Source organism: Rana temporaria, chromosome 7 (genome assembly GCF_905171775.1).
Source record: "Rana temporaria chromosome 7, aRanTem1.1, whole genome shotgun sequence".
Lineage (NCBI taxonomy): Eukaryota > Metazoa > Chordata > Amphibia > Anura > Ranidae > Rana > Rana temporaria.
The window spans coordinates 10,165,904-10,309,374 of record NC_053495.1 but is presented as its reverse complement, the minus strand read 5'-3'; the positions used below and the strand labels follow the sequence as shown (position 1 = coordinate 10,309,374).

The 143,471-nt window shown below is 48.0% G+C and overlaps 4 protein-coding genes across 15 annotated transcripts in view; 2 read left to right on the top strand and 2 right to left on the bottom strand.

Annotated features, from left to right (window-relative positions):
- FGD5 (FYVE, RhoGEF and PH domain containing 5) overlaps positions 1-3,819 on the top strand; it is a 171,587-nt gene extending 167,768 nt beyond the window's left edge. For both annotated transcript variants that reach the window (XM_040358875.1, XM_040358874.1), the window contains one exon: positions 2,932-3,819. In XM_040358875.1, coding sequence (XP_040214809.1) covers positions 2,932-2,940 — 9 coding nt within the window. In that variant the 3' untranslated portion in view covers positions 2,941-3,819. The remainder of the gene's footprint in view (positions 1-2,931) is intronic.
- A 5,895-nt stretch (positions 3,820-9,714) lies between these two features.
- EFCAB12 (EF-hand calcium binding domain 12) lies at positions 9,715-32,320 on the bottom strand. Of its 10 annotated transcripts, none has more exons than XM_040358866.1 (10): positions 32,150-32,320; positions 28,908-29,783; positions 28,086-28,826; positions 25,913-26,116; positions 22,623-22,791; positions 18,209-18,471; positions 17,351-17,564; positions 15,015-15,189; positions 12,513-12,638; positions 9,715-9,952 (listed from the first exon to the last, which is right to left on the bottom strand). In XM_040358866.1, the coding sequence occupies exons 2-10, from the start codon at positions 29,679-29,681 to the stop codon at positions 9,793-9,795; spliced, it is 2,826 nt and encodes a 941-aa protein (XP_040214800.1). In that variant the 5' UTR covers positions 29,682-29,783; positions 32,150-32,320; the 3' UTR covers positions 9,715-9,792. The 10 variants fall into 10 exon arrangements, with proteins under 10 accessions (XP_040214800.1, XP_040214801.1, XP_040214804.1 ...); XM_040358867.1 differs by having other exon boundaries at positions 28,086-28,853; positions 29,205-29,783; XM_040358870.1 differs by having other exon boundaries at positions 28,086-28,880; positions 29,259-29,783.
- Positions 32,321-43,404: 11,084 nt separating this feature from the next.
- On the bottom strand, positions 43,405-56,236 carry MBD4 (methyl-CpG binding domain 4, DNA glycosylase). Its single transcript, XM_040358862.1, has 8 exons — positions 56,135-56,236; positions 53,423-53,605; positions 50,796-51,913; positions 50,215-50,286; positions 48,749-48,883; positions 47,898-48,047; positions 45,222-45,325; positions 43,405-43,656 (listed from the first exon to the last, which is right to left on the bottom strand). The coding sequence occupies exons 1-8, from the start codon at positions 56,158-56,160 to the stop codon at positions 43,579-43,581; spliced, it is 1,866 nt and encodes a 621-aa protein (XP_040214796.1). The 5' UTR covers positions 56,161-56,236; the 3' UTR covers positions 43,405-43,578.
- A 3-nt stretch (positions 56,237-56,239) lies between these two features.
- IFT122 (intraflagellar transport 122) lies at positions 56,240-138,532 on the top strand. Of its 2 annotated transcripts, none has more exons than XM_040358861.1 (29): positions 56,240-56,404; positions 59,108-59,174; positions 61,272-61,356; positions 63,587-63,665; positions 64,154-64,230; positions 64,315-64,381; positions 66,439-66,585; positions 69,567-69,642; positions 71,464-71,655; positions 71,814-71,952; positions 75,234-75,436; positions 76,437-76,574; positions 79,264-79,428; positions 80,210-80,407; positions 84,303-84,443; positions 87,660-87,713; positions 96,763-96,924; positions 98,619-98,785; positions 107,205-107,376; positions 109,889-109,991; positions 112,463-112,603; positions 114,717-114,814; positions 116,647-116,747; positions 117,383-117,548; positions 123,790-123,901; positions 131,293-131,421; positions 133,803-133,879; positions 135,317-135,481; positions 138,344-138,532. In XM_040358861.1, exons 1-29 carry the CDS (start codon positions 56,346-56,348, stop codon positions 138,431-138,433), a joined length of 3,570 nt encoding a protein of 1,189 aa, XP_040214795.1. In that variant the 5' UTR covers positions 56,240-56,345; the 3' UTR covers positions 138,434-138,532. The 2 variants fall into 2 exon arrangements, with proteins under 2 accessions (XP_040214795.1, XP_040214794.1); XM_040358860.1 differs by having other exon boundaries at positions 87,660-87,725.
- The last annotated feature ends 4,939 nt before the right edge of the window (positions 138,533-143,471 follow it).

Genomic DNA, 143,471 nt, shown 5'->3' with positions numbered 1-143,471 from the left:
GTCGGTGTTGTATACGTCACCGCGTTCTCTGTCCGCGGGGATTTTGGTCTGATGGTGTGTACACACATCAGACCAAAACCTCCCAGCAGACATGTCCGATGAAAACGGTCCGCGGACCGTTTTCATCGGACATGTCTGGTCGTGTGTACAAGGCCTTAGGGTGACAACATTGCTCCTCCACAGATACAGTACAATCAGTGTTGTCACCCTAAGAGACGGAGTATTATTAAGATCACCAGGTGAAAAAAAAGGGAAACAAGCCTGGAAAAAGAAAACGAACGCAGCGCTGGTAAGCTGCAGTATATTACATTTTTGTTCTTGGGTTTAAATATATTTTGAAAACAATTGCCCCTGTGTGCCCCCCCAGGCCTGTGACACCACAAAGGCTACCATCTTATCCTTTCCAGGCGTACAAGCACAGGTGTGTTGCGCGATCCCTGCGCCGCACATTCAAGTGTGCGCGCTCCCGTATTGCACGCTGTGTTTACTGCACTGTGACACCATTTCATTTTATGTTTATGTGTCTACAGTGCCCCATCTCATCACCATTCATGCATATCCAATTCCAATATTTCCTTTCTATCATGCCCCTCCTCTGACTTTTTCTATCTTCTGCTCCTCTCCAAATTATTTCTTTTGTCTTTCTTTCTTTTCAAAGATTGTTTGTTAAATGGGAACTGTTATCTTTTAATGGATTGTATTTTTGTCATATACAGAGATGTGATCCGCCTGTCATAAATAATTGTATCAGTTTGGTTTTAAAATTTCTATATATACACCATATATCTGTACGCTATATCACCAAAAGTATTGGGACGCCTGCCTTTACACACATGAACTTTAATGGCACCCCAGTCTTAGTCCGAAGGGTTCAATATTGAGTTGGCCCCACCCTTTGCCGCTATAACAGCTTGAACTCTTCTGGGAAGGCCGTCCACAAGGTTAAGAGTGTGTCTATGGGAATGTTTGAGCATTCTTCCAGAAGCACATTTGTGAGATCAGGTACTGATGTTGGATAAGCAGGTCTGGATCGCAGTCTCCGCTCTGATTTATCCCAAAGGTGTTCTATTGGGTTGAGATAAGGACTCTGTGCAGGCCAGTCAAGTTGCTCCACCCAAACTCACACAAATTCCCACAGACACTCCAAAATTATGTGGAAAGTCTTCTCAGAGGAGTAGAAGACATTACAGCCATAAAAGGGGGCTACATATTAATGGCCATGATTGGGGGGGGGGGGTGGAGATCCATATTACTGACCATGAGAGGGTGGGAGTCCATAATAATGGCCATGATGGGGTAGGGCTCTATGGGTGAGACTCCAAATTAATGGCCATAATGAGGTTTGACTCCATATTAATGGCCATGATGAGGTGGGACTCCATATTAATGGTCATGATGAGGTGGGACTCCATATTATTGGTCATGATGGGGTGGGACTCCATATTAATGGCCAAGATGGGGAGATTCCATATTAATGGCCATGATGGGGTGGGACTCCATATTAAAGGCCATGATGGGGGGGATTCCATTTTCATGGCCAGGATGAGGTGGGACTCCATATTAATGGCAATGATGGAGTAGGACTCCATATTAATGACCATGATGAGGTTGGACTCCATAACAATGGTCATGATGGGAAGATTCTATATTAATGGCCATGATAAGGTGGGACTCCATATTAAAGGCCATGATGGGGTGGGACTCCATATCAATGGCCATGATGAGGTAGGACTCCATATCAATGGCCATGATTAGGTGGGACTCCATATTACTGTCCATGATGGGGCGAGACTCCATATTACTGTCTATGATGGGGCGAGACTCCATATTAATGGCCATAATGGGGCGAGACTCCATATTAATGGCCATGATGGGGCGAGACTCCATATTAATGGCCATGATGGGGCGAGACTCCATATTAATGGCCATGATGGGACGAGACTCCATATTAATGGCTATGATGAGATGGGACTCCATAATAATGGCCATGATAGGGTGGGACTCCATATTAATAGCCATGATGAGGTTGGACTCCATATTAATGGCCATGATGAGGTTGGACTCCATATCAATGGTCATGATGAGGTAGGACTCCAAATCAATGGCCATGATTAGGTGGGACTCCATATTAATGGCCATGATGGGACGAGACTTCATATTAATGGCCATTATGAATAGGGACTCCATATTAATGCCCATGATGGGATGGGACTCCGTATTAATGGCCATGATGAGGTGGGACTCCATATTAATGGCCATGATGAGGTTGGACTCCATATTAATGGCCACAATGAGGTGGGACTCCATATTAATGGCTATGATGAGGTTGAACTCCATATTAATGGCCATGATGAGGTGGGACTCCATATTAATGGCCATGACTGGGAATCCATATAACAGTTTGGGGAAGACCGATCAAATTTGCACCCCGTGCATAATGATAGCTTCGTAAAGACATTGTGTAACCAGTTTGGGGTGGAGGACCTCGAGTGTCCTGCGCAGAGCCCTGACCTCAACCCTACTGAGCACCTTTGGGATGAACTGGAATGCTAATGGCGAGCCAGATCGTCTCAGTACCTGACCTCACAAATGCTCCTTTTGGCACAATATTGGCGTGATGATTAGGTGCCCACAAACATTTATCCCTATAGCTTTGACTACAGAAGGTGCAGAATGTTGAAGGGTGCAGGGCGACTTGCACCTGATTCTAGAGACAGCTTACCTGCAGCCCAGAGAATTCTATGTCAGAACGTAGAATCCCTTTACAATCACATGCTCCATTATAGTTATTTTAAATAAATCCGTGCATCTCGCCAAAACCTGACACCCATTTATGACACGGCGGCTGCACACAGCTAGAATAACGCAGACAATTACTTTCCTCAATTGCCCCATAAAACTAATTTCTTTTATTGCCTTTTTTTTTTGCAGGTGGGTTGATGCCATAAAAGCAGCATCAGTGTTATAGCGTTTGCTAATCGGAAGGCCGCTAAACCAATGAACATTATCTGAATGTAAATCCTCAAGATTGAACTGGAAAAAAAATAAAAAATATTGAATTTATAGGAAGAAAGAGTCACACGTTGCCCCCTGCAGGTTGCAAAGGGCGATAGCGCTTTTATCTTCGCCACCAAGCTCTTCGATTGGAAATTTAGTTTTATTCCACTTTTTATACAACCGTTGATTGGAATGTGTCATTCGGAACGGTCGGCTCTCTTGCTTTTGACTTTGAACTTTTTTTGTTGTTTTTTTGGAGAAAGTTTTTTTTTTTTTTTCATAGACAGACAATCTAATGGCTCCCCCGAATCTATTCATCTACTCCTGTTTACAAATGTGCTAAAGTTTTTTTTTTTAATTAGCGGGTTATTTTATAATATTTTATATCAGCTTCAACATAGACGGGTGCTTATCTCAGCCATGTACTGTCAGCGGGATAAAAGCAAAGGAGGTAAAAATGTGCACAAGGAATGATAAACGTATTAACGAATAAGCGCACCTTCCTGATATATAGAATAAAACAATAATTACGTTGCTCTTGGTTGAACCGCGCCAAACGGCTTGCAGTCCCCGAATCAGAATTTCTCATTACTTCCATAGTCCAGGATATCCCAAGAAACCGTAGTGGCCGGCGGTTAAACATAAGGAAATATTAAAGACAAGTCATTGTTGGGTGAAGAACGTTCTCGGGCATCCCTATTCATGTGTTTTCTCCTGGCAGTTGGTGTACTGTAGAGGGATGCTACAACAGGGGGTTTGTGTGGGTAGAGATGCAGTGGCGGCTGGTGCTCAAAATTTTTGGGGGCGCAAACAAACTAAAAAGAAAAAAACATAATTTGCAGCTGCTATGCCAAACGCAGCTACTGTACCCATAAATTGCCGCCACTGTGCCATCAAACGCAGCCACTGTACCCATAAATTTGCCGCCACTGTGCCATCAAACGCAGCCACTGTGCCCATAAATTTGCCGCCACTGTGCCATCAAACGCAGCCACTGTACCCATAAATTTGCCGCCACTGTGCCATCAAACGCAGCCACTGTACCCATAAATTTGCCGCCACTGTGCCATCAAACGCAGCCACTGTACCCATAAATTTGCCGCCACTGTGCCATCAAACGCAGCCACTGTACCCATCAATTGCTGACATTGTGCCCATCAATTGCCACCAGTGTGCTCCATCAAATGCTGCCAGTGTGCCCATCAATTGCCGCTACTGTGCCCAATCAGATGCTGCCAGTGTGCCCGTCAGATTCTGCCAGTGTGCCCATCAGTTGCTGCCGCTACTGTGCCCCATCAGATGCTGCCAGTGCGCCCATCAATTGCCGCTACTGTGCCCCATCAGATGCTGCCAGTGTGCCCATCAATTTCCGCTACTGTGCCCCATCAGTTGCAGCCAGTGTGCCCATCAACTGCCGCTACTGTGCCCCATCAGATGCTGCCAGTGCGCCCATCAATTGCCGCTACTGTGCCCCATCAGATGCTGCCAGTGTGCCCATCAATTTCCGCTACTGTGCCCCATCAGTTGCAGCCAGTGTGCCCATCAACTGCCGCTACTGTGCCCCATCAGATGCTGCCAGTGCGCCTATCAATTGATGCTACTGTCTGTGCCCCATCAGATGCTGCCAGTGCACCCATCAATTGCCGCTACTGTGCCCCATCAGTTGCTGCCAGTGTGCCCATCAACTGCCACTACTGTGCCCCATCAGTTGCTGCCAGTGTGCCCATCAATTGCCGCTACTGTGCCCCATCAGATGCTGCCAGTGTTCCCATCAATTGCCGCTACTGTGCCCAATCAGATGCTGCCAGTGTGACGATCAATTGCCGCTACTGTGCCCCATCAGATGCTGCCCGGCACTTACCTGTCTCGCAGCGGGTCAGCAGTGGTCTCCTGCACGTCCTCCATGTCTTCTTCCATACTCTCTCAGGCGTCCAATCACAGCGCCTGACGTTTCAGCCAATCAGGTGATCGGAAACAGACCCGGCAACCTGATTGGCTGAGAGGCGGATTCAGTGTTAGCAAAGCGAATTCCTTCACTTTGTTAACACACAGCTGAGTGAACAGCGAACGCCCAGACAAGCTTTATAAATTCTGGACTTATCCTTAGTTATCCTTTTGATGGGTTTTTCATATACAGTGGAACCTTGGTTTTACGAGTAACGCAGTTAGCGAGCGTTTTGAATAACGAGCAACTTTTTTATTAATATTCTGACTCTGTGAGTGTTGTCTTGCAAAACGCGCTAATGGGGTGTGCAGTACTGCATTTGGCCAGAGGTGCGGGGGGGCACCGTTGACACTCGGAATGGTTCTGAGTCGTTTAGAAATACTCGGAATCACTTGAAAATACTCCGTTACTGAACCTTTCCGAGTATTTCTGATTCCGAGGCTCTCAGGCGCCTCGCCACCTCTGGCCACATGCTGTATTGCATGCCACAGAAGTCAATGCAGAACAAATTATCTTCGTTTCCATTGACTTCTATGGGTAAACTCGATTTGATATGCGAGTGCTTTGGATTACAAGCATTCTCCAGTGCCGTCTTAATAGGATCATGGGCCCCTGGGCAAAGTAATGCTCTGGGGCCCCTACAATGATGATAGTGCAGGTAAACAGACATCGAGTAGGTAGGAGGCAGACTGCCTGCCCTGTGTATCTATCACTCTCAGTGCCATCATGGGGCCCCCAATTTCGGGGCAGCATGGGCTCAAAGACTAGCTGCTTTGGGGAAAGTGCAGGGGGGCCCCCATGCAGCTGGGGCCCCTGGGCAGTGCCCAGGTGTGCCCTCTCATTAAGACAGCCCTGGCATTCTCCTGAAATGGATTATGCTCGTAATCCAAGGTTCCACTGTACTTGGTTGCCTTCTATGAGATCTCCTTTTCAGTCAAGCTTACCTGTCCTCCAGTTGCCCATGTTACTGTGTTATAGGGGGGGGGGGTTATTACACAAAGCTACTCTCTGGCTACAATGCAGGAGCTGAATAAGATCAATAAATCCCTCTAATGAAGGTTATAAAGACATGGCTGAAAAGCACAGAAAAAAAATGCTGAAAAATAAGAAAAAGTTTCAGGACTGTATGTACAAGCCAACAGATAGAAATCATCTAAAAAGTGACTTACGCCTCCATTTCCCCGAATCGTGCGCCAAGTGATATAAAAGGTTTTTTTTGGGGGGGGGGGGGCGTGGCCCGCCAGCCTTCGGACATTCTGGGGAGCCCTCCTCGCCCCACTGCAGTTCTTTGCTTAGAACATCACAAAACCTCAAAAAATCGCTAAATGTTATCTACAGGACAACTTTACCCTTCTACCTACGTTGACTCTTCATAAGTGCATTGCGACGCCCCGGATTTCCAATGTATAAACCTCAACAAATAGAAAGAGAAGAAAAAAAAACACTAAAAAACTTAGCAAGCTATGCGAGATATTAGCTATTTTGAAATGGCGTTGTTTACAGAGAACTTGCTATTGTATAGGAAACAAAAGCCTTAAATGATCTCGGTCGGCTCCGACCAACCTATTTAAAAAAAAAAAAAATTCAACTTAAAACAGCCAGGTTCACTTCTTATACGACTCTACGATGATCTGTAATAAGTGTGTGTATAAATAAATATGTTTAATGGTGTTGTCATTATTAAGAATTGATTGCGTTCTTTTACTGGATGTGGCTTTTCTCTGAAGGGAATTGGAGCGTTATTATTGATTGTATCTTTTGACAGTATATAGTGACATGTTTAAATATGAGGTACAGCGCTAGAAAATTAATATTGGTAATACCCAAAAATTTTGATGAAAAAATTGGGAAAATATACAACATATATGTGTAAAATACGTGAATGAAGAACAATGTTCCAAAAACAAACATATATGAAATAACAATGAAAGTAAAACTAAATTATAAACCATTTAAGTGCATATATGAGTGAATGTGATATACTATAGATCAGGGGTGTCAAACTCAATTTCATTGTGGGCCGCATCAGCATTATGATTGCCCTCAAAAGGGCCGTTTGTATCTGTAAAGATTAGATGTCCAGCACATCCCCTCCCCTTACATTAGATGTCAAAAGCCCCCCCCCACCATCAGAAGTTGAGTCCCCCCCTCTCCCTTACATCACAGTGCGCCCTCCTTTGCTTATGCTGCCACTGGGAAGAAGCTGGATGCATTGCTTGAAAGGGGGAGGAGGACCAGAAGAGGGCTGGAGCTCTCTCTCTCTCTCTCTATCTATCTTTCTATATCTCTCTATCTCTCTCTCTCTCTCTCTCCATCTATTGCTATATCTATCTATCTTTCCCTCTATCTCCATCTCTCTCTCTCTCTTGATCTCTATATCTCTTTTCTATCTCTATCTCTCTACCTCTCTCTCACTCTCTCCATCTTTCTATCTCTCTCTTGCTATCTACCTCTCTCGCTCTCTCTATCTCTTTCCCTCTCTCTCTCTCGCTTTCTCTATCTCTCCCTATCTCTAGCTCTCTTCTCTCTCTCTATCTACCTCTCTCTATCTCACTCTCTATTTCTCTATCTCTCTCCCTGTCTCGCTATCTCTTTCTCTGTCTCTCTCTCTCTTTCTCTATCTCTACCTCACTCTCTCTAGCTCTCTCTCTATTGCTCTCGCTCTCTCTATCTCTCTATCTTTCTCTATCTCTCTCTATCACTATCTCTATTTCGCTCTCTTTCTCTCTCTCTATTTCTCTATCTCTCCCTCTCTCTTTCACTCTCTCTGTCTTTCTATCTCTCCCTCTCTATCTACCTCTCTCTATCTCTATCTCACTCTCCCTAGCTCTCGTTCTGTCTCTCTCTCTCTCTATTGCTCTCTATCTCTCTCCCTCTCTCTTTCACTCTCTCTGTCTATCTCTCCCTCTCTATCTTTCTCTCTTTCTCTATCCCTCGCTATCTATCTCTCTCTAGTTCGCTCTCTTTCTCTCTCTCTATTTCTCTCTCTCTCTCTCTCTCTCTTTCTATCTCTATCTCACTCTCTGGATGCATTGCTTGAAAGGGAAGGAGGACCAGAAGAGGGCTGGAGCTCTCCTGCAGCTGCAGGAGAGGTGCAAGGGCCACATGAAATGGCCTGGAGGGCCGGATTCGGCCCACGGGCCTTGTGTTTGACACCTATGCTGTAGATAATAATATAAAAAGTCCCAATAAGCCACAACTGAATGTGTATAAACCAAAGGAATTCTTCATATATATATATATATATAAACTGTGTGGTAAACCAAGAAATACACTCCTTCCAGCAGGGGGGACACCAAAGAGCTGTTAGTGCAGTCTCCTTACCAGAAGTTGTGACCACAATCACAGCGGTCAGTATGTGCCTGGGGTGTTTAACGTCTTCCTGAAGACTGGTGGTTAAAACCGGACGTATGCAGAAGATCGCATCAGTAATATCTCAGAGAAATAAGAAAAAGAAGATCCATAGTCTATACTGCGATGGAATGGGTTTAATGAAAAAGATCGTATTGCACTTACAAACACGCGCAGTGTATATGGGTACAGATACAACGTTTTTTAGCGTCTCCTCCGATAAGTTCGTCGGCTGTTTTACAGGATCTCTGTATGGACAGGTGGTGACGTCGGGAACGCAGACCACCCTAGGCGTTTCGTCACTAGCGGACGTCGTCTGGGATTGGCTGCTGCGTGCACGACATCACGCATGCCCTTAAATAACGCCAACGGCGCCATCTTAGAGAGGGGCAAAAAACTGAAAGGCTGAACTAAAGTATAACAGGCGCCCAGTTTGAATAAGGGATGCCCTAAACAAGCGCATATATAGGAAATAAAGGAGACTGCCATCTTGTGGTAAAAATAAGAAATAACATATAGCCAAAATGGAATTTGAATATAGGAAAATACGGCCAGACTTACAGAGCTAAAAAAATTTGGAGGAAAAGCTGAGGTACAGATACAAACAGGATAATACTCCTAATGTAATCTATAAAAAATGTACATATTAAAATTTTAATTTAATAATTTGGGAGAATAAACTGGATCTATGTAAAAACATGATATTTAAAAATTGGTATTAAAAAAATGGCTTATGCATTATTTAAAAAACAGTTGATGTCCCAATGGAAGTTAAGGCCATGCGGTACATAAGATTTAATGTCAAAAATCCATTTTGTTTTGATCTTTGAAATGGAACGGACCCTATTAGTGCCTCTCCAGCGTGGAGAGTGAATTTTGTATCCACAATTTTTTGGTACTGGCAGCTGTTGTCTCAATCACTCTATTTAGTTCAGCGCAGTATCTTTTCCAACTCTTTGGTCTGTTTTTCTAGTATATAGTGACAGCAAATACCGACCAAGGAGCTTACAATCGAAGGCCCTGTGCATACGAGGGGTTTTCCTTTCGGAAAAAAAAAAAAAAACGTTTGTTTTCCCGACGGAATTCCTTTCAAGCTTGCCTTGCATACACACGGTCACACCAATTTTTTTGGTGAACTTTTGACTGCCAAGAACGCGGTGACGTACGACACTACGATGCAACCGTCGGAAGCCTGTCAATCAAGTAGGAACGCCCAGTCCCGCCGCCCATACCCGGAAGCGGCTGAGAAGATGCATCTCTAAAACGGTAAGTACGGCTCGGATTTTAAAAAAAACTACCCGATTCCCCTTCACAAAATGAGCCTCAATCTAATGTTAAAAATTTACTTTTCGGGTGAACCTCCACTTTAAACAGTTTATTATAATGTTTATGGTGGGAGAACGGAAAACCAACAGATAAAATGTAATAAATGTAAGCTTTATTGACATCTGATTGGCAGGAAAAGCTCAGTCATTAGATGGAGTTGGGAGGGGGGGGTCTCATCCTGGGTGGGTGGCCTGGCTTTTTCTCGGGGGACGGTGTGGATCGGATTCGGCAGCCTGTGGGAGGTAGAAGCGGAGTTTCTCCACAAGCTGACCGGGCCAAAACGCGTTGTCGTCAGAGGTGTAGAAGCGATGGGGGAATTTCCTTTTCAGATTCCTACAAATTAAACAGAAGGTGGATATAATAGATCACTTAGAACACCATTAACCCCTTCAGCCCCGGAAGGATATTCCCCCTTCCTGGCCAGAGCACTTTTTGCGATTCGGCACGGCGTCGCTTTAACAGACGCGGTCGTGCGACGTGCCACCCAAACAAAATTGACGTCCTTTTTTTCTTACAAATAGAGCTTTCTTTTGGTGGTATTTGATCACCTCTGCGTTTTTTTTTTCCGCTATAAATAACAAAAGCCAACATTTTGAAAAAAAAGCAATATTTTTTACTCTTTGCTATAAACAAAAATGTTCTTGCCCCCCCCCCCTCCCCCCATGCAATTTTGCTCTCCACATGCTCTGAGACATACAATAAATATCAGCTAGACTTAAAATCAGTTTACTGTATCAGATCAGGCAGTGATTGCGATTGGCTGCCACCAGAGGTTACAGCATATTATCACCACTTATTGACTGGTTGCTAGAGGTTACAGCACACATTATGGCTCACTGATTGGTTGCTAGAGGTTACAGCACACATTACGGCTCACTGATTGGTTGCTAGAGGTTACAGCACACATTACGGCTCACTGATTGGTTGCTAGAGGTTACAGCACATGATTTCTTCTTGTTCATTGGTTGCTAGAGGTAACTGTACAGTAATGCTGCTCCATGATTGGTTGCTAGAGGTTACAGCACATCATCTCTTCACTGCAGAGGGGCATGATATACATATGAATGCCGCCTTTATTTACATATGAATGTCGCCGGCCTCATCTATTTACATATGAATGTTCCCGATATTTACATATGAATGATGCTGCTATTTACATATGAATGGTAGTTATTTACATGTAATCACAGGGGCCCAGATTCAGATACATTGGTGTATCTATCCGTGTGGCGTAACGTATCTCAGATACGTTACGCCCGCCGTAAATTAAGGCGCAAGTTCCGTATTCAGAAAGAACTTGCGCCCTAAGTTACGGCGGCGTAACGTATGTGCTCCGGCGTAAGCCCGCCTAATTCAAATCTGGATGATGTGGGCGTGTTTTATTTAAATTTCAGGTGACCCCGCATATATTACGTTTTCCCAGTGCGCATGCTCGAAATTACACCGCAAGTCGTCATTGCTTTAGACGTGAACGTAACTTACGTACAGCCCTATTCGCGAACGACTTACGCAAACAACGTAAAATTTTCAAAACTCGACGCGGGAACGACGTCTATACTTAACATAGGATACCCCTCATATAGCAGGGGTAACTTTACGCCGGAAAAGGCCTAACGTAAACGACGTAAAAAAATGCGCCGGGCGGACGTACGTTTCTGAATCGGCGTATCTACCTAATTAGCATATTCCTTGCGTAAATATATGGAAGCGCTACCTAGCGGCCAGCGTAAATATGCAGCCTAAGATACGACAGTGTAAGACACTTACGCCGGTCCGATCTTAGGGAAATCTATGCGTAACTGATTCTATGAATCAGTCGCATAGATACGACGCCGCACACTCAGGCCCCGTACACACGATCAGACATGTCCGATGAAAACGGTCCGCGGACCGTTTTCATCGGACATGTCTGCTGGGAGCATTTGGTCTGATGCGTGTACACACCATCAGACCAAATTCCCTGCGGACAGAAAACGCGGTGACGTGGCGGCGACGATGATGCGGCGACGTGCGAGAACCAGAAAGTTCAATGCTTCCACGCATGCGTCTAATCACTTTGACGCATGCGGGGGATTTCGGTCTGATGGTTAGGTGTACTAACCGACGGACAGGTTTCCACCGGACAAGTTTCTTAGCATGCTAAGAAACTTTTGTCCGCTGGAAACCTGTCCGCTAGGCAGAAAAACTGTCCACTAGGCCCTACACACGGTCGGACATGTCCGCGAAAACTGGTCTGCGGACCAGTTTCAGCAGACATGTTCGGTCGTGTGTACAAGGCCTCAGAGGTACGATGGCGTATCTGGAGATACGCCGTCGTATCTCCTTTCTGAATCCGGGCCAGGGTCTGCGGGTGAGTCATCTGTGTACAACAATAGGGCAGAGCTGGGCAGAATTAGTAGCAGCACTTCACACTGAGATATCAGGACACAGCACATGACTAAAACTTCAAGGGACAAGGAAATTGAAACCAGGATAGTTGGCAACTTTGGGCCCCACAACAATGACATGGCCCAGGGCAGCTTCCCCTTTTGCCCTGCCTCAAAGGAGTGACACCATCGCAGCCCGGCCAATCAAAGAGCCTGAACCCAGAAGGAAGACCAGGAGAAGACGGAATCACCAGTGACAGCCAAAAAAGTTGACAGTGTTTGGGGGGGGGGGGGGGGGATCATGTGGCAGGTAAGTATAACCCCAAAGTACTAATTTAGACTGGAGCCAATTAACCAAACCGGCATGTCCTTGGAGTATGGAAAGAAAGTAAGCACAGGAAGTACATGCAAACTCCATGCAGATGGTGTCATGGTTGGGATTTGATCCAATGACCCTAGTGTGTTGCAGAGCAGAATTCCTAATCATATGGAGGGACGCGGACATTTTATCAGTCTATTCGACTCACCCACTCATCTCCTGAAATTGCTCGAAGGTCGTCCAGCATCTCAGGGTTTCTGTCCCGGCTTTCTTCTTTCCTCTCACTTTGGTTTTTACCCAGGCAACATAAGTGTTGGGGGGGTATGGACCATTACTGGAAAACACAGGAGAGGGTGAGAGATGGAAGGAGTGGAGGCAAATTAGAGGGTTTGGAGGATGAAACACAACAGAGAGGGGGTTAGATGAAGAACAGAGACTCCGATTATTCTGAGGCTTCATGTCTCTTGAAGACTCTAGTGGTGATATGTCCCTTCTGTCATTGGTGTCTCTGCCCAACCCACAAGGCTGGAGCAAGGTGCCACCCTCACCCAGATGGATTGCCTAGTTATTGGATCTTTCTGCTTTATGGAGAATTCATCACTGTGGACTGACAGTTCTGGTGGGGATGGCTCAGCACCAAGTCCCCGTGTTATTTATATATATATATATATATATATATATATATATACACACATACACTATAGTGTCAAAAGTATTGGGACACCTGCCTTTACACGCACATTAACTTTAATGGCAACCCAGTCTTAGTCCGTAGGGTTCAAAATTGATAGAACACCTTTGGGATGAATTAAAGCGGAGACTGTGGGCCAGGCCTTTTCGTCCACATCAGTCCCTGGCCTCACAAATGTGTTTCTGGAAGAATGGTCAAACATTCCCATAGACACACTCCTAAACCTTGTGGACGGCCTTCCCAGTAGAGTCGAAGCTGCAAAGGGTGGGCTGACTCAATATTGAACCCTAAGCCGACGTAACTCTGAATCTGCGCCGTCGTAAGTTTAAGTGTATTCTCAAACTGAGATACACTTAAACCTAGCTAAGATACGACGGCCTGCGCCGTCGTATCTTAGGGTGCAATATTTAGGCTGGCCGCTAGGTGGCGCTTCCGTTGAGTTCGGCGTAGAATATGTAAATGACTAGATACGCCTATTCACGAACGTACGTGTGCCCGTCGCAGTAAAGATACGCTGTTTACGTAAGGCGTTTTCAGGCGTAAAGTTATTCCATCAAATAGCTGGACTAGTCAACGATAAGTATGGCGGTCGTTCCCGCGTCGAAATTTTAAAATTGTACGTCGTTTGCGTAAGTCGTCCTTGAATGGGGCTGGACGTCATTTACGTTCACGTCGAAACCAATACGTCCTTGCGGCGTACTTTGGAGCAATGAACCCTGGGATGTGTACACGGACGGCGCATGCGCCGTTCGTAAAATACGTCAATCACGTAAGGTCACCCTCCATTACCATAAAACACGCCCCCTCAGCTAAATTTGAATTAGGCGCCATTACGCCCGCCCGATTTACGCTACGCCGCCGTAACTTAGCAGGCAAGTACTTTGTGAATCATGGGCCTGATCCACAAAAGGGATACGACGGCGTAACTGCTGTTACGCCATCGTATCCCTGTTTCTAACTATGGAACTGATCCACAGAATCAGTTTTCCATAGTTAGGCAGAAGATCCGGCATGTGTAAGGGACTTACACTGCCGGATCTTAGGATGCAGTACCGCATCCGCCGCTGGGGGCATTTTGTGTCGAAATGCCGCCTCGGGTATGCAAATTAGCACTTACGGAGATCCACGAAGCTTTTCAGCTTCGTTTTTTCTCCGTAAGTTTTAGTTTGCAATCGTAACTTTAGGGCTGCTTTTACAAGGTGTAAAGTTAGTACACCATGTAAAAGCAGACCCTTCTGTCCAGCGACGCGTTTTTTTTTTTTGTTTTGAATTTTTTTTTCGCGCCGTATCTTTTTTTTTTCCCGACGCAACTTTATTGACCCGTCGCAATCCACAAAGCTCGACGTAACGTAATTTCGCGCTATGCACGTCGGGAAAATGACATCAGGAGCATGCGCAGTACGGCCGGCGCGGGAGCGCGCCTCATTTAAATGGGAATCGCCCCCATTTGAAGAGGAACGCCTTGCGCCGGCGGAATTTAAGTTACACCGCTGCAAATTCCCAGGTAAGTGCTTTGTGGATCGGGCACTAACTTGGGAAATTTGCGGCGGTGTAACTTAAATGGAAAAAGTTAAGTTACGTCGCCTGGCTGAGGATTTGGCCCCATGTACTTGCCTCGCTAACTTACGGTGGCGTAGTGTAAACACGATACACTACTCTGCCGCAACGATACGCCTGCCTACCTGAATCTAGCTATAAGACTGGGATGCCTTTAAAGATCATGTTTTTTATAAAGGCAGGCGTCCCAATACTTTGGACAATATAGTGTAAGTCAGAGTGTCATATTCCAGCAAGCACACAATATCACAGGATTTACTCCTCCTAATAATGCTTGTGACTTCTAATCCCTTCTATACTCTCCATACTCCCTTCCAATGTATCTGTACATCTCTCTGCCTGGAGGGAGAGGAAGAAGGTGATAGAGATAGGGACCGAGCAAGATATAGAGGCCCCAAACATTTACTTTCATGTATATAATGATCCCGTTTTGTTTTTGGCAAATTGCATATGGCAGCTCACCAGTGTCTGGGAGAACTCTCAGGATCCTTCTCCACATTGTGTCTTCCTTTGGGCTTTTTTGTAGCGGAGCTCTTCCTCGTGAATCTGTCCTTGGAGGAAAGGCCAACGCCTGGCTGTCGGAGGGGAAGCTGATCTCCTGATTCACAGATCAGCTTGTCTCCAGGATATAATAAAGCTACATGAAGAGAATGGATTCAGTTCAGTATGGTGCATATGTGATTGCATTGACAGATTCCCCCGTGAACTAACCAACCTGCCAAGATCCCATTCTGGATCCGACTACTCCCCTGTCTGCTGCCTGACATGACCCAAGCCTGAACCTGACTGCCCTCATGCCCGCCACCTGCCTTCTACCCCAGCCTCGACCTAACTACTCTCTTGATTTCTGCCTGCCTTATACCCTAGCCTCGACCTAACTACTCTCTTGCCTGCCATAACCCGCGACTAGATTGACTACTCCGATTGCCGCCTGCCTGGACCTTGATTACTGCCTGCCTTTGACCCCAGTTTTAATTCCTCCCCTTTCTGCCTCCTGCTGTGTCCTCTGCCTGGACGTGACAACTTTCTTGTCTGTCCTCACCCTACTCTCTTGCCTGCTGCCTGAAATGACCCAAGCCTGCACCCGACTGCTCTCATGCCTGCCACCTTGCTTTGACCCCACCTAGACCTAGCTACTCTCTTTATTTATGCCTGCCTTCAACCCCAGCCACAACCTGACTACTCTCTTGATTGCTGCCTGCCTTCAACCCCAGCCTCGACCTAACTACTCTTTTGACTGCTATGACCCGCGCCTGGATTGACAACTCTCCTGATTGCGGCCTGCCTTTAACTCCTGCCTGGACCTCGATTACTGCCTGCCTTTGACCCCAGCCTGGACTTAATTCCTTCCCTTTCTTCCTCATGCCATGTCCTCTGCCTGGACATGACTACTTTCTTGCTTATCACCCTTCTCTCTTGCCTTCTGCCCAGCATGACCCAAGCCTGAACCCGACTGCTCTCATGCCTGCCACCTGCCTTGATCTACTCTCTTGATTTCTGCTTGCCTTCAACCCCAGTCTCTACCTGATGATGCTCTTGATTGCCGCCTGCCTTCAACCCCAGCCTTAACCTGTATACTCCTGCCTGCCATGACCTGAGCCTGGATTTGACTACTCTCTTGAGTACCGCCTGCCTTCAGCTCCTGTCTGGACCTTGATTTCTGCCTGCCTTTGACCCCATCCTGGACTTAATCCCTCCCCTTTCTGCCTTCTTCCATGTTCTGTCCCTGGACACGACTACTTTCTTGCCTGTCATCACCCTAGCCTGGACCTGACTTCGCTCTTGATTGCTGCCTGCCTTTGACCCCGGCCTGGATCGATCTAACATTTCCCATGCTGATATCTACCACCAGTATCAGCATTGTCATGAAGAGGGGGGTCTGTATTCACTGAGAGGAGGACAGTCAGGGTGATTTCAGGAGCATACCTGAGGGTAGAGAGGCAACTCTGGGGTGCACTGGAGTCATGGAGGACACTACGGTCAATGGGCCAGAAATTGTTCCAGGATCAATGGGAGTAAACAATGTCCCATCATTGGTGTCAGTCGGATAAACAGTGCCCCACCATTGGTATCAGTAGGAGGAATAATTCCCCATTGTTGGTGTCAGTGGGAGGAATAGTGCTCCATCATTGGTGTCAGTGGGAGGAATAATTCCCCATCATTGGTGTCAGTGGGAGGAATACCCCAGTGCCCCACCATTGGTATCAGTGGGAGGACTAATGCCCCGTTGTTGGTGTCAGTGGGAGGAGAAATTCCCCTTTTGATTGATATTGGTGGGAAGAATAGTGCCCCATCATTGGTGTCAGTGGGAAGAATAGTGCCCCAGTGTTGATGTCAGTGCAAGAACTAATGCACTATTGTTGATGTCAGTAGGAGGAATAGTGCCCCAAGGGCCAGATAAAGGCAAGCAAAGGGTCACAGTTGGCCCCCGGCCTGCAGTTTGGAGAGCCGCACTCTAGGGTGCACTGGAGCCTCAGGCCACTCTGAAGTGCCTAAAAGGCACAAGATGCTTTGGGGGGTGCACTGGGGTGTTCTTCATGCCCTGGAGACACCCGGTACACTGGAGTCAGGCATGGAGGACACACAGGTAAGAATTACGGTAGGGAAGGTGCTTGGTAGAGGCAAAGTGAAGCTGCACCAACCAAGAAAGCCGTCTCCTGTTTGACTGCCGCACCATCGCTCCAGGTAAAATCCGGAAGTGCCGAGAACTGTGCACCGGAGAAGAGCCCCGGCACTGGACCCCAGAAGAAGTGAGTGTGACTTTTACTGTATCACGGATCAATATCTTTGAATCCCACCTTCCTCCAGCAGCTCCTCTGTAAGGGGAACGTCGTAGGCTTGGCACAGTCTTAGGATCTTATGATATTGTTGTAGGCCCCGCCTTCTGAACTGCTCCACCAGCTCGGCCGACTCCTCCCCCAGCGTAGACGGTAGGGAATGGGCGTCAACAGCGGCGTTGCCCGTTCGCACCAAACGGCACTGATCTAACCAGTCCAAGAGACGTGTGTTGCTCTGGAAGAAGAAGACAATAAAGTGTTAAAGATAAACAAGCAACATTCGATTGTCTATTGGTCTGTTCTTTATCCTGTGATAATCTATTGGGCTCGTCCACGATTTTGAATATCCGTTCTCAAAGTGTATGTATTAGACATGTGCAATTCGTTTTTAGTTTTTGACAAATTTGTTAATTCCGACATTTCTGAATTTCCAAAATTTCGAATTTCCGAATTTTCGAAACGTCATAAAATTCTGAAATTCTGAGTTTCTGAAATCCGAAAAATTCAAATTAGGAAATTCTAAAATTTGAAATTTGAAAATCCGTAAATAAAAATGAAAATCAGAAAATTCTAAAGAATGAAAATCCGAAAATCTAAAATAATAACAACCGTATTTATCGGGGTATACCGCGCGCCGGCGTATAACGCGCACCTCAAGCTTAGAAAGGTAGTTTAACCACTTAAGCCCCGGACCTTTAGGCAGCTAAATGCCCAGGCCAGGTTTTGCGATTCGGCACTGCGTCGCTTTAACAGACGGGGTTGAAGTGGTTTCAATGAAGCCGGTTGCATTTATCCCTGAAGACTGAGGACATCTTGTGGTGAAAAGTGATTACTGCAGGTACAGCAAAGGACCACCCTATGGAAATGTCATCTGCTCACCTTCGCTCTTCTCTTCCTCTCCCGATAGTTCTTCCCGATCTCCTCCATGTCCTCGTAGCTGAGGGGCCGCATTTCATCCAGACTGACAGGAGGAACCTGGAGAAAGCGGGAATCACTGCCCTCACTATGGGCACTGCGGCCCGGCGGGGATCTCGTCTTCGTATCCCCAACGCTGAGCAAGGAGACGGAGAGCGCCGAAGAGGGCCGAGTCCCACCGGAGTCATTTTTCTGGTCACTAGAAGGTCGCAAACACTTCACAGGAGCTGCAAAAAAATGCAAAAATAAAAAAATTATATCATTATCATATAATTATATTATTATATTATTATATTATTATTGTTATTAATATTGTTTAACCACTTAAGACCCGGACCAAAATGCAGCTAAAGGCCCAGGCCCCTTTTTGCGATTCAGCACTGCGTCGCTTTAACTGACAATTGCGCGGTCGTGCGACGTGGCTCCCAAACAAATTGGCGTCCTTTTTTTTCCCACAATTAGAGCTTTCTTTTGGTGGTATTTAATCACCTCTGCGGTTTTTATTTTTTGCGCTATAAACAAAAATAGAGCGTCAATTTTGAAAAAATGCTATATTTTTTACTTTTTGCTATAATAAATATCCCCCAAAAACATATATAAACCATTTTTTTTCCTCAGTTTAGGCCGATACGTATTCTTCTACCTATTTTTGGTAAAAAAAAAATCGCAATAAGCGTTTATCGATTGGTTTGCGCAAAATTTATAGCGTTTGCAAAATAGGGGATAGTTTTATTGCATTTTTATTATTTTTTTTTTTTTACTACTAATGGCGGCGATCAGCGATTTTTTTTCGTGACTGCGACATTATGGCGGACACTTCGGACAATTTTGACAAATTTTTGGGACCGTTGTCATTTTCACAGCAAAAAATGCTATAAAAATGCATTGTTTATTGTGAAAATGACAATTGCAGTTTGGGAGTTAACCACAAGGGGGCGCTAAAGGGGTTATGTGTGACCTCATCTGTGTTTCTAACTGTAGGGGGGTGTGGCTGTAGGTGTGACGTCATCGATTGTGATTCCCTATATAAGGGAACACACGATCGATGCCACCGCCACAGTGAAGAACGGGGAAGCTGTGTTTACACTCAGCTCTCCCCGTTCTTCAGCTCCGGGGACCGATCGCGGGACCCCAGCGGCGATCGGGTTTCCGTGAGTCCCGCGGCCGAGGTCACGGAGCTTCGGACCGGGCCCGCGACCCACGGCTGGGCATTATACAATTACGTACAGGTACGTGATTGTACCCAGCCGTGCCATTCTGCCGACGTATAGCGGCGTTAGGCGGTCCTTAAGTGGTTAAGTATTTATTTATCTTTATTATTATTTTATAAATATTATTATTAATAAAGTATTTCACAAGTGGCGGGAAATGTGGGAATTTTTACCATTTATAAGAGATAAGAGATGACACGACTGTGTGAAATCTTGGAGCGCGTGCAGTTCTCACAATTATCTGATCCGCCCCCTGCTGTAGTCTCTCACCTTGTGACTTGCTACAAAGTTACAATATACAGTCTGATTCAGGGCCGATCCTAGGCAGGATGCATTGCACCCAGGCGCCTGCAAAGATGGGGGCGCCGAACATCTAACAGACTCTCTAACAGAAGCCCCCTCTGTGTCCATCACAGAGGCTCCCCTCCAGGTCCCAATAAAGTACTCTGCTTCTCTTCCTGTATTTTGTTTATTGTTAAGAGATCATGTAAGGATCCCAGGGTAATGAAGACTTTGTGGGAGGAGCATCTCTGTGGTTGAGTCATTGCCATAGAAACATTTCTAAAGGGGAGGAGTAAGTAAGATGACCATGCCCATGTGGGGGGCGCCAGAAATATTTCTTCACCCAGGCGCCTGTGACCCTAGGATCGGCCCTGGTCTGATTACTGGGGGAGGGGAGACTAAGGAAATGCTTCCTCCTGCCTGCAGCAGACCGATTACATCATCTCAGCCTAGAGAAAGTCACTGGGGGACAGGAGACTGAGGAAATGCTTCCTCCTGCCTGCAACAGATTGATGACATTATCTTAGCCTAGAGAAAGTCACTGGGGGAGAGGCGACTGAGAAAATGCTTCAATCTGCCTGCAACAGACTGATGACATCATGTCACCTTGTAAAAAGTGGCTGGGGCACAGGAGACTGAGAAAATGCTTCCCCCTGCCTGCATCAAATTTATTACATCATCCCAGCAGACCGATTACATCATCTCAGCCTAGAGAAAGTCACTGGTGGGGGGACAGGAGACTGAGGAAATGCTTCCTCCTGCCTGCAACAGATTGATGACATTATCTTAGCCTAGAGAAAGTCACTGGGGGAGAGGAGACTGATGAAATTCTTCATCATGCCTGCAGCAGACTAATGACATTATCTTAGCTTAGAGAAAGTCACTGGTGGACAGGAGACTGAGAAAATGCTTCAATCTGCCTGTAGCAGACTGATGGCATCATCTCAGCCTAGAGCCACTGTGGGAGAGGAGACTGAGGAAATGATTAAGCCTGCCTGTAGCAAACTGATGACAACATCTCAGCCTAGAGAAAGTCTCACTGGGGGAGAGGAGACTGAGAAAATGCTTCATCCTGCCTGCAGCTGATTGATGACATTATTGTAGCCTAGAGAAAGTCTCACTGGGGGAGAGGAGACTGAGAAAATGCTTCATCCTGCCTGCAGAAGACTGATGACATATAGGTGGATTCAGAAAGACTTAGGCTGGCGTATCAGTAGATACGCCAGCCTAAGTCTGAATGTGCGCCGGCGCTAATTTAAGCGTATTCTGGTAACCAGATACGCTTATATAAAGGCTCAGATACGAGCGGCGTAAGTGTCCTACACCGTCGTATCCTAAAGTGTAATATTTAGGCTGGCCGCTAGGTGGCGCTTCCGTTGCGGTCGGCGTAGAATATGTAAATCACTCGATACGCCTATTCACGAACGTACGCCCGGCCGACGCAGTACAGATACGCCGTTTCAGTAACGCATTATCAGGCCTAAAGTTATTCCATCAAATAGCTGGAATAGTAATGTTAAAGTATGGCCGCCGTTCCCGCGTCGAAATTCGAAAATTTTACGTCGTTTGCGTAAGTCGTCCGTGAATAGGGATTTACGTCATTTACCTCCACGTCGAAATCAATAGGACCGCGCGGCGTACTTTGCCGCAATGCACACTGGGATATGTAGGCGGACGACGCATGCGTCGTTCGTAAAATACGTCAATCGCGTAAGGTCACCCCCCCATTACCATAAAACACGCCCCCTCAGCTAAATTTGAATTAGGCGCCATTACGCCCGCCCGATTTACGCTACGCCGCCGTAACTTAGCAGGCAAGTACTTTGTGAATACAGAACTCGCCTTGCAAACTTACGGCGGCTTAGTGTAAATGCCATACGCTACGCCGCCGCAACAATGCGCCCGCCATCCTGAATCCAGCTAATAATCTCAGCCTAGGCAAAGTCCCTTGGTTGGAGTTTGAGGGGAAAACTTTCTAAATGATAAAAAGTGGAGCTTTAAAATGTTAAAAAATAAAAATGAAAGGTACTGTTGCTGTGTATTGTTATTTATCGGGAGTTAATAATTAATACAGACGTTTTGGCCCAGATTCAAGAAGCAATTGCGCCCGTGTAACCATAGGTTACACAGCGCAATTGCTTACTTGCTCCGGTGTAACGAGTGCTCCCGATTCAGGAACCTCGTTACAGCCTAAAATCTGCGCGGCATAAGGCTCTTATGCCTCGCAGATTTTAGGCTGCATTCTTGCGTGGGCCGCTAGGGGGCGCTCCCATTGTGATCAGCGTGTAGTATGCAAATTGCATACTACCACTGATTCACAAACTTGCGCGGGCCCTGCGCAAGCCAGGTACGGAGTTTCCGTACGGCAACTTTAGCGTAAGGCTGCCCCTTCTAATAGTAGGGGCAGCCAATGCTAAAGTATAGCCGCCGTCAAATTTCACGGCGTTTGCGTAAGTGATTCGTGAATGGCGCTGGACGCCATTCACGTTCACTTTGAAGCAAATGACGTCCTTGCGACGTCATTTGCCGCAATGCACGTCGGGAAAGTTTCCCGACGGCGCATGCGCTTTACGATCGGCGCGGGAACGCGCCTAATTTAAATGATTCCCGCCCCCGGCGGGATCATTTACATTGCGCGCGCTTACGCCGGGCAAATTTTGCCGGCGCGCCCTCGCAATTTACGGAGCTACTGCTCCGTGAATCGAGGGCAGCGCAAAATATTTGCGTGGGCGCAGGGCAAAATCGTTGCCCTGTGCCTGCGCAAATAAAGCTACTTGAATCTGGGCCTATGTTTTTATGTAAATGATAATATGAGGATCGTCATTCTCCATCAGACCAGCAGGTGTCGCCGTCCCCAATCTGTGCTCATGTTATATAGACTGTACCTCCTGCCCCCAGACTGACAGACACTCCCTTCCGACGTCCTCCCAGGTTCTTCTTCCACCACAGGTTGCGTCCGGCGCAGAGCTCTTTGTAGTTCATACAATTCGGATGTTTGTTCCCGAGGGAGATGACCAAATCATCCAACTGCAAATCACTGATGGGAATATCGGCCTGGAAGAGAAAGGAAGCCGGGAAATAAAGCGCTGGCCGTCTATAGATACGCGACGTGCGATTCCTCGCGTTCCAAATTCAAATTCCGAAAACATTTTCATTATTCGGATGTATCAGAAATTTCCAAATGACAATAGTCATACATTTTTTGCATTTCGCGGTTTTAACGTGTTTTTGATGCGGTTTCGGATGCATTCCAGGTGCTTTTTTTTCTTCTTTTTTTTCTGTTTTTTTCCCCCCAATATACTAGGGTCCAATGCGTTTTTGATGCATTCCAGTGCCCCCCCCCCCTTTTTTTTTTCTCAACCTTTAATAAGGACATATGCGCTTGTGCGTTTTTGATGCAGAAAAAAAAAGCACTCAACTGCATGTGGTGTGAACTGGCCCTGAGAAGGAATAAAAAACGCAACAGTAAGGGCCAGTTCACACCTCATGCAGTTGAGTGCGGTTTTTTTTTCTGCATCAAAAACGCATGGAAAGTAGGTTATATGGTTTTTAACCACTTAACCCCCGGACCATATTGCTGGTCAAAGACCAGAGCACTTTTTGCGATTCGGCACTGCGTCGCTTTAACTGAAAATTGCGCGGTCGTGCGACGTGGCTCCCAAACAAAATTGGTGTCCCTTTTTCCCCACAAATAGAGCTTTCTTTTGGTGGTATTTGATCACCTCTGCAGTTTTTAGTTTTTGCGCTATAAACAAAAATAGAGCGACAATTTTGAAAAAAATTTATATTTTTTACTTTTTGCTATAATAAATATCCCTCAAAAATAAATAAAAAAAATTTTTTTTCCCTCAGTTTAGGCCGATACGTATTCTGCTACATATTTTTCGTTAAAAAAAAATCGCAATAAGCGTTTATTGATTGGTTTGCGCAAAAGTTATAGCGTTTACAAAATAGGGGGTATTTTTATGGCATTTTTATTAATATTTTTTTATTACTAGTAATGATGGCGATCAGTGATTTTTTTTGGTACTGCGACATTATGGCGGACACTTCGGACACTTTTGACACATTTTTGGGACCATTGTCATTTTTATAGAGATCGGTGCTATAAAAATGCATTGGATTACTATAAAAATGCCACTGGCAGGGAAGGAGTTAACACTAGGGGGCGGGGAAGGGGTTAAGTATGTTCCCTGGGTGTGTTCTAACTGTAGGGGGGGTGGCCTCACTAGGGGGAAATCACTGATCTTCTGTTCATACATTGTATCAACAGAAGATCAGCATTTCTCCCCCTGACAGGACCGGGAGATGTGTGTTTACACCCACAGCTCCCGGTCCTCGCTCTGTAACGAGCGATCGCGTGTGCCCAGCGGCGATCGTGCCTGCGGGGCACGCGCACTGGAGTCGGGGGAGAGCAGGGGGCCCTAGTGGCCTGCGCGAGAGCCGACGTATAGCTATTGGCTCTAGCGCAGGGGAGCCGACCTGCCACCGTAAAACAACGGCGGCTGGTCGGCATAGTTCCAGAGCTTTCCAGTTCCAGAAAAAAAAAAGTAGAACATGCTGCATTTTTCCTGCACTGGAACGCTGTAAAACACATCAAAAACGCACTGGACCCAAGTACATAAAAAAGAAGCACCTGGAATGCAGTAAAACGCATCAAAAACACACTGGACCCTAGTACATTGCAAAAGATAAATAAAAAAACAGAAAAAAAAGAAGAAAAAAAAGCACCTGGAATGCATCCGGAATCGCATCGAAAAAGCATAAAAAAACACACTAGACCCAAGTACATTGGGGGAATAAATAAAGGAAAAAAAGCACCTGGAATGCATCCGGACTGCATCAAAAACGCACTGGACCCTAGTACATGGGGGGGGGGGGAACAAAAAAAACTGAAGAAAAAAAAGCACATGTTTTGCACCCGGAACCACATCAAAAACACACTGGACCCTAGTACACTGGGGGGAAAAAAAAGAAAAAAATAACCTGGAATGCATCCGGAATCGCATCGAAAAAGCATAAAAACGCACTGGACCCTAGTTCATTGGGGAAAAAAATAAAGGAAAAAAAGCACCTGGAATGCATCCGGAATCGTATCAAAAACACACTGGACCCTAGTACATGGGGGGGGGGGGGAGAAAAAGAACCTGGAATGCATCCGGAATCGCATCGAAAAAGCATAAAAAAAACACACTGGACCCAAGTACATGGGGGGGGGGGGGAGCGCCTGGAATGCATCCGGAACCGCATCAAAAACACACTGGACCCTAGTACATTGAAAAAGATAAATAAAAAAAAAAAAGGAAAAAAAAAGCACCTGGAATGCATCCGGAATCGCATCGCAAAAGCATAAAAAACGCACTGGACCCTAGTACATTGGGGGAAAAAAAGAACCTGGAATGCATCCGGAACTGCATCAAAAACGCACTGGACCCTAGTACATTGGGGGGAAAAAACAAACAAACAAAAAAACAGAAGAAAAAAAGCACCTGGAATGCTTCCGGAACGCATGAAAAACACATTAAAAACGTGCATGCAAAAAATGCACAAAGAACAGGTCTGGAGTGCGTTTTTGTGGTGTGACCCCAGCCCTAAGGGCCGGTTCGCACCAAAGAAACGCAGTCCAGATGCATGCGAGTTTTTGATGCGTTCCAGTGCTTCCTCCCCTCCCCTCTTTTATTTTTTAACCTTAAAGGGCCAGTTCACACCACATGCAGTACAGTGCGTTTTTGTTCTGCATCAAAAATGCATGGAAAGTCGGTTATATGGTTTCCAATGGCACAGTTCACACCAGTGCTGTCTGTTCCAGAAAAAAATATATATTTTTCTTACAATGAAACGCATCAAAAACGCACTGCACCCTAGTATAGTGGGGGGAGGGGGACAGGAAAAAAAAGAAAAAAGCACCTGGAATGCATTCGGAAATGCATCAAAAACGCACCGGAACGCATCAAAAACACGTTAAAAAAACGTGCATGCAGAAATGGATCTGGAGTGCGTTTTTGTGCCGTGAACCAGCCCTCAATAAGGACATGTGTGTTCCAAGTGCGTTTTTGATGCGTTTTACAGCGTTCCAATCACAATCCAGTGCATAGAACTTGCTTTCCAATGCGTTTTTTTTGATGCAGAAATATAGAAATGTGGTGCGGACTGGGGGGGAGGGGGGGGTTGTCACCTCTTTCCGGACGGACTTCAGATCCTTGCTGGAGATCTCTTTCCTCTTCCTCTTGTCCGTTTGGTTGTAAAGGTCGACGAGTCGGAGGCGGCGCTGATGGAGATACGAGTCCAGGATGGCCAGAGCCTCGGGGGCGGGTTGTTGGATGGAGGGCGTGACCGCACTGCGCTGCGAGCTCCTCCTCGGGACGCTTCGCTCCGCCTCCTGCAACATCCAAACAAAGAGTTATACACAAGTAATGGTGGGACCTGGGGAGGCGAAGGTTTCTAAAAGGAAGGAATCTGATTGGCTGCTGTGAGCAACACAGAATTATCATTTTTTTCTTTCATTTACTTTACAGAGCAGATCTAGGAAATCAAATAACAATCATCTACTTTTTCTTTACATGTGAAAATCTGTTTATTTTTTTGTAGAAATGTAGTTAGAACCCCCCAAACATTTTATACATATATTTATTTTTTAACCACTTCAGCCCCGGGAAGGATTTACCCCCCCCTTTAATGACCAGGCCACTTTTTGCGATACGGCACTGTGTTACTTTAACCACTTAAGACTCGGACCTTTAGGCAGCTAAAGGACCCGGCCAGGTTTTGCGATTCGGCACTGCGTCGCTTTAACAGACAATTGCGCGGTCGTGCGACGTGGCTCCCAAACAAAATTGGCGTCCTTTTTTTTCCCACAAATAGAGCTTTCTTTTGGTGGTATTTGATCACCTCTGCGGTTTTTATTTTTTTTATAAACAAAAATAGAGCGACAATTTTGAAAAAAATTCTATATTTTTTACTTTTTGCTATAATAAATATCCCCCAAAAACATATATAAAACATTTTTTTTTCCTCAGTTTAGGCCGATACGTATTCTTCTACCTATTTTTGGTAAAAAAAAAATCGCAATAAGCGTTTATCGGTTGGTTTGCGCAAAATTTATAGCGTTTGCAAAATAGGGGATAGTTTTATTGCATTTTTATAAAAAAAAAATTTTTTTACTACTGCCGATTTTTTTCAAGACTGCGACATTATGGCGGACACTTCGGACAATTTTGACACATTTTTGGGACCACTGTCATTTTCACAGCAAAAAATGCATTTAAAATGCATTGTTTACTGTGAAAATGACAATTGCAGTTTGAGTTAACCACAAGGGGGCGCTGATGGGGTTATGTGTGACCTCATCTGTGTTTCTAACTGTAGGGGGGTGTGGCTGTAGGTGTGATGTCATCGATTGTGTTTCCCTATAAAAGGGAACACACGATCAGTGCTGCCGCCACAGTGAAGAACGGGGAAGCCGTGTTTACACACACCTCTCCCCGTTCTTCAGCTCCGGGGACCGATTGCGGGACTCCATCGGCGATCGGGTCCGCGGTCACGGAACTTTGGACCGGGTCGCGGGCGCGCGCCCACGACCCCGCGGCTGGGCGTAAAGAGCCACGTACATGTACGTAGATGTGCCCAGCCGTGCCATTCTGCCGACGTATATCGGCGTGAAGGGGTCCTTAAGTGGTTAACTGACAATTGCGCAGTTGTTGGACGCTGTGCCCAAATACAATTGATGTCCTTTTTTTTCCCCACAAATAGAGCTTTCTTTTGGTGGTATTTGATCACCTCGGCGGTTTTATTTTTTGCGCTATAAACAAAAATAGAGCGACAATTTATTAAAAAAAAAAATCGGAACCTCGGCCTGCGAGTGACAAGCGTTTCGCAATACGAGCTATTTAAAAAAAAAAAAAACCTGACTCGATTTATGAGCGCTGTCTCGCAAGACAAGCAGGATTCAAGCAGTTGGGGGTGCAGTACCGCATTTGGCCAGAGGAGCGGGGGCGCCGGTGATGCCCCGAGACACTCAGAGATGCTTGGAGAGACTTGGGGACGCTCGGAGACCGAGCGTCTCTGAGTGTCTCCGGTGCCCCCCGCACCTCTGGCCACATGCGGTATTGCATACACTGCCGCCATGACCCGCTGCCCCACCGAGACAGGGTAAGTGGCGGGCGGGGGATGCACACTGGCAACATTTGATGGGCACAGTAGCTGCAATTGATGGGCACACTGGCAGCAATTGAAGGGAAGAGTGGCAGCGTTTGATGGCACAGTGGCGGCAATTTATGGGTGCAGTGGCTGCATTTGATGGACACAGTGGCTGCATTTGATGGGCAGGAAATAAGATAATAAAAACTTACACAGCTGGCTGTATCCCGATTGGTCTGCTGCGACATCCGACTTTGTAAACGCCTCTCGGCCATTTTATCTTGCACCCGTGTCTCTAACGCGGTCAGGTTTGGTTTTCCTTGCAGCCATTTCTCTAGATCCCCCATACTGTCCAGCTGAGCCCTTAGGTTCTTTCTTTCTAATATCCAGTTGGAAATGTTCTGCTCATCCATCTTGGTCCCCAGGATATGCCCATCTCTCTTGTGCCTCAGGATCTGCCCATCCACGTTGGTCCCCAGGATCTGCCCATGCACCTTGGTCCCCAGGATCTGCCCATCCACGTTGGTCCCCAGAATCTGCCCATCCACCTTGGTCCCCAGGATCTGCCCATCCACCTTGTGCCCCAGGATCTGCCCACCCACCTTGTTCCCCAGGATCTGCCCATCCACCTTATGCCCCAGGATCTGCCCATCCACCTTGGTCCCCAGGATCTGCCCATCCAACTTGTGCCCCAGGATCTTCTCATCCACCTTAGTCCCCAGGATCTGCCCATCCACCTTGGTCCCCAGAATCTGCCCATCCACCTTGGTCCCCAGAATCTGCCCATCCACCTTGGTCCCCAGGATCTGCCCATCCAACTTGTGCCTCAGGATCTGCCCATCCACCTTGGTCCCCAGGATCTGCCCATCCAACTTGTGCCTCAGGATCTGCCCATCCATCTTGGTCCCCAGGATCTGCCCATCCAACTTGTGCCTCAGGATCTGCCCATCCACCTTGGTCCCCAGGATCTGCCCATCCACCTTGGTCCCCAGGATCTGCCCATCCACCTTGGTCCCCAGGATCTGCCCACCGACCTTGTTCCCCAGGATCTGCCCATCCACCTTGTGCCCCAGGATCTTCTCATCCACCTTGGTCCCCAGGATCTGCCCATCCACCTTGGTCCCCAGGATCTGCCCATCCACCTTGGTCCCCAGGATCTGCCCATCCACCTTGGTCCCCAGGATCTGCCCACCCACCTTGTTCCCCAGGATCTTCCCATCCACCTTGGTCCCCAGGATCTTCTCATCCACCTTGGTCCCCAGGATCTGCCCATCCACCTTGGTCCCCAGGATCTTCTCATCCACCTTGGTCCCCAGGATCTGCCCATCCACCTTGGTCCCCAGGATCTTCTCATCCACCTTGGTCCCCAGGATCTGCCCATCCACCTTGGTCCCCAGGATCTTCTCATCCACCTTGGTCCCCAGGATCTGCCCATCCACCTTGGTCCTCAGGATCTTCTCATCCACCTTGGTCCCCAGGATCTGCCCATCCACCTTGGTCCCCAGGATCTTCTCATCCACCTTGGTCCCCAGGATCTGCCCATCCACCTTGGTCCGCAGGATCTTCTCATCCCCTGGTTTAGCGCCAACTCTGGAAGCTTCCATTGGCTTTCCTGTAAGATTCAATGGGTCAGACTCCACTTTCTGCATTGGAGGGGCAATGATGCGCCGCGTCCTTGACTTCGGTGGTCCAAAAGTTCTGCAAGCCACCTTGAAGAAGAGTGTCTGGGAGAGATCCCGCTGCTTGTACTTCTTGATGTCATCGTCGGAGGATTGGAGGACGTCCTGGAAGTTCACTTCTTTAGCCATGGCTACATTTAATATTGGTGGGGCACAGAAATTAAGAGGTTGCAAGACTCCTCGTGGGCAGGGCTAAAGGTGGGGATACAGTAGCAGCATGACCTCTGGTGGCTGCAAGAGAAAGAGTTTAGACTTAAAGGACCACTAAATCTCAAACCATTTAAATTTGGTTCTTAAACAAGAATCCCAAGTGTGGATATTTTTACATAGTTATATTGATCCAAGCTCGACTAATATAACTATGTATATATCATACCTGCGGGATCCCAGAGGAAGCTGGCTGTAGTAGGCACTGATACGACAGTGATTGCCTCTAGATTCCGGGTCCTGTGCCAAGTGGCTGCCCCAGGGCCGCTGATAGGGGGGGACCACCAGTCCTCCTGTAGGGGGCCCGGGCACACAGTGTGTCCACTAAGAATGATTTTAGTATATTTATTGTGAAAATGTTGTTTTGATATATTTAAGGAGGGGGGGGGGGGCTGCCAGGTAGGCTGTATGGGGCCCCGTGATTTCTAACAGCAGCCCTGCTGCTTTCTGAACACAGAGGATCCCTTGCTCGGCACGGGCACCATTCAAAGAATGCTTTCCATTTTCTGAATGTATGTAAAGTGTTCTCTGATTGGATGAGAAATTACAGGACCTAAAGAATCTGCTACTGAGGGCTGGATACCACAGCGTACCTTCAGAGGTCTAGTGGAGTCCAGGCCTCGATGGGTTATAGTGGGTGGTCATAAATAATGTTATGGCTGATCTGTCTGTGTGTATACAAAGCAGTGTTGCCAACCGTCCGTAAAAATACGGACAGTTTGTAAAAACGGGCACTCCCCCCCCCCCCCCCACATTCGTAAATGTCCGTGGTTGCGGGAATGTGCCAGTAAAAATAGCCGAGATCGGTTCGGCTTGGAACTGCGCATGGAGATCGCAGGGGGAGATTGGAGGCAGGGGGAGATTGGAGGCAGGGAGAGATTGTGGCACTGCAGAGAGGGTGAAGGCAGGGGTTGTTGGTAGCAGGGGGTGATGTGACTAAATAATTTGCCTTTATTATATCGAAAATAACAAAAATATGTTTTTTTTACCTTAATATCTACCTTAACCACTTAAGCCCCGGACCAAAATGCAGGTAAAGGACCCGGACAGTTTTTTGCGATTCGGCACTGCGTCGATTTAACTGACAATTGCGCGGTCGTGCGACGTGGCTCCCAAACAAAATTGGCGTCCTTTTTTTCACACAAATAGAGGTTTCTTTTGGTGGTATTTGATCACCTCTGCGGTTTTTATTTTTTGCTCTATAAACAAAAATAGAGCGACAATTTTGAAAAAAATTCAATATTTTTTCCTTTTTGCTATAATAAATATCCCCCAAAAATATATATAAAAAAACGTTTTTTTTTCCTCAGTTTAGTCCGATACGTATTCTTCTACATATTTTTCGTAAAGAAAAAAAAAATCGCAATAAGCGTTTATCGATTGGTTTTGCGCAAAATTTATAGCGTTTACAAAATAGGGGATAGTTGTATTGCATTTTTATTAATATTTTTTTTTTTTACTACTAATGGCGGCGATCAGCGTTTTTTTCCGTGACCGCGACATTATGGCGGACACATCGGACAATTTTGACACATTTTTGGGACCATTGTCATTTTATCAGCAAAAAATGCATTTAAAATGCATTGTTTACTGTGAAAATGACAAATGCAGTTTGGGAGTTAACCACTAGGGGGCGCTGAAGGGGTTAAGTGTGACCTCATGTGTGTTTCTAACTGTAGAGGGGCGGGGCTGGACGTGTGACGTCATTGATCGTGCTTCCCTATATCAGGGAACAGACGATCAATGACGGCGCCACAGTGAAGAACGGGGGAAGCTGTGTTTACACACAGCTCTCCCCGTTCTTCAGCTCCTGTGACCGATTGTGGGACTCCAGCGGAGATCGGGTCCCGCGGTCACGGAGCTTCGGACCGGGTCGCGGGCGCGCGCCCGCGACCCACGGCTAGGCACTTAAAGAGGACGTACAGGTACGTGCTTGTGCCCAGCCGTGCCATTCTGCCGACGTATATATGTGCAGGAGGCGGTCCTTAAGTGGTTAAATCACATTGCTATTTGCCTAGCGTACTTGTTTGTAGCCTTAAATACTGAAAATTGCACCTAAAAATGTAATTTAGTAACTTTTGTGAAATGCCAGGAAAATTTTTGCTGCGCCAGTAAATTTTCGGGTGTCGTGCCAGTAAATTTCAATCTGGTAGGTTGGCAACACTGATACAATGTAACGTTTTACTTCAAATAGAGATATCATTAAACAGGAACACTGTGCACATGCCATCCAACTTCTATGAATAAAACAAACATTTTATCTGTATACATTCAAAACAATAAAAAAAAAAAAAAAACCACAGATGACATCACACTGATAAACTCCGCCTATTTATAATGAATTATATCAGAAGAATTAATGATCTTTTCAGGAAGGATCTCACACATACCTGCGCTGTCCGTGCCATTCACTCCCTAAACTCTGCAGGCTTCTTGTTGTCTGGTAACCAAGGTGACAGCCCCGCCCACACAGCACTGATTGGATGAGGCTTACGTCCACATTTATCTCAAACGCTTCCACCCTCCACCTCCAATTACCCAGAGACTCACACAAAAAAAAACAAAAAAAAACACAACATTGCTTTGACTGGCTCAGGAACAGGAATAAAAAAATAAATAAAACGTTACATTACATTTTTTTAATATCATTTTTAAAGGGTAACTCCACTTTTGTGGGGAAAAAAACTCAAGGAAAAAAATAATAAAAAACTTGCATATGCAATTGTGACACAAGTCATATTGTAATTAATGTGAATGTATAATAAATATATAAAGTGCATTTCCACCCATGTGACAACGCTTGAGTGTAAAGAGCCAATTGAGCGGATGGGGGAGATCACTGCTCTCCAGTGGTGGCTGGTACTGTATCATCCGATCGTGCTCCCAGCACCGGCTCCTGCTCGTCTGATCGTGCTCTCCGCACCGGCTCCTGCTCGTCTGATCGTGCTCCCCGCACCGGCTCCTGCTCGTCTGATCGTGCTCCCCGCACCGGCTCCTGCTCGTCTGATCGTGCTCCCCGCACCGGCTCCTGCTCGTCTGATCGTGCTCCCCGCACCGGCTCCTGCTCGTCTGATCGTGCTCCCCGCACCGGCTCCTGCTCGTCTGATCATGCTCCCCGCCTCCTGCTCGTCTGATCGTGCTCCCCGCACCGACTCCTGCTCGTTTGATCGTGCTCCCCGCACCGACTCCTGCTCGTTTGATCGTGCTCCCCGCACCGGCTCCTGCTCGTCTGATCGTGCTCCCCGCACCGGCTCCTGCTCGTCTGATCGTGCTCCCCGCACCAACTTCTGCTCGTCTGATCGTGCTCCCCGCACCGGCTCCTGCTCGTCTGATCGTGCTCCCCGCACCGGCTCCTGCTCGTCTGATCGTGCTCCCCGCACCGGCTCCTGCTCGTCTGATCGTGCTCCCTGCACCGGCTCCTGCTCCCCACACCGGCTTCTGCTCGTCTGATCGTGCTCCCCGCACCGACTCCTGCTCGTTTGATCGTGCTCCCTGCACCGACTCCTGCTCGTTTGATCGTGCTCCCCGCACCAGCTCCTGCTCGTCTGATCGTGCTCCCCGCACCAACTTCTGCTCGTCTGATCGTGCTCCCCGCACCGACTCCTGCTCGTTTGATCGTGCTCCCCGCACCAGCTTCTGCTCGTCTGATAGTGCTCCCCGCACCAACTTCTGCTCGTCTGATCGTGCTCCCCGCACCGGCTACTGCTCGTCTGATCGTGCTCCCCGCACCGGCTACTGCTCGTCTGATCGTGCTCCCCGCACCGGCTACTGCTCGTCTGATCGTGCTCCCCGCACCGGCTCCTGCTCGTCTGATCGTGCTCCCCGCACCGGCTCCTGCTCGTCTGATCGTGCTCCCCGCACCGACTCCTGCTCGTTTGATCGTGCTCCCCGCACCGACGCCTGCTCGTTTGATCGTGCTCCCCGCACCAGCTCCTGCTCGTCTGATCGTGCTCCCCGCACCAACTTCTGCTCGTCTGATCGTGCTCCCCGCACCGGCTCCTGCTCGTTCTCCCCGCACCAGCTCCTGCTCGTCTGATCGTGCTCCCCGCACCAACTTCTGCTCGTCTGATCGTGCTCCCCGCACCGGCTCCTGCTCGTGCTCCCCGCACCGGCTCCTGCTCGTCTGATCGTGCTCCCCGCACCGGCTCCTGCTCGTCTGATCGTGCTCCCCGCACCAGCTCCTGCTCGTCTGATCGTGCTCCCCGCACCGGCTCCTGCTCGTCTGATCGTGCTCCCCAGACCAGCTTCTGCTCGTCTGATCGTGCTCCCCGCACCGACTCCTGCTCGTCTGATCGTGCTCCCCGCACCGACTCCTGCTCATCTGATCGTGCTCCCCGCACCAGCTCCTGCTCGTCTGATCGTGCTCCCCGCACCAGCTCCTGCTCGTCTGATCGTGCTCCCCGCACCGGCTCCTGCTCGTCTGATCGTGCTCCCCGCACCAGCTCCTGCTCGTCTGATCGTGCTCCCCGCACCAGCTCCTGCTCGTCTGATCGTGCTCCCCGCACCAGCTCCTGCTCGTCTGATCGTGCTCCCCGCACCAGCTCCTGCTCGTCTGATTGTGCTCCCCGCACCGGCTCCTGCTCATCCGATCGTGCTCCCCGCACCAACTTCTGCTCGTCTGATCGTGCTCCCCGCACTGGCTCCTGCTCGTCTGATCGTGCTCCCCGCACCGGCTCCTGCTCGTCTGATCGTGCTCCCCGCACCGGCTCCTGCTCGTCTGATCGTGCTCCCCGCACCGGCTCCTGCTCGTCTGATCGTGCTCCCTGCACCGGCTTCTGCTCGTCTGATCGTGCTCCCCGCACCGACTCCTGCTCGTTTGATCGTGCTCCCCGCACCGACTCCTGCTCGTTTGATCGTGCTCCCCGCACCGACTCCTGCTTGTTTGATCATGCTCCCCGCACCGACTCCTGCTCATCTGATCGTGCTCCCCGCACCAGCTCCTGCTCGTCTGATCGTGCTCCCCGCACCAGCTCCTGCTCGTCTGATCGTGCTCCCTGCACCAGCTCCTGCTCGTCTGATCGTGCTCCCCGCACCAGCTCCTGCTCGTCTGATCGTGCTCCCCGCACCAGCTCCTGCTCGTCTGATTGTGCTCCCCGCACCGGCTCCTGCTCATCCGATCGTGCTCCCCGCACCAACTTCTGCTCGTCTGATCGTGCTCCCCGCACCGGCTCCTGCTCATCCGATCGTGCTCCCCGCACCAACTTCTGCTCGTCTGATCGTGCTCCCAGCACCGGCTCCTGCTCGTCTGATCGTGCTCTCCGCACCGGCTCCTGCTCGTCTGATCGTGCTCCCCGCACCGGCTCCTGCTCGTCTGATCGTGCTCCCCGCACCGGCTCCTGCTCGTCTGATCGTGCTCCCCGCACCGGCTCCTGCTCGTCTGATCGTGCTCCCCGCACCGGCTCCTGCTCGTCTGATCGTGCTCCCCGCACCGGCTCCTGCTCGTCTGATCATGCTCCCCGCCTCCTGCTCGTCTGATCGTGCTCCCCGCACCGACTCCTGCTCGTTTGATCGTGCTCCCCGCACCGACTCCTGCTCGTTTGATCGTGCTCCCCGCACCGGCTCCTGCTCGTCTGATCGTGCTCCCCGCACCGGCTCCTGCTCGTCTGATCGTGCTCCCCGCACCAACTTCTGCTCGTCTGATCGTGCTCCCCGCACCGGCTCCTGCTCGTCTGATCGTGCTCCCCGCACCGGCTCCTGCTCGTCTGATCGTGCTCCCCGCACCGGCTCCTGCTCGTCTGATCGTGCTCCCTTCACCGGCTCCTGCTCCCCACACCGGCTTCTGCTCGTCTGATCGTGCTCCCCGCACCGGCTCCTGCTCGTTTGATCGTGCTCCCTGCACCGACTCCTGCTCGTTTGATCGTGCTCCCCGCACCAGCTCCTGCTCGTCTGATCGTGCTCCCCGCACCAACTTCTGCTCGTCTGATCGTGCTCCCCGCACCGACTCCTGCTCGTTTGATCGTGCTCCCCGCACCAGCTTCTGCTCGTCTGATAGTGCTCCCCGCACCAACTTCTGCTCGTCTGATCGTGCTCCCCGCACCGGCTACTGCTCGTCTGATCGTGCTCCCCGCACCGGCTACTGCTCGTCTGATCGTGCTCCCCGCACCGGCTACTGCTCGTCTGATCGTGCTCCCCGCACCGGCTACTGCTCGTCTGATCGTGCTCCCCGCACCGGCTCCTGCTCGTCTGATCGTGCTCCCCGCACCGACTCCTGCTCGTTTGATCGTGCTCCCCGCACCGCCGCCTGCTCGTTTGATCGTGCTCCCCGCACCAGCTCCTGCTCGTCTGATCGTGCTCCCCGCACCAACTTCTGCTCGTCTGATCGTGCTCCCCGCACCGGCTCCTGCTCGTTCTCCCCGCACCAGCTCCTGCTCGTCTGATCGTGCTCCCCGCACCAACTTCTGCTCGTCTGATCGTGCTCCCCGCACCGGCTCCTGCTCGTGTGCCCCTCACCGGCGCACGCTCGTCTGATCGTGCTCCCCGGACCGGCTCCTGCTCGTCTGATTGTGCTCCCCGCACCAGCTCCTGCTCGTCTGATCGTGCTCCCCGCACCGGCTCCTGCTCGTCTGATCGTGCTCCCCAGACCAGCTTCTGCTCGTCTGATCGTGCTCCCCGCACCGACTCCTGCTCGTCTGATCGTGCTCCCCGCACCGACTCCTGCTCATCTGATCGTGCTCCCCGCACCGACTCCTGCTCATCTGATCGTGCTCCCCGCACCAGCTCCTGCTCGTCTGATCGTGCTCCCCGCACCAGCTCCTGCTCGTCTGATCGTGCTCCCCAGACCAGCTTCTGCTCGTCTGATCGTGCTCCCCGCACCGACTCCTGCTCGTCTGATCGTGCTCCCCGCACCGACTCCTGCTCGTCTGATCGTGCTCCCCGCACCAGCTCCTGCTCGTCTGATCGTGCTCCCCGCACCGGCTCCTGCTCGTCTGATCGTGCTCCCCGCACCGGCTCCTGCTCGTCTGATCGTGCTCCCCGCACCAGCTCCTGCTCGTCTGATCGTGCTCCCCGCACCAGCTCCTGCTCGTCTGATCGTGCTCCCCGCACCAGCTCCTGCTCGTCTGATTGTGCTCCCCGCACCGGCTCCTGCTCATCCGATCGTGCTCCCCGCACCAACTTCTGCTCGTCTGATCGTGCTCCCCGCACCGGCTCCTGCTCGTCTGATCGTGCTCCCCGCACCGGCTCCTGCTCGTCTGATCGTGCTCCCCGCACCGGCTCCTGCTCGTCTGATCGTGCTCCCCGCACCGGCTCCTGCTCGTTCTCCCCGCACCAGCTCCTGCTCGTCTGATCGTGCTCCCCGCACCAACTTCTGCTCGTCTGATCGTGCTCCCCGCACCGGCTCCTGCTCGTGCTCCCCGCACCGGCTCCTGCTCGTCTGATCGTGCTCCCCGCACCGGCTCCTGCTCGTCTGATCGTGCTCCCCGCACCAGCTCCTGCTCGTCTGATCGTGCTCCCCGCACCGGCTCCTGCTCGTCTGATCGTGCTCCCCAGACCAGCTTCTGCTCGTCTGATCGTGCTCCCCGCACCGCCTCCTGCTCGTCTGATCGTGCTCCCCGCACCGACTCCTGCTCATCTGATCGTGCTCCCCGCACCAGCTCCTGCTCGTCTGATCGTGCTCCCCGCACCAGCTCCTGCTCGTCTGATCGTGCTCCCCAGACCAGCTTCTGCTCGTCTGATCGTGCTCCCCGCACCGACTCCTGCTCGTCTGATCGTGCTCCCCGCACCGACTCCTGCTCATCTGATCGTGCTCCCCGCACCAGCTCCTGCTCGTCTGATCGTGCTCCCCGCACCAGCTCCTGCTCGTCTGATCGTGCTCCCCGCACCAGCTCCTGCTCGTCTGATCGTGCTCCCCGCACCAGCTCCTGCTCGTCTGATCGTGCTCCCCGCACCAGCTCCTGCTCGTCTGATCGTGCTCCCCGCACCAGCTCCTGCTCGTCTGATTGTGCTCCCCGCACCGGCTCCTGCTCATCCGATCGTGCTCCCCGCACCAACTTCTGCTCGTCTGATCGTGCTCCCCGCACTGGCTCCTGCTCGTCTGATCGTGCTCCCCGCACCGGCTCCTGCTCGTCTGATCGTGCTCCCCGCACCGGCTCCTGCTCGTCTGATCGTGCTCCCCGCACCGGCTCCTGCTCGTTCTCCCCGCACCAGCTCCTGCTCGTCTGATCGTGCTCCCCGCACCAACTTCTGCTCGTCTGATCGTGCTCCCCGCACCGGCTCCTGCTCGTGCTCCCCGCACCGGCTCCTGCTCGTCTGATCGTGCTCCCCGCACCGGCTCCTGCTCGTCTGATTGTGCTCCCCGCACCAGCTCCTGCTCGTCTGATCGTGCTCCCCGCACCGGCTCCTGCTCGTCTGATCGTGCTCCCCAGACCAGCTTCTGCTCGTCTGATCGTGCTCCCCGCACCGCCTCCTGCTCGTCTGATCGTGCTCCCCGCACCGGCTCCTGCTCGTCTGATCGTGCTCCCCGCACCAGCTCCTGCTCGTCTGATCGTGCTCCCCGCACCAGCTCCTGCTCGTCTGATCGTGCTCCCCAGACCAGCTTCTGCTCGTCTGATCGTGCTCCCCGCACCGACTCCTGCTCGTCTGATCGTGCTCCCCGCACCGACTCCTGCTCATCTGATCGTGCTCCCCGCACCAGCTCCTGCTCGTCTGATCGTGCTCCCCGCACCAGCTCCTGCTCGTCTGATCGTGCTCCCCGCACCAGCTCCTGCTCGTCTGATCGTGCTCCCCGCACCAGCTCCTGCTCGTCTGATCGTGCTCCCCAGACCAGCTTCTGCTCGTCTGATCGTGCTCCCCGCACCGACTCCTGCTCGTCTGATCGTGCTCCCCGCACCGGCTCCTGCTCATCTGATCGTGCTCCCCGCACCAGCTCCTGCTCGTCTGATCGTGCTCCCCGCACCAGCTCCTGCTCGTCTGATCGTGCTCCCCAGACCAGCTTCTGCTCGTCTGATCGTGCTCCCCGCACCGACTCCTGCTCGTCTGATCGTGCTCCCCGCACCGACTCCTGCTCATCTGATCGTGCTCCCCGCACCAGCTCCTGCTCGTCTGATCGTGCTCCCCGCACCAGCTCCTGCTCGTCTGATCGTGCTCCCCGCACCAGCTCCTGCTCGTCTGATCGTGCTCCCCGCACCAGCTCCTGGTCGTCTGATCGTGCTCCCCGCACCGACTCCTGCTCATCTGATCGTGCTCCCCGCACCAGCTCCTGCTCGTCTGATCGTGCTCCCCGCACCAGCTCCTGCTCGTCTGATCGTGCTCCCCAGACCAGCTTCTGCTCGTCTGATCGTGCTCCCCGCACCGACTCCTGCTCGTCTGATCGTGCTCCCCGCACCGACTCCTGCTCATCTGATCGTGCTCCCCGCACCAGCTCCTGCTCGTCTGATCGTGCTCCCCGCACCAGCTCCTGCTCGTCTGATCGTGCTCCCCGCACCAGCTCCTGCTCGTCTGATCGTGCTCCCCGCACCAGCTCCTGCTCGTCTGATCGTGCTCCCCGCACCGGCTCCTGCTCGTCTGATCGTGCTCCCCGCACCAGCTCCTGCTCGTCTGATTGTGCTCCCCGCACCGGCTCCTGCTCATCCGATCGTGCTCCCCGCACCAACTTCTGCTCGTCTGATCGTGCTCCCCGCACTGGCTCCTGCTCGTCTGATCGTGCTCCCCGCACCGGCTCCTGCTCGTCTGATCGTGCTCCCCGCACCGGCTCCTGCTCGTCTGATCGTGCTCCCCGCACCGGCTCCTGCTCGTCTGATCGTGCTCCCCGCACCGGCTTCTGCTCGTCTGATCGTGCTCCCCGCACCGACTCCTGCTCGTTTGATCGTGCTCCCCGCACCGACTCCTGCTCGTTTGATCGTGCTCCCCGCACCGACTCCTGCTTGTTTGATCATGCTCCCCGCACCGACTCCTGCTCATCTGATCGTGCTCCCCGCACCAGCTCCTGCTCGTCTGATCGTGCTCCCCGCACCAGCTCCTGCTCGTCTGATCGTGCTCCCCGCACCAGCTCCTGCTCGTCTGATCGTGCTCCCCGCACCAGCTCCTGCTCGTCTGATCGTGCTCCCCGCACCAGCTCCTGCTCGTCTGATTGTGCTCCCCGCACCGGCTCCTGCTCATCCGATCGTGCTCCCCGCACCAACTTCTGCTCGTCTGATCGTGCTCCCCGCACCGGCTCCTGCTCGTCTGATCGTGCTCCCCGCACCGGCTCCTGCTCGTCTGATCGTGCTCCCCGCACCGGCTCCTGCTCGTCTGATCGTGCTCCCCGCACCGGCTCCTGCTCGTCTGATCGTGCTCCCCGCACCGGCTTCTGCTCCCCACACCGGCTTCTGCTCGTTTGATCGTGCTCCCCGCACCGACTCCTGCTCGTCTGATCGTGCTCCCCGCACCAACTTCTGCTCGTCTGATCGTGCTTCCCGCACCGGCTCCTGCTCGTCTGATCGTGCTCCCCGCACCAACTTCTGCTCGTCTGATCGTGCTCCCCGCACCAACTTCTGCTCGTCTGATCGTGCTCCCCGCACCAACTTCTGCTCGTCTGATCGTGCTCCCCGCACCGGCTCCTGCTCGTCTGATCGTGCTCCCCGCACCGGCTCCTGCTCGTCTGATCGTGCTCCCCGCACCAACTTCTGCTCGTCTGATCGTGCTCCCCGCACCAACTTCTGCTCGTCTGATCGTGCTCCCCGCACCGGCTCCTGCTCGTCTGATCGTGCTCCCCGCACCAACTTCTGCTCGTCTGATCGTGCTCCCCGCACCAGCTCCTGCTCGTCTGATTGTGCTCCCCGCACCGGCTCCTGCTCATCCGATCGTGCTCCCCGCACCGGCTCCTGCTCGTCTGATCGTGCTCCCCGCACCGGCTCCTGCTCGTCTGATCGTGCTCCCTGCACCGGCTTCTGCTCGTCTGATCGTGCTCCCCGCACCGACTCCTGCTCGTTTGATCGTGCTCCCCGCACCGACTCCTGCTCGTTTGATCGTGCTCCCCGCACCGACTCCTGCTTGTTTGATCATGCTCCCCGCACCGACTCCTGCTCATCTGATCGTGCTCCCCGCACCAGCTCCTGCTCGTCTGATCGTGCTCCCCGCACCAGCTCCTGCTCGTCTGATCGTGCTCCCTGCACCAGCTCCTGCTCGTCTGATCGTGCTCCCCGCACCAGCTCCTGCTCGTCTGATCGTGCTCCCCGCACCAGCTCCTGCTCGTCTGATTGTGCTCCCCGCACCGGCTCCTGCTCATCCGATCGTGCTCCCCGCACCAACTTCTGCTCGTCTGATCGTGCTCCCCGCACCGGCTCCTGCTCGTCTGATCGTGCTCCCCGCACCGGCTCCTGCTCGTCTGATCGTGCTCCCCGCACCGGCTCCTGCTCGTCTGATCGTGCTCCCCGCACCGGCTCCTGCTCGTCTGATCGTGCTCCCTGCACCGGCTTCTGCTCCCCACACCGGCTTCTGCTCGTTTGATCGTGCTCCCCGCACCGACTCCTGCTCGTCTGATCGTGCTCCCCGCACCAACTTCTGCTCGTCTGATCGTGCTTCCCGCACCGGCTCCTGCTCGTCTGATCGTGCTCCCCGCACCAACTTCTGCTCGTCTGATCGTGCTCCCCGCACCAACTTCTGCTCGTCTGATCGTGCTCCCCGCACCAACTTCTGCTCGTCTGATCGTGCTCCCCGCACCGGCTCCTGCTCGTCTGATCGTGCTCCCCGCACCAACTTCTGCTCGTCTGATCGTGCTCCCCGCACCGGCTCCTGCTCGTCTGATCGTGCTCCCCGCACCGACTCCTGCTCGTTTGATCGTGCTCCCCGCACCGACTCCTGCTCGTTTGATCGTGCTCCCCGCACCGACTTCTGCTCGTCTGATCGTGCTCCCCGCACCGGCTTCTGCTCGTCTGATCGTGCTCCCCGCACCAACTTCTGCTCGTCTGATCGTGCTCCCCGCACCGGCTCCTGCTCGTCTGATCGTGCTCCCCGCACCAACTTCTGCTCGTCTGATCGTGCTCCCCGCACCGGCTCCTGCTCGTCTGATCGTGCTCCCCGCACCGACTCCTGCTCGTTTGATCGTGCTCCCCGCACCGACTCCTGCTCGTTTGATCGTGCTCCCCGCACCAACTTCTGCTCGTCTGATCGTGCTCCCCGCACCGGCTTCTGCTCGTCTGATCGTGCTCCCCGCACCGACTCCTGCTCGTTTGATCGTGCTCCCCGCACCGACTCCTGCTCGTTTGATCGTGCTCCCCGCACCGACTCCTGCTTGTTTGATCATGCTCCCCGCACCGACTCCTGCTCATCTGATCGTGCTCCCCGCACCAGCTCCTGCTCGTCTGATCGTGCTCCCCGCACCAGCTCCTGCTCGTCTGATCGTGCTCCCCGCACCAGCTCCTGCTCGTCTGATCGTGCTCCCCGCACCAGCTCCTGCTCGTCTGATCGTGCTCCCCGCACCAGCTCCTGCTCGTCTGATTGTGCTCCCCGCACCGGCTCCTGCTCATCCGATCGTGCTCCCCGCACCAACTTCTGCTCGTCTGATCGTGCTCCCCGCACCGGCTCCTGCTCGTCTGATCGTGCTCCCCGCACCGGCTCCTGCTCGTCTGATCGTGCTCCCCGCACCGGCTCCTGCTCGTCTGATCGTGCTCCCCGCACCGGCTCCTGCTCGTCTGATCGTGCTCCCTGCACCGGCTTCTGCTCCCCACACCGGCTTCTGCTCGTTTGATCGTGCTCCCCGCACCGACTCCTGCTCGTCTGATCGTGCTCCCCGCACCAACTTCTGCTCGTCTGATCGTGCTCCCCGCACCGGCTCCTGCTCGTCTGATCGTGCTCCCCGCACCAACTTCTGCTCGTCTGATCGTGCTCCCCGCACCAACTTCTGCTCGTCTGATCGTGCTCCCCGCACCAACTTCTGCTCGTCTGATCGTGCTCCCCGCACCGGCTCCTGCTCGTCTGATCGTGCTCCCCGCACCAACTTCTGCTCGTCTGATCGTGCTCCCCGCACCGGCTCCTGCTCGTCTGATCGTGCTCCCCGCACCAACTTCTGCTCGTCTGATCGTGCTCCCCGCACCAACTTCTGCTCGTCTGATCGTGCTCCCCGCACCAACTTCTGCTCGTCTGATCGTGCTCCCCGCACCAACTTCTGCTCGTCTGATCGTGCTCCCCGCACCAACTTCTGCTCGTCTGATCGTGCTCCCCGCACCGGCTTCGAGTCAGAATAATTTTTTCAAAAGTTGCTCGTCTTTCAAAACGCTCGTTAACCACGTTACTCGTAAACCGAGGTTCCACTGTATTTCAAAAACAAAAACAAATTAATATTAAAGACGGCCCTGAGTGTGACCACTGTGATAACCAATCACATCGATCGAGAACAGGGCCGTCTTAATAGCATCATGGGCCCCTGGGCAAAGAAATGCTCTGGGGCCCCTACAATGATGGCAGTGCAGGTAAACAGACATTAAGTAGGTAGGAGGCAGACTGCCCCCCCTGTGTATCTATCACTCTCAGTACCATCATGGGGGCCCCCAATTTCAGGGCAGTGTGGGCTCAAGGAACAGCTGCTTTGGGGAAAGTGTAGGGGCCCCCCATGCAGCTGGGTCCCCTGGGCAGTGCCCAAGTGTGCCCTCTCATTAAGACATCCCTGATCAAGAAGCCCAGGAAACGCCTCCAGATTTAACAAACAAACTACACAGATCCACGCTGATTGTATTATACAAAAGACGTTTTATTACTCAGATTTAATTTTAAAAAAATTGAATATTAAAATAGATAAAGAAATTCCGCGTAACAAAATAATTTATGTACAAAATATAAAAAGGTCAAATACAAAAAAGTTACAAAGACGAGACAATTGCCCTCGAGACGCACAGCGACCGTTCCTTTATTCCAATCCAAGTCTGTCCTTGTTCTCCCAGAGCCAGTCGTGGTAATTATTCAGCTTGTGGTCCTCCGGCTGAACCTGAAAAATGATAATGGATAATACAAGTTTAATGTCAATGTATAGAGATGGAGTCTTCTCAAAGGGACCTGAATTCACAAAGTAAAGACTTCCTCCTATATTATAGAGAACATCCAGAAATGTTAATTGTGCCCAACAGGCCAAATTGTCTGGAATTCCTTCTGCACCCCGAGCGCAACGCGCGCCTGAACTCTGCACCCTGGGCGCAACGCGCGCCTGAACTCTGCACCCTGGGCGCAACGCGCGCCTGAACTCTGCACCCAACACACTCCTGAACTCTGCACCCAACACACTCCTGAACTCTGCACCCAACACACTCCTGAACTCTGCACCCAACACACTCCTGAACTCTGCACCCAACACACTCCTGAACTCTGCACCCAACACACTCCTGAACCCTGCACCCAACACGCGCCTGAACTCTGCACCCTGGACGTAACGCGCTCCTGAGCCCTGCACCCAACGCGCGCCTGAACTCTGCACCCAACGCGCGCCTGAACTCTGCACCCTGGGCGCAACGCGCGCCTGAACCCTGGGCGCAACGCGCGCCTGAACTCTGCACCCAGGGCGCAACGCGCGCCTGAACTCTGCACCCTGGGCGCAACGCGCGCCTGAACTCTGCACCCTGGGCGCAACGCGCGCCTGAACTCTGCACCCTGGGCGCAACGCGCGCCTGAACTCTGCACCCTGGGCGCAACGCGCGCCTGAACTCTGCACCCAACACACTCCTGAACTCTGCACCCAACACACTCCTGAACTCTGCACCCAACACACTCCTGAACCCTGCACCCAACACACTCCTGAACTCTGCACCCTGGACGTAACGCGTTCCTGAGCCCTGCACCCAACGCGCGCCTGAACCCTGCACCCAACGCCCGCCTGAACCCTGCACCCAACGCCCGCCTGAACCCTGCACCCAACGCCCGCCTGAACTCTGCACCCAACGCCCGCCTGAACCCTGCACCCAACGCCCGCCTGAACTCTGCACCCAACGCCCGCCTGAACTCTGCACCCAACGCCCGCCTGAACTCTGCACCCAACGCCCGCCTGAACTCTGCACCCAACGCCCGCCTGAACCCTGCACCCAACGCCCGCCTGAACCCTGCACCCAACGTCCGCCTGAACTCTGCACCCAACGCCCGCCTGAACCCTGCACCCAACGCCCGCCTGAACCCTGCACCCAACGCCCGCCTGAACTCTGCACCCAACGCCCGCCTGAACTCCGCACCCAACGCCCGCCTGAACTCTGCACCCAACGCCCGCCTGAACCCTGCACCCGCCTGAACCCTGCACCCAACACGCAGAGTTCCGGAGTAACAACACTATTTCCCTGTCCCCCATTTGTACACCTGCATTGTCACCCTTTTACACGGGCTGCTGATAGAGACTACAAGTGGCTGTTTCCAAACACATTATGCAAGCGTGGACCACCGTTGTCACCCTCCGTAAACCCAATCTGAGAAATGCCAAGCAGTCATCACTGGAGTACATGTCGTCAGGATGTGGCAGCAAAGAGGGTGCAGAAGATCAGCAGAGCCGATATGAAAGTGTGAGAAAAAATATACCTCTTTCCACTCATTGACACAGAAGATCCGATACGAATCATTTCCATATTTTCCAATTCCGTGGAGTTCAATCGGATAACGCCACTTTTTTGCGAGATACTCTTCTGCAGAACAAAAGAAAAACACAGTCATTAAAGTCTTACTGAACCCAGGAGCCTGCAGTCACTATATCCGATCTCCCACAGTACACAGAACGATTCACTCGGAGCCGTTCGGAAATACTCTGAAACACTCCGTTCACGAGTGTTTCTGAGGTTTTCCAATCGGTCTCCGAGTATTTATGAGTCTCTCCGGCGCCCCCCCACCTCTTGCCACATGCAGTATTGCATGCAACAGAAGTCAATGTGGAACTAATTATCTATGGCCCAGATTCTCAAAGGGTTTACGACGGCGCAGCGCCATGTACGCCGTCGTAAATCCTAATCTGGCCCGTCGTATCTATGCGCCTGATTCTTAGAATCAGTTACGCATAGATATCCATTAGATCCGACGCCGTCGGATCTTAACTGCAATTTTTTTTTTTGCCCGCTAGGTGGCGCTTCCGTCGATTTTCCCGTCGATTATGCAAATTAGCTAGATACGCGAATTCCCGAACGTACGCGCGGCCGACGCAGTAAAGTTACGACGTTTACGTTAGGCTTTTCCCGGCGTAAAGTTGCCCCTGGGTCTATGAGGCGCAGTCAATGTTAAGTATGGCCGTCGTTCCCGCGTCGAAGATTTATAAATTTACGTCGTTTGCGTAAGTCGTCCGTGAATGGTGCTGGACGTAATTTACGCCCACGTCGAAACCAATGACATTTTTGCGACGTCATTTAGAGCAATGCACGCTGGGATTTTTTAGGGACGGCGCATGCGCAGTTCGTTCGGCGCGGGGACGCGCTTCATTTAAATGATACGCGCCCCCTACCCGCCGAATTTGAATTCCGCCGGGTGATTTACTCAAAGCAAGTGCTTTGTGAATAAAGCACTTGCCTGAAAAACTTGCGGCGGCGTAACGTAAATCAGATACGTTACGCCCGCCCATTTTAACGCCGATCTACGAGAATCTGCCCCTTAGTTTCCATTGACTTGTATGGGGAAACTCGCTTTGATATGCAAGTGCTTTGGATTACAAGCATTCTCCTGCAATGGATTATCCTCGTAATCCGAGGTTCCACTGTACTTTAGTAAATATACACTGCTAAATACCTTTTCTCATCAGCAGTATATGGCAGTCTTGTGACTTCTATCATTGTCTGGTTAACTACTTGCCGACCAGCCGCCGGCGAAGCGGGCACTAGGGGCGCGTGCGCGCCGGCGGAGGTGCGCACGCACACCCTCCGCTCGTCCCTGACTCCCGCGCTCGTGCCCAGCGTGCACGATTACCGCCAGGCACCCGCGATTGCTTGTTACAGACCGGGAGCTGTGTATGTAAACACACAGCTCCCGGTCCTGTCAGGGAGAGAAATGCTGATCTTCTGTTCATACAATGTATGAACAGCGATCAGTCATTTCCCCATGTCAGTCCACCCCCCTACAGTTAGAACACACCCAGGGAACATAATTAACTCCTTCCTCGCCCCCTAGTGTTAACCCCTTCACTGCCAGTGGCATTTTTATAGTAATCAATGCATTTTTATAGCACTGATCGCTATAAAAATGCCAATGGTCCCAAAAATGTGTCAAAAGTGTCCGAAGTGTCCGCCATAATGTCGCAGTACCGAAAAAAAAAAAAAAAAAAACACGCTGATCGCCACCATTACTAGTAAAAAAAAAAAAAATATGAATAAAAATGCCATAAAACTACCCCCTATTTTGCGCAAACCAAACGTTTATTGCGATTTTTTTTTACGAAAAATAGGTAGAAGAATACGTATCGGCCTAAACTGAGGAAAAAAATAGTTTTTTTTATATATTTTTGGGGGATATTTATTATAGCAAAAAGTAAAAAATATTTTCTTTTTTTCAAAATTGTCGCTCTATCTTTGTTTATAGCGCAAAAACTAAAAACCGCAGAGGTGATCAAATACCACCAAAAGAAAGCTCTATTTGTGGGGAAAAGGACGCAAATGTTGTTTGGGAGCCACGTCGCACGACCGTGCAATTGTCAGTTAAAGCGACGCAGTGCCGAATCGCAAAAAGTGCTCTGGTCTTTGACCAGCAATATGGTCCGGGGGTTAAGTGGTTAAAGCTTGTAGGAGGAGTTTTCATTCTCCTCTGACTGTCCTATGAGGCTGTATCACCCCTGACCCTCTGCCTTGATAATGCTGATTGGCCCTGTGCTGATCACATGCACTCTCCCCCACAAAAAAAAAAAAAAAAACTATCAATACACACCAAATTGAGCATGACTCCATAGCTCTGTTGTATCAGAAGATGGATTGGGGACAGTGGAAGAAGGGGAGGATCAGAGAAGACAGGATCAAACAGCCTTGTTACACAATGCAGAGGGTTAACCCCTTAGGTTCCACAGTGAGTATAACAAGCATGCTTTACTGCTTTATACAGACTGGTTTTACTGTTGTGGAATTAGTAACACTTTAAATATTCTAGGAGTAAAAAGCGGAAATTTATTCTGCGTTCTCTTTTTTCCTTCCCCGGTCCCCCCCCCCCCCCCTAACCAGCAAGGAAAATTCAATCTGAAGAATGGGCTCTTGTGCCTCCATCCCCCTCCTTGTACCCAGGCTGTATGCATACCCGAGAACCTCACAATGGTTTTTGCTCGTAGTTCATAGAGTCCGAGGGGCTGCAGCATGTCCGCCATGTCCTTCCAGTCCGCCGCCCGGGCGACCTCCGCACCGGGGTACTTCTCCAGGAAGCTCCACAGGACCGGGATCGCCATCTTCCCTGTAGAGTAGAGTTCAAGCTGATACAACATTCAGTGTAAGCAGTTTAAGTACCTGAATTATCCTTGGCATCCACCACTTGCAATGCCCTGTGCGGCAAAGCTCAGACTGGGAGAGGGATAAGCAGGACTGAGACATAATGAGGTGTGCTGAATCTGGGTGAACCTGACCAAGTGCTTTAACATTCCGGAAGCTCTGTGTTGCCGGTTGCAGTAGGGATCTGAGGTGTGAAGGTGCAGGAATTGGGGTGATCTGAGGGGTGAAGGAATTGGGGTGATCTGAGGGGTGAAGGTGCAGGAATTGGGGTGATCTGAGGTGTGAAGGAATTGGGTTGATCCTGAGGGGTGAAGGTGCAGGAATTGGGGTGATCTGAGGTGTGAAGGAATTGGGTTGATCCTGAGGGGTGAAGGTGCAGGAATTGGGGTGATCTGAGGGGTGAAGGTGCAGGAATTGGGGTGATCTGAGGGGTGAAGGTGCAGGAATTGGGGTGATCTGAGGGGTGAAGGAATTGGGGTGATCTGAGGGGTGAAGGAATTGGGGTGATCTGAGGGGTGAAGGAATTGGGGTGATCTGAGGGGTGAAGGAATTGGGGTGATCTGAGGGGTGAAGGAATTGGGGTGATCTGAGGGGTGAAGATGAAGAAATTGGGGTGATCTGAGCCTCTGACGCAATGATGCAAACAAAATCCCGCGTTTTACTCACCGGAGGTCTTATTCAGGAAGATAGTGGCAATGAGAAGCTTCCATGGGTCGTGGAAAAGAGTCTCTTGAACTAAATTAAAGGGCGAGCGAGGAGGGGTCCATTTTGAGAAAGCTTTTCGCCTTGGGGGTTCCGGCGCTGCAAACAGAGAACAAAATACATCAATAAAAACAACAAAAAAGAGTCACAAAAAAATACTCTTTGTTCTGAATGGAGATTGTGTGAAAAAATTGGTAAACTATCAGAATCTTCAAAATCGGGTACTGTACTCACCCCACCCCCTTCCCTCCCTCAATTAACATGATATGAAAGAAAGAAAGAAAGAAAGAAAGAAAGAAAGAAAGAAAGAAAGAAAGAAAGAAAGAAAGAAAGAAAGACAATTTTTTTTAAAAAAAAGGAAGGAAAGAAAGAAAGAAAGAAAGAAAGAAAGAGAGAAAGAAAGAGAGAAAGAAAGCAAAAGAAAAGTAAATAAAATAAAGAAAAAAAGAAGAAAGAAAGAAAAAAAGAAAGAAAGAAAGAAAATGAAAAGAAAGAAAGAAAGAAAGAAAGAAAGAAAATGAAAAGAAAGAAAGAAAGAAAGAAAGAAAGAAAGAAAATGAAAAGAAAGAAAGAAAGAAAGAAAGAAAAGAAAAGAAAAGAAAAGAAAGAAAGAAAAGAAAAGAAAAAGAAAGAAAGAAAGCAAAAGAAAAATAAATAAAATAAAAGAAAAATAAAAAAGAAGAAAGAAAACAGAAAAGAAAAAAAGAAAGAAAAAAGAAAGAATGAAAAAGGAAACAAAAAGAAAAAAAGAAAGCAAAAGAAAAATAAATAAAATATATAAGAAATAAAAAAAGAAGAAAGAAAACAGAAAAGAAAAAAAGTAAAAAGAAAGAATAGAAAAAAAAGAAAGGAAAGAAAGAAAGCAAAAGAAAAAAAGACAGCAAAAAAAAATAAAAATAAAAGAAAAATAAAAAGAAAGAAACAAAGAAAAAATTAAGAAAAAGAAAAAGAAAGAAAGAAAAAAGAAGAAGAAAGAAAAAAGGAAAGAGAAAAAAAAGAAAGAAAATAAAAAAGGAAAGAGAAAAAAAGAAAGAAATAAAAAGAAATAAAAGAAAGAAAGAAAATGAAAAGAAAGGAAGGAAAGAAAGAAAGAAAGAAAAAAAGGAAGGAAAGAAAGAAAGCAAGCAAAAGAAAAAGGAATAAAAGAAAAGAAAAAAAGAAGAAAGAAAGAAAAGAAAAAGAAAAAAAAAAAAAAAAGAAAGAAAAAAACAGAAAAAAGAAAGAAAATGAAAAGAAAGAATGAAAAAAAGAAAAAGGTAAGACAGAAAGAAAAGTTTTGAAATACTTTCGGTACAGGCCTCATATTCCTCTGCAGATGTTGCAGTCTATGATTTTTGGATTGTCTGCTTGACATTTACTATTGTTCTGGATCTTTCTTGAAAATAAATAAAAGCCAGTTATTAATACAAGAATTGATGAGCTACACAAACCATCTCTCGTGGCTTTCTTGGAGAAGTAGTGGCTGGTCTTTCTTTTTTCCACCTGCGATCTTGTGATAGAATCTAAAATAAAGACATAGTACACAACAAGTCATGCACTGGCTGATAGACAACTGGACTTACACACCAAGATCGTACAGTCCATTCATATTCATTACTTAGGGGTTCCCTGGAATAGTGTTGTTTGGTGTAGAACAGTGGTTTCCAAACAGCGGCCCATGGGCCGGGCTATTGCCTTTATCTGGCCCTTAGGGAACAATTCCTGAACTGTGGGGCACAATTCCTTCCACTGACACCAAATGATGGGGCATTATATCTTCCACTGACATCAGTGATTGGGCACTATTCCTTCCACTGACACCAATGATAGGGCACAATCCTCCCACTGACACCAAATGATGGGGCACCATTCCTCCTATTAATACGAATAATGGGACACCATGCCTTCGAATGACACCAATGTTTGGGCGCTATTCCTCCTCCTACACACCACAGGCGCTATATGGAATATTTTGTACTCCCACTGGATCTTTCTGGATCCCAGATTTCTAGATAAGAGATGATATAATTACCCTTCGACTTCCCAGAAGACGTTAGTAAGTTGTCATTGCTTGTATTGCTGGCCATCTGATTAATCTCGGCTTCAGTCTGCTGCTCCGGTGGCAGTGTGGATGTCCGATCTTCTGCGTCTTCTGTGACTGGCATTGGGTCACAGAGGTCTGTGGGATCTTCGACCTTAATACAGTCAATCTGCCGGTGTGAGTTCTGTAATTTACATTCACTAAATGTGTCCGTTTCACTCGATTCTTCTTTCTTGGGCTTTTTCAAAACCGTGTTCTTTCTCTTGTGTTTCCTCGTTTTTATTGCCATCTCTGGTTTAGTGGAAGAATATTTTCTTGGACGTTTTATTCTGGCGACAGTCCTCAAGGCTTTTTCTGATCCTTTTCTGTGGCTCCTGACTCTCTTACGGCCAACACATTTCATTGTCGGCGTTCTGTCATTCTCATCCTCAATAAATGGATCTTCTTCTGTGTTTTGTGTATCTTCAGGGCGGCCAACCGCACGGTCTTCAAGAAGGCCAACCGCACGGTCTTCAAGAAGGCCAACCGCACGGTCTTCGGGAAGGCCAACCGCACGATCTTCAAGAAGGCCAACCGCACGATCTTCAAGAAGGCCAACCGCACGGTCTTCAAGAAGGCCAACCGCACGGTCTTCAAGAAGGCCAACCGCACGGTCTTCAAGAAGGCCAACCGCACGGTCTTCGGGAAGGCCAACCGCACGATCTTCGGGAAGGCCAACCGCACGATCTTCAAGAAGGCCAACCGCACGGTCTTCAAGAAGGCCAACCGCACGGTCTTCAAGAAGGCCAACCGCACGGTCTTCAAGAAGGCCAACTGCACGGTCTTCAAGAAGGCCAACCGCACGGTCTTCGGGAAGGCCAACCGCACGGTCTTCGGGACGGCCAACCGCACGGTCTTCAGCACAATCTTTATGTTCTTCCTGCGCACCGCTCAGGGTGGCTGATCTGTTTCCATTATCCGTATTAATGAATTTTGTGACAATCCTTTTCCTGTGCCTTTGTTGTTGAGAAGGAACCGAGAAGTCAAAATCTTCCAGTTTTATCTCAGGGTGGTTGGTGTTCAGATATTTTTCTAGAGCAGTTTTTGATCGCAGCTTGGTTCCTGCAGGGCTATGAAAAAAAGAGGAAAGGGAAGGATTTATGCTTTACACTTTCTAAACCCAAAATGAAGGTTAAAGCATTGTAACATATATTGAGAAACAACAGAGTCATTACCATATGTATGTGTATAAAGTACACTGACATCTAGTGAGAGTTCCCAGTATTGCAGCCAATAAACCAATCAACCCAATAAGCAATTTGGTATGTCCCGTTGTGTATCACAATTACTATGGTTACGTTTATATAAAAAAAAACTCTTCTTTCCCCTCTTTTTATTCCATATTTGTATTTAAAAAAAAAAAAGTGGGAAGACCCGGGAACCATGGGGGCCACCACCGGTGGGTCTGGCCCTGGTGGTAGTTGGGGGGATGGGTGCACTGGCGATAGTGGTGGGTTGGGGGGGGGGGGGGGGGAGGCACTGCGCCACCCACTCTGTGAAAGTGATGTGCCGCATAAGTGGGAGAGCCCGGTAAGAGTGGGCGAACCTGGGAACCATGGGGGGCAACCACAAGTAGGTCTGGCAGTGGTGGTGGGCGGGGTGGGCGCACTGCGCCACCAAGTCTGTGAAAGTAAAGTGCAGCATAAGTGGGAGAGCCCCGGGAACAATGGGGGCCGGCGGTGGGTTGGGGGGGGGGGGTGTACCGCATAAGTGGAAGAGCCCAGTAATAGTGGGAGAACCCGGGAACCATGGGGGCCGCCACCGGTGGGTCTGGCGCTGGTGGTGGGCGAGGGGGATGGGTGCACTGGAGATAGTGGTGGGTTGGGGGGGGCGGGTGTGCACTGAGCTGCCCACTCTGTGAAAGTGATGTGCCGCATAAGTGGGAGAGCCCGGTAAGAGTGGGCGAACCTGGGAACCATGGGGGGGCAACCACCAGTGGGTCTGGCGGTGGTGGTGGGCGGGGTGGGTGCACTGCGCCACCAAGTCTGTTAAAGTAAAGCGCCGCATAAGTGGGAGAGCCCCGGGAACCATGGGGACCGGTGGTGGGTTTGAGGGGGGGGGGGGTGCACCACATAAGTGGGAGAGCCCGGTAATAATGGGAGAACCAGGGAGCCATGGGGGCCGCCACCGGTGGGTCTGGCGCTGGTGGTGGGTGGGGGGGGGGGTGGGTGCACTGCGCCGCCCACTCTGTGAAAGTGATGCTTAGCATAAGTGGGAGAGCCTGGTAAAAGTGGGTGAACCCGGGAACCATGGGGGTCTGTCTGTCGGTGGTGGTGGGCGCACTGCGCCACCAACTCTGTGAAAGTGATGTGCTGCATAAGTGGGAGAGCCCGGTAAGAGTGGGCGAACCTGGGAACCGCCACCGGTGTGTCTGGTCGGTGGTGGTGGGCAGGGTGGGTGCACTGCGCCGCCAACTCTGTGAAAGCGACGCACCGCATAAGTGGGAGAGCCTGGCAAATATGGGGGCCGCCAACGTTGGGACTGGCGGGGTGCACTGTGCCACCCACTACTCTGTGGCAGTGAACGAGCAAATAATCCAAATGTGGGTGGAATGTGCAAACATTATATAGGTCACCCACCTTATAAAATACACGTCGTGCCTCCCCGCCGTTTTCCCCGTTTTTCTCTGTGTAACGATCTTTCTCCAGCCCTCAGGAAGTGTTTCGGGGACGCGGGAAGTTCCATCTTCTGAGGGATCGTCCTTCTGTGATTCTTCATCCTCATACAATGGTTGTGAGATGTCCAGAGGCTCCGCCTTTATACTACAAGGAAAAAATAAAAACACACATAGATACATTGGGAGTCTATTCATAAAACATTCATTGAATGGATGTCGCCGCACTTTTATAAATAGATTAACCCCTTCATGCCTACAAGTCTTAAAATCCGTATTTTTTTGCTAGAAAATTACTAAGAACCCCCAAACATATATATATATATATATATATATATATATATATATATATATATATATATATATATACACACACACACACACACACACACACATACATATATATATACACATACATACATATACACATACATACATACATACATATATATATATATATATATATATATATATATGGTCTCCGCTTAAAAAAAAAATATATTATATATATATATATATATATATATATATATATGTATGTATGTATGTGTATATGTATGTATGTGTATATATATATGGTCTCCGCTTAAAAAAAAAATATATTATATATATATATATATATATATATATATATATATATATATATATATATATATATATATATATATATATATATATATATATATTTATTTTTTTTATTTTTTTTAAGCGGAGACCCTAGCAAATAAAATGGCGATCGTTGCAATATTTTTATGTCACGCAGTATTTGCGCAAGCGATCTTTCAAATGCAGTTTTTTTTGGAAGGAAAATAAATTTCATGATTTAAAAAAAAAAAGTAAAGTTAGCCCAATTTTTTTGTAGAACGTGAAAGATGATGTTACGCCGAGTAAATAGATACCCAACACGTCACGCTTTAAAATTGCGCACGTTCATGGAATGGCAACAAACTGCAATATTTTAAAAAAAATCTCCATAGGCAACGCTTTAACATTTTTTATCATTAGAGTTACAGAGGAGGTCTTGCGCTAGAACTATTGCTCTAACGTTTCTATAAAAATCTTAAAATTATTATAAAAAACAACATCTTAAAAAAAAAAATAATAATAATAATAATAAAAAAAAAAGGTTTAAGCTAAAAAAAACTTTAAAAAGATAAAAGCATTAAAAAATGGTTTAAAAATCAATACAACTTTAATAAAAACAAACACAAAAATAAAAACAAACATTTGTAAAACAAACAAAAAAAAAAAAAATGGAAGATAAATACATTAAAAAAAAAAATGTTAAAAAATGTAATTATAACTAAAGGCAAAACTTTTTCTTTAGCTTTGGATGGAGTGGGGAGTTTTTATTGCGCTCTGTGAATCCTACCCCCCCCCCCCCCCCCCGCTGGAGAGATTCATCCTATTTGTCATGTTTACCATTTACATTCAAAGTGAATGGGGGTCCCCAAGCAGGGATTTCCTCTAACTTCCTGTTTGACTATGGGACAGGAAATGAATGTAAATCTCCCCAATGGGACACAGATGGCAAAAACAAACTTTACATGGATTATACCCCTCCCTTGCTCCATCCAAAATGGAAAAAAAAAAAAAAGTTTTGCCTATAGTTCTACCTTCAATTTAAAATAATAATAATATAACATTTTTTTTTTTAAATAACAAAACCTTCAAACAAATGAATAAAAAATTCATGAAAAAATTAATAAAAAATGAAAGATAAAATTAAAAAAAAAATAACATCTTCAAAAAGATGATAAAAAAAGTTAAAACTGAACATTAAAAAAAAAAAAAAATAATTGTGTGTATATATATATATATATATATATATATATATATATATATATATATATATATATATATATAAAAGAAAGATAAAAACCAATAAAAATAATATCTTCAACATTTTTTATTAATTAAGATTTAAATTATCAAAAAATAAAAAAGTTTTAAAAAAAAATGTAAAATGTTTAACAACACGAATAAAAACATTTCAAAATAAAAAATAAATGCAAAAAATTTAAAAATATTGAGTAATGAAAACAGCCGCGTCGTCACGTCTCTGCGCTCTCTTTTGGTGACGGTCACACCAGCGCCAGGTTGTTCCGTTCTGTAGCCTCTCGGGCTCCCAATATTTATTTGAGCAATTTTCATTAATTTAACAATTCTGCCACATTGGCGCACCAATTCACCTGCGGGGGGGGGGGGGGGGGGTCACAGTTCCCCCGACACCGCCCTCCCCCGGTGTGGCGATAACTGTCAGGTATGCACGCCCTCCGCGACAGTTACATGATGACGTGTGCGGAGTCATGTGATCACCGCGTCTCCAATCACAAGGAGGGACAAACTGCCAGGATGATTATTTATAGAATCCAAACTGAAAGTTTATTTTTTTATACAGATAGAAGTAGGAAGTAAACAATCAGAACACACAGATAACTGTCACTTCTGATAACTGTCACTCCTGATCATAATTGTCACTTCTGATAACTGTCACTTCTGATAACTGTCACTCCTATTCTGTTATTATACAGATCACTGGCACATACCATTATGGAAGGAGGGTGGGGGGGACTTTATCGTCTCTAATAACATTTCCTGGATATCCGGTCTGGTCTAACTCGGTAACTGGAAGTCTGATCCCCTCCCCCCTCGGCAGGTCATTTTTTGTAGTTACCTGTCCAGTATAGATCCCGTCGCCATGCTGTCACGTGACTCAGATGACGGAAACGTACCGGGCGGCGCATGCTCAGTGTACGGGTTCTCTCCGCGCATGTGCCGGGCCATACTGTCAGCGTCAGGGGGCGGGGTTGTGGGGATGGTAATGAGCTTTGAGTTGTTGTGGTGACCGGAGGAGCGGCGGGTGAGGACTCGGTGATACCGGAGACATGAGGGCCGTCCCGACCTGGGTGGATAAAGTCCATGACAGGGACAAAGTGGAGCAATGGTAAGGAGGCCTAAGGGGTGTGCATGGCAACCAAGAGCTGGGGGCCACAGTATGCATAGCAACCAGGAGATTGGGACCACAGTTTGCATAGCAACCAGGATCTGGGGGGCCCGCTGCACATAGCAACCATGAGCTGACGTCCCCAGTGTACATAGCAACCAGGAGCTGGGGGGGGGCACAGTGTGTATAGGGGGGGCACGGCGTGTATACGGTGCAAAAGAGCTGGGGGGCACAGTGTTTTTTAGGAGCCGGGGGGGCACAGTGTGTATAGGAGCTGGGGGGGGCACAGTGTGTACAGGAGCCAGGGGGGCACGGCGTGTATAGGAGCCAGGGGGGCACAGCGTGTACAGGAGCCGGGGGGCACAGCGTGTATAGGAGCCGGGGGGGGGGGGCACAGCGTTTATAGGAGCCGGGGGGCACAACGTGTATAGAGCCCGGGGGGGCACAACGTGTATAGAGCCCGGGGGGGCACAACGTGTATAGAGCCCGGGGGGGCACAGTGTGTATGGGAGCTGGGGGGGGGGGCACAGTGTGTATGGGAGCTGGGGGGGGGGGCACAGTGTGTATGGGAGCTGGGGGGGGGCACAGTGTGTATAGGAGCTGGGGGGGGGGCACAGTGTGTATAGGAGCCGGGGGGGCACAGTGTGTATAGGAGCGGGGGGGGGGGCACAGTGTGTATAGGAGCCAGGGGGGGGGCACAGTGTGTATAGGAGCCAGGGGGGGGCACAGTGTGTATTGGAGCCGGGGGGGGGCACAGTGTGTATAGGGCACAGTGTGTATAGGACCCGGGGGGGCACAGTGTGTATGGGAGCCGGGGGGGGGGGGGGCACAGTGCGTATAGGAGCCGGGGGGGCACAGTGTGTATAGGAGCCGGGGGGGGGTACAGTGTGTATAGGAGCCGGGGGGGGGGCACAGTGTGTATAGGAGCCAGGGGGGGGGGGGGGCACAGTGTGTATAGGAGCCAGGGGGGGGCACAGTGTGTTTAGGAGCGGGGGGGGCACAGTGTGTATAGGAGTGGGGGGGGCACAGTGTGTATAGGAGCCCGGGGGGGTGCACAGTGTGTATAGGAGCGGGGGGGGGGCACAGTGTGTATAGGAGCGGGGGGGGCACAGTGTGTATAGGAGCGGGGGGGGCACAGTGTGTATAGGAGCCTGGGGGGGGGGAACAGTGTGTTTAGGAGCGGGGGGGGCACAGTGTGTATAGGAGCCCGGGGGGGGGGGGGGGGAAGTGTGTATAGGAGCGGGGGGCACAGTGTGTATAGGAGCGGGGGGGGCACAGTGTGTATAGGAGCCGGGGGGCACAGCGTGTATAGGAGCCGGGGGGGGGGGGGGGCACAGCGTTTTATAGGAGCCGGGGGGCACAACGTGTATAGAGCCCGGGGGGGCACAACGTGTATAGAGCCCGGGGGGGCACAACGTGTATAGAGCCCGGGGGGGCACAGTGTGTATGGGAGCTGGGGGGGGGGGCACAGTGTGTATGGGAGCTGGGGGGGGGGCACAGTGTGTATGGGAGCTGGGGGGGGGCACAGTGTGTATAGGAGCTGGGGGGGGGCACAGTGTGTATAGGAGCCGGGGGGGGGGCACAGTGTGTATAGGAGCTGGGGGGGGGGCACAGTGTGTATAGGAGCCAGGGGGGGGGGCACAGTGTGTATAGGAGCCAGGGGGGGGCACAGTGTGTATTGGAGCCGGGGGGGGGGCACAGTGTGTATAGGGCACAGTGTGTATAGGACCCGGGGGGGGCACAGTGTGTATGGGAGCCGGGGGGGGGGGGGGGGGCACAGTGCGTATAGGAGCCGGGGGGGCACAGTGTGTATAGGAGCCGGGGGGGGGTACAGTGTGTATAGGAGCCGGGGGGGGGGCACAGTGTGTATAGGAGCCAGGGGGGGGGGGCACAGTGTGTATAGGAGCCAGGGGGGGGCACAGTGTGTTTAGGAGCGGGGGGGGCACAGTGTGTATAGGAGTGGGGGGGCACAGTGTGTATAGGAGCCCGGGGGGGTGCACAGTGTGTATAGGAGCGGGGGGGGGCACAGTGTGTATAGGAGCGGGGGGGGCACAGTGTGTATAGGAGCGGGGGGGCACAGTGTGTATAGGAGCCGGGGGGGGGGGAACAGTGTGTTTAGGAGCGGGGGGGGCACAGTGTGTATAGGAGCCCGGGGGGGGGGGGGGAAGTGTGTATAGGAGTGGGGGGCACAGTGTGTATAGGAGCGGGGGGGGCACAGTGTGTATAGGAGCCGGGGGGGCACAGTGTGTTTAGGAGCGGGGGGCACAGTGTGTATAGGAGTGGGGGGGGCACAGTGTGTTTAGGAGCGGGGGGCACAGTGTGTATAGGAGCCCGGGGGGGGGGGGGGGAGTGTGTATAGGAGCGGGGGGGGGGCAGTTACTAAAATGACTTCAGTGATATTTGGATAACCAGCAGGAACTGTTTCTGAATAAAATCTTTTTGTGATATTGGATCAGTGGTGTCTTTTATTTTATTTTTTAATTTTTATATTGTGAGAATGAGATTAACAAGAACAATGGCCGCAACATTTAGCCAATCAAGTCCAATCGGGAAGGACGATGTCTTTTTATTTGATACAAATATACTTCATGCAATATTTTTATTTCTTTCAGATTCTACTTTGTAATAAATTTGCTTATCAGTGTTTAAAATTTCTACCCAGCTCTTCAATAATTCATCTTCATCTCTCTATTCCTCCTCCAGTATCTTTGATTTGGCGTTCAAACCTGACGGGACGCAGCTGATCGTGGCCGCGGGAAATAAAGTTCTGGTAGGTGATGATGTCATGGATATCGTCCTGACAGTAATAATAAGATGACGGTGTTCCCTGGAATGTACAATATGTTACAGATTATCTCCAGCTTGTGGTGAAGTTTAAACACTTCAGCTTTGGAAAGGTTTTACCCCCCCCCCCCCCCTTCGTGACCAGGCCAATTTTTTGCTATTCAACATTTCACTACTTTAACTGGCGATTGCGCGGTCATGCAACACTGTACGCAAATTAAATTGATATCCTTTTTGACGGTAATTGATCACCACTGGGGTTTTTATTTTTTATTACATAAATGAAGAAATCCAATTCTCCCCCACTGTAATATCCACATCTCCCCCCCCCCCCCCCCCCCCCCACTGTAATAGCCACATCCCCCCCCCCCACTGTAATATCCACATCTCCCCCACCCACTGTAATAGCCACATCCCCCCTCCCACTGTAATAGCCACATCCCCCCTCCCACTGTAATAGCCACATCCCCCCCCCCCCCCACTGTAATATCCACATCTCCCCACTAATATTCACATCTTCCCTACTTCAGTGGCGTTACTAGGGTTGGTGTCACCCTGTGCAAAAAAAAAAAATGGAGACACCCCACCTTAGTGAAGACGCTCCCCAGCAGTACACCCCCTCAGTGCAGACACCCCCCAGTAGTACAGACAGTACCCCCCCTCTCAGTGCAGACACCCCCCCCCTCTCAGTACAGACAGTAACCCCCCGTAGTACAGACAGTAACTCCCCAGTAGTACAGACACCCCCCATCAGCATGACTCCCAGCGGTGTGTGTGTCCCACGAGTGCGGGCTCCTCCTCCTCTGTTGGTGTAAACAGAGAGGAGGCCTTTCCTAATGCTATGGCCGCGGCGGCAATCCACAGATCACATAGTGTGCCGATCCGAAGGGGGTGACCCGTTCGGATCATGGATCAACGATGATCTGTTGCACCACTAATATATGTATTTTTGCTATTTACGCTAACATACCCTTGCTGGAAGGGTCACTAACTGACACTGGCATCAATAGTAAAATTAATGTGACACAGCCAAAATCATTGGCTGAAACCGCAGCTGCCAAACTTGTTCTGTGTCCAAGCACAGCAGGGGGCGCGCATGCACGTGCCCCCCAAGCCCGGAAGAAGCCTGATCATGTACATAATCGTGCCTGCAACCGCCGCCCGCTCGCAGTATATTTACTGTGAGTGGTCAGCAGGCAGGTAAATAGTTTATTTGGACCAAGCTGGTCAGAACAAAATAGGTTGGGACCAAACCAGTGGCGGCCCCGTCCATTAAGGGCCGCCAGACGCCTGCCCCTCTCTCCATGCCACCCCCCTATATGCAATGGATAGATTCACGCATTGCATGAATCTATCCACAGCCGCCACGGCCACCCCCTATTCATGCGTCCGGGCCCTTTCAGGGCACCGGGAGGATGAATTACAGCAGCCAGGTTTTTTTTTTTTTAAGTACCTGATTAGAGCCAGAGGCTCCAATAGGCTTCAATATAGGGTGGACTCGGGTCGCAGAGAATGCACTCCGATCCCACCCAAGTGTGTTACAACAGCAAATTAATATTCTCTGTTGAAACACCGATCCTCAATCCGGGCAATCAGAAACGGGTGTAAGACCTGTTTTCCAATTACCGAAAAGAGAAGACTCCCGATTGGCCGAGGAGGAGGGAGGAAAATGGAAGCCGCCGCCGCTATTCCCTGTGATAACCTGTGGAGAACAGGAGGCCGCCAACAAGCAGGGGAAGCCGCCGGTGATGGGGTAAGTGCGACTGACCGACGGGGGGGGGGGGGTTTGTCATATTGTTTGCTGCGCCCCCAAAAAAACATTTCCCCGGCTGCCACTGGACCACACGCTGTCCAGCCATCCACAGAGAGGAAAGGGGGGTGAAAGTGCCCAGTAGGCAAGTGGTTAATTGGTTTGGCTATTGGACAGAAAGTGAAGGGAAAATCTGACAGGTTACTCAAAATCCAAAATGACCAAAAATAAATAAATGTTGCCCATATTTTTACTATATATATGCTGACGTTGGATGGATCTTCAGGTAAATTAAGATTTTATTTTTCATGACATTTTTTGTTGTATTTGCAGGTCTATGACACATCGGATGGAACCTTACTTCAGCCATTAAAGGGCCATAAGGATATGGTATATTGTGTGGCGTATGCCAAAGATGGTAAATAACCAGATGATTTCATAATAATATATATATATAATTTTTTTTTTTTTTTATTATTATTATTTAAAGTCCAACTCCAGGAAAAAAAGGTAAATTACTCACCGTATTCCAGGCTCTGGCAATCCCCTCATCTCTCTTCTCCAGGCTATGGGCAGGCCATCGGCATCTTACATTTCAGGACTATTAGTCCTACATAGGGATGAGCTCAGGCATATACAAGTCCTAGTCTGAACCCAGCTGAGCTAGCTTGTCAAGAAGCTGGGAATACCCATGGCACAGATGATTGGCCCAGTACAGGTGACAGTTTCCTGGTGGGCTCCCTCAGTTGGGTTTGGACTTGACTCTGAACACGCCTAAGCTCATTCCTAGCCCTGCATTGTATGCGACGGAGGTCCGCGTGTGACCACAGGCCAGATCAGCATAGAGAGAAGGCTGCGGGGGGAACAGTCACACAGATGGAGAGAGCTTGGTGGAGCCAGGTCATTTCTTAGACCTAAGGTGGTTCTAAAGCGTTAAAGTGGTTGTAAACCTTTTTAAAAAAAATTATATTTTATTTTTTATATAAAAATAACAAACATGTTATACTTACCTGCTCTGTGTAATGGTTTTTAACAGAGCAGCCCCAATCCTCCTCTTCTGGGGTCCCCTGCCTGCACTCCAGGTGCCTTCTCTTCACCCGGCGCCCCCATGGAAAGCCTCCTATCAGTTTTTTTTTTTTTTTTTTTTTTTTTTTTTTACAATGCTTTCTTTTTTGGGAGTGGATGGTGTCTTTTTTTTTTATATTTTTTTTTTTAATTTTTTTTACAATTTTAACCTTTTTTACATATTTTTATTTATTTTCACCAGCCCTGTTGGGTGTCTTTGGTGAGATATCAGGGGTTTAGACCCCCGACATCTCCCTGCTACGCTGAGGACAGAGGGGATCTGCCCACCGGACCGTATCATTTATTCACAGTTTACTGTTATCTTCCACTGCGGTTCAATGAACTGTGAGCTGGTGAGCATTCTCCTAGTTTTATTGCTTCTTCTTAGACTTCAGCAACTGTCTGCCAGTAAGGATCCTGGCATTGAAATTGCGATCTGCTGATTGCAGGTGCAATGCTTTAACCACTTAAGGACCACCTCCTGCAGATATACGTCGGCAGAATGGCATGGCTGGGCACACGCACGTACCTGTACGTCCTCTTTAAGTGCCCAGCCGTGGCGCCCGCGACCCGGTCCCAAGCTCCGCGGCCGGGGGACCTGATCGCCGCTGGAGTCCCGCGATCGGTCCCCGGAGCTGAAGAATGGGGAGAGCTGTGTATAAACGCAGCTTCCCCCTTCTTCACAGTGGCGCTGTCATTGATCGTGTGTTCCCTGATATAGTTCCCTAATTAAGGTCACACTTAACCCCTTCAGCGCCCCCTAGTGGTTAACTCCCAAACTGCAATTGTAATTTTCACAGTAATCAATGCATTTTTAATGCATTTTTTGCTGTGAAAATGACAATGGTCCCAAAAATGTGTCAAAATTGTTCAATAATAATGTCGCAGTCACGAAAAAAATCGCTGATCGCCGCCATTAGGAGTAAAAAAAAAAAATAATAAAAATGCAATAAAACTATCCCCTATTTTGTAAACGCTATAAATCGATAAACGCTTATTGGGGTTTTTTTCTTTTACCAAAAATAGGTAGGAGAATACGCATCGGCCTAAACTGAGGATATATATTTTTGGGGGATATTTATTATAGCAAAAAGTAAAAAATATAGTTTTTTTTTCAAAATTGTCGTTTTTTTTGTTTATAGCGCAAAAAATAAAAACTGCAGAGGTGATCAAATACCGCCAAAAGAAAGCTTTATTTGTGGGAAAAAAAGGACACCAATTATGTTTGGGAGCCACGTCGCACGACCGCGCAATTGTCAGTTAAAGCGACGCAGTGCCGAATCGCAAAACCTGGCCGGGTCCTTTACCTGCCTAAAGGTCCGGGGCTTAAGTGGTTAAAGGCTGCAGAGTAAAAAAAATCACATTTTGTACCTGCATAAATATGTGCAATTATTATTATTATTATTATTATTATTAATAATAATATCTAATTTTTTTTTTTATTTCTTTTTTTCAAAAGGTGAATATAGCTTTTATGTGTACAGTAATTGTAATAATAGTCAACAAATAAGCTTTAAAATCAGTGCCTAGAGCAATATAATTATTTATTATTATTTTTTAACACTTTCTTCTTGTGATTATAGGTAAGAGGTTTGCCTCGGGATCTGCTGATAAAAGTGTCATCATATGGACCTCCAAACTGGAAGGCATTTTGAAATACACGTAAGTGATTGTAAATCCAAAAAAAAAACAAAAAAAAAAAACCCCTGTAAGACAAAAGCATAATGAGTCTACTGAATATTTTGAACCCCAAGAATTGTCTGTTGGGTACATTTTGGGAGTCTAATGCTCTCCACATGCTAAGAGACTGCTAATGTATACTATGGGCTGGATTCAGGTACATCCGCGCATTTTTACGGCGGCGCAGCGTATCGTATTTACGCTACGCCGCCGTAAGTCAGTGAGGCAAGTGCTGTATTCACAAAGCACTTGCCTCCTAAGTTACGGCGGCGTAGCGTAAATGGGGCCGGCGTAAGCGCGCGTAATTCAAATAAGGTTGAGGGGGCGTGTTTTATGTTAATTATTGGTGACCCGACGTGATTGACGTTTTCCCCGAACGCCGCATGTCGGCCCCCGAAGCAGATCTGTTTATCTCAATATTCAATAAATATATCTTAAAAAAAAAAAAAAACATGTCCTTCAATTATTAGGCACAATGACTCCATCCAGTGCGTCTCCTACAATCCTGTTACCCACCAGCTGGCCTCCTGCTCCTCCAGTGACTTTGGTGAGTTTTTTTTTTTTCTTTCTCAGTCTTGTGGTTCTCTGGAAGAAACGATCTATCATATTGTCTTCTCCTCCTATCTGTTAGGGTTGTGGTCTCCCGAACAGAAGTCTGTGTCTAAACACAAAGTGAGCAGTAAAATCACCTGCTGCAGGTAAATCAGATTTGCATTTATTTGTATTTGGTGTTTGTAAGATCAGAGTGAATACTTTTCATTGGTGTTGTAGACTAAAGACGGGTACACACTATTCGTTTTTTAGTTTTAAGGCTATTGCCGAAACGCGTCAAGGCTATTGTTTTACTGTCGCTCTGATATACCAATAAACGATACTTCAAGGACTTCAGTTTTGCTGGCTCTTCTTACTATTTATGACGTTGGAGTGTGATGAGCCTCGGCACCTGTGAGTGGATCTGGTGTATGGATTGGGTTGTCCATGCAGAGAGCACGTTCTCGTTCTCTCCCGTTTTCTCTCTCTCTCGTTCTCTCTCGTTTTCTCTCTCTCTCGTTCTCTCTCGTTTTCTCTCTCTCTCGTTCTCTCTCTCTCGTTCTCGTTCTCTCTCTCTCTCTCTCTCTCTCTCTCGTTCTCTCTCTCTCGTTCTCTCTCTCGTTCTCTCTCGTTCTCTCTCTCTCTCTCTCTCTCGTTCTCTCTCTCGTTCTCTCTCGTTCTCTCTCGTTCTCTCTCTCTCTCTCTCTCTCTCTCGTTCTCTCTCTCTCTCTCTCTCTCTCTCTCTCTCTCTCTCTCTCTCTCTCTCTCTCTCTCTCTCTCTCGTTCTCTCGTTCTTTCTCTTTCTCTCTCTCTCTCTCTCTCTCTCGTTCTCTCGTTCTCTCTCTCTCTCTCTCGTTCTCTCTCTCTCGTTCTCTCTCTCTCGTTCTCTCTCTCTCGTTCTCTCGTTCTCTCTCTCTCTCTCTCTCTCTCTCTCGTTCTCTCTCTCTCTCTCGTTCTCTCTCTCTCTCGTTCTCTCTCTCTCTCGTTCTCTCTCTCGTTCTCTCTCTCTCTCTCTCTCTCTCGTTCTCTCTCTCTCTCGTTCTCTCTCTCTCTCGTTCTCTCTCTCGTTCTCTCTCTCTCTCTCTCTCGTTCTCTCTCTCTCTCTCTCTCGTTCTCTCTCTCTCTCTCTCTCTCGTTCTCTCTCTCTCTCGTTCTCTCTCTCTCTCGTTCTCTCTCTCTCTCGTTCTCTCTCTCTCTCGTTCTCTCTCTCTCTCGTTCTCTCTCTCTCTCTCTCTCTCGTTCTCGTTCTCTCTCTCTCTCTCTCTCTCGTTCTCTCTCTCTCTCGTTCTCTCTCTCTCTCGTTCTCTCTCTCGTTCTCTCTTTCTCTCTTTTTCTCTCTTTCTCTCTTTCTCTCTTTCTCGTCATCTCCTTCAGCTTCGGTCAGAGCCGCTGTTCTAACTATGCAAAGTTAGTATAGCGATTACCCCTGCTGAGGTATTGTGTTTTGACTGGGGGATGTCCCCCCCCCCCCCCCCCCCCCCCCCCACAACAACACCATGGGACTTGAACAACTGCTGGTTTTTCAGCATGCACGTCCGACAGACTGTCGTACACACGGGCCAAATGTCAGCCGTTTGTTTTGTTTTTTGGACCGGCAAATGTCTCCCGACATTCGGCCCATGTGTGCCTGGCTTAAAGCGGAGTTCCACCCAAAAATTTAACTTCTGCTTTTCGGAATTCTCCCCCCTTTCAGTGTCACATTTGGCACCTTCCAGTATCGCCGCAGTATCCGCTGTGATCCACGCCATGTCCGCCTCCCTCCCCCCCCCCCCGCTGTCTTCTGGGAGACACACACATGTCCCAGAAGACAGCCAGGACCAGTGAGATAGCACAGTGCTATCAAGGTGCCGCAAGGCTTCACCTTCTGATTCCCTTACCGATGATGGCGGCGCCTCCACCTGAGAGCCGAGGGACAGATCTGCTTTGGGGGCAAACATCGCGGCTGCCCAGGACAGGTAAGTGTCCATATATTAAAAGTCAGCAGCTGCAGTATTTGTAGCTGCCGACTTTTAATTATTTAGATGCAAATTTCTTTCCTTCCACCTTGGGAAGATTTGAGCTGTCTATCTCTGGCTTTAGTGCCATATAGAAAGGTAGTGCTCGTGTGTGGAGACTTGATATAGTTTGGGTGCACTTTCTAAGTTAAACTTTTATCTGTTATGTCACTTTAGGTTATCAGAGAACATAGCTTGTTGTAATTCTACATAACTTATTTTGTTACTAGCTGGACAAATGATGGCCAGTACCTTGCACTGGGGATGTTTAATGGTGTAGTGAGCATCAGAAACAAGAACGGAGAGGAGAAGGTAAAGATTGAACGTCCTGGAGGAACGCTGTCCCCTGTATGGTCCATATGCTGGAATCCTTCCAAGTGAGTCTTCCTCATCCAAATAATCTGTGCAATGTGACTTTCTGACTCGGGCCTTCCTTTGCTAGGGAACTACAAGTGCCAGCACAACTTCCTGCATTTAGCTGTTGGCTCTGGTTGACCCCCCCCCCCCCCCCCCTAGTCCTGGTTGGGCCTATGCTTTCTTTGCACGGTCTATAAGCTTAGTAGTGATATTGTAGATATGGACAGACGCTAGTCATATAAATCACACACTGATGTCTGTTCGGTGAAATATCATATTTGAAGACTTGGGCCCAGATTCTCAAAGGGCTTGCGACGGCGCAACGCAATGTACGCCGTCGTAGGTCCTAATCTGGGCCGTCGTATCTATGCGCCTGATTCTTAGAATCAGTTACGCATAGATATCCATTAGATCCGACAGGCGTAAGTCTCTTACGCTGTCGGATCTTAAATGCATTTTTTTTTTCGCCGCTAGGTGTCGCCTCCGTCGTTTTCCCCGTCGAGTATGCAAAATACGCGAATACCCGAATGTACGCGCGGTCGACGCAGTGAAGTTACGATGTTTACGTTAAATTTGCGACGCGTAAAGTTGCCCCTGCTATATGAGGGGCAACCAATGTTAAGTATGGCCGTCGTTCCCGCGTCGAAATTTAAAAATTTACGTTGTTTGCGTAAGTCGTCCGTTCACGTCGAAACCAATGACGTCCTTGCGACGTCATTTAGCGCAATGCACGTCCGGAAATTTTAGGGACGGCGCATGCGCAGTACGTTCGGCGCGGGAACGAGCCTAATTTAAATGTTCTACGCCCCCTACCCGGCTCATTTGAATTAGGCGGGCTTGCGCCGGGGGATTTACGCTACGCCGCCGCAACTTTACAGGCAAGTTCTTTGTGAATAAAGCACTTGCCTGTAAAACTTGCGGCGGCGTAACGTAAATGACATGCGTTACGCCGCCGCAGTTTTACGCCCATCTACGAGAATCTGGGCCTAGGTGTAACAGAATTCTCAGTCCTAAAATTATTGTCAATTAAACTCCAGGAATTGGGCCTCGTTCACACCATGATGCAGAGACGTCAGTTTTTCTGCATGCGTTTTACAAGGGCACCAAAAACTATTCTTTATGTGTCCTGTTCACACCACAACGTGCAGATTTTAAAATTAATGTATTTTATATTAAAAGGGAAAGTGTAAAAATAGAAAAAAATTTAAGCACACATGTCCCCACGTGCTCGCATACGTATAGGTCGCGGCAACATTAGTAAACGCTGTTTGATCCACACATGTGAGGTATTCCTGCGAACGTTGGAGCGAGAGCAACAATTCTAGCCCAAGACCTCCTGTGTAACACTAACGGTCAGGGGTTAACACCGTTTACGATATTCCATTCCACCAACTCAAGACAGCTTTTCCGACACTCCACAATCCAGCAGACACGATCCATATGGATTTTCCCAGAATAACGAGACAAGCTCTGTTCTCTGGTTCCAAACGAATGAATACTTTAATGGTAAACTCAGCTTGTTATATACAGTTAGAAACCAAATCTGGACAATGACTCAACTCCACCCACAACATGACACAAGGAACTTCAATACACATTCCGTTAGATAATGACATTCAGATGAGCTAATTACTAATCATTACCCAGACGTTCTGACTTCCCGATAAGTTATTCTCACCTGCTACATACTACACATTCCTTTAGTAAACATAATTGACATGCTAATCCACTACACCTGAAAGGTCAGACATCTGACCTTTCAGACTGCCAACACATATCTATCATCAATCGAACTTTCACACAATACAGTGTCATTAGCATCACACAATGAGAGGTCCTTCAGAAGCCAGACTTAATTAGCACAATAGAATGCAATTACAGCAAGCTTTCATCACTACAGCCAGGTAGCTGGAGGCGATTAACATCTAAACAGTAGCAGACTTAATTAGCACCTCAACAGTCTATGTTCCACATTGAAGGAGACACTCTCCTATTGACCTGTTGTGGTCAGAATTAAAGCGGGAGTTCATCCGAAAAAAATTTTTTAACATTAGATTGGGCCTAATTAGGTGAAGCAGAATCAAGTGTTTTGATTAAAATCAATGCAGTACTTACCTTTTTTGAGATAGATGTTCTCCCGCCGCTTCCGGGTATGGTCTTCGGGACTGGGCGTTCCTATTTGATTGACAGCCTTCCGATGGTCGCATACATCGCGTCACGAGTTGCCGAACGTCGGTGCGGCGCTATGCTTCTCGTAATTAGGCCCAATCTACTGTTAAAAATTGATTTTTTGGGTGAACCTCCACTTTAACAACTTGTAATATTTCAAGATATTCTGCAATACGTGAATTATCATTACTGTCCCATCTCATGTAATTCATGATATCATTTCTCAGTCATCCTATGCCCCTATTGGACATAGGATGACCCTAGACCCAAGAGTCATTAGTGAAGCTGGCACAGGAGTACCCCGCATCCTTCAAAAGTCTCTGGGTATCACGGGCCATTCCGTTACAGCGCCATTCCACGAGTGTGCGCAATTTTAAAGTGTGACACGTTGGGTATCTATTTACTCGGTGTAACATTATCTTTCACATTTTGGAACTACATTTCCCATGATGCTCATGCACTCTACAGTGTAGTTGAGAACGATGGGAAATGTAGTTTAAAAAAATCTGGGGTGCCAAGGTTTACCATCACTACCCTAGAGTCTCTGCTAAAAAAAAAAAAAAAAAGCATATTTTAACGTTTGGGGGTTCTGAGTAATTTTCTAGCAACACAATTATGATTTTTTTTTTTTACATATAGGAGAGAAGTGTCAGAATAGGCCTGGTATGGAAGTGGTACACACTGATAAAACACCTCCGTGTGTGTTGTGAAATGTTTTCTTCTAGCTCATTGCAGAGAATGTCGCTGAGCATTATTTTACCTGATTTGTTTTTTTTAAATAGTAAATCAATTCTGAAATTCATTGTATGTTCTCTGCTTCTTTTTATGTCAGAGACGAGCACAATGACATCCTGGCTGTGGCGGACTGGGGCCAGAAGCTTTCCTTTTATCAGCTCAGCGGAAAGCAGGTACTGATTGCGTTGTTCAGACATTTTAACCACGTCAACCCCTGACACGTTTACCCCCTCCCTGCCCAGGCCAATTTTCAGCTTTCAGCGCTGTCGCACTTTGAATGACAATTGCGCAGTCATGCTACACTATAATCATGACATTTTTACCATTTTAATTACTCAAATGGAGCTTTCTTTTGGTGGCATTTAATCACCACTGGGGTTTTCTTACTTATTTTTTGGTTTATTTAGAAAAAAAAAATGTTGGAAAAAAAACACACGTTTTTCTTAATTTCTGTTATAACGTTTTGCAAATAATCTTTCTTCAAAAATTTAGGCCATAATGTATCCTGCTGCATTTCTTTTGATAAAATAACCCAAATCGGTGTATTATATTTAATCTGTAGTAAAATTTGTAGTAAAGAGTCCACAAACTATGGTAAATATCTGAAAATCGATCAGTACTGATGACCCATTTCATTTCATAAGGCCCAAAAACACCAGGACAGTACACATCCCCCTCTTTTTTTCGGGACGTAGACAGTCCAAGGTATTTAGTAAGAGGCATTGAGAGTTTCTTAAAGTTTTAATTTTTATTTTTTGTCACGATTTTTCTTAAATTTTTTTGCATACTGTCGCCAGTGCAGGACAGCGTCATCATATACCTGGTGTGCCATAGAAAACCACTTTTTTTTTTTTTTTTAAGAATTTTTTATTACACATTATGGGCCAGATCCACAAAGAACTTACGGCGGCGTATCTATTGATATGCCGCGTAAGTTCTACGATTTGCCGTCGTATCTTTGTTTTGTATCCACAAAACAAGATACGCCTGAATGTGGGCTAGATCCGACTGACGTACGTCTTAGTACGCCGTCGGATCTTAGGTGCATATTTACGCTGGCCGCTAGGTGGCGCTTCCGTTGATTTCCCGCGTAGCGTATGCAAATTAGCTAGATACGCCGGTTCTCAAATGTACGTCCGCCCGGCGCATTTTTTTACGTTGTTTACGTAAGGCTTTTTCCGGCGTAATGTTACCCCTGCCTCTATGAGGTGTACGCAATGTTAGGTATGGACGTCGGGACAGCTTCGAATTTTCCGTTGTTTGCGTAAATCGTTTGAGAATAGGGCTTTGCGTAAGTTACGTTCACGTCGAAAGCATTGACTATTTGCAATGTGATTTTGCGCATGCGCACTGGGATACGTCCACGGACGGCGCATGCGCCGTTCGTAAAAAGCGTCAATTACGTGGGGTTATACCAGATTACCATACAACACGCCCACTCCAAGCCTACTTTGAATTACGCGGGCTTACGCCGGCAGATTTACGTTACGCCGGCCCGCATATGGGAGCAAGTTCTTTGTGGATACCCTAGGAGCCACTCTGATTTACGGCGGCGTAGCGCATATGAGATGCGCTACGCCCGCCTAAATATACACCCGTTTTTGTGGATCTGGCTATAAAATATATCTTTCTTTCTTTCTTTCTTTCTTTCTTTCTTTCTTTCTTTCTTTCTTTCTTTCTTTCTTTCTTTCTTTCTTTCTTTCTTTCTTTCTTTCTTTCTTTCTTTCTTTCTTTCTTTCTTTCTTTCTCCATAGTAACACTGTACTACTCTGGAGAGGTGATCAGGATTTGTTTTCCAATTGATTGCTTATAACTGTGAATTTTATAGTTATAAGCAACAAGCCTAAAATAAAGAAAGTGTGGCAAAATAATAAGGAATAAATGAATGATTGCTTGCATCAAGATAAATGTGAGTGTGTGTGTGTGTGGTCATTGTTTAGTGCAGATACAGGGAATGTCAATTGTTTGTGTATATATTTATTTTCTTATTGCAGGTTGGAAAAGACAGGGCTCTGGGGTTTGATCCCTGCTGCGTCAACTACTTTTCCAAAGGAGAATATATCATTCTGAGCGGATCTGACAGGCAGGTGTCTCTGTTTACCAAAGACGGGGTACGCCTTGGCGCTATCGGGGAACAGAATTCCTGGGTGTGGACCTGCAGAGTCAAACCTGATTCCAATTATGTGGTAAGACAGATTGATGACACAAGGGATGAACGAGACCTTCATTAAATTCTCTCTTCTGTGTATCTTCAGAAATCAGTCATTGGTTTCTACTAACGTCGTTTTTTTTGGGATGAAGCCAATTGTGTCCCAGTCACCCATTAATTTGTATTGTCCTGCAGGTGATTGGCTGCCAGGATGGGACCCTCGCCTTCTACCAGCTCATCTTCAGCACAGTGCATGGCCTATATAAGGACCGATACGCCTTCAGGGACTGCATGACCGACGTTATAGTGCAGCACCTCATCACCGAACAGAAAGGTAAGCAACACACAGTCTAGTCCAGTGATGGTGAACCATGGCACCCCAGATGTTTTGGAACTACGTTTCGCATGATGCTCAACTACACTGCTGGGTGCATGAGCATCATGGGAAAGGTAGTTCCCATACATCTGGGGTGCCAAGTTTCGCAATCACTGGTCTAGGTTGTATAACTACATCTGCTGAGGAATGTAGCCTGAGGTTTTGACAAGCTGGTATAAGGGGGGTGTTGGGAAGCATTAGAGCAGTTGTGGTAAACTCTTCTGATATAGGGGGGCCTCAAGTCAAGCCCCTGACATCACCAAAGGACTGCACATCTTTGGTAAAAACTATGCTACATAAACTTGTCCAGAGAGTGCTGACCCATGCAACAGAAGATGTAAAAAACTACAGGCATGCTACAAAATATGACTGGGGATTGTAGACATGCTACAGTCTTGTAGACATGCTACAAGTCTTTCATAGACAGTGGAAGACTTGCCGTATATACTCAAAGCCGAGTTTTTCAGCACATTTTTTGATGCTGAGAAAGATCCCCTTGGCTTATACTCATGTCCCGCTGTTAATGCAGTCTTGACTGCAGTCGGCGGCCCTCCACTGTAACAAAGCCCCGCCGCCTTCTCGTCCATGATAGATGGAACACTGATACAATGCTGGCATTGGTATTTAGTGTTCCATCTATCACGGATGAGGAGGATGCGGGGCTTTGTTACAGTGGACGGCCGTCGACAACTGCATCAGCTTGGTGGTACACGTTAGATCAGATGGGCGCAGGGAGGCTGCAGATGGGCGCAGGGAGGCTGCAGATGGACGCAGTGAGGCTGCATTCACACCTGAGCGTTTTGTCGCCTGAAGCGCGATGCCCCAAAATGCTAGAGGGGAAAAAATACATTATTCTCTATGGAGATGGTTCACATCTCCACTACAAAACGCCTGAAGCCCAAACAAGTTCTGGACCCTTTTTTGTCGCTCGAATTTGGGCGTTTGGGCGTTTTACATTGGTGACCGTAGACCTGTACAAAATCGCGGTAAAAAACGCTGTGTTTTGTTACGGTAAAAAACGATGCGTTTTGTCGCGGTAAAGAAAACGCCGCAAAACGCTACGCTCAGGTGTGAATGCAGCCTTAGGCTGTACAGTGAGGCTGCAAATGAGCACAGTGAGGCTGCAGATGAGCATTGTTGACCCTCTTTTCCACTTACAGTAGCTGTTGCATTTTCCACCCTAGGCTTATACTTGAGTCAATAAGTTTTCCCAGTTTTTTTGTGGTAAAATTAGGTGCCTCGGCTTATATTCGGGTCGGCTTATACTCAAGTATATACGGTATCTAGGAATACTAGAGATCGCTGCTATTACAGAGCAGTAGGGAAATAGGATCCCAAGGGCTGCACAAAAAGTGCTAAAGGACAGCATGGGGACACCCTGGCTGCAGGTTTGGCACCAGGACACTAGAGTGTGCCAGTGACTTTCCACAACTCCTCTGTTCACCTTGCAAGCCCCTGAGCACATGTAGTTTGCAAATATCTAAGGTCACACAACGCATTAGGAGGACACTTCTAGCTGTTTTAAGGTGCATTTATTGGGTATGGGGTGGGTGGACTGCCTAAAGTACAACTTGGACCAAGGTCTATATTTGCATACTATATGCCCCCTGGGTTTTTGTCTACAAGCGGGTGCGGAGGATGAATATATAACTGGCACCTTGCCTTCAGTAAACCTGGTATAAGTGACCCTGGGCCAGATTCACATAGAATTACGTTACTCCACGGCGGCGTAACGTATCCCATTTACGCTACACCGCCGCAGGTTTACAGCGTAAGTGTCTCATTCTCAAAACTCTTACCTGTAAACTTGCGGCGGTGTAACGTAAATCCGATCGGCTCAAGCCCGCCTAATTTAAATGGGGCGGGCACCATTTAAATTAGGCGCTTTCCCGCGCCGAACGTACTGCGCATGCTCCGTCGGGAAAATTACCCGACGTGCATTGCGCTAAATGACGTCGCACGGACGTCATTTGTTTAGACGTTAACGTAAATGGCGTCCAGCGCCATTCACGGACGACTTACGCAAACGACGTGATTTTTGAAATTTCGACGCGGGAACGACGGCCATACTTAACATGGCTTAGAACACCTAGGGCTCAGCCCTAATTTTACGCGGCGCAACTCGACGGAAACGTTGTAAAGTTAGATCGACGGGCAGCGCGGACGTTCGGGAATCGCCGTAACTAGTCATTTGCATATTCTAGGCCGACCGCAATGGCCTCACCACCTAGCGGCCGGCCTAGAATTGCATCCTTAAGATCCGACAGTGTAAGTCAATTACACCTGTCGGATCTTTTGGCTATCTATGCGTAACTGATTCTATGAATCAGCCGCATAGTTAGGACGGGCGGATCACAGAGATACGACGGCGTATCAGGAGATACACCGTCGTATCTCTTTTGTGAATCTGGCCCCCTGTGCTTTGCCCTTGCATGGCAAAAGAACAAGTTAACTTCAATGTCTTCCATGCCAGCAGCATACATCTTTCTTTACTCCCCTGTGGCATTGTTTTTCTGCCGGGAACTAATAAATATATTCAGCAGAATGGAGAACATGTGATTTACTTCTCTTACTCCCACCTAACCATTCTGGTGTTTGGCAATTGGCTGTGCAGGCACATACAACTGTCACATGAGGTAAAGAGAGAATCGTCGGCCACATCAGATTTGGAGCTTACACCCCAGGCAGGAAGTTGGACTTGGAGCTTACACCCCAGACAGGAAGCCTGTCGTGGAGCCTGCGCCCCAGGCAGGGAGCCTGTCTTGAAACCCTGCGCTACAGACTTGTGCGACTTGGGATCCGACTTGTGAGACCCCAAGTGGCAGGACATGTGAGATTCAATGTATTTCTATGAGAGCCGTTCCTACTGACACTACAGAAGTCAGTTGCGACTTCAGAAAATGTTCGTGCACTACATTGGTCTGACTTTTGATGCGACTTTGGTCCAGAGAATGTAAATTCAGAGTCAAAGTTGCACTGTAAAGTCACAAGTGTGAAAGGAGCTTTACGCTAGAGACAAGAAGTCAGAATTTAGCTTCCATTCCAGACAGGAAGTCAGAGTTGGAGCGTGCGCCCCAGACAATAACCCGAACATGGAGCTTACACATGGAGCTTACACCCCAGACTTGGCCCTTACACTCCAGATAGTAAGTCAGACTTTTATTGGTGACAGATATTCAGACCGGAAATTAGTTATGATTCTGAGCATGTCAAATAAGCGTCTTTCATCCCGGTTTCAGTGAGAATTAAGTGCCGGGAGCTGGTAAAGAAGATTGCAATCTATAAGAACAGATTGGCCATTCAGATGCCGGAGAAGATCCTCATCTATGAGTTGTATTCTGAAGATGCCGCCGACATGCATTATCGAGTGAAGGAGAAGATCATTAAGAAGTTTGAATGCAATCTGCTGGTGGTGTGTTCGCAGCATGTCATCCTGTGCCAGGTGAGGACTGCCTGCTCTACCACAGCCTAGATCAGTGGTGGGGAACCTTGATACCCCAGATGTTTTGGAACTACATTTCCCATGATGCTCATGCAGTATAGTTGCGCATCATAGGAAATGTAGTTCCAAAACATCTGTGGTGCCAAGGTTCCCCATTACTAGCCTAGATTGTTAAAGGTCCCAGATATTATTTCTCATTTTCCTCTTTAGATCTGTAATTCCCTTGTCAAATGAGTATGTGCCTCAGTGGCCAACAAGAGCAATCTCATTAGGATGAGGTGTGGAGTAGCGTTTGGTAGCTGGTGGAGCGCATCAATTAAGTCATGGAAATTCAGGCTCCATAACATGATTAAAACTGAACAACATGATAAAAAAATAATGTTCTTTACCAAGGAACATACATTCCACATTAATAATCTTGCTACCACAATTAGTGTTTTCTGTAATTTGCCTCCAGCATTGCTCCTGTTTCTTCTTGCTGAAGCCCAGAGCCCCTGAGCTGTCAGCAGATCGGCCTCTAGATTTTCGGCATACTGCTAAAAAATAGAGAGCAACTGAGCATGTACAGAGCAGGGTGTGACAATGCATTACTGAATTTTAACCGCTTCTGAACAATTTTGTGCCCAGGTTTCACCTTTCACTGTGTTTAGAAGTTCCTAATTAACCAAAAGGCTACAGTCCGTTAAAACCCTATGGCAGGGATATGCAATTAGCGGACCTCCAGCTGTTGCAAAACTACAAGTCCCATCATGCTTTTGCCTCTTAGAGTTATGCTTGTGACTGTCAGAGTCTTGCTATGCCTCCATGGGAATTGCAGTTCTCAAACAGCTGGAGGTCTGCTAATTGCATATCCCTGCCCTATGGGGTGCATTGTGGCCCGCAAAAGGTTATCAAATCACTTAAGTGGCCTTCGCTTTCCAAACGGTTGCGCACCCCCGCTGTATAATCTTAGGGTTTTGTGTCTGTCATACTAAAGTGATATCTTTCCCACCTGTCACAGGAGAAGCGGCTTCAGTGTTTGTCCTTCAAAGGTGTCAAGGAACGAGAATGGATGATGGAGTCTCTTATCCGCTATATCAAGGTTATTGGGGGCTCCTCTGGCAGGGAAGGCCTATTAGTAGGTCTGAAGAATGGACAGGTAATACCACTGAAACGGTCATGGTTGTATTATTTGTAACTATAAACTGAAATTTAGCATTCCGAAAAATATAAAATTATGCCCATTGGGTGGACTCAACTAAGCTTTGGGATGTGAACCTATCTGCTGATAACCCGACAGACAGCTCACAGGCCTCTCTGCCTGTGTAGTGAACACATTACACGAGCAGAGCCTGCCTGTAAGCACAGAAAGTACCTTTCCCCATCTATATTGCCAGCTAGAAATCGCAAAGTTACCAACATTCCTTCCCCTTTTTGCTCTCAGCTGAGCAGCGAGGATCAGAGGGAGTTGGAGTAAAGGAGCTCCTGCTCCCCTGCCCTGTATGCTGTGTCTGGCAGAGACACAGCATAGAAAATGGAACAGACTTCGGAACACCACTACCCTCTCCTTTCCCTCCATTAGTTCCCATTCCCATTTATTAGTAACTTTTTTTATTTATGTTTATTTATATCTGTATAATACTTCAACTCCTACAACAGTACAATTATTATTGCATTTATTTGTACTTCAGTGCTGTATCTCATTGTAAGTTGTTGTCATCTGACATACTGTAACTGTTGTAATCTATTACTTTAAAATAAAAACATTATAAACGAAGAAAAAAAAAATAGAACAGATTGCTTCTAATTAACTACTTCAGACCCGGGCCATAGTAAAAAGACGGCCTTCAGGTGGCTCTATAAATCCGGGAGGCCGTCTTTTTACGGCCTCGGGTCCTCAGGCCACTGGGGGGGCGCGCGCGGTGGCGGCGCGCCACCGCAATGCCGATGCTCGTGCCTGGCGGCCGCGATGTCCGCCAGGTGCCCGCGATCGGCAGTTTTAGAGCAGGGACGTGGTGCTCTGTGTGTAAACACAGAGCTCCACGTCCTGCCAGGGAGAGGAGACTGATACTGTGTCCCTTGTACATAGGGACACAGCATCAGTCACCTCCCCCAGTCACCCCCCCTCCCCCCACAGTAAGAATCACTCCCAGGATCCACATTTAACCCCTTCCTCGCCCCCTAGTGTTAACCCCTTCCCTGACAGTCACATTTATACAGTAATCAGTGCGTTATAGCGCTATACGCTTTATTAATGTGAATGGTCCGATGTGTCCGCCATAATATCGCAGTCCTGCCAAAATTCGCAGATCGCCGTATTACTAGTAAAAAAAAAAAAAAAAATGTCAGAATTCTATCCCCTATTTTGTAGCCACTATAACTTTTGCGCAAACCAATCACTATACGCTTATTGCGATTCTTTTTATTACCAAAAATATGTAGAATACATATCGGCCTAAACTGAGAAAAATATATATATATTTTTTTTAAAAATTGGATGTTTTTTATAGCAAAATGTAATTTTAATTTAAAGTGACGCAGTGCTGAAAGCTGAAATTTCGCCTGGGCAGGAATGGGGGTATATGTGCCCAGTAAGCAAGTGGTTAACAAAGGAGCTTGCACACCCCCCCCCCCCCCCTTTTGTTAATAAAGGGCGGGATCTGCTTCATATTCACAGTTTAGGAGAGTGGCATAGGAAATTTGGTAAAACCTCCTAAAAAAAATAAAAAAAAAAGCCAAACCTGCCCTGGAATTGACATTCTGTTTGGTCTCTTACCTGTAGTAAGGAGAGTGTGTTGGTGATTACTGCACTGACTTTGAATCACTTTAATGCTTTTATTTTTTTATTTGTTACTGAAACAGATTTGCTGAATTGCATTGTAAAATTAATGTTAAAGCGGGGGTTCACCCTTAGAGGGCACTTTTCCCCCTTAGCTTCCTGCTCGTTTTCTCTAGGGGAATCGGCTATTTGTTTTAAAATATGTGCAGTACTTACCCGTTTACGAGATGCATCCTCTCCGTCGCTTCCGGGTATGGGCTGCGGGAATGGGCGTTCCTTCTTGATTGACAGTCTTCCGAGAGGCTTCCGACGGTCGCATCCATCGCGTCACGATTTTCCGAAAGAAGCCGAACGTCGGTGCGGAGGCGCAGTATAGACGTTCGGCTTCTTTCGGCTACGAGTGACGCGACGGATGCGACCGTCGGAAGCCTCTCGGAAGACTGTCAATCAAGAAGGAACGCCCGCTCCCGAAGACCCATACCCGGAAGCGACGGAAGAAGATGCATCTCGAAAACGGGTAAGTACTGCTCATATTTTAATACAAATAGCCGATTCCCCTAGACCGAACGAGCAGGAATCTAAGGGGAGAAAAAAAAAAAATTAATAAATGGGTGAACTCCCGCTTTAAATCAGCTGTTAAATTTCTTTGTGTATGTTTGCTATAAAGTCATTTTGGAATTATGTTTCAGTTACCTAAATGGCCACTAGATGGCGGAGTGGGACTAGTTTTCTGTTGTCACTGTATGTATGGCTCAGCTGGACAGTCTATTTACCAAGCCCGCTTTCCCTCCCTGTTTCCATAGCACAGGTTTATATGCTCACTAATATTTCCTTGTATAAGACCCCTTCCTGTGCCCTTTAGTAAGCGTTCCTCCATGGCTTTCTAAATTGTTTTCCTGGTCTACTTCATCTCCATTGTTATCGGATCTTAGGTAGAAATTTTTAGGGTCACCCTGGACAACGGTGAACCACACAGACAATCAACTAAGTAGCAGCGAAGTTGCTGACCGTTGTGGAAAACACTTCATTCACCCTCTCCTTTTTTTCTTGTTTTATGTTTTTCCATCAGATCCTGAAGATTTTTGTGGACAACCTCTTTGCCATCACCCTTCTCAAACAGTCCACATCCGTGCGATGTCTGGACATGAGCGCTACTCGCAACAAGCTCGCCGTAGTGGATGAAAACAACACGTGTCTGGTGTATGACATCACAACAAAAGATCTCTTGTTTCAGGTTAGGAAGAGCGTTTTTATGGTTTGGCACCGTAAATCCTTTTACCACTTAAGGACCGGGCCTACTTTTTACACTCGGTGTTTACAAGTTAAAATCATTTTTTTTATTTTTCTAGAAAATTACTTAGACGCCCCAAACAAATTGTGTTTGTAAGACCGATGCGCAAATATGGTGCGACAAAGTATTGCAACGACTGCCATTTTATTCTCTAGGGTGTCTGGGAAATATTTGTGTATGTATGTGCCCCATGGCACTATTTTATTCACTGACACCAATAAAGGGCACTATTCCTACCAACCACATCAATGATGGGGTACAGTTTCTCCCAATAACACCAACAATGGGTCCCAATGAAACAATGATGGGTCCCAGTTCCTCCCAATGATGCCAACAATGGGTCGCAATGAAACCAATGATGGGTCACAGTTCCTCCCAATGATGCAACAATGGGTCCCAATGAAACCAATGATGGATCACAGTTCCTCCCAGTGATACCAACAATGGGTCACAATTCCTCCCAATGATGGGTCCCAGTTCCTTCTAATGATGCCAACAATGGGTCCCAATGAAACCAATGATGGGTCCCAGTTCCTTCCAATGATGCCAACAACGTGTCCCAATGAAACCAATGATGGGGCAAAATTCCTCCCAATAGCGCCATTAATGGGGCACAATTTCTCCCACTGAGACCAATGATGGGGGGATTTTTTACTCCCACTGATGCTGTGATATTTTGTACTTCTGACGGCCACATTTTTATTTTTTATTTTTTTTATTTTAGGAGCCCAATGCCAACAGTGTAGCCTGGAATACGCAGTGTGAGGACATGCTCTGCTTTTCAGGTGGAGGATACCTGAATATTAAAGCCAACAACTTCCCTGTTCACCAACAGAAACTGCAGGGATTTGTGGTAGGCTACAACGGATCAAAGATCTTCTGCCTGCATGTCTACTCCATGTCTGCTGTAGATGTGCCGCAAGTAGGTTACAGACTTTCTTCTTTTTATGCAGGTCATATACTGTGTATGCGTTGTTGTGTTGTTTTTTTTTAAAGGGGCAAGTAGATGTCTAAAGAGAAGAGGGACAAAAAGGGACCCTTTTATCCTCTCTTCCATGACATTACAGGAGCGTGTGCAAAAACATACAAGTACACTTTAAAGTGGTTGTAAACCCTGAGGCCGCGTACACACGGTCGGACAAAACCGATGAGAATGGACCGAGGTTCAGTTTCATCGGTCCAAACCGACCGTGTGTATAGCCCATCGGTCTGTTTTCCTTCGGTCGAATATTTTAAAACATGCTTTAAAATCGACCCGATGGACCGCTGTCCAAACCAATGGTTAGTACAGAAAGCATCGGTTCAAAACCCGCGCATGCTCAGAATCAAGTCGACGCATGCTTGGAAGCATTGAACTTCGTTTTATTCAGCACGTCGTGTGTTTGACGTCACCGCGTTCTGACCCGATCGGTTTTTGGAACGATGGTGTGTACGCACATCAGACCATCAGGCCACTTCAGAGGTGAACCGATGGAAATTGGACCGTCGGACCATTCTCATCGGTTTGGAATGACCGTGTGTACGCGGCCTCACAGACCACTTAGACCTACAGGTAAGCCTAGATTAAGGCTTATCTGTAGGTGCAAGAAATACCCCCTTAACCTATACGGTTTAGGAGATATTTGCAAGAAAGATGGCACCGATGTCTACGGCGCATGCGCTCTGAGCGTGCCGTTTCTGAATGGGACCGTGCCGCAAGCGCGGGAGTGACGTCATCCCTGCTTCGGCCAGTCACAGCGCCGGAGCCGCGATACAAGGACGTGAGATGACGGCGGTGGAGGAGAGGAACAAGGGCCGCTGCGGAGGCTTCAATCTCAGGTGAGTAATTCATAATGAGCTAGTATGCCATTTATTTATTTTTTTGATAATGGTTCATTCCATATATCATGCCTAAAGTCACAAACTCATTGTAACGAGAGACTTTCTAGTGTGTGTAATAATAAAAAAAAAATATATATATATATATATATATATATATATATATATATATATATATATATATATATATATATATATATATATATATATATATACTAATAACAGACAGATGGGCATACGTTCACTATCGGATCAGATGACAGTCGAATGGAAACAGACAGGCAGACCGTTTCCATCCGACCACCCCATAGAGAACAGCGGGCTGGGTCCGTGTTTTCTCTGCATAGTGCAGTGGACACAGACCTGTCATGCGCCTGCTCAGCGGGGATCAGTGCAGAGATCTCAGCTGAGTAGGTGGATCTGCTTAAGACCCCTTTCACACTGAGGAGTTTTTCAGGCGGTACAGCGCTAAAAATAGCGCTGCTATACCACCTGAAAAACTCCTTCACTGCAGACGCAATGTGAAAGCCCGAGGGCTTTCACACTGAGGCGATGCGCTGGTGGGAGAGAAAAAAATCTCCTGTCAGCAGCATCTTTGGAGCGGTGAGAGGAGCGGCATGTATACCACTCCTTCCCATTTAAAACAATGGGAAACCGCGGCAATACCGCCCGCAATGCGCCTCTGCAGAGGCGCATTGCAGGTGGTATTAACCCTTTATCGGCCGCTAACGTGGGTTAATACCGCACCGCTTGCGGCCGACCCGGCGGGATAGAACCGCTATTTTTTAGCGGCGCTATACTGCGGCTCCCGCTCCAATGTGAAAGGGGCCTAACTGATACCGCTCCGTCTGAAAGGGGCCTAATTGAACAAGCTGAAGTTAAAAGCTGATTGGCTACCATGCACACCTGCACCCGATTTTTGCACTCACCAGTTTTAGCAAAACGATCCCAGATTGTCTGCATCCAGGACCAAAAAGTCACAAGCGATCACTGCATGAACGATTTACATAGGAGTGGCATCGATTGGCTACGAAAGGCTGCAGCCTCTCATTTGCTTTCTGTGGATCTGCCTCTCGCAGCTAATCGTCCGGATCCTCCTCTGGGGTTCTCACATGTGATCGGAATTGGGCTTCACGGATTCAGTTCACTGATTTCACTTTTTTGTCTGCAGTTGCTCATTAAATCTCCCAGCTGAACTCGCTTCATTTCAAACCCGCATTTCAGTCTGACTTCGGGAGCGCTTCCAGAGACATATCTGTGCGTTCCTGCACAGATGTCTCTTGAAGTCGCCAAAAGTGGTGCAGGAACAACATTTGGGAATAGTTGGGGCGCGCCGCAAAGTCAGCGTCGCACCGATTCGGACAGTGCCGTTCCCAGCAATAGGCTCCGATTTGGCATGTCAAATCAGCCCAATGTGAACGTAGGCTTGGCGTCGGCTTTAACCCCTACCTTACCGGGCCATTATAAAATGATGCCAGCAGGAACCCTCCCTCGATCCGGGTGGACGTCCAATGACGTCCTTTCTTCCCGGCAATCTAGGGCGCGTGCCCGTGGCACCGCTGGTGACCCTGCGCCTGTGCCCGACGGCTGCGATGTCTGCCGAGCACCCGCGATTGCCGGTGATCACGGCAGAATTGTGGATCTGTGTGTGTAAACACACAGATCCACCTCCTGTCAGAGGCGAGGAGACCGATGCTGCGTTACCAGTACAGAGGAACACACATCAGTCTCCTACCCTCGTGAGTCCTCTCCCCCCTACAGTTAGAACACACTTTAGGGAACATATTAACCCCTTCAGCGCCCCCTAGTGTTAACTCCTTCCCTGCCAGTCACATTTACACAGTAATCGGTGCAGTTTTATAGCATTAATCGCTGTATAAATGTGAATGGTCCCAAAAAAACGTGTCAAAAGTGTCTGCCGCAATGTCACGGTCACAATAAAAATCGCAGATCGCCAACATTGTTAGTAAAAAGAAAAAAAAAAGCCATAAATCTATCACCTATTTTTTTTTTTTTAAATTCTGATATTTATTAAATCAAAAAGTAACAAATATTGGCCCGAATTCACAAAGCACTTGCGCCGACGTATCTGCAGATACGCTGCGTAAGTGCAAATTTGCGCCGTCGTATCTGTGCGCCGGACCCACAAACTAAGATTTGCCTACACCGGCGTAGAGTGGGCGCACATTTACGCTGGACGCATGGTGGCGCTGCCATTGATTTTGTATTCAAATATGCAAATGAGGGAAATACGGCGATTCACGAACGTACGTGCGCCCGACGCAGGCTACGCGCGGTGCGCGTAAGTTGTACGTCCAGCGTAAAATGATGCCCCATAAAGGAGGTGTAACTCAGCAGCAGACATACAAAGGGCTGCACCAGGGAACCCAAGCCGTCGTAATTTACTTTGGACGTGTGTGACTGGGCGTAGATTACGTTCAGGGCGTACGCAGTGATCCAGCGTATCTTAGGCAGTTGTTCCGACGTGGTTGTGAGCATGCGCACAGGGATGCGTTAATGTCCCGGCGCATGCGCAGTTCGTTATACGTATCTGTCTGGCGCTCGGCCCATCATTTGCATGGGGTCACACCTCATTTGCATGGCTCTTTTTTTTTTTTTTTTTTTTTTTTTTCCGCTCTTCTTTTGTTTATAGCGCAAAAAAAAAACCGCAGAGGTGATCAAATACCACCCCCACGCTCTATTTGTGGGGGGAACAAAACGTAAAGATTTCATTTGGGTATGGTGGTGCCTGACCGCGCAATTGTCATTCAAAGTGCAACAGTGCTGAAAACTAAAAATTGGTCTGGGCAGGAAGGGGGCCCTGTTTGGAAGGGGTTGAATAAGATTTTATTTATTTATTTTTATATATATTCAGATATGGTAGTATAAAGAGTCGGGGGGGGGGGGGGCTATTGTTTATTACAATCTTTATTTCCTCCCGCTGTAGGGGAGAAGTCACAGATCAATATTCTTCCCCCAAATCTCTCTTCTCCCCGCAGTCCGCTCCAATGTATCAGTACCTGGAGAGGAAGATGTTCCGAGAAGCTTACCAGATCGCCTGCCTCGGGGTCACGGACTTGGACTGGAAGGAGCTGGCGATGGAGGCGTTGGAGGGGCTGGATTTTGAGACGGCTAAAAAGGTGACAATGTGTTTCCTGTTTTCACGGGATGCAGAGCGGCTTTGCCTTGGTGTGATCTCTGTGTTTACTGTCCATTCCCCAGTGGAGGGTCCCGGCACTTCCTGTCATTCACAGGGTCATCCTGTCTGGGGCTGGAGTGTAAAACTGCTGACACCATCTGACACCGACAGACATTCACTGCTAGCGCATTACAAAGTCATTTTTGTCTTTAAAGTGGGTAAAGCTTGTAGTGAAAGTTTGTCGGGGGATCCATTTTGTCTCTACTAACACTTTTACACATTCCTTTTGTTGCTGTTATTTTCATAATTCAGAGGAAATGCGTGTTGATCCTGCCATTTACCTCCTCTTCCTTGAGCTTTCTGGCCATGCTAAGTGTTGAAGCAGGTCCATGCTGGTTTAGCTAGTTTTCATCCCTCTGCTCCTACTCTAAGCTACAGAGTGCTGTACTATAGCATGGCATGCTTGCAGTCAGCTTGCCCCCCCCTGCCCAGCCCTTCTCGGTTTAACCACTTCCCGACCTCCTCATGTACATATACGTCAGCAAAATGGCACGGACAGGCACATGTACGTACCTGTACGTCCTCTGCTAGACGTGGGTTGGGGGTCCGATCGGGACCCCCCCGGTACATGCGGAGGTCGGGTCCGCTTGGGGAGCGATCCGGGACGACGGCGCGGCTATTTGTTTTTAGCCGCTCCGTCGCGATCGCTCCCCGGAGCTGAAGAACGGGGAGAGCCGTATGTAAACACGACTTCCCTGTGCTTCACTGTGGCGGCGCATCGATCGAGTCATCCCTTTTATAGGGGAGACTCGATCGATGTTGTCAATCCTACAGCCACACCCCCCTACACTAGTAAACACACACACAGTGATCCCTAAATGTTACAGCGCCCCCTTGTGTTTAACTCCCAAACTGCAACTGTCATTTTCACAATAAACAATGCAATTTAAATGCATTTTTTGCTGTGAAAATGACAATGGTCCCAAAAATGTGTCAAAATTGTCCGAAGTGTCCGCCATAATGTCGCAGTCACGAAAAAAATCGCTGATCGCCGCCATTAGTAGTAAAAAAAAAAAACTATCCCCTATTTTGTAAACGCTATAAATTTTGCGCAAACCAACCGATAAACGATTATTGCGTTTTTTTTTTACCAAAAATAGGTAGAAGAATACGTATCGGCCTAAACTGAGGAAAGAAAAAAAAATGTATATATGTTTTTGGGGGATATTTATTATAGCAAAAAGTAAAAAATATTGCATTTTTTTCAAAATTGTCACTCTATTTTTGTTTATAGCACAAAAAATTAAAACCGCAGAGGTGATCAAATACCACCAAAAGAAAGCTCTATTTGTGGGGAAAAAAGGACGCCAATTTTGTTTGGGAGCCACGTCGCACGACCGCGCAATTGTCTGTTAAAGCGACGCAGTCCCGAACTGTAAAAACCCCTTGGGTCTTTAGGCAGCAATATGGTCCGGGGCTTAAGTGGTTAATTGACAGGAGCTTCACTGTCACAACAACAGCTGCACCTTGTGATTGTGACCAAGTCCCCCTGCGTGTGGAAGGAGGGTGAGGAAGAAAGCTCTGCACTGAATAAAAGCACCATTTTTGGTAAATGGCAGTCGTTTTTAAAGCTATTGCTTAACCACTTAAGCCCCGGACCATATTGCTGGTCAAAGACCACAGCACTTTTTGCGATTCGGCACTGTGTCACTTTAACTGACAATTGCGCGGTCGTGCGACGTGGCTCCCACACAAAATTGCCGTCCTTTTTTTCCCACAAATAGAGCTTTCTTTTGGTGGTATTTGATCACCTCTGCGGTTTTTCGTTTTTGCGCTATAAACAAAAATAGAGCGACAATTTTGAAATAAATGAATATTTTTTACTTTTTGCTATAATAAATATCCCCCAAATATATATAAAAAAACGTTTTTTTTCCTCAGTTTAGGACGATACGTATTCTTCTACATATTTTTCGTAAAAAAAAATCGCAATAAGCGTTTATTGATTGGTTTGCGAAAAAGTTATAGCGTTTACAATATAGGAGGTATTTTTATGGCATTTTTATTAATATTTTTTTTTTTACTAGTAATGGCGGCGATCAGCGATTTTTATTTTATTTTATTGGTACTGCGACATTATGGAGGACACTTTTGACACATTTTTGGGACCATTGGCATTTTCATAGCGATCAGTACTATAAAAATGCATTGGATTACTATAAAAATGCCACTGGCAGTTAAGGGGTTAACACTAGGGGGCGGGGAAGGGGTTAATTATGTTCCCTGGGTGTGTTCTAACTGTAGGGGGGGTGGACTGACATGGGGAAAAGGACTGATCTTCTGTTCATACATTGTATGAACAGAAGATCAGCATTTCCCTCCCTGACAGGACCGGGAGCGATCGCTTGTGCCCCCGGCGGACACGCGCACGGGAGTCGGGGGCGAGCGGGCCCCTATTGCCTGCTGCCCAGCAGAGCCCACCTGCTGCCGTATAACTGCGGCGGCTGGTTGGCAAGCAGTTGAATCCCATTTACACTGGGGCCGCCGTGTGTTAGGCGCTAAATTGACACTCGTTTTAGTGATGCTTTAGCACTGTTTAAGCGGCGCTTTTAACCCCCGATAGTGCCCGAAGGGGGTTAAAAACGGCCTTGTTGCAGAGCTTTTCAGGCGCTTTTGGAAGCACTGCCCATTCATTTCAATGGGCAGGGCGTTTTTGGGAGTGCTGTATACCGCCCCAAAGATGCTGCTTGCAGGACTTTTCCTAATGTCCCGCAAGTGCACCGCCCCTGTGTGAAAAGATACACTGAAATGAATGGGGAGGTGGTTTTCAGGCACTATTTAGAGCAGGGGTCCTCAATCTACGGCCCTCCAGCTGTTCAGGAACTACAATTCCCATCATGCCTAGTCATGTCTGTGAATGTCAGAGTTTAACAATGCCTCATGGGATGTGTAGTTCTGGAACAACTGGAGGGCCGTAGTTTGAAGATCCCTGATTTAGAGGCTATTTCTAGCGCTAAAACGCCTGAAAACCCGCCTCAGTGTGAATGGGGTCGAAGTGTTTTGCACATCACAATGCTGATTCTGTGTAGATATTATTTTTGCTATTACAGGAGATGCAGCAACTATTCAATGTAGAGCTGCTGCCTCTTGAAAGACTTCAGTGGACATTCTTTTCTAGAGGTGTACAATGTCTAATCTTTTCCTTTCCCTATGGCAGGCCTTTATTCGTGTGCGAGACCTTCGCTACCTGGAACTCATCAACAGCATTGAGGTAACAAGCATTGTATGTCCTGCTCCTTGTGATGTAGCTTCTTTTTTACACATTACATTTATTTTCCTTTTCTTTCTTTCTTTCTTTCTTTCTTTCTTTCTTTCTTTCTTTCTTTCTTTCTTTCTTTCTTTCTTTCTTTCTTTCTTTCTTTCTTTCTTTCTCTCTTTCTCTCTTTCTCTCTCTCTCGTGTTCTCTCTCTCTCTCGTGTTCTCTCTCTCTCTCGTGTTCTCTCTCTCTCTCGTGTTCTCTCTCTCTCTCGTGTTCTCTCTCTCTCTCGTTCTCTCTCTCTCTCGTGTTCTCTCTCTCTCTCGTTCTTGTGTTCTCTCTCTCTCTCTCTCTCTCTCTCTCTCTCTCTCTCTCTGCCTCTCGTGTTCTCTCTCTCTCGTGTTCTCTCTCTCTCTCTCTCTCTCTCTCTCTCTCTCTCTCTCTCTCTCTCTCTCTCTCTCTCTCTCTCTCTCTCTCTCTCCCTCTTGTGTTCTCTCTCTCGTTCTTGTGCTCTCTCTCTCTCTCTCTCTCTCTCTCTCTCTCTCTCTCTCTCTCTCTCGTGTTCTCTCTCTCGTTCTTGTGTTCTCTCTCTCTCTCTCTCTCTCTCCCTCTCGTGTTCTCTCATTCTCTCATTCTCTCTCTCTCTCTCTCTCTCTCTCTCTCTCTCTCTCTCTCTCTCTCTCTCTCTCTCTCTCTCTCTCTCTCTCTCTCATTCTCGTGTTCTCTCTCTCGTTCTTGTGTTCTCTCTCTCTCTCGTGTTCTCTCTCTCTCTCTCGTGTTCTCTCTCTCTCTCTCGTTCTCTCTCTCTCTCGTGTTCTCTCTCTCTCGTTCTCTCTCTCTCGTTCTCTCTCGTTCTCTCTCGTTCTCTCTCTCTCTCTCTCTCGTTCTCTCTCTCTCTCTCTCTCGTTCTCTCTCTCTCTCTCTCTCGTTCTCTCTCTCTCTCTCTCTCTCGTTCTCTCTCGTTCTCTCTCGTTCTCTCTCGTTTCTCTCTCTCTCTCTCTCTCTCTCTCTCTCTCGTTTCTCTCTCTCTCTCTCGTTTCTCTCTCTCTCTCGTTTCTCTCTCTCTCTCTCTCGTTCTCTCTCACTCGTTCTCTCTCGTTCTCTTTCTCTCGTTTCTCTCTCTCTCTCTCTCTCGTTCTCTCTCGTTCCCTCTCTCGTTCCCTCTCTCTCTCTCTCTCTCGTTCTCTCTCGTTCCCTCTCTCGTTCCCTCTCTCTCTCTCTCTCTCTCTCTCTCTCGTTTCTCTCTCTCTCTCTCGTTTCTCTCTCTCTCTCTCTCTCTCTCTCTCTCTCTCGTTTCTCTCTCTCTCGTTCTCTCTCTCTCTCTCGTTCTCTCTCTCTCTCTCGTTCTCTCTCTCTCTCTCTCGTTCTCTCTCTCTCTCTCTCGTTCTCTCTCTCTCTCGTTCTCTCTCTCGTTCTCTCTCTCGTTCTCTCTCTCGTTCTCTCTCTCTCTCTCTCTCTCTCTCTCTCTCTCTCTCTCTCGTTTCTCTCTCTCTCTCTCGTTTCTCTCTCTCTCTCTCTCTCTCTCTCTCTCTCTCGTTTCTCTCTCTCTCGTTCTCTCTCTCTCTCTCGTTCTCTCTCTCTCTCTCGTTCTCTCTCTCGTTCTCTCTCTCTCTCTCGTTCTCTCTCTCGTTCTCTCTCTCGTTCTCTCTCTCGTTTCTCTCTCTCGTTCTCTCTCTCGTTTCTCTCTCTCTCTCTCTCTCTCTCTCTCTCTCTCTCTTTCTCTCGTTCTCTCTCGTTCTCTCTCTCTCTCTCTCTCGTTCTCTCGTTCTCTCTCTCTCTCTCTCTCTCTCTCTCTCGTGTTCTCTCTCTCTCTCTCGTGTTCTCTCTCTCTCTCTCTCTCTCGTGTTCTCTCTCTCTCTCTCTCTCTCGTGTTCTCTCTCTCTCTCGTGTTCTCTCTCTCTCTCTCTCTCTCTCGTTCTCGCTTTCTCTCTCTCTCATTTCTCTCTCTCGTTCTCTCTCTCTCTCTCTCTCTCGTTCGTCAGGGGGAGGTGGGCAGGGTATTATATATACGTATATTACACTTCAGCTTTAAAGTGGTTGCAAACCTCTGTAATGTAAAATGAACAAAGCATTATCTTCTGTAGTGTCTACTTAAACCAATCCAATCCTCATTCCAAAGCCCTTGGTGTGATTCCGGTCTCCTTCCTCCTCTGATAACCTGCATGAGTCACTTCTTGCAGGGTATGCAGACTCCAAGAGATACAGGTGAACTGGGGGAAGGTGCTCTAACACACGACCTGTGATTGACAGCCTTAGCGGTGCATGTTTCCCTATGGGAATGTAAAGCGGACCTGGGCAAATTTCAGCACCAGAGCCACTTGGCCCTTTAGCTGTCCCTATCTGGTCCTCTATGCCTCCGCTGTTGGCATGCCTCAGTGAGGGAACTGACCGGCTCAGAGAGGCACACTGACAGATCTCCATGTGGAGAGCTGCAAGAACTGGGAGGAGAGAGCCTGAGCAGCCAATTGGTACAGCGGGCAGGGTTGGTTCTGGGTGGAGAGCGTTGCCTAGGAGAGATTCCGCCACTCTCGTGCCACTTCGCTACCCGGCCAAGTTCTTCCAGTATCGGCACCTGCACTCTGCATACCCCGGGAGCTGTACACACGTTCTTCACTCCTCAAGGCCAGGACTTGCAGAATTCCTGACTGTACCGATCCCCCCAGTCATTCTCGCCGTTCGGCTCTGGGGCGCTCCCCCCACCTCAGGCCAAATGCGGTATTGCACACTGCTTTGGCTTGAATCCTGCTTGTGTTGCAACACAACGGGCTAGATTCAGCATTGATTTACGCCGGCGTATCCATAGATACACCGCGTAAATTCAAAGCTGCGCCGGCGTATCTTCTTTCTGTATTCAGAAAGCAAGATACGCCGACATTAGCCTAAGATCCGACTGGCGTAAGTCTCTTACACCGTCGTATCTTAGGGTGCATATTTACGCTGGCCGCTAGGTGGCGCTTCCATCGTTTTCGGCGTAGAATATGCAAATGACCTAGATGCGCCGATTCACAAATTTACGTACGCCCGTTTTTTGTTTTTTTTTAAGTCGTTTACGTTAGGCTTTTTCGGCGTAGGGTTGCTCCTGCTATTATGAGGCGTACGCAATGTTAAGTATGGACGTGGTTCCCGCGTCGAATTTTGAATTTTTTACGTCGTTTGCGTAAGTCGTTCGCAAATAGGGCTGGACGTAATTTACGTTTACGTCGAAACCAATGGCGTACTTTGGAGCAATGCACACTGGGAAATTCCACGGACGGCGCATGAGCCGTTCGGGGAAAAACTTCAATCGCGTCGGGTCACCAACCATTTACATAAAACACGCCCCCCTCATACTCATTTGAATTAGGCGCGCTTACGCCGGCCCCATTTTACGCTACGCCGCCGCAACTTACGGAGCAAGTGCTTTGTGAATACTGCACTTGCCCGTGTAAGTTGCGGCGGCGTAGCGTAAATAACATACGCTACGCCCGCACATACTTACGGCGGGCTACTTGAATCTAGCCCCTTACTCGCAAACTGAGTCAGGATTTTTTCAAATACGATGCTCGTATTGCGAAAGGCTCGTTAACCGCGTTGCTCGCAATCCCAGGATCCACTGTACTGGTTGGGCTAAGCTGTGACTTTTGGCTGTGTGATCCGTATCTGAATACCTTTTCAGTGTTTATTGTCCTTTTTTTATAATCAGTAAATGAATTGGTGAAAGCCGCTCCGCAGTGCAGAGTTCACTCCTCGGTCCCCTCTATTGTGTCTACACAATAGTGTTGACTTACCCCTAACATGGAGAGGTCATGGCGGCATCGGGGATGGGAGAGGCGAGGATTGCAGCGCACATTTTTTACTTTTCCTTCCTTTGGCTTGTTTTGCTGGCAGTTTGTCTTGGTGACATCATCCATCCAAGTCATATCTATTTCCTCTAATATGAAAAATGTTTGACTTCCGCACTGCTAAAGCAGAGATTCAGAATGAAACGCGCTCAGAGCTTTCTTGGTGGGCTTCATGTATTGTGGTGAGATATTTTGTAGTCTTGCAAGGCCTCTTAGACCCCTTTCGCACTGACGCGTTTTTATGGCAGTTTAGCGCTAAAAATAGCGCTGCTATACCGCCTGAAAAAATCGTGCCCTGCAGTCTTCAGAGTGAAAGATGGAAAGTGATGGTGACGCGCTGTGAACTAATAATAGAAGGGGGATCTCGATACCTAACAAGTAGGTAACCCTAAAGTGAAATACATAAATAAATAAATACTAGGTGACTATTACAGGGAAAGAAAGGTGAATAAACAACATATAATGTGAACATAAAGTCACCTAGTATTTATTTATTTATGTATTTCACTTTAGGGTTACCTACTTGTTAGGTATTGAGATCCCCCTTCTATTATTAGTTCACAGCGCGTCACCATCACTTTCCATATTTGCATTTTTTTCGGTGTAAGGCAGACTTTAAGGTGATTGCAGCAGTGCCCCCCGGTGTCCAGTACAGATAGCGCAAGAGTACTACTATTTCCTTTAGTGTGAAAGCCTTCGGTGCGCTAGCAGGACCGCTCCAAAAGTCCTGCTAGCTGCATCTTTGGAGCGGTATAGGAGCGGGGTGCTCCTACACCGCTCCTTCCCATTGAAATTGATGTGAAACTGCGGTAATACCTCTGCAGAGGCGCATTGCAAACGGTATTAACCCTTTTTTCGGCCGCTAGCAGGGGTTAAAACCGCACCGCTATCGGCCGAAGATTGCGGTAAATATGATGGTATAGTGCCGCTCTACCGCCACCGCACCTCCCGTGCCCAGTGTGAAAGGGGCCTTAAAGCTGAAGTTTTACCCCCCCTCTCCATCAACGGGTTAATGATATTTTGAAATTAAATAGAAAAAGCACTCGCATTGCCTCATCCGTAATTATAGGGATACAAAAAAGAGGGGGAAACACAAAAGGCTGCACAGTAAACAATAGAAATATAAAAAATATAGGGCCAGATCCACGTAGATAGGCGTAAATTTAAATGGGCGTAGCGTAGTTACGCTACGCCGCCGCAACTTTGAGAGGCAAGTGCTGTATTCACAAAGCACTTGCGTCTAAAGTTACGGCGGCGTAGCGTAAATGTGCCGGCGTAAGCGCGCCTAAATCAAATGAGGAACAGGGGGGCGTGTTTTATGTAAACTAAGCATGACCCCACGTAAATGACGCTTTTTCCGAATGGCGAATGCGCGCACATGCTCAGTATCACGTCGGATATTCGCCCTAAGATACGACGGCTCAATGGCAACGACGTGAACGTAACCTACGCCCAGCCCCATTCACGTACGACTTACGTAAACGACGTAAAAATATACGCTTGTTCCAACTTGGTCCATACTTTGCATTACCTGCGCCTCCTATAGCAGGGGTAACTTTACGCCTTACGTAAACGGCGTAGCTAAATTCGACGGGCGCAAGTACGTTCGTGAATCGGCGTATCTAGGTCATTTGCATATTCGACGCGTAAATCTACGGAAGCGCCCCTTGCGGCCAGCATAAATATGCACCCAAGATACAACGGCAACTTACGTTGGTCGTCTGAAGCCATATTTCAGGCGTAACTAGTGTTAGGAATCGGACGCATAGATACAACGGCGCATCTGGACACTTACGCTCCGTATCTGTAGAGAGAGAGAAGATATATATATATATATATATATATATATATATATATATACACACACACACACACACACACACACACACACACACACACACACACACACACACACACACACAAACACATATATATATATATATATATATATATAATGTGTGTATGTGTGTGTGTATATATATATATATATATATATATATTATATATAGTGTGTGTGTATATGTATACATACACACGAGTGTGTGTGTGTGTGTGCGGGAGATAAATAAATGAGCGAAAGAGAGGTAAAAATAAATGAGAGAGAGAGGGAGGTGGAGGTGTAGAGAGAGAGAGCGTCTTTTTTTTGTTTTTTTTTTTTGTTGGTACCTTTTCTGACAGGTGTCACAGATCTGTCAGTGCAATACATGGAGTAACCAGTAGGTGTCACCAGTGTATATACAGTAGCAGAACCAGGGAGCCCTGCAATGTGGGGAGAACTTCGAAAGTTTTTTTTTTTTTCTTCTGTTTTAACAGTTTTCTTTTCATATGAAGTATTGTCCTGACAGTTTGCTTGTTTATAAAGCTGCCGTGTATCTATTTTTCATACTTTATCTCCATATTTCAACTAAAGTGACCATTGGAGCGGTATTAAACCCAAAAGCAAAAATGTAATCTATTGCAGCACTCAATTGCCATTTATTTATTTCAGGTACTTATATAGTGCCAACAATTTATGCAGCACTTTATATATACTCGAGTATAAGCCGAGTTTTTCAGCACATTTTTTTGGTACTGAAAATGCCCCCCTCGGCTTATACTCGAGTCATCTTTTTGCGCCTGATCTCCCGGAATTTGGAGACCCGGTACCGGCCGGACGTAGGCCCCCTGGACCCCAAACTTGGCACACATGTAGCACCACTCTTCCTCTATAAGTGTGCAAAGTTTGTTGTCGGGGAGCACTGATTTTTTTTTTTTCAAAGCCGGGCACCCCTTCCATAGACTCACATGGGCACAGTGAGGCATGGACACAGTGAGGCATGCACATGGGCACTGTGAGGCATGGGCACAGTGAGGCATGCACATGGGCACAGTGAGGCATGCACATGGGCACAGTGAGACATGGGCACAGTGAGGCATGGACATGTACACAGTGAGGCATGGACACAGTGAGGCATGCAGATGGACACCCTAGGCTTATACTCGAGTCAATACGTTTTCCCAGTTTTTTGTGGTAACATTAGGTGCCTCGGCTTATATTCGGGTCACCTTATACTCGAGTATATACGGTACATTGTACATTCACATCAGTCCCTACCTTCAAGGAGCTTCCAACCTAAGGTCCCTAACTCACATTCATACATATACTGGGGCCAATTAAGACAGGATCCAATTTACCTACCGGCATGTCTTTAGAGTGTGGGAGGAAACCGGAGTACTCGGAGGAAACACACACGGGCACAGGGAGAATATTTTTAAGTGATCACGAAAAAAAGGGAGTCTTAACTTTTTTATTTATTTTTATTTGTTTTAAAAAAATAAAAAAAACAACCAAGGAAGGCAAAAGAAAAGCAGATTGAATTTCGGCTCAATGCTGAAGCACAGCAGTTGGCGGTCAGTGTTAAAGGAGGGCAATCTGTGTGCATGGTTTCCCCCAGCCCCCCCCACCCCCCCCCCCCCCCCCCACCCCGAGCCAGAGAAAAACTCAATAACTGGTGCAGACAGCACCTCTGGTATAGTTAGGAAGTCTGAAGATTTCCAGGCTGGGTAGACGGGTGGTTTATTAAATTCTCGCTGGTTCCTGTCGGCGCCCGGCGCTCGCTGCACCTGACTACACAATGTCCTTTTCATTTGTCTGTCCTCCGGAGACACCGGCCCGGGACCAACGCTCGGATACACCTGCTGTTTACATTCTCCACGCCGGCACTCGCCACGCTCCCAGCATTGTGCTGAATGGGGGGTCAGAGGATCCCTTGTAATGGAGAAATCGCTGCAAATAAATCACATTAACGTGAAAGTTCACTTCTGTATTTCTTCACAAGTTATGGCTTTTTTTTTTCTATAAATTCAGCCTCATGCCTGTCTGGGATGATAAATGTCAGCTGAAAGCAAGGCCATGGATAAAAATAATGATTTTTTCTGGGCAAGGGGGGTGGTGCGGGGGTTCATTGTTGAGGACCCAGAGAAAAAAAGAAACCTAGGTGAATTGTGTATGTGGCAAAATTGCATTTAAAGTGGGAGGTTCACCCTGAAAACGAATTTTTAACATTAGAGCCAGCATAGTAAGGGCATATACTTTCGGAAGTTTTTTTTTTTTCTCCGTACTTACCTTTATATTCTGATTTGGTCCAGGGCTTCCGCGTTCTGATGACTCCGGGACTTGGCGTTCCTATCCCTGCCTCAGGGTTCCGATGACTGCGGGACAGGGCGTTCCTATCCTTCGGTTCGATGATTGACGGCTTGTGAAACAGGTGACCTGTCGCACAACGCACGTCACCAGATTTCCAGAAATGGCCGAGCTGCGAGTCGGCACTATATGGCGCCTGCACCCGCGTGTAGAGCTGACTGCGCAGGCGCAGTATAGTGCCGACTCGCAGCTCAGCTATTTCCCGACATCTGGTGACGTGCGTTGTGCGACAGGTCACCTGTATCACAAGCCGTCAATCATCGAACCGAAGGATAGGAACGCCCAGTCCCGCAGTCATCGGAACCCGGAAGCCCTGGACAAAAACAGAATATAAAGGTAAGTACGGAGAGCAGAGTAAGGAGCAGTGGTGGCCGGTGATCAAAATTTTGGGGGGCAGCAAACTAACGCTACCCCCCCTACCACGATAAAACGATGGGAAGGGGGCATTCGACCACTGCGACGTGCGCGAACCAGGAAGTTCAATGATTCCACGCATGCGTCTAATCACTTCGACGCATGCGCGGGATTTCGGGCCAGCGGACATGTCCGATGAGTCGTACTCACCATCGCACATGTCCGACGGACATGGTTCCAGCGGACAAGTTTCTTAGCATGCTAAGAAACATTTGTCCGCTGGAAACCTGTCCGCTAGGCCAGGAATCCGGTCCGCTAGGCCCTACACACGGTCGGACATGTCCGCGGAAACTGGTCCGCGGACCAGTTTCAGCAGACATGTTCGGTCGTGTGTACGAGGCCTGAGACTTTAAGTCTCATGCAAAGTTGCAGCAGTGGGGCTTGGATAAAACCAAAGGATGAAAATAAATTAGCAAACAAGTATTTTATTTAAAAAGCACAGCGAATGTTTGCTATTCACAGTGCTTTAGCAAGCTAAATAACATTCAGTTGGGATCTGCATGTTCTTTTTAGGTCTTATTCTACGAAGGACTGGTAACGAAGGTTAATTGAGAGAGGAAAAAAAAAAAACTTTATCCGTATCGGGGTCCACTGGTTAGGAAAGTGCTATAAATATGTGATAAAAATTTATTTTTATATCTCCCAGGAACGTAAAAAACGCGGAGATGCCAACGACGACCTGTTCCTGGCGGATGTCTGCGCCTATCAGGGCAAGTTCCACGAGGCAGCCAAGCTCTACAAGAAGGGTGGGCAAGAGAACCGAGCGATGGACATGTACACTGACCTGCGCATGTTTGAGTATGCCAAGGTACCCATTCATCAGATGCTCAACTGCTTATCTTAAAGGATACGTGGCAGGACTCCGCTGGTACTTATGGTTCCTAAAGTAGGACTAAAGCACAACTTATTTTTAGGACACAGACAGTGGACTCCTTTGTCACATCTAGATCAGGAATTGATAAACTATGTATTACCTATACACTTTGTTGCACTAGAACAAGGGTCTCCAAACTTTCTAAACAACGGGCCAGTTTACTGTCCTTCAAATTTAAAGGATGGGGGCTGCACTGTGGTCAGTGCGAGTAGAACATTTTCTGGCGTCAGAGGGAGTAAACAATGCCCCATTATTAGTATTAGGGGTATTAATAGTGCCCCATCATTGGTGTCAGTGGGAGGAAGAGTTCCCTTATCAGTGGTATCAGTGGGAGGAATAGTGCCCCATCACTGGTGTCAGTGGAAGGAAGAGTTCCCTCATCAGTGGTATCAGTGGGAGGAATAGTGCCCCATCACTTGTGTCAGTGGGAGGAATAGTGCCCCATCACTGGTGTCAGTGGGAGGAAGAGTTCCCTCATCACTGATGTCGGTGGGAGGAATAGTGCCCCATCACTGGTGTCGGTGGGAGGAATAGTGCCCCATCACTGGTGTCAGTGGGAGGAATAGTGCCCCATCACTGGTGTCAGTGGGAGGAATAGTGCCCCATCACTGGTGTCAGTGGGAGGAATAGCGCCCCATCACCGGTGTCAGTGGGAGGAATAGCGCCCCATCACTGGTGTCAGTGGGAGGAATAGCGCCCCATCACCGGTGTCAGTGGGATGAATAAGCGCCCCATCACTGGTGTCAGTGGGATGAATAGCGCCCCATCACTGGTGTCAGTGGGAGGAATAGCGCCCCATCACTGGTGTCAGTGGGAGGTATAGCGTCCCATCACTGGTGTCAGTGGGAGGTATAGCGTCCCATCACTGGTGTCAGTGGGAGGTATAGCGTCCCATCACTGGTGTCAGTGGGAGAGATATGGTCCCATCTCTGGTGTCAGTGGGAGGAATAGCGTCCCATCACTGGTGTCAGTGGGAGGAATAGCGTCCCATCACTGGTGTCAGTGGGAGGAATAGCGTCCCATCACTGGTGTCAGTGGGAGGAATAGCGTCCCATCATTGGGGTCAGTGGGAGGAATAGCGTCCCATCATTGGTGTCAATGGAAGGAATGGCGCCCCATTATTACTGTTAATGGGAAGAATAGTGCCCCATCGCTGGTTTCAGTGGAAGGAATAGTTCCCCATCATCGGCCATAGGCTTCCGTTGCTGTCAATCACATCCAATGACGCAGCACACCGGGGGGGGCGGGGCCGAGTGATACAGTCTGTGGCTATGGCCACCGGCTGTATCACTGGAGCAAGCCCGCAAGAACTAACCCCCATGGGAGAGAGCTCGCATGAAGGGGGGTTAGCTCTTGCGGGGAGGACCCGAGACAGCCATAGAGGCACCCCAGAAGAGGAGGATCGGGGCCACTCTGTGCAAAACGAGCTGCACAGTGGAGGGAAGTATAACATGTTTGTTATTTAAAAAAATAAAAAAATAACCTTTACAACCCCTATAACACTGCCCAGAAGAGTGGAGGGTTTTATAGGAGTAAGAAGGGGTTGGGACAACTCCATTGTAATGTTATTGTAGTGTAGCTGTCCTGTGCAGTTATCTAGTAGACCTTGACAGATGTTTCTTCCTCAGGATTTCATAGCTTCCGGAGATCCAAAAGAGACCAAAAATCTGATCACCAAACAGGCGGACTGGGCCCGAAACATCCGGGAGCCAAAAGCAGCAGCTGAAATGTACATTTCGGCCGGAGAGCACATGAAGGCCATTGAGCTGAGCGGGGACCACGGCTGGGTGGAGATGTGAGTTCCAACCTTACATATATATACATACATACAAATGGGAGCTACCTGGGTGCCTCAACTCCAGGGGGGGGGGGAAAGTTATCCCATGAAGTGGGGCTGCTTGTTTTTGTCTAACCCGGGGTTGGCGAAGGTAGATATACTTACCTAATCCTCCAAATTCCCCCCCAGCACAAAACTGGTTCCTGCGGCTCCTGCTCCTCAGCGGTCTAGCAGGCTTGTTCAGTGGACTGGTCTGATGTCATCACGCCCATAGACTTGCTCTGGACGTGAGGACATCAGGAACATTCCACCGCTGGATCATGGGGGAGCGCCGTTTTGCCGCTGGAGCAGAAGATTGGGTGAGTATAAGCTTTCTGTTCATCCCTGGACGAAACGAGCACAGCCCTACTGCATTAGAAATGTTTATGTTTACATACACACAGGGCTCTGTACACAGGTCAGCGATCTGACTGTTTCTTCTCCCTGCAAAGCAAGGAGAACAAACAGCCAGATCTGTTGGTAAAAGCAGCACACCTTACTCGTTCTTGGGCACACAGTTAACCCCTTGATTGCTCCTAGATGTTAAAGTGATATTTGTTTTACTTGCCTGCTCTGTGTAATGGTTTTGCACAGAGCAGCCTCGATTCTCCTCTTCTCGGGTCCCTCCCAATGCTCTGTGTGTCCATTCAGACACAGAGCTACAGCTTGGCCCTCTTTTTCTCTCTCTCTCTCGCTCTCTCTCTCGCTCTCTCTCTCTCTCTCTCTCGCTCTCTCGCTCGCTCTCTCGCTCTCTCGCTCTTTTTCACTCTCTCGCTCTCTTGTTCTCTCACTCGCTCTCTTGTTCTCTCTCTTGTTCTCTCGCGTTCTCTCTCTTGTTCTCTCGCGTTCTCTCTCTTGTTCTCTCGCTCTCTCTCTTGTTCTCTCGCTCTCTCTCTTGTTCTCTCGCTCTCTCTCTTGTTCTCTCGCTCTCTCTCTTGTTCTCTCGCTCTCTCTCTTGTTCTCTCGCTCTCTCTCTCTCTCTCTCTCGCTCTCTCTCTTGTTCTCTCGCTCTCTCTCTTGTTCTCTCGCTCTCTCTCTTGTTCTCTCGCTCTCTCTCTTGTGCTCTCGCTCTCTCTCTTGTGCTCTCGCTCTCTCTCTTGTGCTCTCGCTCTCTCTCTTGTGCTCTCGCTCTCTCTCTTGCGCTCTCGCTCTCTCTCTATCGCGCTCTCTCTCTCTTGTGCTCTCTCTCCTTGTTCTCTTGCGCTCTCTCTCTTGTTCTCTCGCGCTCTCGTTCTCTCGCTCTCTTGTGCTCTCGCTCTCTTGTTCTCTCGCTCTCTTGTTCTCTCGCTCTCTTGTGCTCTCGCTCTCTTGTGCTCTCGCTCTCTTGTTTTCTCTCTCGCTCTCTTGTTTTCTCTCTCGCTCTCTTGTTTTCTCTCTCGCTCTCTTGTTTTCTCTCTCGCTCTCTTGTTTTCTCTCTCGCTCTCTTGTTTTCTCTCTCGCTCTGTTGTTCTCGCTCTGTTGTTCTTGCTCTCTTGTTCTCTCGCGCTCTCTGTCTCTCTCTCTCCCTCCCTCATTGGCTCACTGACTTTAACAGCAGCGGGAGCCAATGGGGCCAATCAGGAGGGAGAGTCCTGGCCAGCCCCTAGAGGGCCCGCCTGGTGAGAAGTCATTTTCGCCCCCTCACCCCGCTTTTTAACTTTCTGGCTGCATGGGAGAAGAGGTAAGAAGTCAGCACCCCTTGCTTCTCAATTTAATGTAAGATGTCATTTCCGACAGCAGAACACCCCCTCCCCCCGCTTCTCAACTTTCTTTAATGTGACATGTCACTGTCGTCAGCGCCCCCCGCTTCTCATTTTTAATGTGCCATGTCATTTTGCTTAGGGCCCCAGGGAGGTTCGGATCGGCACTGTCTATGGCAAAGTGCAAAAACCCTGCAGGAAAGCCACTGCGCTGCACCTACGGTGTGGGTAAACCACAGTGCATCATTGTGAAAGCGGCCTTAGGCCCCTTTCACACAATTGGTCTGACCCAGTCGGACTCTCAATTCACCTCCATGGAGCTGCAGATGTAAACGGACTTGTGTTCATTTACACCCGCTTACCTTAAATTCAAACTGCGGGAAAAAAAAATACAGAAGGGTATCCGTCCCTTTGCGTCTGATCGTATGGGAGGGCCCATAGAGTAGAGTGAGCTGTGTCCGTGTCTGCTCAGAATATGCAGATCTGTCATCCGCCTGTTCCACTCATTGTGGCCCTCGCTCTTCAAAAGGTTGAGCACCGCTGGTCTATACCTATAGCAAGCAAACCTAGATTCCGACTTTGATTTGGCTGCCCTTTTCTTCATAATATAAAAGAGCAAGCCAATAAAATGTAAAATTTGCAAAAGTCACTAATGATTTAAAATGTGTACTTTGTGAGAATAGACCACGGTTTCCTTTTTGCATGCAGAATGTTCCCGTTTTTCACTTCCTGAGTCCCTTTGCTCCATGCATTCTGTAACAGGTGTAAATGTTATTGGCCCCACATGGCCAGTTTCTGAAGGATAACGTCATATAGAAATGAATAGCAATGGAGCTCTGGAGGCGGACAGCCTGATCTCACCTCTCGAATAATTCTCTCTCCAGCAAGGCCGTGAAGTGTGGCAGGACATCCCGCTGACAGCACCTGCCGGCTGGGCATAATGGCAGCGGCTTAAATTACAGAGGCTCATAAAATGACCCGTTTCCTGCCTCTGTACCTATGCAGCCCAGTCCAACAATCGCATCGGAAACGTGGCGTGCACAAAAGTCCTTGGAGAGCTCTAATATATAGGAAAACAAAGTCCTTCTACCAAACATGTTGAAAACGTAACGTCCAGCCACCCATGACGTCCTGCGGTTATCTATAGCCTTTTGTTTTGCTCTCCGCATACCTGGAAAACAGTTGAGGAACGCGGTAGGCAGGAAGTCGGCTATTTGCGGTCATTCGGTGCAAAAAAACAAGGTTGCCGTTTCCTGTGTTTACTCCTCTGGGCTCATCTTTTCCACTTCCAGGATGAACCATCTTCTCCTGTATTGCACATTCGGCTTCCTGGTCTCAAAGGCTCACACTTTTTTTTTTATATAAAAAAAAAATCCCGACCTTCCTGTGTTTTATCACCCATATCCCATCCATCTGAAGTGGACAGCTGTGGCCATTCTGCTGCTATGGGACTAAAATAAGTCCCAGCATGCTTTGCCAGACAGTAATAGCGACATCTTGTTGTGGAATCGCCACTTCCCATGGTGACGTAATTGTGTCACGGCGATGTTTTCATCCGTCGGGCCTGAAAGTGACTTGTTGGCCTTTAGAACTTAAAGGGGTTGTAAAGGTAAAAGTTTTTTTTAAGGTAAAAAAACATCTGACAGCACCCCCCCGAGCCCCCGTTTTACTTGCCTCACCCCTCGAAAGTCCCGGGCGCGTCCTCGTCATCCTGTTCCGGTGCCAGCCTGGCCGTTGATTGGCTAGGTTGGACGGATTGATAGCAGCGCAGCCATTGGCTGGCGCTGCTGTCAATCACAGCGGATGACGCGGGGCGGGGCCGAGTGATACAGTCAGCGGCTGTGGCCGCCGCTGTATCACGGGAGCGCGCTCGCAAAAGCTTTCCACCATGCGAGGGAGCTCGCATGAAGGTGGAAAGCTTTTGCGAGGAGGAGCCGAGACAGCCGCCGAGGGACCCCAGAAGACAGAATTAGGGGACACTCTGTGCAAAACGAGCTGCACAGTGGAGGTAAGTATGACATGTTTGTTATTAAAAAAAAAAAAAAAAATCTTGCCTTTAGTGTTCCTTTAAAGGGGTTGTAAAGGTTACATTTTTTTTTTTCTAAATAACAAACATGTCATACTTACCTCCACTGTGCAGTTCGTTTTGCACAGAGTGGCCCCCGATCCTCGTCTTCTGGGGTCCCTCTGCGGCTGTCTCGGCTCCTCCCCGCAAGAGCTAACCCCCTTCTGGGGAGCTTTCTCCCAAGGGGGTTAGCATGCGGGCGTGCTCCTGTGTGATACAGTGGCGGCCATAGCCGCCGAGCGTATCACTCGGCCCCCGACCCACGGTGCGCCGCATCATTGATTTGATTCACGGCAGTGGGAGCCAATGGCTGCGCTGCTATCAATCATGTCAATCATCCAATGAAGAGCCCACAGAGATGGGAGAGACCAACGCGGGATCGCGCCCACAGAGATTCGGGCCTCAGTGACGTAAAATGGGGACTCGCGTTAACTATCAGATGTTTTTCACCTTAATGCATTTAAGGGGTTGTAAAGGTACAATTTTTTTTTTTCCTAAATAGCTTCCTTTACCTTAGTGCAGTCCTCCTTCACTTACCTCATCCTTCCATTTTGCTTTTAAATGTCCTTATTTCTTCTGAGAAATCCTCACTTCCTGTTCTTCTGTCTGTAACTCCACACAGTAATGCAAGGCTTTCTCCCTGGTGTGGAGTGTCGTGCTCGCCCCCTCCCTTGGACTACAGAAGAGTCAGGACGCTCTCTGCGTTGCAGATAGAGAAAGGAGCTGTGTGTTAGTGAGTGTCCTGACTCTCCAGTAGTGCAAGGGAGGGGGCGAGCAGGACACTCCACACCAGGGAGAAAGCCTCGCATTACTGTGTGGAGTTGCAGACAGAAGAACAGGAAGTGAGGATTTCTCAGAAGAAATAAGGACATATAAAAGCAAAAATGGAAGGATGAGGTAAGTGAAGGAGGACGACACTAAAGTAAAGGAAGCTATTTAGGAAAAAAAATTGTTCTTTTACAACCCCTTTTAAGGTGAAAAAAACAGAAGCTTTAGGCCCCGTACACACGACCGGATCTGTCCGCTGAAACTGGTCCGACGGACCAGTTTCAGCAGACATGTTCGGTCGTCTGTAGGCCCGACCGGACAATTATCCGGTGGATCGGACAGTTTCCAGTGGACAAAAATTTCTTAGCAAAACCTGTCCGCTGGAAACCTGTCCGTCGGACGTGTTCAGTCGTCTGTACAGACTCACCAGACTCGTCCGATCGGCCGCCATCCCTCGCATGCATCGTACTGATTCGACGCATGCGTGGAAGCTTTGAACTTCCAGGGCCGCCCACGTCGCCGCGTCATCGTCGCAGCGATGGCGCGGCCACGTCCCCGCGTATTGTTTACGCGCGGATTTCTGTTTGATGGTGTGTACAACCATCAGACAGAAATCTCCGGGCGGACATGTCCGTCCGTGTGTACGAGGCCTTACAGTCACTTTAAAGCGGACCTTCAGTAATTTTCCGCCAAAATAAATAAATAAATAAATAAAAATCAGCATCTACAAATACTGCAGCTGCTGACTTTTAATATATGAACACCTACCTGTCCAGGGCGCCCGCAATGTCTGCACCCGAACCTGAGATCTGCACAAGGACGCTACTAAATGGTCTTCGGTCTTGCTCCTGCGATCCTGATCCTGATCCCTCTACTGACCCTGTTATTGGCCTGGCTTTCACCTGACCTGCTTTTGGGTACCCTTGTGTGCTTATGTTGACTGGTTGTCTCCGTTCCTGAACTCAGCCTGGGATTTGTCACCAAGATTCTCTCCATCGACTCCGTCTTTGCTGCCTGCACGTTGCTGACCTCTGCTTATTCCTGACTCTGATCCTGCCTATGATACAGCGCCTTCTTGCTCAGCTGGTACTAGACCTATGTTGTGACCTAAAGTAGTTCTAAACGTCAGACGTGAAATATGAACAAAGCGTATCCCTCTATAGTGTGTATTTGTCTCAATTAGGAGCCTACGGTTCCAGCATTATCAATCCACTCTCCTCCACCTATTCCAGTGAGTGATCAGGTCACTTTAACCCTTTTTTTTATAGGATTATCTACATTCTGCTGATCACTTTCATATGTAGGAACCTTTAAAATGACTGTCCGTTCTCTTTAAAGGTTTAAGCGTCTCCTTTTGTTACACTGAGACCCTATATTGGGTTACGCCGCTGTCTCCCTTTATAAGCAGCTCTGCAGTTTGAACGTCTTTCTCTGCTCATAAAACCGTCTCTGGAGATTTATAGGTGAGTTTTAAGGGAAATAAAAATGAATGGGGAGCTGAATGACGGCGCGTTTCCTGGTAGCAAGGGAAAGGGAAAGGAGCCCCCTAGGATTGCTCTCTGATTAACCTTCTGCACTGGAGCATTGTGGGAAATTCCTGTCTGTACACTTGTTCCTGAAATAAATCTATAGCTTTTGGTTGGTTCAATCAATCTTCCAAATTATAAATGTATGTTCTTTCCTTTTTTTTGTTTTTAACAAGAAACTGAGGCCCGGATTCACAAAGCACTTGCGCCGACGTATCTCTAGATACGCAGCGTAAGTGCAAATATGCCCCGTTGTATCTATGCGCCGTGCCCATAAACTGAGATACGCCTGAAAATTATCTTCATCCGACCGACGTAACTTTCCTACGCCGGCGTATCGTGGGCGCATAGTTACGCTGGCCACAAGTGGCGCTCCCATTGATTTCCTATTCAAATATGGAAATGAGGGAGATACGTCGATTCACGAACGTACTTGCGCCAGCGCAATATATACGCGGTTTGCGTAAATCGTACGTCCGGCGTAAAGTTATTCCCCATATATGAGGCGCAACTCCTGCTAAGGTATGGACCAGGGAACACAGCCGTCGTATTTTACGTAGTACGTGAATAGGGCTGGGCGTAGGTTACGTTCACGTCATAGGCAGTGATCCGTCGTATCTTAGGGAGGAGTTCCAAGGTGATTCTGAGCATGCGCACTGGGATACGTCCACGGGACGGCGCATGCGCCGTTCGTTTTAAGTACTTGTATGGCACTCTGCCCATCATTTGCATGGGGTCACGCCTCATTAGCATGGCTTCAAAAATATTCCAATAGCACACCTTCCAGGAAAATAGCCAATAAGTAAAAGGGTGCTGAAACGATCACCAGCTGGGAACCGGAAATCCAAAAAGCAACGTTTCGAGGTCGCGCAGGACCTCTTCGTCAGGCAAAAGATGACCTCTTTTGCCTGACGAAGAGGTCCTGCGCGACCTCGAAACGTTGCTTTTTGAAACGCTAATATGCAATACATTTTTGGACGTTTTTTAAATGATCCTGGGTGTGCTGGCGAATATGTTAGTATCATTAGCATGGCTCACGCCCGCTTCCGCTTACGCCAAGGGGACCCAGCGCAGTTTTTTTTTCTAAATAACAAACATGTCGTACTTGCCCCCACTGTGCAGTTCGTTTTGCAGAGAGTGTCCCCGATCCTCCTCTTCTGGGGTCCCTCAGCGGCTGTCTCAGCTCCTCCCCGCAAGAGCTAACCCCTTCTGGGAAGCTCTCTCCCAGGGGGGTTAGCATGCGGGCGTGCTCCCGTGTGATACAGTGGCGGCCCTAGCCGCCGAGCGTATCACTCAGCCCCCGACCCACGGTGCACCGCGTCATTGATTTGATTCACAACAGTGGGAGCCAATGGCTGCGCTGCTATCAATCATGTCAATCATCCAATGAAGAGCCCACAGAGATGGGAGAGATCGACACGGGATCGCGCCCACGCCTCAGTGACGTAAAATGGGGACTGGGGGGGGGCGGAGTTTGGGAGGCAAGTGCTTTGTGAATTCGGTGCTTGCCTCTCTGCGCTACGTCGGCGTAGCGTATATTAGATGCGCTACGCCGGCATAAATATGCGCCAATGTATGTGAATCTGGGCCTATGTTCTTTCATTTAGTTTAGATTGCAAAACATGTTTTTTTTTCTATTCATCTTAAAATGTATTTATTTACTAACTACAGCGAAGAAATGGAGGCGGAGGAATAGAAATTAGAATTTTGTACAAGAAAAAAGGGGGAGAAATTACTAAAATAAGGAAGACTATTAACCACTTCAATACTGGGAATTTTCACCCCCTTCCTGCCGAGGCCAATGTTCAGCTTTCAGCGCTGTCACGCTTTGAATGACAATTGCACGGTCGTGCGACGTGGCTCCCAAAAAAAATTGACGTCGTTTTTTTTTTTTGTTTTTTTTTCACAGATGGAGCTTTCTTTTGGTGGTACTTGATCATCTCTGCTGTTTTTATTTTTTGCGCTATTAACAAAAAAAAAAGAGCGACAATTTTGAAAAAAAAACACACGTAAACAAAGGAAAGGGATAGGGGAGTCTATTATTATTATTATTTTACAGGATTTATATAGCGCCAACAGTTTGCGCAGCGCTTTACAACATCAGGAAAGACCTACTATAATAATAATAATAATAATAAGCTAAGTAGTCACTTAGGAAGTAACAGAATATATATAATAGAATGTAATATAAATGTTACACTAAGGTTATGTAAGATTAACTGGTATTGTGTTAAAGCGAAGCTCCACCCAAAAGTGGAACTTCCGCTTAATCCAGCCAAATGGTCCGGGGCTGAAGTGGTTAACAGATTGCTGTTACAGTTTTTTTTTTGGGGGGTTAATGTTTTATATTTACTTTCCAGGTTGATCGACATAGCGCGGAAGCTGGACAAGGCCGAGCGGGAACCGCTGTCAAAGTGCGCTTACTATTTTAAAAAGCTGCAGCACCATGGCTACGCGGCTGAGACGTACATGAAGATTGGGGATCTGAAGGCCTTGGTCCTTCTTCACGTGGAGACACAGCACTGGGATGAGGTGAGTGATCACTGCTGTCCTCATAGGACACTGTATCCAAAATTAGGAAACCTATATGTTTTACGGATGAATTCCAGGTATGGATAGTGTAACGGGAGTCCCTTTTGGCCATAGGATGACTGAGGACTGATATCTCGGATTACATGAGATGGGACATTAATGATAATTCATGTATTGCAGGAGATCTTAACATATTACAGGTGGTTTATTCTGACCCCCAACAGGTCAATAAGAATGTCTCATTCAATAGACTGTTGAGATGCTAATTAAGTCTGCTACTGTGGTGATGTGAATTGGAGCTTGGTAGCCAGTCTGGCTGCCTATTATGGGATGTTCAAATTTCGACGCGGGAACGACGGCCATACTTAACATTGACTAGGCCAGCTATTTGATGGAATAACTTTACGCCGGAAAACGCCTTACGTAAACGGCGTATCTTTACTGCGACGGGCGCATGTAAGTTCGTGAATCGGCGTATCTAGGCATTTACATATTCTACGCCGAACTCAACGGAAGCGCCACCTAGCGGCCAGCCTAAATATTGCACCCTAAGATACAACGGCGCAGGCTGTCGTATCTTAGCTAGGTTTAAGTGTATCTCAGTTTGAGAATACACTTAAACTTAGGACGGCGCAGATTCAGAGTTACGCCGGCATATCTACTGATACGCCGGCCTAACTCTCTCTGAATCTGGCTATTAAAGCGTGACATGTTAGGTATCTATTTACTCGGCGTAACATCATCTTTCACATTATACAAAAAAATTGGGCTAACTTTACTGTTTTTGTTATTTTTTTAATTTATGAAACCGTTTTTTTTTTTTCCCAAAAAAAGGCGTTTGAAAAATGATTGTGCAAATACCGTGCGAGGGGAAAAAAAAAGTTGCAATGGCCACCATTTTATTCCCTAGGGTGTCTGCTAAAAAAAAATATATATATAATGTTTGGGGGTTCTGATTAATTTTCTAGCAAAAAAATTTTAGATTTTTACATGAAGGAGAGAAGTGCCAGAATTGGCCCGGTGGTAAAGTGGTTAAAGGTACAAAGATAATATATGACCAAATCTTAAAGTATAAACACAGTTTCTTTGAAAAAAGAACAATAAGGCCCAGATTCTCGTAGATCGGCGTATCTTTGAGCGGGCGTAACATATCCTATTTACGTTACGCCTCCGCAACTAAGACAGGCAAGTGCAGTATTCTCAAAGCACTTGCTCTGTAAGTTGCGGCGGCGTAGCGTAAATAAGCCGGCGTAAGCCCGCCTACTTCAAATTTGGAAGATGTGGGCATGTGTTATGTAAATGTTATGTGACCCCACGTAAATGACGCTTTTTACGAACGGCGCATGCGCTGTCCGTGAAAGTATCCCAATGTGCATTGCTCCAAAGTACGCCGCAAGGAAGTATTGGTTTCGACATGAACGTAAATGACGTCCAGCCCCATTCGCGAATGACTTGCGCAAACTACGTAAAATTTTCAAAATTCGACACAGGAACGGCGTACATACTTAACATTGTTACGCCGCATGTAGCAGGGGTAACTTTACGCCGGGAAAAGCCTAACGTAAACGGCGTATCTGTACTGCCTCGGCCGGGCGTACGTTCGTGAATTTACGTATCTAGCTGATTTACATATTTCTAGGCGTAAATCAGTGTACACGCCCCTAGCGGCCAGCGTAAATATGCAGTTAAGATCCGACGGTGTAAGAGACTTACGCCGGTCGGATCTAATAGAAATCTATGCGTAACTGATTCTAAGAATCAGGCGCATAGATGCGACGGCTCAGACTCAAGAGATACGAGGGCCTATCTGGAGATACGCCGTCGTATCTCCTTTGAGAATCTGGGCCTAAATGTTCAAAAAGCATATCATTTGTATATCATGTACAACCACTTCTTACTCTACGTTTTTCGCTCAGAGAGCTTCCTCAGGAGTTTTGACAGTGTTGCAAGAGGTTTAATATACTACAAAAGAAACAACAATTGTGAGAAATCTTATACTTCTACATCAATATAATTTATATGTCACTTTACATAGATTTTTTTTTTTTTTTGTGTGTATATATACATTTTATGAATATATATATGATGAACTGAGAATGTGTGCCTACCAGATCTGGCCTAACAGGCTCATATAAGTGTGGCATGCGGTGCACAAACCTTTGGCCATGTTCTTAATGCTCCCCGGGATGGAAGGGTTAAAGCCGAATAGACAAAGCCAAGGGTTATTCCTGGAATGTTGGCGTGTAACACACTTTTTGGTTCCTGCACTTTTTATAGCAGCTAATTTTTAGAAGCGAATGTAATGAAAAAAGTCTGTATTGTCCTAATGAACCAGATACTTTCCATCTGTCATTTTTCTGGTAAACATTTGGAAAGTCAGCGAATAGTTCCTGCTGGCAACTCTTCAGTCACAAGTTCTTTCTGTAATTGGCTCTGTGTGTTTTGTCCAAACAGCAGGGCAGCCATTTGTTTTTCTAGTCCTGCGTCTTACATGCTTTATGTCAATTCTCAGGCCTTCCTCCTGGTAGAGAAATACCCAGAATATAAGGACGAGGTGTATGTCCCATATGCCCAGTGGCTGGCAGAGAATGACCGCTTTGAGGAAGCTCAGAAGGGTAAGTAAACCTTTCTACTAGGGCTGTTACTGATTACAATTTTCGTGTTGGATCAATCAATTTTTTTTTTTTTTAATCGACTAATTTCGATAGTCCCCACTGTAATATCCACAGACGTCTCCCCCCACTGTAATATCCACAGACGTCTCCCCCCACTGTAATATCCACAGACGTCTCCCCCAGGGATGTATTCTGGCCTAGGCCGACAAGGCCCAGGCCTAGGGCGGCACTTTGCGGGGGGCGGCCGGCCGGTTGCGATTTTGCTGGGTCTGGTAAGATGGCCTGTTGGCCATTATTCATTACTATTCCCAGGGACGGAGCCATTAGGAAGTGCCTAACCTGCTATTCTCTACGCCTTATTGACCGCCACAATGTCCCTCTCTGTCCTCTTCCCACAGCATCCCTCTGTCCTCTTCTCACGGCATCCTTTTCCCACGGCGTCCCTCTGTCCTCTTCTCACGGCATCCTTTTCCCACGGCGTCCCTCTGTCCTCTTCCCACGGCGTCCCTCTGTCCTCTTCCCACGGCGTCCCTCTGTCCTCTTCCCACGGCGTCCCTCTGTCCTCTTCCCACGGCGTCCCTCTGTCCTCTTCCCACGGCGTCCCTCTGTCCTCTTCCCACGGCGTCCCTCTGTCCTCTTCCCACGGCGTCCCTCTGTCCTCTTCCCACGGCGTCCCTCTGTCCGTCACCCACGGCGTCCCTCTGTCCGTCACCCACGGCGTCCCTCTGTCCGTCACCCACGGCGTCCCTCTGTCCGTCACCCACGGCGTCCCTCTGTCCGTCACCCACGGCGTCCCTCTGTCCGTCACCCACGGCGTCCCTCTGTCCGTCACCCACGGCGTCCCTCTGTCCTCTTCCCATGAATATGACAGGGCGGGTCTTAAAGAAGAAGGGGTTGGTCATATTTAAATTAGGGGGTGCGCAAGTTTAGTCAGGCCTAGGGCAGCACAAAACCTAAATACACCTCTGGTCTCCCCCCACTGTAATATCCACAGACGTCTCCCCCCACTGTAATATCCACAGACGTCTCCCCCCACTGTAATATCCACAGACGTCTCCCCCCACTGTAATATCCACAGACGTCTCCCCCCACTGTAATATCCACAGACGTCTCCCCCCACTGTAATATCCACAGACGTCTCCCCCCACTGTAATATCCACAGACGTCTCCCCCCACTGTAATATCCACAGACGTCTCCCCCCCACTATAATATCCACAGACGTCTCCCCCCCACTATAATATCCACAGACGTCTCCCCCCCACTATAATATCCACAGACGTCTCCCCCCCACTGTAATATGCACAGACGTCTCCCCCCCACTGTAATATGCACAGACGTCTCCCCCCCACTGTAATATGCACAGACGTCTCCCCCCCACTGTAATATCCACAGACGTCTCCCCCCCACTGTAATATCCACAGACGTCTCCCCCCACTGTAATATCCACAGATGTCTCCCCCCACTGTAATATCCACAGACGTCTCCCCCCACTGTAATATCCACAGATGTCTCCCCCCACTGTAATATCCACAGACGTCTCCCCCCACTGTAATATCCACAGACGTCTCTCCCCCACTGTAATATCCACAGACGTCTCTCCCCCACTGTAATATCCACAGACGTCTCTCCCCCACTGTAATATCCACAGACGTCTCTCCCCCACTGTAATATCCACAGACGTCTCTCCCCCACTGTAATATCCACAGACGTCTCTCCCCCACTGTAATATCCACAGGCGTCTCTCCCCCACTGTAATATCCACAGGCATCTCTCCCCCACTGTAATATCCACAGACATCTCCCCCCACTGTAATATGGTCCACATTTCCCCCATTGTATAGGAAGATTAGTGCTTGCCTAGTCTTGCCAGAGAAGCCGACTGAACACGAGCAGTTGAGGCCGGGTGATGACGTCAGCGCGCCGCTCTAGGCTCACCTAGGCCAACGCCGGGTGGACCAAGATGGCCACCGCTCCGGGAGCTAGGCCGAAGCCATGGCCTTTCCTATGGCCCGAGGCAGCAGCGGATCACGTGGTGTGCCGATCCGCATATGGTGACCTGTTCGGATCACGGATCATTTACCAGTGCATGTCAGAGCACAAACCAAGCCATGAAGTCCAAGGAATTGTCTGTAGACCTCAGACAGTATTGTCTGGCGGCACAGATCGGGGGAAGGGCACAGAATTTTGTTTTTGCAGCTTTGAAGGTCCCAATGAGCACAGTGGCCTCCATCATCCATAAATGGAAGAAGTTTGGAGCCACCAGGACTCTTTCTAGAGCGGGCCACCCGGCCAAACTGAGTGATCGGGGAAGAAATTATGAATTTATTCCACTTTGGAATAAGGCTGTAGCATAACAAAATGTGGAAAAAGTGAAGCCCTGTGAATACTTTCCGGATGCGCTGTATAGATCATGTGTTCAGTATATTATAAAATGGGTTTTGAAAGCTACACTTGTCTCTTCTGTGCCGCAGCGTTCCACAAAGCCGGTCGCCAGGACGAAGCTGTCCGAGTGCTGGAGCAGCTTACCCATAATGCCGTGGTGGAAAGCAGGTTTAATGACGCTTCTTATTATTACTGGATGCTGTCCATGCAGTGTCTGGAAATTGCACAAGGTGCGTAGAAGTTTTTTGTTGAAACAATTTGTTTACTAGATCTTGGAAATGTTGCCTTCAAATGATAGCCGAAAATAAGTAATATAAAGAAATTTCTACATATTATGATTATTTATTTTTATTTTTTTAATTCTGCCTTTCTAAGAATTATGAAACTTGCCTTAAAACGAAGCACTGTCACCGCTGACAGGGCTTCCATCTTTACCCGGTCTTCTTTCAGGGTTTGCTCCTTTTGGCTGTCTGGTTGGCTGCGCCGCAGTGACGTCACTCCTTCGCATGCGCACGGTACAGGACTCTGAAGGAACGGCACGGGCATGCTGTTCCTTCAGAGCGCATGTGCCGGTGATGTCAATGGCCCATTCACAAGTAAATATCTCCTCCTACCTTTACAGCTCGCCGTCTGCCCGCCGCTTGACGCCGTCAGAATTGCTCCCCTGCACGAATCGCCTTAGCTGTACGGAGGGCGCTTTAAGGGACATAGCATGTGCCGCCCACGTCACTTAGGAGCCAATGCACGTGCCCAGCGGCCGCAATGTCTGCCGGGATCACTCCTGACAGAGCCAGAACTGGGATTTGCGTGTGGGTGTGTGAACACACACAAATCCCTGTTCTGTTATGCGTGAGGAGACAGATCTGTTGTTCCTAATGCTTAGGAACAACGATCAGTCTCCTCCCCCAGTCGGTGCCATCCCCCACAGTTAAAGCGCACAGAGGGAACACATTCAACCCCTTGATCACCCCCTAGTCTTAATAATGTCACTCCAGCTGATATGTTGATCAGCTGGCGTGACTTCAATACAGCGCATGCGCAGAGCGTCGGAGGCATTATCCGACGCTCTGCAAAGCACCGAGGGAGAACGTAATTGTCAGATTCTGCCTCGTTGTTGCGGGGCGGGTTTTGGTGTGTTGCAATCTGCCCTTAGACACGGCCAAAACCCGGCATTTAACACACTGAAGCCGCCCTTGTAAAACACGCCCTTCAGCACACCCAAAACCCGCTCAGCAACAGCGAGGCAGAATTTGACAATTGCGTTTTCTCTCGGCGCTTTGCAGAGCGTTGGATAATGCCTCTGATGCTCTGCGCTGTGTTGACGTTGTGCCAGCTGATCAACATATCAGCTGGAGTGACGTTGCGTCCTGCGCATGCACCGACCTGTCGGAGGCATAATCCGACAGGTGGCATTAATTCGTCTGCTGCAAAAAGCAGCAGACGGGGGGGGGGGGGGGGGGGTTTACATTCCGTGGTCGCAATGCTTCACTTCGGACCCGCATGAAAATCTACCCAACATGGCAATCGGTGGGCGGCGAGCCCATTGACCATGACCCATGGGGGGGATAGGGAAGTGCTGTAAGCGCCTCACGCAAGGCACGTGGTTGTGGCGTGTTTATTGGGAAAAATTTGGGCCTGTAAAGATAATTTTTTATTTATTTTTTCCCTAAATATCTTCCTTTACCTTAGTGCAGTCCTCCTTCACTTACCTCATCCTTCCATTTTGCTTTTAAATGTCCTTATTTCTTCTGAGAAATCCTCACTTCCTGTTCTTCTGTCTGTAACTCCACACAGTAATGCGAGGCTTTCTCCCTGGTGTGAAGTGTTGTGCTCGCCCCCTCCCTTGGACTACAGGAGAGTCAGGACGCTCTCTACGTTTTAGATAGAGAAAGGAGCTGTGTATTAGTGGGCATCCTGACTCTCATGTAGTCCAAGGGAGGGGGCGAGCACGACACTCCACACCAGGGAGAAAGCCTTGCATTACTGTGGGGAGTTACAGACAGAAGAACAGGAAGTGAGGATTTCTCAGAAGAAATAAGGACATTTAAAAGCAAAATGGAAGGATGAGGTAAGTGAAGGAGGACTGCACTAAGGTAAAGGAAGCAATTTAGGGGGGAAAAAAAATCCTTTAGACCCCTTTTACATTAAGGAGTTTTTCAGGCGGTACAGCGCTAAAAATAGCGCTGCTATACCGCCTGAAAAACTCCTGCCCAGCAATCTCAATGTGAAAGCCGGAGGCTTTGTAATGTCGCTCTTTGACTTCTCACACTGAGTCCCAAATCTGCAGAGTCTATAGGAAGCTGCATGTTGTGTTAATGATTCACCGTTGGCTCTTTCCTGCAGATAAAGAGGAGAAGCAGGAAGTCATGTTACAGAAGTTTCGCTATTTCCAGCATCTGGCCGAGCTCTATCATGTCTACCACTCCATACAGAGATATACAGCTGAGTATCTGACCATGAAAAAAAGGGGACCTGTGAGTGACCCCCCCCCCCCCCCAAATCCCTCATTTCCCTTTTGTCATGTTCTGCCCTTATTATGCATCAGAAGTTTCTATGTTTTTCAATGTTGTTTTTAAAGATTAAAATGGTAAGTAAAGATGCCGAAACGCATTGTTGGTAAAAATTGAAATAAAAAAAGAAGTCTATCCAGTTCAACCAATAGAAAAAATAAATAGAAAAACTCAATATACACAATCCTATACCCCACAATTCATCCAGAGGAAGGGGAAAAAAAAACAATAAAGCGTGATCGAGTTTGCTCCACTGGGGGGGGAGAGTCCTTTCTGATCCTCCAGGAGGCAATCAGATATTCCCTGGATCAACTACCCCTGGTGTATAAATGTTAGTTTTTAGTTATATTTTGTGTATTTAGGAATGCATCCAGCTCTTAAAATGAACTACTGAGCTGGCCAGATCTAGTTCTTGGAGGAGTCTATTCCACATTTTCACAGCTTTTACTGTGAAGAATCCCCACCAGGTGTAAAAAGTGTTGTTAGCCCATCCCCACCCCCCGTAATGACCTGAAAGTCAGTAACTACACCAAATTCTCTATACAAATCACTTGTGGTTTTGCATGGTGATCATATCCTCCCCTCCCCCACCCTTTCTTCTTCTTTCTTCTTTCTTCTTTCTTTTTTCTTCTTCTTCTTTTTCTTCCTCTTTCTCTTTGTTCTTCTTTTTCTTCTTCCTCTTTCTTCTTCCTCTTTCTTCTTCCTCTTTCTCTTTCTTCTTCTTTGTTCTTCCTCTTTCTTCTTCCTCTTTCTCTTTGTTCTTCTTTTTCTTTTTCTTCTTTCTTCTTCTTTGTTCTTCTTCCTCTTTCTTCTTCCTCTTTCTTCTTCCTCTTTCTCTTTGTTCTTCTTTTTCTTTTTCTTCTTTCTTCTTCTTTGTTCTTCTTCCTCTTTCTTCTTCCTCCTCTTTCTTCTTCTTCTTCCTCTTTCTCTTTCTTCTTCCTCTTTCTTCTTCTTCCTCTTTCTTCTTCCTCTTTCTTCTTCCTCTTTCTCTTTCTTCCTCTTTCTCTTTCTTCTTCTTTCTTCTTCTTCCTCTTTCTTCTTCTTCCTCTTTCTTCTTCTTCTTCCTCTTTCTTCTTCTTCTTCCTCTTTCTTCTTCTTCTTCCTCTTTCTTCTTCTTCTTCCTCTTTCTTCTTCTTCTTCCTCTTTCTTCTTCTTCTTCCTCTTTCTTCTTCTTCTTCTTCCTCTTTCTTCTTCTTCTTCTTCCTCTTTCTTCTTCTTCTTCTTCCTCTTTCTTCTTCTTCTTCTTCTTCCTCTTTCTTCTTCTTCTTCCTCTTTCTTCTTCTTCTTCTTCCTCTTTCTTCTTCTTCTTCTTCTTCTTCTTCTTCTTCTTCCTCTTTCTCTTTCTTCTTCCTCTTTCTCTTTCTTCTTTCTCTTTCTCTTTCTTCTTCCTCTTTCTTCTTCTTCCTCTTTCTTCTTCTTTCTTCTTCTTCTTTCTTTTTCTTCTTCTTCTTTCTCTTTCTTCTTCTTCTTTTTCTTTCTTCTTTCTCTTTCTTCTTTCTCTTTCTCTTTCTTCTTTCTCTTTCTCTTTCTTCTTCTTTGTTCTTCTTCTTCTTCCTCTTCCTCTGTACACAAATGAGTCAAACTTGTCACTGTCTATGAAATTTCTTCTTTCTTTGCTGCTCCACTGAAAATTGTGTTTTTTTTTTTTTCTTATCCAATATTCAAACTGGGAAAATCGAACTGTATGTTCATAATAGGTTTTGCTGGAGATTAAGAGGAAAAAATATATAAATGTAAATCCTGTAATTGTTTTTGTATTTTAGGATGAACCGTTCAGCTCACACTTGCCGGAAACGCTCTTCAACATCTCCCGCTTCTTGTTGCACAGTTTAACCAAGCAGACTCCCCTGGGCATTTCTAAAGTGTATCCCTTTTCTGTTGTGTGTTACAGGCTGGTGGTAAGACAAAAGGTCACTGGAACTTTTATGACATTAAAGGGTTAGTTCACCTTTTTTACAAAGTGAAGGGGTTGACCAGGAGGGGGCGCTGTAGGGGTTAAAGGGTTTGTAAAGGAAATTTTTTTTTTTTATCTTAATAGCTTCCTTTACCTTAATGCAGTGCTGTTTTCATGTCCTCATTGTTCGTTCTGGCACAGGAGTACCCCGCATCCTTCAAAAGTCTCTGGGTATCACGGGCCATTTCGTTACACCCTTTAAGCCCCATACACACAGGCTGAATGTCAGGAGATGCCGGCTGGTAAAAAAAAAATGGCAGACATTTGACCCGTATGTATGCCACCCTGTCCAACAGAAGCCAGCCATTAGGCTGCGGGCGACCACAGACAATACTGGTGACTAGTCCTTTCCACTCTTCTTCTGGGCGCAGCTTCCACTGTTTAGGTCTCCTGTAGTAGAGGGATAGGTTCAGTTACTTATATTAGCTGTATAGAAGTGCACGTTATCTATATATTTTTTTTTATTGATTATAAAACTAGCTGAAATGTCGATCATTTGTTGCCATTTGGCAAAATCTTTCTACTTCCTTGACACACCACCCCAGAAACACCCTGTACACGCTTGCGAAGCAGAGCAAGGCCCTTGGAGCGTACAAGCTTGCTAGGCACGTGTACGAAAGGCTTCAAGGCCTCCGAATTCCCAGCAAATTCCAGGAGGCTATTGAACTGGGCATCATCACCATCCGGTCCAAGCCATTCCACGACAGCGAGGTAAGTTGCCAGTCTTGTGTGCGTTTTTTTTTTTTTTTTTTTTTTTTTACCATTTTATTTTTTTTTTTTTTTTTTTTGGTACTTGTATAGCGCCGTCAATTTACGCAGCGCTTTACATATACAATGTACATTCACATCAGTCCCTACCCTCAATGAGCTTACACTCTAACTCACACTCATACATGCACTAGGGCAGGGATATGCAATTAGCGGACCTCCAGCTGTTGCAGAACTACAATTCCCATGAGGCATAGCAGGACTCTGACAGCCACAAGCATGACACCCAGAGGCATGATGGGATTTGTAGTTTTGCAACAGCTGGAGGTCCGCTAATTGCATATCCCTGCACTAGGGCCAGTTTTGACAGGATCCGATTAACCTACCAGCATGTCTTTAGAGTGTGGGAGGAAACCGCAGTACCCGGAGGAAACCCACGCAGGCACAGGGAGAACATGCAAACTCCAGGCAGGTGGTGTCGTGGTCGGGACTTGAACCATTGACCCTTTTTTCTGCTAGGTGAAAGTGCTAACCACTACACCACTATGCTGCCCACTAGAGCGTCAATTTGGTAAAGGTGGTATTTGATCGGTCCCGTGCCCTTACCACGTGATCAGATGTCAGCCAATGACAGCTGATCATGTGATGCAAACAGAGCCGGTAATCGGCTATTTATTCTCCTCACGCTGTTAGCAGGAGAAAAAAAAAGCCGATCACCGGCAGAAATCAGAGGGACATCAGTCCCGATCAAAGAGAGCTGCGGACAGCTCATCTGTGCCCATGCGTGCCAGCTGTCAGCGCCGCTTATCCGTGCCCAACAGCTCCACCTATCAATGTCACAAATCGGTGCCTCATTAACCATGCTGCCCATCAGTGCCGCCTATCAGTAACGCCTATCCGTGCCCATCGGTGCCGCCTTATCCGTGCCCATCAGTGCCGCCTTATCCGTGCTCATCAGTGGCACCTCATCAGCACATATCAGTGAAGGAGGAAAATTACCTGTTAGCAAAATTTTATAACAAAATATAACAATATCAGTGCCCACCAGCGCCGCCTATCAGTGCCCACAGTGCCACCTATCAATATCACAAATCAGTGCCTCATTAACCATGGTGCCCATCAGTGCCGCCCATCGGTGCTGCCTTATCTGTGCCGCCTTATCTGTGCCCATCGGTGCCGCCTTATCGGTGCCGCCTTATCTGTGCCCATCAGTGGCGCCTCATCAGCACATATCAGTGAAGGAAAAAAATTACCAAAATTGTATAACAAAATGTGAAAACATGATTTTATTTTTCAGCAAAAAATAAAAACCCCAGCAGTGATTAAATACCACCAAAAGAAAGCTCTATTTGTGTGAAAAAAATTATAAAAATATAATTTGGGTACAGCGTTGTATGACCGCGCAATTGTCATTCAAAGTGCGTCAGCAAGTGGTTAAATGATCGGAGCACATCTTGGGCCGGATTCAGATACATTGCAGTATCTGTCGGCGCGGCGTAACGTATCTCAGATACGGTACGCCGCCGTAACTTAGGGCGCAAGTTCCGTATGCAGAAAGAACTTGCGCCCTTAGTTACGGTGGCGTAACGTATCTGTGTCGGCGTAAGCCCGCCTAATTCAAATGGGGATGATGTGGGCGTGTTTTATGTAAATTCACTGTGACCCCACGTATTTTACGAACGGCGCATGCGCCGTTCGTGAAAAAATCCCAGTGCGCATGCTCGAAATTACGCCGCAAGTCGTCATTGCTTTAGACGTGAACGTAACTTACGTACAGCCCTATTCGCGAACGACTTACGCAAACGACGTAAAATTTTTAAAACTCGACGCGGCAACGACGTCCATACTTAACATAGGATACGCCTCATATAGCAGGGGTAACTTTTACGCCGGAAAAAGCCTTACGGAAACGACGTAAAAAAATGCGCGGGCCGGACGTACGTTTCTGAATCGGCGTATCTACCTAATTAGCATATTCATTGAGTAACTATACGGAAGCGCCACCTAGCGGCCAGCGTAAATATGCAGCCTAAGATACGACGGTGTAAGACACTTACGCCGGTCGGATCTTAGGGAAATCTATACGTAACTGATTCTATGAATCAGTCGCATAGATACGACCGGCCGGACTCAGAGATACGACGGCGTACATGGCGCTACGCCGTCGTATCTCTTTTCTGAATCTGGCCCCTTGTGTTTTTCAGTTTTATTAGGGAAGTTACAAGTATTGATGGAAGCATTTCAGTAACAATTCCTCCTCCAGCCAAGTGCGTACAATCTCAGCGCTTCTGGCAGTTTTCCCAATGCTATAAAACCGAGCATGCTCAGAAAATTGCCTAATAAATTGGGAAAGGCACGTCGGCGTAATAAAAATCTATGGGTTGCTATAGACGTTTAATGACATTTCAGAGGCCTACAAATGCTTGTTGCACTTTGTAAGTATAATGTTCATTAGTGGCTGGGCTGATAGGGCTTTGTACCGGAGCCTTTTAAAGCTGAACTCCGGGGGGAAAAAAAAGTTTTATTTAAATGCATTCCTCAATAGTTCTTAAAGGAAATAAGTCCACTTTGTGTGCACAAAATGCTTTTGCAAACCCAGTTATTATCTGGTGAATGAAGTAGTGACCTCATCACTGTGCTGTACAGAGCTGTGGGAGTAAACCAGCAGGCCACACCCACTACAAGCTGCCTACAGAAACCTAGAGGAGGGGGCGGAGATAAGACCAGTCACCCTGCAGAAGGAGAAAGAAAGCAGAGCTGTGGGAGGGACTGAGCAGGCTCCACCCACTACAAGCTGCCTACAGAAACCTAGAGGAGGGGGCGGAGATAAGACCAGTCACCCTGCAGAAGGAGAAAGAAAGCAGAGCTGTGGGAGGGACTGAGCAGGCTCCACCCACTACAAGCTGCCTACAGAAACCTACAGGAGGGGGCGGAGATAAGACCACTCACCCTGCAGAAGGAAAAAGAAAGCAGAGCTGTGGGAGGGGCTGAGCAGGCTCCACCCACTGCAAGCTGCCTACAGAAACCTAGAGGAGGGGGGCAGAGATAAGACCACTCACCCTGCAGAAGCAAAAAGAAAGCAGAGCTGTGGGAGGGACTGAGCAGGCTCCACCCACTACAAGCTGCCTACAGAAACCTAGAGGAGGGGGCGGAGATAAGACCAGTCACCCTGCAGAAGGAGAAAGAAAGCAGAGCTGTGGGAGGGACTGAGCAGGCTCCACCCACTACAAGCTGCCTACAGAAACCTAGAGGAGGGGGCGGAGATAAGACCAGTCACCCTGCAGAAGGAGAAAGAAAGCAGAGCTGTGGGAGGGACTGAGCAGGCTCCACCCACCAGAGGCGGCTCTAAGCATTGTGAGGCCTTAGGCAAAACTTGACATGGGGCCCCAATCACGCCCATGATGGGGGGAAAAAATAATTCAAGGACAAGAGCCTCTTCCCCACAACCCTGGCCGGTGGTTGTGGGGGTCTGCGGCCAGGGGACTTATCGGAATCTGGAAGCCCCCTTTAACAAGGCAGCCCCCAGAGATATCTGGGGTGTAGAGGGGTCAGAGTGCTGGGGGGATATCTGGGGTGTAGAGGGGTCAGAATGCTGGGGGATATCTGGGGTGTAGAGGGGTCAGAGTGCTGGGGGGATATCTGGGGTGTAGAAGGGTCAGAGTGCTGGGGGGATATCTGGGGTGTAGAGGGGTCAGAGTGCTGGGGGGATATCTGGGGTGTAGAGGGGTCAGAGTGCTGGGGGGATATCTAGGATGTAGAGGGGTCAGAGTGCTGGGGGGATATCTGGGATGTAGAGGGGTCAGAGTGCTGGGGGGATATCTGGGGTGCAGAGGGGTCAGAGTGCTGGGGGGATATCTGGGGTGTAGAGGGGTCAGAGTGCTGGGGGGATATCTGGGATGTAGAGGGGTCAGAGTGCTGGGGGGATATCTGGGGTGTAGAGGGGTCCGAGTGCTGGGGGGATATCTGGGGTGTAGAGGGGTCAGAGTGCTGGGGGGATATCTGGGGTGTAGAGGGGTCAGAGTGCTGGGGGGATATCTGGGGTGTAGAGGGGTCCGAGTGCTGGGGGGCATCAATCTAGCAGCTTTGTCACTTTATGTATGTAGTATTTGCTGTACAGAATGATTGTTCATGTAGTTAATGCCGATCTCCACCCAAAAGGGGAAGCTCCGCTTGTCTGCCTCCTACCTACTTGATGTCTGTTTACCTGCACTGTCTCCATTGTAGGGGCCCCAGAGCATTACTTTGCCCAGGGGCCCATGATGCTATTAAGACATCCCTGGTGACGGGGCCTCTTTAAATGCACGATGCCCATGTGCGGCAGGCTTGTACCCTTTCTTTATAAAAATCAAAGAGAAGGTAATACCTGTTGAACGGATTTGCACACTTCCAGGCTCCGTTCCGACGCAAGTCTTGTATATCGCCGAGGTAAACGCCGTCCTCTGGACCTCCGTTAGGAAAATAAACTGCTGGAAATCTGGAGCGCGGCTACAATAAATCATTATCTAATTAGGCTTCAGCAGAGAAGAGGTTAACCTCTCAGAAGTCTCACATCTGGCTCGGCTAAGTGTTCCCAGCTGTCAGAGAATCGCAGATCTCTAATAAAGAGCGGAGGGGGGGGGGGGGGCACTATTGGCCGTGTCTTGTAGTCGTGTTCTATGGACAGGACTGGGGGCGGGGCTACTCCGGGCTTCTGACAAGTTTTTTGATTCATATGGAAATTCATGTTCTGTAATAACTGTATTCGGGATCGCGGCGCGGAGAAGTATGGAAAACTACGTGTGGGGCGGCTGAGGACGGGATGGCAACGCCGAGGAAATTTAATCAATGTGCGTTCACATTACATATAATATTTTAGAAAATGTTGCGTCATTGAAATTGTTCTACAGGCAATAAATCAATAGGAACTCATCTAGTATTAACCACTTAAGACCTGGACCATTATGCAGGTTAAGGACCTGGCCCCTTTTTGCGATTCGGCACTGCGTCGCTTTAACTGACAACTTTGCGGTCGTGCGACGTGGCTCCCAAACAAAATTGGCGTCCTTTTTTCCCACAAATAGAGCTTTATTTGGGTGGTATTTGATCACCTTTTCGGTTTTTTAGTTTTTGCGCTCTAAACAAAAATAGAGCGACAATTTAAAAAAAAAACACAATATTTTTTACTTTTTGCTATAATAAATATCCCCCCAAAAAAATATAAAAAAACATATTTTTCCTCAGTTTAGGCCGATACGTATTCTTCTTATTTTTGGTAAAAAAAATCGCAATAAGCGTTTGATTGGTTTGCGCAAAAGTTATAGCGTTTACAAAATAGGGGATAGTTTTTTTATGGCATTTTTTTTTTTTTTTTTTACTAGTAATAGCGGCGATCAACTATTTTTATCGTGACTGCGACATTATGGCCGACACTTTTGGGACCATTGTCATTTTCACAGCAAAAAGTGCTATAAAAATGCATTGTTTTCTGTGAAAATGACAATGGCAGTGAGGGGGTTAACCGCTAGGGGGCGCTGTAGGGGTTAAGTGTGACCTCATGTGTGTTTCTTACTGTAGGGGGGCGTGGCTGTATGTGTGACATCATTGATCGTCGTTCCCTATGACAGGGAACAGACGATCACCGACACTGCCACAGAGAAGGACGGGAAAAGGTGTGTTTACGCTCGCCTTTCCCCGTTCTTCAGCTCCTGTGACCCGATCGCGGGACACCAGCGGCGATCGGGTCCCGAGCTTCGGGCCGGGTTACTGGGCACTTAACCACTTAAGGACCGCCGCTCGACGATGTATGACGACAGAATGGCACGGCTGGACACAAGGGCGTACATGCACGTCCCCTTTAAGAACCCAGCCGTGGGTCGCGAGCGCGCCAGCGCGCTCGAGACCCACGGCTGGGTTCTTAAAGGGGACGTACATGTACGCCCTTGTGTCCAGCCGTGCCATTCTGTCGACATACATCGTCGGGCACGGTCCTTAAGTGATTAAGTGCCCAGTAAGCAAGTGGTTAAATTGACAGGACTAATCTGTGTACCACATGAGCACCTACTGTAGCCAGTCTGTGGGGGGGGGGGGGGGAATTATTGTTGGTTGGTAGAGGGATCAAATACTTATTTTATTCATTTATTTCATTGAAATGCGACTCCGTTTATAAGATTTGTATGGTGTTTTTGATACAAAGGAAGACGCACGATGACGGGCGGATGATAAGTTGCCTATTTCATGTGCAATGCCTGTTCTGGTCTCTCCCCAGGAACTGGTGCCGATGTGTTACAGATGTTCCACCAACAACCCCTTCCTCAACAACCTGGGAAATGTCTGCATCAACTGCCGCCAGGGCTTCGTCTTCTCCGCGTCATCCTATGGTGAGTGGTGCGCTGTGGTCGGAATTGGTACATTAAACAGGATTGATGGACTGCGCATGAGAAAAACGGCTTATACAGCTTTAAAGAACTTGAAGCTGATGTTAAAGCGGGGGTTCACCCTATCAACGAAAAAAACATTTTTTTTTTCTTTTACCATAAAATCAGGCATTGTAGCGCGAGCTACAGTATGCCTGTCCCGAATTTTTTACCCCCGTACTCACCTTGTACGCGTAGATCGAAGATACCGGGGAATGGGCGTGCCTATGGAGACGGAGGATGATTGACGGCCGGCTCTGGCGCGTCACGCTTCTCCGGAAATAGCCGAAATAGGCTTGGCTCTTCACGACGCGTGCGCATAGCCTGTGCGCAGGCGCCGTGAAGAGCCGAGACCTACTCCGGCTGTCTTCGGGGAGAGTGACGTGCCAGGGCCGGCCGTCAATCATCCTCCCTCTCCATAGGCACGCCCATTCCCCGCGGGAGCCGAAATCTACGATGTCAGATTACAAGGTGAGTCCGGGGTTAAAAAAATCGGGACAGGCATACTGTAGCTCGCGCTACAATGCCTGTCTCGATGGTAAAATCGTGTCGGGGGGGGTGAACTACCGCTTTAAGCTTAATCTGCTTGTGTTTTACTTCCCTCCCCATCAACATGCTAATGACATTTTTAAATAAAACCTTTCTGTTTTCGCTACATATGTTATACCCAGTGATGTCATCACTAGGTTTCTGAGCTTCTCTATGCAATGCAGGCAGGCCCATGCTGGTGGGAGGAGCCAGCAGGGTGCTGTACATATAGCCAGATTCAGAGAGAGTTACGCCGGCGTATCAGTAGATACGCCGTCGTAACTCTGAATCTGCGCCGTCGTAAATGTAAGTGTATTCTCAAATTGAGATACACTTAAATCTAGCTAAGATACGACCGCCTGCGCCGTCGTATCTTAGCTGTCTATTTAGGCCGGCCGCTAGGGGCGTGTACGCACTTCATATTGCGCTCCCCAAGAAACGCAGTAGGTCATCCAGGTACCCTATCACAGGGATACTGTGAGGTGGTAATTGCCCCCAAGAACACTCTGGGAGCTGAATGGCAGCTACGACCTGGAAATGGCAGTTCTTGCACTGCAAATCTCAGAAATCCTTGGTGCGGGCGAAAAATCAGGACATGTAGACAAGTGCCCATCTGCAAGACCAACCATTGCCAGGAATGCAGCAGGCACCCTTGCCAGGAATGCAGCAGGCACCCTTGCCAGGAATGCAGCAGGCACCCTTGCCAGGAATGGAGCAGGCACCCTTGCCAGGAATGGAGCAGGCACCCTTGCCAGGAATGGAGCAGGCACCCTTGCCAGGAATGGAGCAGGCACCCTTGCCAGGAATGGAGCAGGCACCCTTGCCAGGAATGGAGCAGGCACCCTTGCCAGGAATGGAGCAGGCACCCTTGCCAGGAATGGAGCAGGCACCCTTGCCAGGAATGGAGCAGGCACCATTGCCAGGAATGCAGCAGGCACCATTGCCATCAGTGCAGCCTGATTGATGCCCATCTGCAGCCTTGGAGGGGACAGGGAGGGGGCAGGACAAGTGCCAACAATTACCTACAGTAGAATTTCCTGTTTACACGGCGGCATCTTTAATAGAAAGTCCCGCCTTCTTTTGATGGACAGAACAGTCGTCCAATGGCAGCGCAAGAGACGGAACTTCCTATTACAGAGGCTGCCTTGTAAACAGGAAATTCTCCTGTGTGTAGGGAACTCTTTCCGCCTCCACCCTGTCCCCTCCAAGGCAGCCAGAATATTTATCTTTTGTGGCCCCTGGCACTGGGAGACCGTCGGGGGCCACAAAAGATATATACCGGTATGTCCAAATAACCAGGCGGGCCGTTCAAAACCAGAACGCGGGACACGATTGGCCCGTGGGCCGGACTTTGGACATGCCTGACCTACTGAAATGACCGCTTCCTGGTGGGATCTCTGGGGTGGGTTCGGACTAGGATCCAAACAGGCCTGAGCTCATCCCTACGGTACACACTGCTCTTATGCACGCTGAACCTGAGTGCACAAGACCTTAGTGCTCACCTTTGGAGGGAATCGATGCTCGTGTCCCTTTTTTTCTGTAAGCTACACATACATCTTCTCCAGGCTGGAATGTACAAATGTCCTTCCAGTGTGATCACCCCCACAAGAGGAATATACAAACCCGAGACTATAATACACAGAGAAAACCATCTCCATGTGTTTCCACCTTCTTCAGAGAGCACTTTGTGTGTTTTTTCTTTAATGGGTCAATTACTCCGAGACATACAAGTTAATCTAATGCCTGAGCCTACTGGTAATCTTCTGGAATTTATGTCTAAACTCCTCTTGACAGAAGATGACATGTTTGGAGGGGCGCTTTAATTGAATTTAAAGGGCATCCCAACCTTTCATAAAATAAATAAATAAATGGATAACTTCTTAACAACCTTCCCGCTCCTCCTGTCCCCGCTGCACTTTCCTGGCATCATCTGCCACCCATGTCTGCCGGTGTAGTTATCCATACACTTGTAAATTCAATACTCGGAACACCTGTGCATCCCCGTGTGGGCAATCGCAGCCCTTGCAGGGTGTACGCAGGGCTGTCTTAATGAGTGGGCACTGCCCAGGGGCCCCAGCTACATGGGGGGGCCCTGCACTTTCCCCAGAGCAGTTGGTCCTTGAGCCCACACTGCCCCATGATGGCACTGAGAGTGATGGGTACACAGGGGAGGCAGGCTGGCAGCAGTGCGCTGTGCTGTGCAGAACGATGTCTGCCTCCTACCTACTTGATGTCTGTTTACCTGCGCTGTCTCCATTGTAGGGGCACAAAGCATTACTTTGCCCAGGGGTCCATGATAGGGTGACCACATTTCCAAACTGCCATTCAGGGACACCCTCTCCTTCACAACAATTTTCCAATTTTAAAGGCTTATATGCACGTAATTGGCCATAATAGGGGTATGGGGGGTTCGGGTACTGCCTTGGGGCACTTGTATCGATGCAAAAAATGTTTTTAAAAAATGTTCAGGAGCAGTGATTCAATCTATGCAGCAATAAAAAATGAACAATTCCTCTAAATATAGTGCCTGGGGGGTCCCCTTAGTCTGCCTGTAAAGTGGTGTATGTGTATGTGTATAGAACCTGCCGCAGCAAAAAATCAAATGTCTAAAGAAAAAAGTCAGTTGCAGCTATTGAAAAAAAAAGCACAAAAAACATAGTGCCCCCTCCCCCTAGTCCATACTAGACCTCTCGGGCTCTTCCCCACCCCAAAGCACCTTGTCCCCATCTTACTCTGACTGGTGGTTGTGGTGGCATGCAGGCAGGGGGATTATCAGAATCTGGAAGCCCCCAAAGGGTCTGGAATGGACTAGGGGAGGGGGACCCACGCCTTTCTTTTTTATTGGCAGCTTTTTTTTTATTATTATTATTTAGCTGTCAGCGGGTAAGCCCATTGACAGCTGAAGACTCATCAGTTGTTAAAGAATTTGGCTTTCCAGCCCCGCTCCTTAACTACCAGCTTTTACTGCGCCCTGGTTGAGCGCAGTGCATTGTGGGGCGAACACCCTGGGCTGGGAAACAGACAGTTTCCACCTGTCGGCTCATCGGGTGGCTGTGTCAGTTTCATTCCGGGACACTGTATTGTCCCGGAATGAAGGTACACGGGACAGAACTGCAAAATGTGGGACTGTCCCGGGCAACCAGGGACACGTGGTCGCCCTAGTCCATGATGCTATTAAGATCGCCCCGGGTGTACGCTTTAGTAGGCCTGTGTGTACAAGGCCTAAATAGAATCTGGGCTAATTAATCTCTTTTTAATTTTATTCTAACATTCCAGGATGGCACGGTGCAGTTTTTCAATGGCAAGCCCGGGAATGCTGCATCGTCAGTTACCGGCGGTCATCTTTTCTGCTGTGTTAGAAGATTCCGAATGTGTTTTGAGCCGCTGAGACGTTTTCTGTTGTATTAGTGAGACAGGCAGAGTATACAGCCACAGCGGTAATTACAGGACACTGGGTTAATCCTTGCTAATCTATGCACAACAGGCATTAGCAGACTGTTAGGTGATACGTCTGTCATTTAAAGCTATATTTATCCGGGTTGGAATAACTTACAGATACTGCGGAGAGTGAAGAAGACTCGGCCCCCCCTAGTGTAATGAGATCTCCCTAAAACTAGGCAATAGGGCCGCAACGGATCAAAAAACTCACGGTTCGGATCGTTCCTCGGATCAGATTCACAGATCGAATCGGCAAAAAAAAGACAAACAAGTTTTGTCTTTTTGTTTATTAACACTTTAAAAACATTTTAACTGGTTGCCGACCAGCCGCCGCAGTTCTACGGCGGCAGGTCGGCTCTCCTGCGTGAGAGCCGTAGCTCTACGTCGGCAGGCGAATCGGGCACTTGCTCCTGACTCCTGCGCGCATGCCTGGCGGTCGCGATCACCGCCGGGCACATGCGATCGCTCGTTACAGAGCGGGGGCCGGGAGCTGTGTGTGTAAACACACAGCTCCCGGTTCTGTCAGGGGGAGAAATGAACAGAAGATCAGTCGTTTCCCCTAGTGAGGCCACCCCCCTACAGTTAGAACACACCCAGGGAACATACGTAACCCCTTCCCCGCCTCCTAGTGTTAACCCCTTCCCTGCCAGTGGCATTTTTATAGTAATCCAATGCATTTTTATAGCACTGATCGCTATAAAAATGCCAATGGTCCCAAAAATGTGTCAGAAGTGTCCGCCATAATGTCGCAGTACCGAAAAAAAATCGCTGATCGCCGCCATTACTAGTAAAAGAAAAATATTATTAAAAATGCCATAAAACTATCCCCTATTTTGTAAACGCTATAACTTTCACGCAAACCAATCAATAAACGCTTATTGCGATTTTTTTTTTTTTTTTTTTTACGAAAAATAAGTAGAAGAATACATATCGGCCTAAACTGAGGAATTTTTTTTTTTTTATATATATATTTTTGGGGGATATTTATTATAGTAAAAAGTAAAAAATATTATTTTTTTTTTTTTTTAATTGTCGCTCTATTTTTGTTTATAGCGCAACAACTAAGAACCGCAGAGGTGATCAAATACCACCAAAAGAAAGTTCTATTTGTGGGAAAAAAAAGGACACCAATTTTGTATGGGAGCCACGTCGCACGACCGCGTAATTGTCAGTTAAAGCGACGCAGTGCCGAATCGCAAAAAGTGCTCTGGTCTTTGACCAGCAATATGATATGTAATATCCACATTCTCCCCACTGTAATATGTAATAGGCCGCCGCCGGGTGTAGCAAGATGGCCGCCAAGGCTTTTCCTAAGACAGCTCAATCTGCGGATCGCGTGGTGTCGATCCAAACATGTTGACCCGTTCGGATCACGGATCAATGACGATCCGTTGCACCAGAACTAGGCAATAAATTGACAGCTTCAATAAAATTGTTGATCCCATCTCCTTGCGGCTTATTAAAACCACCTTCTTGGTTCTCAACCAGCCACTGCCGCGGCTTCCCTCATCAAGGGCCTCTAACCAGCTGCAGATCCCCTGACCTCCTACACTGCCTCGACGCATTCATATTCCCCCCCCCCCCCCCAAATTGCGACCTCTCATAGCCGTCTGCAAGGCCCTCAACCTCCCACAGGCCCCTGAAAGCCCTTGCCTCCTACAGTGCACCCCAACTTCCCACAGTGCCGCCCAGCCCCCTGCAATTTCCCCTAGCGTGCTGCAGAGCATCCAACTACACTGAACCCCCCCCCTATAGTGCACCCAGAATCCAAATATGTCCCTCAGTGTCCTCCCTTTTTTTTCCCAACAGTGCCCCCAGCTTTTTTCACAGATCCCATACCCAGTAGTTGCCCTCAGCCCTCTTCAGTAACCTCCATTCCTTACAGGGTCACCGAGTCTGCTGCAGAGTCCCCTAACCCCGCCCAGAATGACCCCCAAACCGCACCCCCCTCCAGCATTTCAATACATATTTTTTTGCATTTCCATACTTTCAGGGCCGGATTCAGGTAGATCTGCGCATTTTTATGGCGGCGCAGCGTATCGTATTTACGCTACGCCGCCGTAAGTCAGTGAGGCAAGTGCTGTATTCACAAAGCACTTGCCTCCTAAGTTCCGGCGGCGTAGCGTAAATGGGGCCGGCGTAAGCGTGCCTAATTCAAGTGAGGATGAGGGGGCGTGTTTTATGTTAATTATTGGTGACCCGACGTGATTGACGTTTTTCCCGAACGGCGCATGCGCCGTCCGTAGAATTTCACAGTGTGCATTGCTCCAAAGTACGCCACAAGGACGTCATTGGTTTCGACGTGAACGTAAATTATGTCCAGCCCCATTCACGGACGAGTTACGCAAACAACGTAAAATTTTTAAATTTCGACGCGGGAACGACGACCATACTTAACATTGGCTACGCCACCTAGGGGGCAGGTTTATCTTTACACAGCGTATCTCTTACGGAAACGGCGTATCTTTACTGCGACGGGCAAGCGTACGTTCGTGAATCGGCGTATCTAGTCATTTACATATTCTACGCCGAAATCAACGGAAGCGACATCTAGCGGCCAGCGGAAAAATTGCACCCTAAGATACGACGGCGCAGGCCGTCGTATCTTGGCTAGGTTTAAGTGTATCTCAGTTTGAGAATACACTTAAACTTACGACAGGCTTAGATTCCGAGTTACGTCGGCGTAGCTACTGATACGCCGGCGTAACTCTTTGTGAATCCAGCCCTCATTGTGTAAGTATAAACTTTTTTTTGTTTGTTTTTTGTTTTTTCTTTCTTGGAAGACTTTGCAGGGCCCCGATCTCAATAAGTCTGAGAACCCCTGATCTACGGAGCTGATTGGTTCCTTTTCCTCTATCTCCGCACGCATATCGTTAGCACTGTTTGATTAATTAGTTGTTTATAGTGTCTGTCTCCCCCTCCTCCACACACCTCTGCGCTCATCCCCTGTCATCACACTCAGCAACACGCAGCGCTGCGAGACAGATTACCTCTCACCTTCCAAGCTGATTTGCGGTTTATCCAGAAAGATATTAAGGTTGACTTTAACAACTCTGCTCAAGGATTCTCCTCCTCAGCGCCAGGCGTAGAATTATTCTCAGCCATCCACCGAAAAAGGCAACGGTGGGAAAAAACACACCCGATAATTACATAGATTACAGATTAATAACACAAATATGGAGCTGTGCTTTTAAAGTTTTATAGAACTAAGAAGCCTGCGCTTGGAGGGGGGGGGGGGGGGAGCTCACACAAAGGTCATACAACCTCCATGCTGATATTGTTCAGATAGGGAACTGAGCTGTGAACCCCAGTGCGGTGTTTGCCAGTAGACCACCATACTGCTCTGTTAGCCGAGTCTCACTCCGGTTTTGTGTCTTCTATGATTACAGAAATTCTTCCTCTGGTGGAATTTTATCTGGAAGAAGGGATTTCTGATGAAGAGGCCATGTCACTCATCAACCTGGAAGCTCCTCGAAGTCACCCCAATAAAGACAAGTGGAAGGAAATGTCCTCGGCTGGTATCCTTTGTACTCAAAGTGATTCTTCTTCTTTCTTCTTCCCCTTCTTCCTTCTTTTTTCTTCCTTCTTCCTCTTCTTCCTTCTTTCTCTTCTTCCTACTTCCTTTTTCCTCTTCTTCCTTTTTCCTCTTCTTCCTTTTTCCTCTTCTTCCTTTTTCCTCTTCTTCCTTCTTCTTCCTTCTTCCTTCTTCCTCTTCTTCCTCCTTCTTTCTTTCTTCCTCCTTTCTTTCTTTCTTCCTTCCTTCCTTCCTTCCTTCCTTCCTTCCTTCCTTCCTTCCTTCCTTCTTCTTCCTTCCTTCTTCTTCCTTCCTTCTTCTTCCTTCTTTCTTCTTCCTTCCTTCTTCTTCCTTCTTCCTCTTCTTCCTTCTTCCTCTTCTTCCTCCTTCTTTCTTTCTTCCTCCTTCTTTCTTTCTTCCTCCTTCTTTCTTTCTTCCTCCTTCTTTCTTTCTTCCTCCTTCTTTCTTTCTTCCTTCCTTCCTTCCTTCCTTCCTTCCTTCCTTCTTCTTCCTTCCTTCTTCTTCCTTCTTTCTTCTTCTTCCTTCCTTCTTCTTCTTCTTCCTTCCTTCCTTCCTTCCTTCCTTCCTTCCTTCCTTCCTTCCTTCCTTTCTCCTTCCTTTCTCCTTCCTTTCTCCTTCCTTTCTCCTTCCTTTCTCCTTCCTTTCTTCTTCCTTTCTCCTTCCTTTCTCCTTCCTTCCTTCCTTCCTTCCTTCCTTCCTTCTTCCTTCCTTCTTTCTATCTTCTTCCTTCTTCCCTCCTCCTTTTCCTCTTTCTCCTCCTTTTCCTCTTGCTCCTCCTCCTTTTCCTCTTGCTCCTCCTCCTCTTGCTCCTCCTCCTCTTGCTCGTCCTCCTCTTCCTCTTGCTCCTCCTCCTCTTCCTCCTCCTCCTCCTCACTGTATGGATTATTCATGATGTTTTTATATGAAAATGAATGCCTTTTTAATATTTTTCAATAGAAATGTGATCTTTTTATATATTCACTGTTTTGGCATCTAAAAAAAAAATCCCATCCTTTACTTTTCCTCCCTACTTTGGTCACTGCACAAGTTTGTCAGCAGGCTCGCAGCCAATGATTTTAGCTGTGAACATGCTGGTGGCTGTGGCCAATCACAGCACAGATCTGGCTGGTTTCTTGTCCCCGGATTTAATGTACCATTCAGATCTGAAATCAGGAAAGAAAAGCCAGCCAGTCTGTAAGTGAGTACAATCAGCACACATACACTTGTTAGGCACACAGTTAAAGGGGTTGTAAAGCTTTGTGTTTTTTCACCTTAATGCATCCTATGCATTAGGGTGAAAAAACACCTGGCAGTCACCGGCCCCCGAGCCCCTGTTTTACTTACCTGAGACCTGAATCTTCTTGGGCGCGATCCTGTGTTGCTTTAGCCGAGTTCTAGTCGGCTCTTTATTGGATGATTGATAGCAGCGCAGCTATTGGCCTCCGCTGCTGTCAATCAAATCGATGACGTGGCGCTGGGGGGGCAGGGCCGAGTGATACAATCGGCAGCTATGGCCGCCGATTGTATCACGCGGGAGCGCGCCCGCAAGCCAACTCCCTTCCTAGAGAAGGGTTAGCTCTTGCGTGGAGGAGCCGAGACAGCCGCTGATGGACCCCAGAAGACGTGGATCGGGGCCACTCTGTGCAAAACAAACTACACAGTGGAGGTAAGTCTAACATGTTATTATTAAAAAAAAAAAAAAAACTAACCCATTATACCCCTTTGATTGCCCTCCTGATCACCACTGTCACCCAGCCAGTGTCATTGGTACAGTATCGCTGTACAGAATTATCACTGATCACTGTATTAGTGTCACTAGGGATGTCAGTTAGTGTCAGATTGTCCGCCACATTATCACAGTTGCACTATAAATCCATGATCACCGCCATTACTATTGAACTGCCAGTGGATACGCACAGGTGGGAGGGGGGGGGAGGGGAGGGGAAATCTTTCAGACGTCCTCTTCCTCCTTAAAGTCCATCAGGTGATAGTCTCTGTCTGTCTGGATCTGTAATCCTGGTCATGATCAGAACTATACTAGTGTCCCTAATAGTATAGTGTCCCCAAAAACGCAGTGTTAGCTGGATCAGCCCTGATCACTGCCAGCACTTGCGACATGCAGTAGAATACATTTTACCCTAAATTTTTGAAGACATTTTATTGGATATGTTTTATAACAGAAAGTACAAAAAAGTAGGCAACCTGGGGCCCTCTGGCTACAAGTCCCATCATGCCTCTGGGAGTAATTATAACTGCCAGCCTTGCAATGCCTCATGGGAAATGTAGTTCCACAACTGCTGGAGGGCCCCCAGGTTGCCTACCTCTGACCTAGAGGTCAAAATACAGAGTTTTGAGTTGATGGCCCTAACAAAAAAAAAAAAAAAGATACACAGACGCTGAGACTAGATGATGACGAGCCCTTCGTGGACGATGACCCCTTCACAGCAAAGTTAAGTTTTGAGGTGAGTGACCAGTTCCAAATGTAGAAGATACAGAAGATGTACGATGGAGCAATCGGGTCATGGTGTCGGCTATAAAAGTACAGTAAAACCTTGGTTTGCGAGCATAATTCGTTCCAGCAACATGCTTGTAATCCAAAGCACTTGTATATCAAAGCATTTTTTTTTACAGGGTATAAAAGAGAAGAGAGGCGCCTCTAAGCGTAGCAATAAGTTGCTGAATGTTGTACCTTCATTAAATGTAACCATATTGTTACACTTAGAGGGGCCTCTCTTCTCTTTTATACTCGGTTGTGACATGACGCCACTCTTATATCAAGACAGGGCTCGACAAAATCTGGGCGCCAGGTCGCAATTGCAACAAGAAATTGTGACCTGGCGCCCGCCGGTAATCGAGGCCGCGGCTTTGCGGCCTAGAAGGCCGCAAAGCCGCGGCCTCAATTACCGGCCGTCGCGGGCCCGCATCGATCGCGCGGTATGGGAGATGGGGGTGCACGGAGGCACAGGATCCTGTGTCTCCGTGCACCCCACCTCCACGCGAACGTGGCCGCGGCTTTGCAGCCTTGTGAAGGCCCAAGCTTGCTTCTGTGACCTGGCACCATCTGGTGGTGACCGTTGGCATTACAAGTAAAACAGCAGTTCCAATGTGTGTGTGTGTTTTTTTTTTTTACTGTTTTCACTGCCCTCTTCTTCCCTCTAATTAGAACCCCCAAACATTATGTATATTTTTTTATTCTAACACCCTAGAGAATAAAATGGTGGTTGTTGCAATACTTTCTGTCACACAGTATTTGCGCAGCGGTCTTACAAACGCACTTTTTTGGGGAAAAAATACACTTTTTTTAACAAAAAAAATAAGACAACAGTAAAGTTATCCCATTTTTTTTTTTATTTATTGTGAAAGATAATGTTACGCCGAGTAAATTGATACCCAACATGTTACGCTCTAAAATTGCGTCCGCTCGTGGAATGCCGACAAACTTTTACTGTTTAAAAAGGGGACGTTTAAAAAAATTCTACAAGTTGCATGTTTTGAGTTACAGAGGAAGGTCTAGGGCTAGAATTATTGCTCTCGCTCTAACGATCGTGGCGATACCTCACATGTGTGGTTTGAATACCGTTTACATATGCGCTACTCACGTATGTGTTCGCTTCTGTGCGCGAGCTCGTCGGGACGGGGCGCGTTTTCTGGCTCCTAACTTTTTTAGCTGGCTCCTAGATTCCAAGCAAATTTGTCAAACCCTGTATCAAGACATCGCTTGTATATCAAGGCAAAACATTTTGCTTGTCTTGCAAAACGCTCTCAAACCAAGTTACTCTCAAACCAAGGTTTTACTGTAAATAAAAAACTCAAATTACCCAAAACAACCACAGCAAATGGGTTACATACAGTATATAATACCTGAGAAATGATTTGTGACTCTGTATTTTCTCCTGCAGCAAGGCGGCTCGGAGTTTGTCCCTGTGGTTGTGTCCCGTTCCGTCCTGAGAGCCATGAGCAGGAGGGACATCATGGTGAAGCGTTGGCCACACCCTCTGAAGTGGCAGTACTTCCGCTCGCTGCTCCCCGATGTCTCCATCACCATGTGCCAGTCTTGTTTCCAGGTATGCGATTCCTTTCCTGATGAGAAAGCATTCCCAAAAGTCCAGGACCTTTCCCTTTCCCCCTCCAGAAAAAGAGGACCCAAGTTTTTTGGTTCAGTCTGGCTCAGTGGCAGGAATAGTGCCCCATCATTGGTGTCGTTGGGAGAAATAGTGTCCCATCATTGGTGTCATAGGGAGGAATAGTGCCCCATCATTGGTGTCATAGGGAGGAATAGTGTCCCATCATTGGTGTCAGTGGGAGGAATAGTGTCCCATCATTGGCGTTAGTGGGAGGAATAGTGTCCCATCATTGGCGTCAGTGGGAGGAATAGTGTCCCATCATTGGCGTCAGTGGGAGGAATAGTGTCCCGTCTTTGGGAGAAATAGTGTCCCATCATTGGTATTAATGGGAGAAATAGTGTCCCATCATTGGTATTAATGGGAGAAATAGTGTCCCATCATTGGTGTCTTTGGGAGAAATAGTGTCCCATCATTGGTATTAATGGGAGAAATAGTGTCCCATCATTGGTATTAGTTGGAATAACGGAGCACCTTCATTGGTGTCAGTTGAAGGACGGAATGGTGCCCCAAAATAAAGTCAAGCAAAGGGGCTCATCTGGCCCGCGGCCGCAATTTGGACACCACTGTCATAGAAGAATACGAAAAAACAAACAAGGAAAGACGTTTTTTCTTAACAATTAAATTATCTTTTTCTTGAACTAGTAGTAATGTTTTGCAAAGTTGTTTCTTTTCATTATTATTATTATTATTATTATTATTATTATTATTATTATTATTTTTCTACAATGATATTCTCTGTGACATAAATTTAGACCTGCTGTGACCTCATAAAACCTAATAAGAAGATTAAACCTGGAGGTGTATTAATACTCCTCCTCCTCCTCCCCCCCCCCCCTGTATAATCTCTGGGTGTTTCATTCTTATAACCTCTACACTGAACATTATTCTCATCTCTCATATCTCCAGATATATAAATTGTCATCTAACAAGTGGAAGATCTGATTGAGCCACTTAGGCAAAATGTGCTTGAAAAACAAACCTTTCCTTTTTTTTTTTTTTTTTGTAGAAGGTGTTTTTTTTTTAATGAGAGGTGTATTTAGGGGAGTTTAGTTTGTTTCATTTTGTGGTCCTTGTGTGTGTATATTTAATCATTTGTGTACCGTGAAGCTTGTATATACTCGAGTATAAGCCGACCCGAATACAAGCCGAGGCACCTAATTTTACCACAAAAAACTGGGAAAACTTATTGACTCGAGTATAAGTCTGGGGTGTCCATCTGCATGCCTCACTTTGCCTCACTGAATCCATGTGCATGCCTCGCCGTGCCCATGCCTCGCCGTGCCCATGCCTCGCCGTGCCCATGCCTCGCTGTGCCCATGCCTCGCTGTGCCCATGCCTCGCTGTGCCCATGCCTCGCCGTGCCCACGCCTCACTGTGCCCATGCCTCACTGTGCCCATGCCTCACTGTGCCCATGCCTCACTGTGCCCATGCCTCACTGTGCCCGTGCCTCACCGTGCCCATGCCTCACTGTGCCCATGACTAGACTGACGTTTAACATGGGAGTCTATGGAAGGGGTGCCCGGCTTTGAAAAATCGGTGCTTCCCGGCCGTAGGTCCCCCAGACAACAAGCTTTTCACACTTGTAGAGGAGAAATTGAGCTACACGTGTGCCAAGTTCCGGGTCCAGGGGACCTACGACCCACCGGTACCGGGTCCCCAAATTCACCGGAGAAATGACCGTTTAACCTGGGAGTCTATGGAAGGGGTGCCCGGCTTTGAAAAATCGGTGCTCCCCGGCCGTACGTCCTCCAGACAATAAACTTTGCACACTTGTAGAGGAAGAGTGGGGCAATATGTGTGCCAAGTTTGGGGTCCTGGGGACCTACGGCCGGCTGGTACCAGGTCCCCAAAGTCCAGGAGATCAGGCACAAAAAGGTGACTCGAGTATAAGCCGAGGGGGGCATTTTCAGCACCAAAAAAATGTGCTGAAAAACTCGGCTTATACTCTAGTATATACGGTATACTGTATGTTCTTTTTGTAAGCAAAGCAGCAGCCACTGATCAATCTGTTATAGAATGCAGGATTTTCGGCAGTGGCGGCCCGTTCATTAGGGGTGCCGCCCCCCCTAATCTATGCGCCCGCCCCTCTCATCTACATGCAGAGTAGTAAAGGCAGAAGGTGCATTCTGTGCATTAAGATAAAAAATTGTGTAGCCGCCCCCCTCCCCCCGCACCCCCTAATTACTTACCTGAGCCTCTTCTCTCTCCAGCGCAGTCCACAAATGTCTTAGCCGTCCAGGACACTCGCCGTCTGGGACACTCCTCCTGATTGGCTGAGACACAGGATCGGCGCCATTGGCTCCCACGGCTGTCATTTAAAGTCAGCCAATCGGGGGAGAAAGGGGGCGGGGCCCGGTCGGGGCTCCGTGTCTGAATGAATACACAGAGCTCTGACTCAGCTCGGGTGCCCCCTATAGAAAGCTGCTGGCTGAGGGGGCACTCGATAGGAGGGAGGGGCCAGTAGCAGCAAAGAGGATAGGAGGGAGGGGCCAGTAGCAGCAAAGAGGGGCACGAGAAGAGTAGGAGCTGGGCTGCGCTGTGCAAAACCAACTGCACAGAGGAGGTAAGTATGACATGTTTGTTATTAAAAAAAAAAAAAAACAAGACTTTACAATCACTTTATGCCGGCCATTGGTTGTAGGGAAGAAAATTACATATCTATGGCCTACCTTTCTTATAACGCCCATTGATTGATCCCACCTGTTCAGGTCTTGCCGTATCTCATTGCTTCCTTCCCTTTATAGTTTGTCCCTCCATGTTGATTTGATACAATATCTTTTATTTTATTCTTTTTTTTCCAGATGTTTCACACCGAGGACTACGAACTTCTGGTCCTGCAGCACAACTGCTGCCCCTATTGCCGGAAACCCATGGAGGACCCCGGCCAGTGACATTCCCCGCCTGGACCCTATATACTCTACCAGCACTGATAGTCAATCCATAATTCAAATAATATTTTTATATAATTTATTAAATCTTTTTCTACATACTGCCTGTGTCTGGTTTGTGCTGATTATGATGTCATCTGTAGGAAAATTGGCTGTGAAAAGTGTTGTCTCACAGCCACGGACAATAATTTGGGTCCAGTTTATGGTTCTGCATCCCATTTTAGTTCTTATTATTCAAAAGAGGACGATTCTCTGGTATACCAGCATTGGCCCAGATTCACAAAGAGCGGGCGCACATTACGCCAACGCAGCGCAGAGAGGCAAGCATGGAATTCACCAAGCCAGTGCTCCCAACGCAGCGCTGGGTTTCGAAGGCGTACGCCGGCGTAGGATATAATGGATTCATAATGGAGTAAGCACATTCATCACGCTGTAACAGACAGAAAAGCGCAAATCGTCTTTTACTAACACGGAATCAGCTAAAGCAGCCCAAAGGCGAATAGAACTTCCCCTTTATAGTGCCGTCCCACGTGTTGTACGTCACCGCGCTTTGCTAGATCATTTTTTAAAAACGATGGTGTGTGGGCAACGTCGTTTTTAATGATAAAGTTGGGAAAACTTCGTTTTTTTTTCATGCCGAAAAATGATCGTGTGTACGCGGCATCACCCTTCCCACTTCAGCTAAAAGAACATTTTTATTCTATCCCGGTTGGAGAATCGTACCTCCTGTCCCAATGACCGGAGGCAAGAAACAAGGAGACTTCCCATCAGGGACACGGCTTAGCCATTATACCATCTGCAAAAGCCTCCTAGGGAAAGACAAGTCAGCCATGATACTAATGATCAGATTAGGTGCAAAGTAGCTCATGTACAATTCAAACCTAGACCTGCAGAGGGCTGCGTCGGTAAATGTTCACCCGATATATACCTGCAAGCCTCAGCAATACAGCCCGTCATGCAACCTGCCTATTACCACAACCACATCCTTACCCAACCTATAGGGGTATCAGTCACAACCATCTCTGAAAGCTTGTGTCCCCCCAGCCATGGTACAAGAAACAGACAAACCCCCCTTCATATTGAAAAGTTTCTTACTTCTCTATAGGTTATATTGGCACCACATCCCCTTAATTGGTAACAATTTAGAAAAGATGAGGGATTTTATAGGTGAAAAACAACATTTATATGAAAAAATATTTATTTCTAAAAGTTAAAAATGACAGAATATAGAAAATCCATCCAATTATACAATACAGTTTCAAGAATGTGCAAGCTGAAAAATTCTCTACATGTTTCGCCACAGTTGGCTTCCTCAGGAGAATCAAATTCATCAGGCACTATCTACTGATAGTAGATTTTCAGTAGATAAATTGTTACCAATTAAGGGGATGTGGTGCCAATATAACCTATAGATAAGTAAAAACTTTTCTTCCTGTACAGTTGTTCAGTCACTTGACACTTGGTAGAGCTGAGAAGAAAGGTGTTCGGGAAGTAGATGGGTGTACAGTATATTGCTTACCATGTGTATTGCATTGCATCCATGGGAGAGTTCCAAAGCGAAAAGCTACTGCTCACCAAAAAGGCTTGATCTGAGATGTGAGACATCACAGATCACCCCGATTCCTGCACCTTCACCCCTCAGATCTCCCCGATTCCTGCACCTTCACACCTCAGATCACCCCGATTCCTGCACCTTCACACCTCAGATCACCCCGATTCCTGCACCTTCACACCTCAGATCACCCCGATTCCTGCACCTTCACACCTCAGATCACCCCGATTCCTGCACCTTCACACCTCAGATCACCCCGATTCCTGCACCTTCACACCTCAGATCACCCCGATTCCTGCACCTTCACCCCTCAGATCACCCCGATTCCTGCACCTTCATCCCTCAGATCACCCCGATTCCTGCACCATCACCCCGATTCCTGCACCATCACCCCGATTCCTGCACCTTCACCCCTCAGATCACCCCGATTCCTGCACCTTCACACCTCAGATCACCCCGATTCCTGCACCTTCACACCTCAGATCACCCCGATTCCTGCACCATCACCCCGATTCCTGCACCATCACCCCGATTCCTGCACCTTCACACCTCAGATCACCCCAATTCCTGCACCTTCACCCCTCAGATCACCCCAATTCCTGCACCTTCACACCTCAGATCACCACAATTCCTGCACCTTCACACCTCCGATCACCACAATTCCTGCACCTTCACCCCTCCGATCACCACAATTCCTGCACCTTCACACCTCAGATCACCCCAATTCCTGCACCTTCACCCCTCAGATCACCACAATTCCTGCACCTTCACCCCTCAGATCACCCCAATTCCTGCACCCCTCAGATCACCCCAATTCCTTCACCCCTCAGATCACCCCAATTCCTTCACCCCTCAGATCACCCCAATTGCTGCACCTTCACCTATAGGCCTTTAGTAGTGATGGGTCCAGTCTTCCCTAAAATATAAACCTGGTGCGCGATACCAGATAGAGGGACGACAGGGCACTAGAGATATCATCCCCCTCCCACCAATTAGTGGGAATCGGACAACCCGTGGCCCGGATAAAAGGTTTTTGATTTTGATATTTATATGTATTTACTGTTATATTTATAGAGCAATATTCATTATATTGGTCACGTCCTATTTCCCTGAAGAAGCCATTGTCTTGGCGAAACATGTAGGGAAGACTGGACCTGTCACTACTAAAGGCCTATACCAACCTGGCCAGTAGTATACTTTTATGTGCTCCTTTATTGTCTGATTATTTATTTATTTATTTATATATATATATATATATATATATATATATATATATATATATATATATAAAAATTCTTGCTTGTTTGAAATATATGTAATAAAATTGTTATTTTTACACTAATTTTGATTCAAGTGTTTTGTCACCGCAATAATCCCCATCCCCATAACCCAATGTACATTGCAGGTCAACCAGGGGTACCTAACCTGCTGCAAGATCTACAGAGCTTCGACCGTCAGACCACCGACCAATATTCACCAGAATGTTTTTAATGATTTTTTTTTTTGTACATCTATAATTGTCCTATCTGTAGCCGAAAGCTCTCACGTTCTATGGGACATATTATAGGACGTTGTATGGGACATATATAGGACATTGTATAGGACGTTGTATGGGACGTATATAGGACGTTGCATGGGACGTATATAGGACGTTGTATGGGACATATATAGGACGTTCTATGGGACATATTATAGGACGTTGTATGGGACATATTATAGGACGTTGTATGGGACATATTATAGGACGTTGTATGGGACATATTATAGGACGTTGTATGGGACATATTATAGGACGTTGTATGGGACATATATAGGACGTTGTATGGGACATATATAGGACGTTGTATGGGACATATTATAGGACGTTGTATGGGACATATTATAGGACGTTGTATGGGACATATATAGGACGTTGTATGGGACATATTATAGGACGTTGTATGGGACATATATAGGACGTTGTATGGGACATATTATAGGACGTTGTATGGGACATATTATAGGACGTTGTATGGGACATATGTAGGACGTTGTATGGGACATATTATAGGACGTTGTATGGGACATATATAGGACGTTGTATGGGACATATATAGGACGTTGTATGGGACATGTATAGGACGTTGTATGGGACATATTATAGGACGTTGTATGGGACATATTATAGGACGTTGTATGGGACATATTATAGGACGTTGTATGGGACATATATAGGACGTTGTATGGGACATATTATAGGACGTTGTATGGGACATATATAGGACGTTGTATGGGACATATTATAGGACGTTGTATGGGACATATATAGGACGTTGTATGGGACATATTATAGGACGTTGTATGGGACATATATAGGACGTTGTATGGGACATATTATAGGACGTTGTATGGGACATATTATAGGACGTTGTATGGGACATATGTAGGACGTTGTATGGGACATATTATAGGACGTTGTATGGGACATATATAGGACGTTGTATGGGACATATATAGGACGTTGTATGGGACATGTATAGGACGTTGTATGGGACATATTATAGGACGTTGTATGGGACATATTATAGGACGTTGTATGGGACATATATAGGACGTTGTATGGGACATATTATAGGACGTTGTATATTTTTTAGCCTGTTGCAGTCAGAAATATCAGAATTGAGATCACATTAGCTGTTTCTATTCTCAGATTGTATTCCTCACACCCGGCGGTGAACATTGCTCATTCATCTCTTCCTACACCGAGAGGGACGGGGATCTGTGACATGGAAATTTATTATGTGTTTATAATGAGGTATTTCTCTGAGTGATGTACAATATACACAGATGGCCGATCCCCTCCTCCTCCTACTCCTATAAATCCTCTCTCAGCTTTTAAAGTTCTTGTAACTGTTTGTTCTTCACTTCTCTTATCAGTTTCTGGGCTTCTTCTAATCCCATTTCCTATTGTCAGAGCAGCTACTGGAGTTTCTCCAACTCCCCCTCCCTTGTCCTCCTCCCTTGTCCTCCGCCTGCTGGGCATGGAAGCTTTTTACTGCCCAGGGTCTCTCCTTTTACTGCCCAGGGTCTCTCCTTCTTTACTGCCCAGGGTCTCTCCTTCTTTTACTGCCCAGGGTCTCTCCTTCTTTTACTGCCCAGGGTCTCTCCTTCTTTACTGCCCAGGGTCTCTCCTTCTTTTACTACCCAGGGTCTCTCCTTCTTTTACTGCCCAGGGTCTCTCCTTCTTTTACTGCCCAGGGTCTCTCCTTCTTTTACTGCCCAGGGTCTCTCCTTCTTTTACTGCCCAGGGTCTCTCCTTCTTTTACTGCCCAGGGTCTCTCCTTATTTTACTGCCCAGGGTCTCTTTTGTAAAGCACCAACACATACAGCAGGTTGTTATAGAACACAGAGGTCAGCAACCTTTTCCACATTCAGTTTACAAGAATTAGACAATTGGCATGACAGTCAACCGAAACAAGTTCACTAATCTCAGATCACCCCAATTCCTGC

Coding starts and splice junctions, on each gene's coding strand:
- IFT122 (XM_040358860.1), top strand. CDS start 56,346: ATGAGGGCCGTCCCGACCTGGGTGGATAAAGTCCATGACAGGGACAAA. Junction 66,586..69,566: donor ATATGCTGGAATCCTTCCAA/GTGAGTCTTCCT, acceptor TTTTTATGTCAG/AGACGAGCACAATGACATCC. Junction 76,575..79,263: donor TAGGTCTGAAGAATGGACAG/GTAATACCACTG, acceptor TTTTTCCATCAG/ATCCTGAAGATTTTTGTGGA.
- EFCAB12 (XM_040358864.1), bottom strand. CDS start 29,681: ATGGCTAAAGAAGTGAACTTCCAGGACGTCCTCCAATCCTCCGACGAT. Junction 26,117..28,085: donor ATCGGGATACAGCCAGCTGT/GTAAGTTTTTAT, acceptor TGGATGTTGCAG/GAGGCGGAGCGAAGCGTCCC. Junction 17,565..18,208: donor AGAGGAAGAGAAGAGCGAAG/GTGAGCAGATGA, acceptor TTCTTCTTCCAG/AGCAACACACGTCTCTTGGA.
- MBD4 (XM_040358862.1), bottom strand. CDS start 56,160: ATGGCGACGGGATCTATACTGGACAG. Junction 48,884..50,214: donor CAAGAAAGCCACGAGAGATG/GTTTGTGTAGCT, acceptor CTCTGTTTGCAG/CGCCGGAACCCCCAAGGCGA. Junction 43,657..45,221: donor GTGTCAATGAGTGGAAAGAG/GTATATTTTTTC, acceptor ATCATTTTTCAG/GTTCAGCCGGAGGACCACAA.